Genomic DNA, 122,494 nt, shown 5'->3' with positions numbered 1-122,494 from the left:
GTGACACTGCAGCAGCTGCTACATGCTAATAAAGCTGTTTATGGAAAAAATGCTGTAAAAAGCTCAAGGATATTCAGTTTAAATTGATTTTTAATTAACAGTTGTCCTTAGCTATCAGGAGGAACAATGTAGTAGATAAAGCATTTCCAGGTCAGAAAACTTGGGATTAAATTAGCACATTTTTAGTAACTCAGCAAAAGTGAGATTTTAGGACAGTTATTTTATCTCTTTGAGATCCTTTGACATCTACAAAAGGGGGATCAAACTCTTTGACCTCAGTTAAGCATTTATTGAGCTCTTAATGTGTACTACATGCTGGGAATACAAGGAAGAGCAAAATCAGTAATTTCCCTTAAGGTTACATTCTTACAGAGAAAACATGCCAAGTGTGTAGGGGGGAAAAAAGGATAAATTGGAAGTAAGTTCAAAATGAAAGCACTTGAAAGTAGTGGAAAGTCTTTCCTCTTGCAGAAGATGAGCTTTGAAGGAACCCAGAAGATGGACAAGGCAGGAAAACATTCCAGGCATGGGGAACGGACAGTGAAAAAAATCACAAAGATAATTGCTGATCCTATATTTCATGAAGGAGGAAAATGAGCCCCAGAGAGTTAATGACTTGTCAAAAGTCTCATAGCTATAAAGTCTCAAAGGCAGGATTCTCTTAGGCTGTTTGTTGTCTGGTAAGGTGGTGAATATGAAAATTCTAATGGTAAAGAAATAAATGTACATGCGAATAGCCAATAAATTGTTTTCATCTTTCACCCCTTTTACTCCACCCCACTTGTTAACAATGGCCCACATAGGCTAGAAACTGGAAAATGAATGGATGCCCATCAATTGGAGAATGGCTGGGTAAATTGTGGTATATGAATGTTATGGAATATTATTGCTCTGTAAGGAATGACCAGCAGGATGAATACAGAGAGGCTTGGAGAGACCTACATGGACTGATGCTAAGTGAGATGAGCAGAACCAGGAGATCATTATACACTTTGACAACGATATTGTATGAGGATGTATTCTGATGGAAGTGGATTTCTCTGACAAAGAGACTTAAAGAGACTTAACTGAGTTTCATTGGAGAAATGATGGACAGAAACAGCTACACCCAAAGAAGGAATACTGGGAAATGAATGTGAAATGTGAACTATTTGCATTTTTGATTTTCTTCCCGAGTTATTTTTACCTTCTGAACCCAATTCTCCCTGTGCAACAAGAGAACTGTTCGGTTCTGCAAATATGTATTGTATCTAGGATATACTGCAACATGTTTAGCATATATAGGACTGCTTGCCATCCTGGGGGGGGGGGGGGGGGGGAGGAGGGAGGGAGGGGAAAAAACGAAACATAAGTGATTGCAAGGGATAATGTCGTGTAGAAATTATCTTGGCATGGATTCTGTCAATGCGAAGTTATTATTAAATAAAATAAAATTTATATAAAAAAAAAAAAAAAATGGCCCACATATTAGACACTAATGAAGGGTAGAGGAGCTAGTAAAGCAAAGTAACAAAAGTACCTAAATGAGCCTGGCTCCATAACAAAGTCTAGATTTTTATAGTGTTTCAATATGTTGTTCAGGATATTGTATAGAGAATTAATGTTGCACAAGGGATGAGAATAGGAAACTGACTTCAAGTGAAAATAAACACTAATGCATTAGAGATATTAAGAAGCAAAAAAGGAAGTGTATCTACAATTATTTGATTGACCACACTTGTTCAATAGTTACAAGTGATGCTGGTGTGGGATTTCTCCAATTTAAAAGTTCGTTTATCCATACCCCTATTTGAATATTTGAATATTTAAATTACATTCAATAGTATGATAAAAGGTGTTTCTAAGAGGTTGGGAGGAGAGAATGTGAAGGTCACCAGGTGCAAGGGCATGATATTTTAGGTCTGAAAAGTTAGGAAGACAAAGAGAAGGCTAACTTGAGGTCCCAGAAAACTCATCAGGAGAAAGGTGAGTGATGTTGCAGGGTGAGAAGTTTGTATGAGAAAATGACAAATGTTTCAGGGGAGATTGCAGATGAGACAAGGTACTAAAATCCAGAAAGTCAAAAGCACAGCAAGGAGGGCAAGCATGGAGACACATATAGAAATTGATGTAGGGTGATATAAGCAGAGTTAGTAAAAATATTTGATAGCACACTATAAATTGGAAGAACCAAAATAATAATGAAAACACTACAAATGTGCAGACCACAAGTGTGGAACACTGCATACAACATAGAGTAGATATTCTGAAGTTTTGTTAAATTCTAATTTTCTGGTATTTTAAGAGACAAAAAATTAATGGAACAGGTTTTCGATACAATAACATCTCTAAAGGGGGTTTTGCAACTAGTCATTTTTAAGTTTGAATTGTTTTCCATAGACTGTAATGGGACCCAAACTTAAATATTGTTAACTCTCCCTATCATGATCCAAAGTGAGAAAGAAGAGTCTCTCTCACTTAGAAAACCTCCAAGGGATCAGGTTTCTCTACAGCATTTATGTTAACCGAGTCCAAGCTCCCACAATCAACAGAGAGATTCCTTGAAGTGTATACTGAGTGATCAGAGCCATGATAAAGAGAGGAAAGAAAGCAATCCCAACCCAGAACAAATGAGTGATAAATAATCAGAAGACAGAAAAGACCCTAACATTCATTTCAACCCTTTCATTTGCATAGTGAGTCCAGAAGTTCAGCAACTTCCCCACACTTACATAGATAAGAACAGACTCCAGTTCCTCCATTTTCACATTTAATACTCTTTCCCTTGTAGCACCCTCCCACAAGACAAGTTACTATAGCCCTTTAGATGGATGAATTTAGTAGGGCTCCTCTCCTTTTGGGAGTTGGGAATGGTGCTAAATAATTTTGAAATGTCCCTGCTGGAATCAATAACTCAATCTTATAACTTATATAAAATCTTATTGACTGCTTATGTTCAAGTACATATATATATATATATATATATATATATATATATATATATATATATATATATAGAGAGAGAGAGAGAGAGAGAGAGAGAGAGAGAGAGAGAGATTTCCCTACTTTCAGAGAGATCTCATTTTACAAGAGGGAGGGGTTTTTTTAACATGGCAATGCAAGACACTCCATGAAAAGTTTTCGTCAAACAATGGGAAATGTTTGCCTGTTTCCATGAAAAGAAAGCCCTTAACTACTTTTGTAATAAAATCTACTAAAAATTCAGACAAAAAATAAAACATTATTTCTAATCTAGAAGATAAGAATGTAATCTTTCAGCTAAAGTATATGAACGGACATAAAACAATTTTATATGACTTTTATTTAATAAAACCACATATTTACAATTCAAAAAGTTTTGTTTGATACACTTACCTAAATAAAACAAATGGGTAACTGTACAATCAAAACATGATATGTAGCAAGTGTATCAAGAGTTATCTATAAGCAATTTGAATTAAGACATTGAAAAATATAAGCAATTATAAAGTATGTTTAAAATGAAATTTTTAAAACTAAATTAGACATTCTGACTAGAGATTAAAGATGCCAAGTTTGTTCTCTACTATAAAGTGCAGGTTGCACAAAATCCCAAACATGAAGTCTTAGATTCTGTAATTGAGTTGCACGTAAAAATGCAGACTTCTGAAATGGTGCAGCATTTCAATATTTGTTTTCCAGTTATTCTTAAAGAGAAGCCCAGTTCTTTTGGATAGGGATATCTCCTGAAAAGAGGGCAAGTTCATCTGCCTTATAGTTTAAACCTCCCCCACACTTGAACAGTAAAAATTAAGTTGGCAAAATCCTAGATGATCCCTGAATTGGTTGTGAAAACTATTCTTCGAAACTTGAGATTGGGTAAGTAGTCCAATCACAGAGGGCCAAGGACTCCTGTACCGGTTTCACATGCATCAATAATGCTATCCAAAGGAATTTTTTTTTTCCAAATTAGTCTAATGAAAAAAGTTAAATAGCTGAATTTTTAGACAGGTGAAAAATTTCACAAACTGTGCAAAGCTCATTATTGCATCACTTTTCTTCATTACTTAACAAATATTTATGTACACTAAGAAAAGATAGAAAATATATACATCCTCAGAGATCAGAAATCCTAAGTCATTGAACAAAAATAATTACATCTGTGGATAATTAACAGTGCACAAGTGCTGTGGCAGGCCTTGGTTATAACCACGCCGTTTTCAGTCTGTGTTACATTCAACATCTTGATTTTAGGAAATGGGCTTCTGCAGGGGTTAGGGACTAGAAAGGTTGGTAGGGCATCCAGTGGAAAGGGAATGCCTTCTCAAAAAAATTAAAATTAATGATAGGCAAGTCATCTTTTTTAAAGGCTGAGGCAAAAAGTGACATCAACAACATATTACAAATCTCACTGGGGGAGAGTCAGCATTTTATAGCTGAATACATACCTAAAAAAGTTCCTTAAAAGGTAACAAACCACACATAGTGCAAATATTTGATGTTAGGCGTACTGATGACTTCAGAATGAGATACCTTAACCTGAAGATCTATTGACCTTCTAGTTGCCTATTGCATCTAGATTTATGAAAAGAGAAAGTAGTAGACTTAGAAAAACTATGGAAATAAGACCATAGTAAGGTTTGGATGGATGTAAGATTTCTGATATAATCAAAGAGATCAGTCACTAACAGCAACTATCTACTTAAAGAAGTATGTCATTGGGGATCAGACATGTAAATAAGAGTAAAAAGCTATCTTCTTCTTGTATGGGTGATATAATTTGCAAACACTTAAGGGAATGTCAAGTGACATCACAATATGATCTGAATGGTCAAAACAGCACTCAAGAAACCAATAAGCTGGTGGATAACTGGGGTAGAGAGGTCATGAATTCACAAAGAGATTATCACCCATTTCTAAAATTTTGCTAAAAAAAAAACAAAAAACCCAAGCATTTTCTACAAAGAAAATAACTGAAGTTCTTAATTATCTTACTAGAAAAATTGTCTGAAAGTAACAACCTTCTATCCTAGTTCAGAGCTATTAGGTATATATTGCTTCATTCTTCTGCGATGATGACAATTTCTAAAGCGCATGATGCCATACATAGAGATAACTATGGGCACTTATGATTTATTCTGACATTCAGTTGATGAAGTCAGGGAAAGAAGTGGCCTTAGGGACTAGAAAGGTTGGTAGGGTTCCCTCATGCATGACCCACTGTGGTGGGGTTTTCTTTTTGTTTCTGAGTGTGTCTATCATATAATTTCCTTTCATATAGACTCTGTATTTGTATTTCATCTGTATCAATAAATAAAGCCTGTTTATGTTCTTCTACCTACCAATTTTTATTTTCTCTTGGTATGATTGCCAAAAAGCAGGGGAACAGTCTCTGAGAGAACTTGATACTCTTTGGATATTAAATGTGTCACTTCAAATAAACACGTATCCTAAAAAAACTTTATAAAAGGCAACTTGGTAAAATTCCAAAACAAGCAACAGGTCTCCTCTCCCATAAGGTGTAGCTCTTTTGGTTGTATCAATCCCCAATCCCATTTTCACTGAATGTTATCTTTGGTAAATGTGTTTTCAAAAACAAGACCCAGAGCTTTGGGGGGAAAAACAGTTGAGAGTAATATCTTCCATAATGAAAATATGCAAACGTGAACTGGTGTCACAGATTAAGAGATCTTCAAAAGCACATTTCTTATACAATCTGGCTACAAGAATGTAGAGTACTGTCCACCATTTCATATTGACTTGCTAAGATTTAATTAACTTGTTTGGAAACTGAAAGGAAAAACTTAGTCATTGCCCTTATTCAAAATCGTGCACAGAGTGTGAGGGCTGTGTACAATCAATAACAGGTCATCATGCCACAGAGCTTCTTAAGGCTAAGCCTTGGTTTTCTCTTTTTAAAAAGGTATGTGTGGGAATGTGTTTTTAAGGCCAACTCTAGTATTATTAACAAAACTTGAAAATAATAGACTTGATGTTTCTCAAATGCTTATCCATTTGAAAGCAAGACATCTGCCCCTGGATTATCTCTTTTCCCATCTTCTCCCAATCCATCGGAAGCGTCAGTGTCTGAGGGAAGGGCTTCCCTTTTCCATGTCCCGGTTGTCTTTCTGCAATGCAAGCAGTACCTAGAAATCAGAGGGCAGACAGTTAACCAAAGGCTGCCTAGGATATATGCGTAGCTACAGTTACATGAAAGCCATGATAGTAAAGACAGTTACAAAAGAGATTAGATTTAAGAGTTTCACAGGGATTTACACAATGGGCATGCTACAGGACCCACAATAATTAAACAATTCAAATAAGAACATGTGCCACTTCAAAAACTTCTCATGTTTTAATGTGAAAGATACTGAGAAATAATAGTAATAATGGCTGACGGGTATAGAAAGCTTTATAATTGCCAAATGCTTTTATGCAAATTACCTCCTCTGATACAAATAAAGACTATAAGAACGTGTGATATCTGTAACTGTGAAAATTTGCTGCTAAAAGCTGAGGTGGCTATAAGATCTGTCCCCGAATTAGAATGATATACACCAATGAAATCCACAAATAATTCTTGGAATTCATTTTAGTAAATATTTTCAACCCAGAGCAACAAGATTTCATATTATTGGGGGGAGAGGGGAAGTAATAAAAGACAGACATATCAACTCAGGAATTGTAAAAAGCTAAATGAAGTATAGTATAAACTATAAATTATGTTAGACACTGACTTTTCTTCTCTCATTTACTGGTTCATTTGACAAAAAAAAATTTCTAATAAGTGTATCTATGAACAATCAGCTAACACTTTGTTTTTTAATTTGATTTCATTTTTAAATGTTAAATTTTGAATTTCCAAATTATTGCTCCCCTTTTTCTGCTCTACCCCAAAGATAAGAACAAAGCTCATTACAAATATGTAGAATGAAAAATAAATTTCTACATTAGCTATGTCCAAAAAGAAAGAAAGAAAGAAAGAAAATATGCTAACTAATAGCATAACTAATCTATTAACTTTCCATCTGGAGGTAAATAACAGTTTATCATGAGTCATTTGGAAGTGTGACTGGTCATTGTTCTGACCAGAACTCCTAACTATTTTCCTTGTCTTTTCTTTTTCCTATGATACATTACACAATTTCTTCTATTTTTTCAGTCTTTTGACTTTGATTTATGATTTCTTGATGTCTCAAAGTCATTAGCTTCCTCTTGACGAATTTTAATTTTTGAAAAGATAATTTTTTTTTCATTAAGCTTTTCCCATTTTTTCCTCTACTGCTCTTAATTGGTTAAAAAAAATTTTTTTTTTGCTCTTTAAAAAAAATATCTTTTTCTTGTTCTAGGAAATCTTGTTGGCTTGTGTCCAATCTATATTTTCCTTTGAGGCCTTGCTTGTAGATGTTTTCAAGTTTTGTGTTCATGTATTGCGCTTCCTTACCACCATAGTGACACAAGTTTTTTGTTTTGTTTTTTTCCTCCCTCTTTTTTTGGTTGCTCACTCTTCTAGCCTACTTCCTGACTTTGTATTATATGTTTTTAGGTTCTACTCATTTCCAGGAAAGGGAAAACGGAAGTACAGAGATATTTAGTCTGAGCTATTATGTCTTTTTGCTGCTTTCATAACATCAGAAAGGATCTTGCAAGTTTTCAGTACTTCCAAAGTAATGATTCAAAAATAGGTTTGTTTCTTGGCCTTCAGATCTGTGATCTGCAAGTTCTTGACTCAGGCTTAGGTTTGTCAGCCTCTACATGGTTGAGTTTCAGCAGACTGCTACTAAACCCAATTACTGTTCACCCATTGGAAGGATCTATAGTGCTTCCTATCTCATCTTTGATGAAGTGCTGGCTCATCTTTGGCCTAGAACCCTCCTGCCCTAGTTATTCCATTTCAGGCTTATATGTTGGGCTAAAGGCTAGTACTGACTTGCTACTCTACTCCTGGGTGACTGCCATGCAGCCATTTTTTTGGAATTCAGCTAGGGGCCAGATCACAACCACTTCACTATATTCTGAATCTGTGACCTGGAATTAGCTCTTATAAGACAAAGATGCCAGATGGCAACTATTCCTGCACCCAGCATTAGTTCAAAGATCCCAGGGGATCTCTCTTTTTTCTAGTCCTTTCTTCTCTGGTGCTCTGTATTAATCTCTTTGGATGCTGGAATGCTTCCACTTCAGCTGCCACAGTGAGCTTCTAGTTTCAATACTAATTTCAGGAGATCTCTAAATCTTTTAAGCTACTTTGTACTGGAAAAATGACACACTATGACTGTTTTCCTGATTTTCTTTGGGGCACTAATATAAAAAAAAAAAAAACAAAGAATGTGCTATATGAGCTAGACAGAACTGTTTGCTCTCACTCCACCATCCTGATTCTACCAGTATTTAGTTTTTATGACCATTTTATCAAAAGAAAATCTAACATGATCATAAGCAATAACTTTTAGGATTTATCAATTCAAATTACTTTTAATAAAAAAATTCAAAAATGATGCAAACACTATTAATACTACTAGGTATCATCCATATTTACATAGTGCTTTACAATTTACAAAACACTTTCTTCAAAACGAGCCTGACAAATAGGTGGTAGAAGTATCATTCCCATTTTGCAAATGAGAAAACTAAGTCGTAAAGAAGTAATGTATAGAGGCAGCTAGGTGATGGAGTGGATAGAGCACCAGCCTTGAAGTCAAGAGGACCTGAGTTCAAATCTGGCCTCAGACACTTAACACTTCCTAGCTGTGTGACCTAGCTGGGCAAGTCACAACCCCAACTGCTGGAGGAGGAGGAGGAGGATGAGAAAGAAGAGGAGGATGAAGAGGAAGCAAGTCACAGGTTTGAAATACCAATGAGTACATTTTACCCTACATTTTTTCTTTAAAAGGTAAATATTCAATAGAATAATATAATTACAACATAGAAATTATTGTTGAACAGAAAATGAACTCAGGACCCCCAACACACACACACACACACACACACACACACACACACACACACACACACACACACACGTGTCCCCAGGCCCCACACTGCCATCTTCCAGAAATCTGGCCTTAGAAAAGCTACTTTATATCTGAGTTATTATACACCTAATTTCTTCAGGTATAAAATGAGATATACATAAATTATTTATTTCAAAAAAATTTAGTGAGGAGCAAATGAAGCAACATGGGAATGAAAATTCCTACAGATCAAGTGACTGCAAAGCAAAGTCACAGAGTTTGAGGAAGGCCATGTGGCTATCATGCAGTGACTATTTGCTTATAAGCTTTGATATTTTCTCCTCCCAAATTTAAAATGAAACAGATTTCAAAACCATTTATTAACTGAATTACATTGTTCAATACACAATATTGAAAAGAGTCTAGATTTGACTTAGTGCTAACACACTAAGATACTTTAATAAATGTTTACTGACATACAATGTGATCACAGAAAAAAAAATCACTTCCCTTCAGTTTATTCAATTGCAAAATGATAATACTTAATTCTGCCTCATAAAGCTATTGTGAACTGAAAGATATGTAAACTTCATAATACAATAAAAATTGGAGTTATAATTTTTTTTTTTGCCTAGCAAAGTCACATACTGAAGAGAGAATTTAAAATAGTAGAGAGTGATTTACCTGAGCCCACTTTTTATTTCTACTTTGCATCTGAATTGCAGCAATAGATGTGAAGAACTCTTCTGAAGGCAAATCTTCTGGTAACTTAGTGAGGAATTGGGCTATGTGAATAAAATCCATTTTGGTCAAAATATCTTCAAAGAGTTTGAGTATTCCCAGGGCAGTACGAAACAGAAACTCTTCACCATCACGGCAGAACACATCCCAAATTCGACATGCCAGATCAAGTGGCAAAGATTTACTGTACAAGGTAAAAATCCTGGAAATGAAAGGGCAAGTTTTTCAGATCTAGAGTCAGACAAAAAGTAAACTCTTAAATACAGTCATAGTCTGAACCTTTTAAAAAACAACTATACCTAAAACAGAAGCCCTGGTTTCTTTCTTTGGTTGTCTAGGATTTGCAATAATTTTAAAATAGCAGTTAAGCATGTTTCAAGGCACTAAAACTGAGAAATTATTTTTGCCCTTAATTCATTCCATGATGCTAATTTAAAAAATGAGGCAACGCAGAGATGTAGTAGATAGAGCATTTGGCTTGGAGTTGGGTGCTCTATCTGACCAGTAAATAGAGGGGAAAGGTTTAATGAGACCTTACCTAGTGCTTTCGTTTTTCAAATTTTATACACAAATGTCCATTTACATGAGCATTTCATTTTTCAAATACATTTTAAATATTATTGCCATTATTTCATACTCAATATATTAAGATGACTAAAGAGATCCAAGCTACTTAAATACATTGCTACATACGGCATCTAATTCCATGCATCTAGCATTCCAGAAAAGGGCAACAGTTTTTCCCAGCAGGGGTCAGCAAAGAGCAAAATTAATTTTTCCAATAAGCTAACATTTCTTGATAAAAACTTACTAATAAACACACAAAGAAATACAGGTATGCTTTACTTCAAGAGTACTGAGAAAACAACTGGAGAAACAAAAACTTAGAAGTTTACAAAAGAATTCACGGAGTTTTCTATTAGTTATTAATTCCTCTAGTGCATTTTAAAAATAAATTGGTATTTTTTTTTTTTTTTGGTAATCCATTTCATATAGAAAATTAAGAAAATGGAATTATTTCTCAATCTCCTGCAGGGCTCCCTGGTTTCTTTCTTTCCAAAGCTATCATGAGTTTCTACTATTTTACATGCCATATCTAGATGTAACCTAACACTGTAGTGGAGCTTATGTAGCAAAGTCCTATGGTTACATTGTATGAAGAGCCACATAATTTTATAAGTACAGCATTACAATAATTCCAGGATGATAAATTTCAGCAAGACTATTATACTATACTACCTTCAAAAGTCAACTCAACAGCAATAAGGACATCAGGAAGAGGGTAGAGTTTGGGGTGAAATATACTGAATTCTGCAAATAATAACTCATTTATTCAATCAACATAATGTTGCCTCAAACATTGAATGAAAGATTGAGCCACTCACATAGAATATCCTTCATGTAAACTCTTCATTGAACACCTTCTGAGATAGTGGCAAACACTGTTGGTGAACATACATCATTCTATTTCATGCCTTGACTAATATTAATCATATAGTAAGTTATTTATTGTTTGATCTGTAAAGAAATCTTAATGTGATTTTAACAATCATACAGGAGATACCTTACTAGAGGTGAACATTTAAAATGGCATCTCACTATCTCCAAATTAAATGCTTTTTTTTTTTTTTTCAAGCACAGTCTGTAAGCCCAGCAGGATCTTGTAATCCTTTGCACACTTCAGGCAACTGGTTGCCCTTAAAGATCTGACCTGCTTTAAAATAGCATTTAAAAAAAATAAAAGCCTGCATTTTTCTTCTTCATTCACATGTGTAGCTCCCCTCATTTCCATTTCATAGAGATGAAAAAAACAGAAATATCAATTGCCCAATTATTTTCCCTTTTCATTTTTCTTGGATGCAAGTTATTGCTTTTGTCTTTAGCATAACTTGCTAATAATGCCTGCTGAACTGAATTCATACCATTCAGTATCTAAGTATCTGATTGCCTCTCCTCTTTCAGATGTCTTGAGAGTTAACCCCTTCAAAAACTTCAAAATGTTCCCTACTCCAACTCCCTCCTACATGACATCTTCTTCTGCTCATATTTGATTTGACCCAGCCGTTCTTTCCATTTCTGACTTTATACAATATTTCTGAATATAATGTGAGAGTTCAAATACTGTGGCATCTATTCTCACTGATGAAGCTTGACAGACAAATCTCAGTAGAGTTTTTTCCAATTTTTCCCTGTTTACAGTATTATCCTACATATGGGTTGCAAAATGACCTGATTTAATTAAGCCTCATGCCAGGTTTTCTATAAACTTACTCTTTTCTCCACCAGTCTCACTGTTTCTTGACTCCACAGGACTAATGGTCACTTATCTCTCTCCTCTGTCAAATATTACAAACTTCCATTGTAAGCTAATACATGGTGTCTGTGGCTCCCATCTCTCTATGTGAGAAGCTTAAGTATTTGGTGGTTGAGGCTATTTCTAGACTCCTGTCTTGTTCATTATGGAAACTGATTTACATTATTTACACGCCTTTAAAAATGATGAGTCTGTTTTCAAGTTAATTCTTTTCTGTTTTACAGCATCAATAAATAGCTTCTCATTTTAAAATTCAGATCCTTTCTATCTGAAAATAGTAAATTTTACTGGGGAATGGAAAAGGAGGGATGATTTTCTTCTGTGCTTATCATACTGTTAAAGAAAATTTTTAAAAAATTTAATAAAGTATTCATGATATATTGCATACTGCTTTTAAATAGTAGCTATATTCTTGGATTCATTTCATTTTCCTAAGCTATATCTTCCAAAAAAAGTTTTGTCATCTTTCCCTATATCTACCTCTATAATGAGTTAACTGAGAATAGGTGGCTTTAATTTGGACAGCCTTTATAGAAATCTCCCTAAAACTTCTCTGCTTCTATATCTTCTTCAGTGGATGCTGGCACACAAGTCAAATTAATAAACTATATTAAACACCTACCTACTATGTGCCAAGCTCTGTACTAAGAAATGGATATATAGAGAAAAGCAAATGATAATCATTATTCTCAAAGAGCTCATATTTTAAGGGGGAAGACAACATGCTAACAACTATGGACAAACAAGCTACACAGAATAAATTAGAAATAATCAACAGAGTGAAGGCACTAGAATTAAAAGAGGTTGAGAAAAGCTTCTTTTAAAAAGTGGGAGTTTGGGCTTATATCCCAAAGAGATAATAAAGAAGGGAAAGGGACTTGTATATGCAAAAATGTTTGTGGCAGCCCTTTTTGTAGTGGCTAGAAACTGGAAATTGAGTGGATGCCCATCAACTGGAGAATGGCTGAATAAATTATGGTATATGAATGTTGTGGAATATTATTGTTCTGTAAGAAATGACCAGTAGGATGAATACAGAGAGGCCTGGAGAGACTTACATGAATTGATGCTAAGTGAAATTAGCAAAACCAGAAGATCATTATATACTTCAATAACAAGACAATATGAGGATCAATTCTGATGAAAGGGGCTATCTTGGGCAATGAGAGGATCCAATTCAGTTCCAATTGATCAGTGATGAACAGAACCAGCTACACCCAGCGAAAGAACACTGGGAAACACTGTAGCATTTACAGTCTTTCTGTTATTGTTTGCTTGCATTTTTGTTTTTCTTCCCAGGTTATTTTTACCTTTCTAATGTACACATGTATTGTATTTAACATATACTTTAATATGTTTAACAAGAAAAAAAGTGGGAGTTTAGCTAAGTCTTGAGGTCAGGGAGAAGAAATGAAGAGAGAATTCTAGGCATGGAGGACAGCCAATGAAAAAGGTAAGTAAAGTATTTCAGGCTAGTGGCACTGTACAAATGTGAGGGCTTGGTGAGCCTGAATAGTACTAATGTAAGAACTCTTATGTTAAAATGAGTTCCCTCCTCCTCATCCCCTTCCACTCTATATATTGTCAAATGCTATATTTTTTAATCTCTTCAACACCAAGTTCTTCAATTACCACCAAGTGTATCAACTACCATTCTGGTTTAGTTTCATTAAGTCCCTACTATGTGACAGTCATGATACTAAACATGAAGATAAAATGAAAAGATAAAAAGTAATTCCAACCTTCAAGAAGATTACAGTCCAGTGGGGAATATGATATGCAAATAATCAAGTACAAAAAGATAACACAAAGACAGGTTTTCTATAGAAAACAAGACTTTAATTGAGATTTGAAGGAGGCCAGAAGGCAGAGGTGGAGATAGGAAGCCCTAGGCGGGAGGGAGGTCTAGGGGTGGGGTGATGGGAATGTTTTATAGGATAACAAAAAGTCCACTGCCCCTGGATTATAAAGTACTTGGAGGAAAATAAGGCACAAAAAGATTCAAAGGAGAGGAAGGGCATTAAAAGCTAAAAAAGGGAGGCTGTATTTGGTAATGAAGAATAATAGCAAGCCTACTATATGACAGTCATGATACTAAACATGAAGATAAAATGAAAAGATAAAAAGTAATTCCAACCTTCAAGAAGATTACAGTCCAGTGGGGAATACGATATGCAAATAATCAAGTACAAAAAGATAACACAAAGACGGGTTTTCTATAGAAAACAGGACTTTAACTGAGATTTGAAGGAGGCCAGAAGGCAGAGGTGGAGATGGGAAGCCCTAAGGTGATGACACGGTCAGAGATAATCTGAAGCAGAGAGAGACCAATCAGAAGTCAGACACAATAGCCAAAAATGACATAATGAAGGCCTGCACCAGAAAGGTGGCAATGTCAGAGAAGAGGAGGAGCATAATGGAGAGATTACAAAGTAGAAATGAGAGGACATGGCAACAAACTGAATGTGGGAAAATGATTTTCTTCACTGTCTTTTCTGTAAATGCTCACAATAAATATAGCAAAAGCAAGACAGCCAGAAGTGCCAAAATATTCTCTTACTGTCTTTGGACACACTCTAAAAACAACTCTGCCAGTTTCACTGCTTCTTCTCTAAAGGAAATCTTTGAATCAGTTTTTCATTTAGTATCAGCTTGCTTTTTGTCATCTGGTATGTCAAAGCTTGTGGTTCAAATCCTTCAAGTATGTCAATTAAATTAATAAAAATTTCACATTTAGAATATCAACAGTTAATATATTCATCTGTAGAATTTATATCTAAAATAATGATTCTTGACATCCTTTGTCCCATTCCCCAACTTACTGCCTCCCACCAACCAATCACTGACACTACAGATAAAGAAGGAGTCCTTGGCAAACTGAGATTTGTATCATGAATTTCCAAGGTCAAAAATCACATTACTTAGGAATCGGTCTACTGATGTTGAGCTTTTTTAATCTACCTGAATCCAGTTTTCTCATGTAGAAAATTAAGGATTAGATCAAATGGTTTCTGAAGTTCCTTCTACCTTGAAATGTATTCTATCATTCATCTGTAACTAGGTCTGGTCCTCAGAGAGTAGCCACAGGATATCATCAGGAAGGTACTTAAAGACTTTTTACAGCATAACAAAACCTACAAACACTAGTGCTCTATTGATATAACCTTTGAGAACCCAAGGTTGTTCCCCATTCCTCAGATGCCTCATGATAGCAAGAAGGTGACCCTGCAGCATAAGAAAGTCTAAGCCATTCTGCCAGATCCTAGACCCAAGTTGATAAGACTTTAATCATAAACCTATGCAAATCTGCTGTTCAAGATCCACACTAGCTAAGATTTAAGAGACACAGTACCAGGCTGGCTGCAAGGTAAGGATTAACCACATCAATTCACATGATGATTTAAATTATGAAAGGGTCAAAATTCCTTTCAATAGAAAGACTATCTACACTGGCAAAATTATAATCTTGTAAGTAAGGAGTATAAAAGAAGACTATTATCAAAAGTACAAAATCAGCACCTGAATATGATGGCTCCCTACTGAAGTAGTTTTCCATAGAGCAGAAAGCTTCTGCTCCAAGTCAGATAGAAAGATCCTATAAGGCATCCTTATGTTTTAGTGGCAAAATAGATGATTCTTTATTGTCATTCTACTGATAAAACTGTATTCATTTCTGATGTTGAATCATTTAATGAAAAGAACTTACTTTTATGGATCTTTAGGAGTTAGGGATGTAGGCCCTGTAGGAGCAGTGACCAGTCAACAGGATATATTCAAACCTCAAAGTTTTCTTCAAAAAGTAAACATTCATCATCATCATAATATCACTGTGTCAAAAATATTGGTAAAACTAAAATTTCATGAAAGATCTAAGCAGGAAATGAGCTATCAAATCTCTTCATTAATTCGAGACTTTTCCCCCCTCTAAAATCCATTTATGTCTTCCTGTAAATTCTTCATTTGATTATTACCAGAAATATTTTGACAAGTTCAATGACCTCATCTCATACCTCCCACAAAATACGTATTCTTTGTTGTCTGAACATTGAAATCAGCGTAGGAGGGCATTGACAGTTATGAAATGTTCTGTTCCTTCACATCTACATCAAGTAAGGGAGTGTCAAATGATGAAGCAAAACAAGATTTCTTGCCAGAAAGGTGGTGTCAGCAACTTGGTCTGATTTTGGTTCATTGTTGAGAGTGGACAACTGCAGGGGCTAAATGATCCATTCAAATCTTCCCATCCTTCAGGATTCTTGCTCATACCCTCCCCGGCATTTACAACAAGAAATCTACTTAACTTAGTGGAAGCTTTCCTGAATTTCTTTTGGTATCATGAGAAAACCAGTGAAGCAAGTTTTTTGGTTTTTTTTTTTTTTTTTTTTTAAATAACCTGTCAAGCAACTCTCTAAAACCAAGCCGAGAAAGGTGCTAATCTGCACAGAGATCAGAGACTTCTCATTCAGGAAAATAACTGGTATAGTTACTGTCCTTTATCCTTATATCTAAATAGTAGAAAATGTTCTTTAAAGAAAAACTTTAATCTTTTTCTATCTAATTTCTACTTATTGAAAGAAGAACTTATTGTGGTTCTAGTAGGTATAGATTTATTAAATTAAACACTTGCAATGTGCCAGGCACTCAAATTACTAAGCATAATTCTAAATTTAACACAATATAAAGTAAATATTTTCATATGCTTGTAGAATAGGACTGTAGATTTCTATTTTTCACAGATTATTTTTCTTTTTATTTTTTTAATTCAATTTTGTTTTCAGGTCCAAAATTTCTCCCTCTTTCTCCTGTCCTTTTTATACTTTGGGAAGGAAAGAAAAATCTGTGTTGTTGTCACTGAAACAAACACGTGTAAGTGACCTGCCCAGTGTCACATAGCTAATAAGTGAGGTTAGATTGGAATTCAGGCTTTCCTAATTCCAGGTCAAGCATTCTATCCACTGCATCCCTCAGATGTCCTACTAAAAACATATATAACTATGAAAACAAATTGGGGAAGGGGGGAAAAAGGGAGGGGGAGAGAAAGAAAAAAAGAAGGGAGGGAGGGAGGAAGGGTAAGGGTAAGAGAGGGAGGAAGGGCAAGGGAGAGGGAGAGAGGAAAGAAGGGTAAGAGAGAGGGAGGGAGGAAGGAAGGGTAAGAGAGAGGGAGGGAGGAAGGAAGGGTAAGGGAGAGGGAGGGAGGAAGGGTAAGGGAGAGATAAAGAAGGGAGGAAAGGTAAGGGAGGGCAAGGGAAGGAGGAAGGGTAAGGGAGGGAGGAAAGAAGGAAGGGTAAGAAAAGGAGAGAGGGAGGGAGGAAAATAAGAAGGGAGGGAGGGAGGAAAGAAGGAAGGAAAGAAGGGAGGAAAGAAGGAAGGGAGGAAAGAAGGAAGGGAAGGAGGAAAGGGGGAATAGAGGAAGGAAAGAAGGGAGGAAGGTAGGGGGAAGAGAGGAAGGGAAGGGAGAGAGGTGGAGAAGGAGAGAGGGAAAGAAGAAAAAGAGGGAAAGAAGGGAAGGAGGAAAGGGAGATTTGTTTTGATTTGCACTCTAAATCCATCACTTCTCTATCTAGAGAACAGCATGTTAAATCATGAATCCTTAGGAACTGTGATTGATCTTTGTGTTGATCAGCAGTCCTAAGGAGTTTACATTCTAATGGGGGAATGGAATCAAGAAAGAAACCCAGAATTAGGAGTGGAGCTGGAAGAGAAGTGGAGTGGAAGGAGTAGGAACAGGAGATAATCAGTAGCCTGCTTATTTGGAGGAGTTAGGTTATGGATCTAACTCTGACAGAAAATAAATCCTGCACTTAGGCTCAAATGCACCTCAAGTTGCACACTGGGCAAGGAGAGGAAACACAAGTAAGCAGTAGTTATAAAGTTCAACCCCCTGGAGCAAGGCTTCAGTTTCAGGTGACAACCTGCTCTGAGGCCTGCAGCTGATTAACAAAAGCTGGGAGATAAGATGGGGAAACTGAGCAAGAGTTTCATTCCCCTAGTTAGATGATTCCATTCCATTCCAGTTTGTTGCTGTGATCTGGGCCAAAAGAGCTAGCTTACTGAAACTCTAACCAGAGTGGGCCTATAGCTATGTGATCCAAATTCAAATCCAGGTCAGGAGTCTGCAAAACCCAAAATAGGAAATCATCAGAAAGACTTTATCCTAGACTCGACTGCTCTGGGCCCAATGAATTTGTATGTCTCTGCCCTGAGCCACCCAAGATCCTTGAAGAAAATTCAAAAGCTAGAGAAAGAACTATTAGGACAGCAGAAAATACAAATCTCAATTCAAACAAGGCTCACATTCTCTTCAAAAATATGCAGCACTCAGTCTGAATATTAACTCTTTATTTAGCAAATACAACTGGAAGCAACATAATAATAATAATAATAATTTAGCCATAAAAAGTAATTTTGGTGATAGGGACATCCAAGATACAAACTCAGAAGAAGGTAATAACTCTAGAACATTAAAAAACCTAAAGGAAAAATACAGCTCAGATGCAAATAAGGCAAATTAAAATAAACAAAAACATTAAATGAAAAAGGATGGAAAAGAAATGAGAGCTATGGAAAAAAAACTTTTAAAAAGAGAAGTAATAGCTTAGCATAAAAAGCACCAAACCATATCAAAGCACCATCCTCCTTAAAAACTAGAAAATATTAAAACAAAGTCAAAAGAGTAAAGAAAATAGAAGTAAATGTAAGATATCTCATATAACAAATAAACGATCTGGAAAAATAAGTATCAATGGACTATGCAAAAGATATAATCAAAAAAGAGCCTATCTGTAATATTTCAAGAAATCATTAAAAAAAAAAAAACCCTGCCTAAATCTTATTCAAACCAGAACATAGAAAAATGTAATCCACTGATCATTTCTTGACAGGAAACCCAAAAAGAAAACTCCCAGGAATATTATAACCAAAATCCAGAGTTTCCCGACAAAAGAAAAACAATACGCTTTCACTTTTGAACATCAAGACCATCTCTATATGTCATGTTTATCTAACTTGTTTTCTATTACTTTTCAAAGATAATTATTTATTTCATCTGTTAGATGACTATCCCAGGAAAAATTTTCTGTAGATCTAGGGAGCTGAATTCACTAAAAGCAATTATATCCTTTACATCCTCAGTTACCTTGCTTAGAATTCCTATTGGTCATTTTTATTCCAACTTTTGGAGTCTGAAGGCCATTCTTTGTAAAGAAAAGGCAGGCTCTAGACCTGTGATACCATATCTAGGGAACCATATTGAACCTGATATGTGTGTAGAACCATGTTAAAAAATATCCTTTTAGTTTAACTGAAAATATTAAGAAATTAATATGTCTCTAAAGTCCTAAGACTTTTCTTCTTCAAAATTATGTAAAAGGTCAAAACCAAAAGCTATATTTCTAGAGAATATACACTAAAAACAGTAATCAAATTTAAATTAATTTACTTGGTTAGTTAAGAAGCTGCTTTCCCCCATCCCCACACCAGATTAGAGTCATGACCAAGGTAAAGTCAGAGTCAAAGAAGGAATTGAGTGGTTTTAAGATAAGATTAGTGGTTATTATTTTATTAGAGCAGGTGATTAATCCCAAACCATATTTTATCATATTGTGACCTTTTCCTTGTTCAAGAATCCTATAAATATAACTTCAAATTGTCTGAAGTCATGAGGAATCTGTGAGAATTTAGACATTTTTCTCCAAACAGAACAATGCCTGAATTTGGAATAATGTTAAATTAATAAAAATTATTCCTGGAAGAATCATGCCTAAAACATAACATTCATTGTTAACTTTTACTTTTTTATTTGACAAGGGTGAGGAAATTTGCTTTATCAATGCAGTGCAATTCAACACTTTTTGTGGAACTTGATGAAGTTGCCTCGAGCACTGAGCTTTTACCTGCCTTGCCCAGGATCACAAAGTCAGAATGTCTCAGAGGTCACAGTTCCAGGCTTGTCTTTGCAATGACTTGTACTGTCCACCTCAAGTTTGGCAAAGCAAACAGGAATTGTAAAGTTCTGCCTTCCACAGGTCCTTGTATTCCAATGCTGTTAGGCATTTTTATCAATGACTGGATGAAAGCCAGTTAATCATTAATGTGGCTAATTAATCACATTTATGCATGACAGGAAGGCAGAAGATATAGCCAGCAATTAGATAACAGAATTCAAAGCCCAAAAAATCCTGACAGTCTATAATATGTCAAATAGAGCAAGATAAAATGTATAGGAAGAAATGTCCAATCAGGAAGAGATATCAAATCTTAAACTTATATTTAAAAAAACAAACCAAAACAGAATGAAGGAATAGCAACAATTACAGTAGCTAACATTTACAAAGCTTTTTCTGTGCCCAGGCATGCCATGCTGCTGAATGCTTTAGTGGTTATTATCTTACTTGATCCTCACCACAACCCCGGGAGTAGGTGTTGTTATTATCTCCATTTTATAGATGGGGCAATTGAGGCAAATGGAAGTTAAGTGACCTGCCCAGCAATGTGGCTCAACAACGTACCAGAAGATGGCAGGAATTTCTCCTCTTGGATACTGCCCTATCGAACCATCTCTTGAGCATTATGCTCAATGAGGGACATTCCATTTAAATGAGAGCACTGACAGACTCACTCTTCTTACTCTAAGGGCCCAACCTGATGCTGCTGTTCAGTCATCGAGAGTTGTGTCCAACTCTTTGTGACCCTAGGTTGAGGTTTTTTGAGAGGGGGGGAGGGGGCGGTTGGCAAAGACACTGATTTCAGTCCTGGTACTCTCTTCACTGTCACCTAGCTGCCCAAGGTGATAAGCAGATTCAAATCCACACCATTATCAAGAAGTCAATAAGTATTTGTTCAGAACATAATCTATGCCAGATATTCTGCTAAGTAATGGGGGATGATACCAAGACAGAAGTGAAGCAGTCTTTCCCCTCAATGAGCATACAATCCAACAGAGAAGGCAACTTGGATATAAGTCAGTATATGCAGAATATATACACTTTGAATAAAAGGTAACCTTGGAGATGGGGGGCACTAGCAGCTAGGGAGAGCAGGATAGGTAGAAGGGGGCAAGATTCCTGAAAGAAACCAGGGATTTCAAGAAGCAAAAGTGAGAAGGGAGTGAAACTGCAAGCACGAAAGGCATCCAATGCAAAGGCATAGGATAGGGAGATAGGAGAAGTTTAGTCTATGGAGCAGCAAAGTCAAGATGACCAGACCAGGGAGTGCAGAGAGTAGGATCATGAGCAAGAAGAGTGGCAAGGCAGCAAAGGGCTAGGCTGGGAAGAGCCGTAAATGCCCAATAGAAACCTCTGCATTTGATCCTAGAGGTAACAGGAAGCCACTGATTATGTAGAGAGATCAGCGTCCTCATTGGTTCCCATGGATTCAATGATCACTTCCATATAGCTCTATTCATCTACTCCTAACCTGACCTCTTCCTGATTTCCAGTTTTGACTCCCCAACTGCCTGCTAGGTATTTCAAAGACCTTACAAGTTCAGAACTGAGACTCATCATCTCCTTTCCTAACATCATGTTCCAGTCTCCTAGGCTTACAAGCTCCTTATTCTGCCCTGTTACCTCCCCTTCCCATAAACTCTAGTGCTTCCCTGTTACCCCAGAATCCCATAGAAAACACTCTGTTTAGCTCTCAGAGCTCTTCATGCTTGGCCCCTTCCCACCCTTCTTGTTTTCTCATACCTCCTGCCATCCCCAGACTCGGCCATCCACTGACACTATCTCCCAGCTGCTCCTCACAAATGACATGCCATCTCCCCACTCCAGTCATTTTCCGGGCAATGCCTGGGAGTCTCTCCTTCTTCACTTCTGCCTCTGGCTTTGCTGGCTTCTTTCAAGTCTCAGCTAAATTCCTCTCTTTTACAAGAAACCCTTCCTGGTCCTTCTTAATGGAGTGCCTCCCCGCTGAGACTAACTGGTCCTGTACAGAGACGTTTGTACATGACTGCTTACATATTGTCTCCCCCACTAGATTTTGGGCTTTGAGAGGTAGCTTTGCCTTTCTTTCTATCTCTAGTGCATGGCACAAAGTAAGCCACAATAATAAATAAAAGCCTACTGGCTTTTGACTTAGATTTAGGAAAATCACTCTGGCAGGCTAGTGGAGGATGAACTGGAGTGGGGAGAGGCCTGAGGAATGCAGAACAAAGAGAAGATACTGCAATGTACAATAGTTCAAAGTGAGAAATGGGCCTAAATGAAGGCAATGGTCCTACAAGTGAAGGAAAGAGATGCTGTGAAAAATAACAAAAACAAGATCTGGCAAGTGGATGTATATGTGAAGTGAGAGTGAGGATGACAGCTCCTGGTCACTGCAAGAACAGTGATGTTCAAACAGAAGATGGAAAGTTGAGAAGAAAAAGTGGGTTTGAGGGAAAAGAGAAAAGGGGGGAAAATCTAGATTCATGCCAGCTCATGCTGTGCATAAACTTCCTAATTTGGTTCTACTTTTAATACTTCCTGTTGCAAAGCCTCAGGGAGGCAAAATCTGAGTACAAGGGATGGAGAAGGGAATTTTGCCCATGTAGTTACTAGTGTCCAAGCTACTGCTAGATTATAATTGACCTGGGGGAAAAGATGCTCAGTGGACACAGAATGAGGTTTGGAGCCTACACAGCCACAGAGGTAGTAAAGGGTGTAGGGGCTATGTAACTGTGTATGGATGTAATGAAGAAAAACTCAAAGAATAGCTAAAATGGGGAGCATGAGATGCAACCCAGAAGTCCACTCTCTGGTTGGCCGATTATACACCCTGTGGGTTTATGCTGCAGTGCTTTATTTTGGAGACCACTAATCTAGAAAAGTACGGTGTATGATCAAATATTAATTGGGCCATACTTCCAAACTAAGGGACTGGTGATTAGTGGTTTCTTACACAAACATCAAAATTTTGTTTCACTTTACAAACACTGCATGGAACCTGATGAGCCTATGAGCTTCACATGGCAGCAACAAATCCATCCAGGCATACTGGCACTGAAGTCCTTAAGAAGACAAGTGAGTCCATCTGATCTAATAGCCATTCTATGGCTTCTATGAGCCATTTACTAGAAATTTCATTTTCCACAAGTGAAATCTTTCACGTATTCAAAAAATTGTACTTTTAAAAAAACACTGATGTTATACCATGAAACAAACAGCAATCTATAAATGTACAATGACAAAGAACCCTAACTTTTCTCTGTAAAGGGATCATCTAAAATTGAGACATCTGGGAAAGGCTTCATGGGAAAAGATGTATTAAGAGATGGTCCTTGAAGACAGAACTTACTTAAATCAGAAAAAGTGGGGAATTTGTGTGGAAATGAACACAGAACAAATCCCTGAGTCTTACCAGTCAATTAGATAGATGTCTGGAGTTAGGTTGTGTTTCTTGAAATGGGCAAATAATTTTGGCAGATTTTCTTCAAAGAATACCTCAAATGCTGCAAAGTACGTCAACATCTGTGGAAACAATGTGAGATATACTACTAAACAAGTTACTGATAAACGTCATCCTTGTTTAATATATATTCTTTATCATATTCAATCACGACAGAAAACTCAACATTGTTCATGAAAAGAACAGGCTTTAGAAATTACTCCGATCTATTCTTTTTTAGTCATGACATGGGTTCACTAGAAACAGCTTGGAAGAACAAATAAGCAAAAAAACTAAAATCCAGAGATTATTTTATCAGAAAAAGCATCTCCTATGTCTCTGGGAAAGAGTTACGCTCTGGGAAAGAAGTCATTGTGGCTGATACACTTCATGCTGGCTGGAATCAATAGTAAATTTTGCACCCCCAAAGGTAATTTAACAGTGAAGCTTATTGTTAAATATCACCACCATCATCATATATTTCATAAAAATTAATAACAGAAGTACTGATCTATAATTATAGAGAACTGTGGGTGGAGGGCAGGAGAGTTTCCACATAAGTTCAAAAACCTGAGAAAGAAAGTAGGGCAAACACTATCCTCCTTTTACAGAGAAGGAAAGTTCAGAGAACTACATGGTTTGTGCAGAATCAGAAAGTTACCAACCAGAAGAACTGAAAACATGAATCTTTTCACTATAAGACTTGTACTTTATCATACCACTTTTGTTTATTAATTTTTTTTATTGATATCTTTTGGTTTCACATCTTTTTATTTCCAACTTTATAATCCCCCTTCCATAGCCAGCAAGTTGTCCCTAGTAACCAGGATATTCCCTACCAACAGCTTTCCTGCCCCACCACCTCAATAAAAAAGGAAGAGGAGGTGCTACAGGGTTTTTAAAATGTTATGCAAGATAAAACATCCTCATGACCAATTTCTTTTTGTTTTTTGTCTTTATTTGGGTTTGATGGTTTTTGTTTTTGCGAGGAAATCAGGCTTCAGTGACATGACCAGAGTCAGACTGACTTTTTAAAAAAGGTGTTATGAGAGAATTAAATGTATTTTTATAAAAGTAAAATAGATTTTAAGTATTCACTTTTTTGTCACAACTTATATAATTTTGCATTCCCACAAAAAGGGCTGTGGAAATTGATTAAATACAAAAATACTAACTATATATTTTGGTCAGAAAGCATATATTATATAAAACAAAGTCAGCCTGTATTAGGTAATAATGCATCTTCTCAACTGTGCATCCCAGAAAGCACCGAGCATAGTGCCCTAGCATTCAAATACCTAAACTGTTGTTTCCAGAAAAAATATGTTCACACCTTATTTTAGCATGTAAAAGCACATTTAAAAAAAAAAAAAAGAAAACTTTTTTAAAATAAAACTGAGAATACTAAGAGAGAATATGTTTTCTGTCTTGGGGGGGTGTCAGAGAAGAAGGGAAAAAATATGGAATTCAAAATGTTACAAAAATGAATACTGAAAACTATCTTTACATGTAATTGGAAAAGAAATAAAGAATAGTTCTTAAAACTCTTTCTTTAGGGAAAAGCTCCTTGGAAAGGACAGTATTAGATTATCAAAAAAGTTTTTTTAAGGAAATGTATTAAGATTACTCCATCTTTTAAGAGGAGTAACTCAGTTTTTGCCTCCTATCCACCTGAAGTAACTGGTAGTATACCTGCCTTTATTTATTCTCAAGGATTAAGATAGGATTGGAAGGGAAGGGGTCTCTTTGTTTGCTTAGGAGGAAGAAGAATGGTTGAAGCAAGTTGATTCCTCCACTATACTTGAAAATAAACACAGAAGACATTATAATGTATCTTTTCTTTGTTCAAAATTTCTACAAACTTACATCCTATCTTCCATTGACAAAGAGTTATGTCACAGGACATGGGAGATTATAACAATTTGAAAAACCTCTCTCTAAGTTAGAAATGGCTTGGATATAGATTATTGTTAAATTAATTTTCTGACAGATAAGCCTAAATCAGAATACAGTGTGAGCATTAATATTTTTCTTCAGCAAATTCAATTTGACACAAAAACTAAACTAGCTATGCATGTACCTGCATATTCTCAATTTACTGACATTAATTCTTGAATATAAAAAATCTGAATCCTTCTTTCTTCTCTAAAGGAAAAACTCACCAAATAACCAGAGTGTGATAGAAATACTCTTACCATTTAGATAGAGTCATTTAGTTTAACCTATCCCCCCATTATAGGAATCACTTCTACACTGTTACTCCTAACCAATGACCAAACACATTTAAAGATTTTATATTCTTTTACAAAATAATAGCAACTTTAATAAAAAGTTCCCTAATAGTATGTGATTTAGAGTTGGGAGGAATCATACAGAGGTAAATTATTCTCATGCTTTCATTTTATGGATGAAGTTTGACAAAACAATAAATTTACTGAGTAAGGTCACATAGTTAATAAAGAACAAAGCAAATACTGAAATCCAGGTTTTCTAACTGCAAATCTTCTGGATTTTCTGATATTCAAAACTGATAGTTTAATTTATACCTCTTAAATTTACTTCATAATAACATGTAAAGAATTTGCAAATAACTTTAGAAATATCAACATTTTATTCTTACAAAAAAGGTGCTTTAATCTTCATTTTGCTGATGAAGAAATTTAGCTACACAAAAGTTAAATGCTCTGGGTCAATCATACAGCTAATAAATGTATAAAATTGGATTTTCATCTTAAATGCTCCTGACTCTAAGGACTAGCACTACATTCACTGTGTTGCCAACAAAATTAATATTCACTGTTCCGGTATTTTTTTTTTAACGATATAAAGGAACAACTATAATTTATCTTCTCAAATCTAAAGTAGTTTCGTTTCTTAAAGTGAAGTTTGGAAATCAACAACTACCAAGATGACACAATTCAATTATGGAGTGCTTAGTCTAGATAAATTGAAAATTTTGTAATCAAGTTCACTCTAGCTCACGGTTACTCATAAAAGAAATAGTATTGTGCTATTATTTCCTCTTAACAAAACTTAGTGCTTAAACTATAGTCCACACCATTATCATTCAGTCTGATTTTTGCCAATAATGAAGATCAATTTATGCTATGTCTCACTTTTGCTAAATGTCATTAGTTAAGTGTCTTTAAAAAATTAATGAGCTTAATTATTCAAAAGTCTCAGAGCATCAAAGTAGAGAGAGCAAGGAGTAATTGATAACAAAAATTAGTTCTTTGTACACCACTAATAAAAGGGGAACATTGCATAACAATGACTACAGCAACTACAGAATACTCACAAGGCCATGGTCCACTCGAAAAAAAGCCATTTGACAAGGTTTATTCAAAAGATTAGAAAATGCAATAAAGGCATCTGCAGTATCTAAGTTCAGAATCAATACTGCTGCTATAAATGACATGCCCTGAACCTAAAAGAAAAATATTAAACTAGTATCAAACAAAATGAATAGTATACATACACAGTGCACATTTCTACTATATTTTTATAACTAAAAGTTGGATGTTCTTATAGTTCAAAATATTTCTATCACTCTCCATTCTAATGCATTACCAGAGAAATTAATAGTCCCTTTCCCACCTACCATTTCCCACATTCAATTTCACAAGTGAAAATCACTTAATATCACAAGTGATATCAAGAAGAACCAGGGACTGTATTTATGACCTTCATCTGTCTTTGCTCTTTTTTCTATCCCCATTCATATCTCTCCCTATTCCCTATTATTCTTTGTATATCTATCAGCCTGCCTGTCTTTTTAAGCCCCAAAGATGAACCATGCATTAGAAAACAAAAACTCCCTTTCACTGCACACTTGGAAAAAAAAAAAACAAAAACTCCTTTGCTGTGTATATTTTATCTTATCTCAGAAAAAAAAAAAGCCTTTATAAAGTGAAGAAACTATTTAGTCCAATGGACACAAAAATAGAAATGTCTACCAAGTAGATTTTTAACAATATGCCATGGTTAGAAGGGTATATAACAGAAATTCTATACCCACTGCTGTCTATACAATTTAAATAATTAATTTATCAGTAAACTTCTCATTCTCTCTTCTTATCAAAAACAATGAGGCCATGTAATTTAACTTGAGATTTTCTACTGAAATATGCAACCAAAAAAATTCTATTTCTGTCAATTTATACCACCCCGAAACACTGAAGAATAACTTCACTTACATAACCAACATCCGGTCTGTAACAAGTATAAGCGCCCAAAATACTGTGCAACATGTCATGATATGGACCACCCTATAACAATCAACACACCAAAAACAATACATGCATAAGTATGGTTAGTACTGGGAGTAACTTTTCATATGGGTTACCAGCAATCCATAGTTAATCTTATGAAGTATTTATCTTATGGACAAAGTTTGGAGCTTAGTCCCTTTAGAAAAGCAATAGATTAGGTTTGAATGTTGGAGTGTTAGCCTTACTCCTTGCTTGATTTCTCCTATATATAACTTCATTTTCATAACAGAAAAAATAAGCTGTATGTAAAATATTCATATAATACACCCAAATGTTTGGTTGTTTTTCACTCGTTTCTTCACCACTCTCAGTTTCTCTATTTCTTATACTTCTCAATGAGTTTCTGCCTGCCTTTTCCTTTCCTCCCTTTCAGTTTCTCTTTCCTTTCTTTATCTATGTAGCTACTGTCACATGTAAGAAGTATAATATCACAGATAACTCTATGACTAATCCCCTGTTATTTCAAAATACATGAAGTCACCAGTTTTGCTCCCTTCCCCTCTGACTACTATGTATTACTGGCACACATTCACCATTTAAAACAGTGTAGAGAACTTACACAAGTACAACACAGTACAGTTTGACAGGTTTTCTTTGAGAGACATCAAAAGCTCAATCCCCCTTTTTTTTATATCAGGAAACACAAAATTTTATTAAATATGGAAAACAAAAAAATGATGAAACCATCAATTAATAAGACCATCATGTTGATTTCTCCTTCCCTGTACTTGAGATTTTATTCCTAAGTCCTCTAGGATGTATTTTTTATAAGTACTTCTCTCATTCTAGAATCTTGTATTTCTGTTTTTCTAAGGGCTCTTTACTCATACATTCAAAGATGTTCAGATCTCCCCCCCATCCTTGGTATTCCATCTAGCAATTACTCTCTTTTATATCTTCGTTAGTGGTCGAAAAAGATGCTTTCCTTGATAGGGTTTATTTGTCTTTCGTTTTCCATATGCATGGAAGTTTCTACTTTCAGTACATTAAGAAAAAATACTGGCTATGTGATTTTGAAAAGATCACTTGGTCTCTCTTGCAGAGAATACCAATACATACTCATATAGAAATTACCAATTAAATCACAAGAACATTAAAAAATGAGAAAAAAGAAAGAATATAATAGGTTAGCTTTCAAATATCACTTAAGTATCAACTATACGCTAGGAGCTGTGTTACAAAAAAAGCCAAGAAGGGATTCAGAGCATGGGTCATAGATTAGATTCAGAGCTACAAATACAAATTGTATAAGGAAATGAACTTACTATTTGGAGCTGTCATTGTACCAGACTCATAACACCATCTCCCAGTGGCCTGTATAGAACTTAAAACACCTCCCAGTACTCACTAGGTGGACACTTAGTTACTGACACGTTATCTCTCCTATTAGAATGTGAAATCCTTGAAGAAAGTTTTACCTTCTTTGTAACCTAGGAGTTTAGTGCAGGACCTTGCACATAATAAGCACTTAAATGTTATTTGATTGACTAGTTTGCTCTGAACATATATATTTCAAGATACTTTATCTTCACTGCATAGACCCATAAGGATGTGCAAAACTGTTCATTTCATCTATTCTCAGACACAGCAAACCTCGAATATCTATAAATGGTAGTGTTAATCACTGCAGACTGAGATGTGTGCCTAAAATGTAGTGAAGGCAAGCAGTTAAATGTCAATAAATGAGTGTTTAAAATATTATAATAAAGGGTCTCAATGTTATTAAAAATAGAATATTTTAAAACTGGGAAGTACTATATTCTGATATTTCACCTATTAAAATACATAGTTCATCATGTCCAAATTTTAAGCAGAAATCAATTGTGTAAAAATAACTAATAAACATCACTTACTTGCTGGAAAATACAGAGATTAGGAAATGTTCTAGAAATGTCCAGTTTGATTAGTTCCAGACTGGCTTCTCTGTCAGCTGCAGAAAAACTTGTATCTATCAAAAACAAAGAAAACAATGCATATAAGAAACAGATATGTTAATATTTATAAGCATCAGAGGTTTTGTAATTGTATATCACTGATGGACTCTTTAGTGAATACATTGTCAATAATATTTTTAAACAAATTAAGATTTATCTGTAAGAGCAGTAATTACTAATTTTTTAAAAGATCAGAATTATTCTCTTTTCATCTTTCAAAACAAAGATGACAAAGATTTGAGTGACAAAGTGAGCAGCTATAGGCCAAAATAAAAATAAAAATCTTTCTAATATACTACATTACCTACACATAAAACTAAGTACCATAATAACCATTCATACAAAATGAGTTTATTTTTAATACCACATGACATTTTAAAACTAAGATTTATGTGGATTTACTGTTTATGTCAAAATCAGAAAATTTAAAAACCAACTATTACTATATTATTATGAGATATTTTCCAGCACTTAGAAATTGAGTAATTTGACAAAGTCCTTCATTAACTACAAAGTTACAGGAATATAAGAATATTAGTATCTTAACAAAAACTGGATACTAATCATAGTTAAAAATAAAAAAAAATAAGTATTTTCTAACTTGAAACCATTTTCACAAATCGACCTGTAACTAGCATCTCCAATGTTTAGAATTTTTTCACTTTCATTTTAGATTTTTTTTTGCTCTCATTTTTATTACTACTAAAATCTTATAACTAAGAAATGTTCAAGTGTTAAGCCAAGAAAATGTATTCACTTCTCTAATTACTCTATTTAAAGAATGCTATAACAATATAATTCAAGGTCTTAAAACTGCTGCTAATTAGAATACAGTTCTCATACAAAATAATGCTATACAATAGCTACTTGAAATAATTCATCTAGGACATTTCTATTTTATTTTGATACTCTTTGGGCTCAAATACCACACAGACATACTTTTAAAATAATAAAATGGCAATGCCATATTGCCTTAGAAGATTTCTAAGAATGTTTTAGCATCTATGTAGCTTTTCTTTAGGGAAGTACCACACATTTTTCTAGAAATCAATTCTATATCTTGAAGCTCTAGTTATTATTGTGGATATTGCTATAAATAATGTGAATAACTTTAAAAAGGAAAACTATTGGTTATGCACAAAGAATCTGCATATTTACATTTGCAAATTTCACTTAGAACTAGAACAGCTGTGTTATATTGACTATAAAAGCTTTATTCTCCTGTTTAAAAATCCTTGTTCCTAAACAGTACTGCATATATTCTTCTCCAACCTTTCATAATCTTCATAAGTTTTAGTTTTATTTTTAAATAAGAAAAATGTTAAAATACCATTAAATAAATCATTCGCTTATTTTTTAAATACACACTGTTAATGACAGCATTAATTGTATGCTAAATTCACATACAGACAGACCTTCATTCTCTGCTTCAGAGGTCCCAGCACTGAGGGACCTCCATTTTTCCTTGGCTCGAGAAAGGCAAATGTCATAGAGCTCTGAAAGACAAATTATTCTTTAAAACTATTTGATGAAGTGGACAAAACCAGGAGAACAATTTATAACATAAAAGCAATAATGTCAAGATAAGCAACTTTATAAGATCAAATATTTCTGATCAACACAACTGCCAATCGAAATACCAACTACAAAAAGTATGTGTTAGAAACATGGCAGAATGTATGGCACAGAGAGAAGTATAAATCACAATGGACTCAAGATAAAATGTTATCCACCAGGAGGTGGATAGAGCACTAATGGACTTAGAATGCAGACTGAGGCACATTTTCTTCTCTTTCTTTTTTGTAATATGGCCAATGCTAAAATTTATTTTGCTTGACTACAGTTTTGCAACAGTTTTCCCCCCCCCATCTCAATAGATGGGGAAGAGGAAGAATAGGGAGAGAATTTGGAAATGAAAATAAAATAAAACCTAATTTTAAAAATCTCTCTCCATTGTTGATACACACACACACACACACACACACACACACACACACACACACAAAGTTGCTAATACTTGAAGTCAAAATATTCTAGTAAGTAGAATGAAGTTTACTTTTTAAAGTAAGCTATACCCATAAGATTAATGTCCGCACCTTAACATAAGAGCAAAGAGTACCTGTTGGTATGGTATTGTAAGCTTCTTCCTTTCTCTTAGTTCCATACCAATAGAAAAAGAAAATTAAGGAAAGAGGAAAATAAGGAAAAGTTAAGACCCTGCACCTTACTACTTTAAAAGAATTCCATGTAAAAAAGCATGTATTAAATACCAATTACATAAAATTATGAAGCCAGAAGCATGGTAGAATACATGGCACAGAGGGAAGTATAAAATCACAAGGCAGTGTTGATAAGTGGAAAAGAAAAGATTCAGACAAAAATATTCTAGGTAAAATTTTAGGAGATAGAAAATATTTTCAGCTAGGAAAATTTAAAAAGGTCTTTATTGTTGGAATCCTTACAAAGTGTTAAGTCATTAGAATTGATAGAGACAATAATTATCTAATTTAGCATGGTTCAGTATGATTAATCTGATCCTATAAGGAGATGTTATGGGTCAGAACTTGAAACAAGGTAATAAGTGGAATTGAGGAGACAATGTTTAAATCTAGTTTAGAATTGATTTAATCCTACAGCAAATAATGATTTCCCAGTGATATAATGATTGGAGTGTACCCAGTGTACAGCATATTAAGCAAGAAGCTCTCAGGGCCAGACACAGAAGCCCACTTTCGGAGGCGGAGACAGATTCATTCCATATTCCACCTTTGTGCTGGCTGGAGACATCTGGAGGGAGCTAGGGGCTGAAGTTCAAGACTTTGAAGGACACAATAAAGGACTGGATTTTAACTCCTGGCTACATTTGAAGTGATTATTACTTGGAACTGAAACTAAGGCTGCCTCCAGAAAATCTCCCCAAGAAACCAGCTCACAGAGAACCATTATATAAAAAAGAAAAGAACACCACACTTTATGAAGAAGATAGCAGCTTATGAGCCTTGAAGAAAGATGATTTCAACAGTTCGAGATGGGGAGAGGATCAGCTAGCAAATAAAGGGGGGAAACAGCAGGAAATTATGGTCTAGCTAGTAGTTTGAGTTTGAATGGAACAGGTTGTGTGAAAAGGAGGAACAAGAAGGTTGGAGGCAGCCTACAGGAAGGCATTAAATGATAAGTAAATTTTATTTTATCCCACAGGCAATAGAAACAAATTAAAGGGGCAGAGTCAGACTTGTGAATTAACAAGAATATTCTGGTGAAGTCAAAGAAAAAAGCAAAATGGCTGTAAATGACAAAGATCATTGCAAATGGAATTGGCAAAACGAATAACTGAGAAAGGCCCTGCTCACCCTAGAGGAAGTCATTTTACATTAGGGAATCCTTCATTCTGAATCATTTTTTTGGTAAATGTAAGAATGAATTAATGCCAAGGTTGGAAGAAAGATGCAAATATGTTGCAGGTTCTAACTCAGATTAACACACAACCACTTTCTTAGGTGTATTTCATAATCCATTTGTCATGAAAAGATACACAAGATTGACCATGCTAATCAAGAAAGCTTTTACTGAACAGGGTAAAGGAAAGGCAGAAACTGCTTACTCAGATCTGACAAATCCAGCTGGTCCTTGTAGACAGTAGCAGACACAATAGAGAAATAGCAGAAATAGGATCAATTATACATGTAAGATAATATTCAAGAGACCCAGCAACAAAACCCATACTTCTAAATATTATCGTTCTAGTTATCTATTCAAAAATGAACAAAAAACATATAGGATCAACAGAGTAGAAACTATTAATATAACAAGACAAATGAACTCACAGATAGCAATGAAAACCTGGTGAGATGAAATTCATGACAGAATTACAGCGCTGGAAATACTTTATTATAAAGGAACAAAATATATGTATAAAAGAGAAAGGTAGACTAGCATCTTACATTGAGAAGATATACTCCTATAACAAAATCTAATACCCCTGAATGGAGAACCATAATAGAAAGAAACAATTTTAGATAAGGGACATAAGGAAGGAATAGATGAATAATTTGGGAAATAGATGAAAAACTGAACATACAAACATAATAATGAAATAATGGGAATTACAGTGGTCTAAAGATAAGTTAAAGTTTGTTGGAATCTTTACAAACTGCTAACTAATTAGAGTTGATCTAATCTTACAAGAAGATGTTTTGGGCCAGAACCTGAAACAAGGTACTAAGTAGAACTAATTAATACAAGGCTTGTGTTCACACCTTTACTCATTGGAGTATGGGAGTTTCACAAAGTGAACTTTGTAACTTTATGAGTTCACACCTCCCTTGAAGCTCTTTGGGCCAGAGAGCACTATGGGAGAAAACCCACAATCCCTCTCTTGAAGGAGCATAAATAGAGCTTCAACGGGCCAGTCAAAGAAGTTATTCAGAGTGAAGAAGCTACAAGTCGAGATTTCAGCGGAATTACGCCAGAAGCCCTCTCTCCGAGGCAAGGCAAGAGAGAATATATTTTCCACTTGGCTGGCTGGTCGCAGAAGAGAGTTCAGCTGCATTGGAGAGGAGTTGGTGGCTGGGCTCCTGCACTTCCCCTACTGAGACCAAGCTGGTCTGAAAGACTCACCAGAAAGCTAGCCGAGCCCCAAGTGAAGGAAACAAGAGATTCGTTCCATCTCTGTGCTGGTTGGAGGCAGAAGAAAGCAGAGGCAGAGGCTGAAGGACAAAACCTTTGGATTTGGAGACATTCGGAGGGAGCTCTTGGAACCAAGCAGAGAGATAGACCTCTAAGCTAACTGGGCTATATTGGAGATAATAAAAGATCTGAACTTTTATCACCTGGCTGTGTTTTGAGAAGAAAAAGTTCACCACAAAAGTTTATGTCCAAAGCATAGTAGCTAGCTTATAAATTTGTCATTTACCTTAATGATCATTTCATTTTTCAAAAGATAAAGCAAAAAGGAAAAGTTGTATTCTGGACCTAATTCTGACCAAGGATAAATGATAATAAAAGTTAATATTTTAGAGTGCTTTCAGATTTGCAAAGTCCTTTACACACATCCTCTTTTAATTCTTTACACCAGCCCCGTGAGATATTTCCAGATGTTCTTTTTTATAATTAAGGAAACTGTACTTAATTTTCTTGATTTTGTAAGTAAGGAAACTAAGGCTCAGAAAGGATAAGAATCTGATTTCCTAAAGTAGAAAGAGCAGAATATTTGGGGAGAATAATGAGGATGTATTCATAACTGAGAAGGGTCACATGTAATTTGACATGCACCTGGGATTTTGGAAGAACTATTTTCAAAAGCTTCAGAGAAAGGATAAGTAGGATGCAACCAAAACCACCCTAAATCTAGACCTCATCACAATGACCTGATATTTTTACAGGAAAAATTAGCACAAAAGCATTGGAAAGCTCTCAAGAAAGATACTATTTAGACAGAAACAAAAATTAGTCTGATGAAGAAGAGAACAAGAATTATAATAGCTAGCATTTAGACAGCATTTTGCACTGTATATTATATACTTTAAACTTTTGCAGCAAACTTAGATATTATTATTATCCCCACTTTACAGATGAAGAAACTGAGGCACACAGAGGTTGAGTAACAGTCATTGTCTGAGGCAGAATTCTAATTTAGGTTTTCTCAATTCCAAGTCTTATGTTCTATTCACTGCTACCCATTATTAAGGCCTTAAAAACATTAATGAGCAAGTACAGCGAATTCAACATTCAACTCAAATCTTAAATGAACATAAGGACAAAAGAGGAGTGTGATCTTCTAAGGATTGCATCAGAAGAATTAAAGATAAGAATGGGCTAAGCCTAATAATGATTGCTAACTAGGATAACAAAGGGTTTAAGTCCATTAGGGGACAATAGCAGGTGATAAGGAGAAGGTTAAGCCACTTCTCAACTTTATTTGCTTATGTTTTCTCTTTTTAAAAAGGAGGGAGAGGGAAAGGTCTAGCCTGGGGAAAGGACAGAAATGATTAGCAGAAATGAAAATGGAAAGCTAAAGTAAGTAAAATGATGTCCAGACAGCAACTAAATGCCCTTTACAATCTCAAGTCAATAGGTCCAGAATGATTATTTTCTGGAATCCGGAAAGAATAGGCAGCTGTGTTTGCTAAGCTGCTATCTTCTTCGAAAGATTGTAGAGAATAGGAAGCAGAAGTGGAGAAGGCTAATTTTCACAATAAAGATGATAGAATTTGAAAAGCATAAACCAATGATGAGCCTGATAGCTATCCTTTTCCTGTGAGGGTTTTAGAAGAAATTAATAAAAGGAGGTTTTCCAACCACATAAAAAATAAAATTGTGATTATTAAAAAGTCAATATGGCTTCATCAAGCAAACGCTATGCCAGTATTAATTTTATTTTATTTTCTGACAGGGCAACTATACTGGCAAATCAGAGGAACACTATAAACTGGATTTGGATTTCATCAAAGCATCTAGCAATCTTATAAATATGAAGAGAATAAAAATATATAGGCCACCGGAGAGTATGTTAGGTAGATTTGGGACTGGTTGAATAATTGAAACAAGAAAGTACAGCAATCACAAATGGGTTGATATCAACTTGGAAGGTAGTCATTACATCTTTAGTGCTCTGCTGTTCAATATTTTTATCAATGCCTTGGATGAAAGCAGAATAAAACAAACTTATCTAATCTATAAATGGCATGAAGCCTAGAGATAATAGTTGACACAAGCAACTGCTAAAGTATATTCCCCTAAAACTATGAAACAAAATGGCTTAAAAGTTGTATAATGGAATATTATTATGTAGGAAGAAATGATGAATAGGACGAATTCAGAGAAACAGCAGACAATATGTATGAACTGACACAACCAGAATCAGAAAGAATAACAGGTACGCTGTTTTTCACTGAGGAAACTCAAACTCAACCTAACTGCTCAATTCATATTCAACATAACAACAGACCTTATCTTCACTAAAAATCAGTTTCTCTTCCAACCTTCCCATTCTGTTCACGGCATTATCACCTTCCTAGTTACAAAGGCTCAAAATGTCAGAACTGTGATTGCATGGAAAGGGTAGATAGTCAAGAAGAGAAAGACATCCTCTTACCCCACAAAAAGCCTTACCCTCATAATCTTTATTTCCCTTTTCATTGCCACCAACACAGTCCAAGTCCCCATTGGCTCTCTCTTGACTGTTTCAAAATTCTTCTAATTTATCCACCTTCTGTGGCTTACAGTTTCATCTTCTGAAAGTACTGTGCTGACCACATTACTACCATTTATCAAACAATCTACATATATGTTTTTTATATCTGCCACTCAGGGTCCTTCGCATTCAGCACATTTCTCTCATCTTCTCTCTCCCCCTTCTCCTCTAAACACATCATGCACTCAATACTTCAGCAAAATGACTTCTCAGAATTCCACAAATCTGATTTGACTCCTCAGTGCCTCTGTTCATGAGGTTCCACATAACCTACCTTCTTTAGCTCCTGACTTATCCCCCTATCTACTTCAGAAATTATACTGATTTTTGAAGACCCAACTACAATGCTTTTTTAAAAATCCCATACTCCTTGTCAAAAATTATCTATTTTCTTAACTCCTGATATGATTTTATATCTCTTTTATGGTGGTCTCAGTTTCTGCCTTATATTACAACTAGCTATATGCTCTCAAGGACTTGATAGCATTCATTTTCTTATTTTCCACAGTCCCTGACATGTATCTATGGAATGGAAAAATCTGGGAAATGAATGCTACATACACAATATCACCACTAGAAGAACTCACCTCTGTCCCCCTAAGGTGTCTTGTATCCTAAGGCTCTGTCCTTTCTTCTCTTTTTCCTCTCTAATGTTTCATTTGGTGATTTCATCAGATCTCATGGATTCAATTATTGTCTCTATGATTCTCAGTTCTATTTCCATACCCTTAACTTTTGACTTACAGTTTTGTATCTCCAATTGCATTTTGACATCTTAAACTCCACATGTCCAAAAGTGAACTCATTGTCGTTCTCCTAAACCCTCCTCTCTTCCTAACTTCCTCACTATTGTTGAGCACACCATCACCCTTCCTCCTAGCCACCTAAGCTCACAAATTTAGCGTCATTCTATATTTTCATGCCATTGCCACCACTCCAATCTATTGCCAAACTCTATGGAGTCTATCCTCAAGAAGTTTCATACATGCTCTCTTCTCTCTTCTTACACTGGAATGACTCTGCTGCAGACCTTCCTCCCCTCCCACCTGGATTCCTGCAATAGCTGCTGATGCATTGGCTTGCCTCAAATCTGCTCCCATTTAAAATGATACTAAATAAGAGGCATTTCCATTTGCTTTGTACGCACTTTAAAGAGCAAAAGGACATCCCCATTTGACTGGCAGTACAGACTGTGCTGTCTCTCCAGCAGAATGCTCCTTCAGAGCAGGGGCTATTATATTCTCTTACTGCATTTCCAGTACTAGGACAATGTTTTGTATACACTAAGTATTCAAAAAATGGTGTATTTGCTCATTCATTCATCCAAAACTATTTCATCCTTTACTAGGTCATAAAAGTGGATCTTCCTGAAGTGCAGCAAGTCTGACTCAATAAATTCCAGTGGCTCCTAATTACCTCTAGAATTACACAGAAAATCTTCTGGCTTTTAAAAACTTTCCCACCTTTTCAGTCTCCTTATATCATACTCTCTCCAAGTACTCTATGCTACTAATGTCTCTGGCCCCTTTGCTATTCCACTCACAAGATATTTTTTCTGCACCTTCCACCATTTTCACTGGCTTTGTCTCACACCCTGAATGCTCTCCTTCTTCATCTATATTTCCTGGTTTCCTTTAATTCTCAGCTAAAATGACACTTTCTACAAGATGGTTTTTCTGTTCCCCCTTAATGCTAATGTCTTATCATTGAACTCACTTCCAGGTTACCATGCATATATACTGTCTGATTGCAGTGCTTTGCATGCTGTCTCCCTACCAGATTGTGAGCTCCTGGAAAGGAGGACTATTTTTGCCTTTCTTTGTTTCTCCAGTGTTTAGTCCAGCACCAGCACATTATAAGTCCTTAATAAAGGCTGGTTGGCTGGGCTTCACTTCATTCCATTGCCTCCATTCACCACTCACAAAATGACAAAAAGATATTTAAAAGACTACTGAATCTTTTAACAGGGCTGTGATAATTGATCCTACTGTAATTTAATCCACTGTAACAACTCTGGATATAGACAATCATTTTGTCGATATATATAGAAGCAGCAGACAACAGGTGGAGAACAGATGGTTTTTGTAGAAATGTCAAAGAACAAAGACAGTGATGCAAAACCTAAAGTATCACATGCCAGTCCCTGAACTCAGCCCATTGTCATAGTGACTCCTGGTATTCACAGGTTCATCACTCACTAGTTAATTTTCCTAACAATACATTAGATGAGGCAAAGGAAGCTATATGATTTGCAAAATGAGTTATGTGTACACAGGGAAAATAGAAGATACTCACCATGGGTAATATTTAACTCATTCCCTATGGCCAAGCTCCAGACTTTACCTCTCACACTTGGAGGAATACCTTGCCACCATAATTCTCGAGCTTTTCGAGAACACCACCTGGGCAAAAATGAAACATAAATCCAAACCTGTACTACTGCAATGCCTTTATGGTACTTCATAGACTTACATGCTATTATTAAAAATAAACACATCAGCTACAGGGCATGGGAATAGGGTTAATATATCTAAATATGGATGGAATTAATAAAACTCCACTTTGTGGTTTTTAACTGATGGTAGAATGATTAGGCCTGTTGTTTTCAGTCCAACTCATCAACCTTTGAACATTCATTCACCCAGTGATATGGTTAGCATTATATTTGCTTAATATCTGCTCTTAACCAGCCTGTGAACACACAGTACATCAATCAAAAATACTGTCTGAACAACTCTAGTTGTTCCAATATTGTGCATGATTATGGCCCACCGAAAATAACTCTGGTGTTATACAAAAAAACCTTTTATCCCATCTGCATGCAAGAAATCATGCAAATACTTCAAAATATCTCAACACACTTTCATGTGTATGGAAATGCAAAACAAGACAGAGAGGTAAGAATGGACAGGAGCCTTAGTTTCTTCCTCTAGCAAATGAAAGGGCTGGACAAGATGGCCTCTGAGGAATCTTCAAAATCTAAGATGCTATAATTATTATATATTCACAGATAAAGAAATTTGGGATCAGTAAAATTAAATGACTTGTGCGAGGATAATACAATTCAGAAGTAATAGAATCAGGAAGAAAATATTGGCATTTGGATTCCTAGCACAGGACTCTTTCCTTTTTCACCCCCTGACACCACCCATTCTACTGTGGAAGCTAGCTGAAGTAGTAAGTTATAATATGTCTCTGTTCCCCAGAGCTACAGAGCTGAAGGGTCTGTAAGCTTAAGTCGTAGGACCATGTCAAATGTACTTTTTTTTTTAACTATTATAAATTCCTTATGTTACAAAAATATTATAGGGTAGTTTTCAAAATCATTCTTGTTACACAGTTTCCATAATTATTACAAGTTTGTTCTTTGACATTTGACTTGTCACAATTCTGATGACAAGTTAGAAAGTGGAATCACAAGTCCAACATAACCCAAATAATAATAAAACCGGTACTTGAATCCAGATTTTCCGACTCCAAACACAATGATATTTCCATTGTACCATGAATGAATACAATAGGCTTGTTAATAATACATTACATATAGCACATGACCCCAAAACAGAAACCAATTCTATTAAAAATTAATGGATGTGCACAGCTTACATTCAATAAGTAACAATTAAAAGGTATTCAATTAAAAATATGATTTGATGAAACCATCTCCAAAGAAATGGTTTTAAATTATACAATGATTTCTTTTCTTACATTGTTTCCCAGTTGGGTAAAATTTCATTGTTCCAGACCAAGACGGCATTTCCAATGCTTTCTTCCAAACGACATCTCTCTTCCTGTTGTTTTTTCCTCCTCTGTGCTTCTTTAAGCTCTAATTTTTTAAAAAAGAAAAATAAACACTTAACTGATAACTATCAGACAATACAATTCCAAAAATTTTACTGCTATAAAATTAATATGTGCAAGAAAAAGTCAGAATTGATCAGCTATCCTAAAAATATACTTGAATATTACTAATAATCAATATTAATTAAAAAACTATACATTTATTGTATTGTCTCTAGATGATAAATGTCTAGAGAGTCAGCGTTCTTTCATGTCAGACTCTTTGAAGCAGTTCTTTAAAGGATTTTCTGCCTAGACAGTTAGCATTAGAAGGAACTTTAGATTATCCTGCTGAAATTCCTCATTTTACAATGAAAGAAACTGAGGTCCAGAAAGGCCTAAATCATATATTCAAAATGAACAAATGAACAGCACAGAAACCAAAGTAGTGACAAGCCCTAACTTGTATAAATTTAAGAAGATATAGTAATGTGACAAACTCTAATTGCAGAAAGAGAAAATGGAAAGAGAAAATAAAAGTGAGAGTAGGGCCTGTTAGAAGGTTATTACAGAAACTCACACATACAGTGACAAAGGATTGTACTACTGTGGTGTTAGTGGAGAAAGAAAGACAGATCAATCAAGAAAGGCAACATCTACAGGATTTGCTAAATGACTGGCTGAGAGGAAAGGGAGAGCCAAAGCCTAAAATAATTGATATTTTAATATAACACAATTAGAATAACAAATTGTGATGAATATAAATATTCAACAAACATTAAGTATTCAACAGATATATGAATACAGATTAACTAAACTTTACATCTACTTCAGGGTCCCACAAACCATATTCTGCACAGATTATAAGCTTAGTAAATGTTTGCGGAATAAATGCATGACTTCAATCATGCAAAAGGAAAATATGTACACAAAGACAGAGGCAAATAGACACAAAAATGGGACATGAAGGGAATAAATGATAAATCATTTCAAACATCTGTAGACTGCAGTTTCTTTTAATCAGTTGTAAATACAAATTTAGTTGGAAATGTTATTCTTTAAAATTAGGTTCATAACATTTTTTTTAAAGAAGGCAATATAAGAAGGAGATTTTCCATCTAAAATTTTACAGAATAAAATTGTTAAAATACATCTATGTCACCAAGGCTCAACTTTCTAGACTCCAAAACATAAAAAGGAAAGCTTTAAATACATTGTCAATAATGAATATCTACCTCTTTTTTTGGCCTGAACCACCATTTCTTCGTATTGTTGCCTATGTTTCTGAGCTTCTTCGGCTGGTTTTGCGGGGAGGTTTCTAGAGAGAAAAGAAAGGACTTTCTACCATCATAACTTGTAAATTCAAGTTGTAAGAGCCAGGAAGAGAGGGAAGAGGTGTTGAACTGAAAAGCAATAATCCCTAAAAGGTGAAAAATTTAAAAAGCTACAATCTATCTGTATTTACAAAACAAAAGTGATATCTCACGTTTTATAAAAAAAAAAATCTTAATTTGGCCTTGCAAGAAATGTTTTGTGTTTTGAGCAACTGCCAATCTTAATCTCAACATTTTACCTGATCTTTTTTAAATCTGTAAAATCTGACACTATATAGTTCACACCTGTGAGCCAAATAAATAAATAAATAAAGCAAGGCAAAACAACTTTTGCATTTAAAGGTAAACTCTTTCAGAGCTTTAGCTAAAAGGTACATTTTAAAACAATTTATTATTTATTTATTTCAGGGAAGGAGAATTGTTTGGTACATTCCAGTTTATTCTACCATTTAGCCTGCTTCAAGGCATTCTATATTACAAGTGTTTAAATATTTAGAAGAATTAGAATCCTCTACATGAGTAGAAAACAGCAACTCATCCTCCTTAGCAAATGATGTACTGTATGCAGTGCTGCAATTCACTTTACTGATGGTTCCTATTGTTATCACTAAAAATTTTTATGATTTAAAAAAAATCACCTACCAAAATCTAATGAGAATATTAATCCATTAAAGTTTTTAATGGTTTCATTACTAATACATTTATGGTTTCATTATATTTAAAAAGACAATTTGGATGCTTTAAGTGGAAGCAGATGTCAAGATGAGCCATCAGTAAAAATGCATAGTAAAAAAATAGCAAAGTTGAAATATCTAATAACTGCCTGAATATAATTTGTAAGCCACCAGCAACTCTTCACATTCATAAAATGATTTTGTCAGAGCATTAAATAAAATATCAAAAAACCAAATAGTTATCAGGGATCATTTAATGCAACCCTTTCATCTTGTAGATAAGAAAACTGAAGCTCAAAAATGTGGGACTTTACGCAAGATAACAATAAATTAATAATAAGTAGAAGAGACAATCTGGGTTTGCAGAATCCTACAAGGTGCTTCCCATTCTACTGTGGAAGCTAGCTGAAGTAGTAAGTTATAATATGTCTCTGTTCCCCAGAGCTACAGAGCTGAAGGGTCTGTAAGCTTAAGTCGTAAGATCATGTCAAATGTACTTTTTTAAAAAACTATTATAAATTCTTTATGTTACAAAAATAAATATCATAGGGTAGTTTTCAAAATCATACTTGTTACACAGTTTCCATAATTATAGAACACATTTTTAAGCAAGAGTGAAGCTCAATTTGTTTGGGGGAGGTTGCCAATGGCTTATGCTATGGTTTCCTTTACGAAACATACTATTTAGCTTGTTCATAAAGAGAAATACATAATATCAGTAAGACTTACGCTGGTCTATCTTCTAGGATAAGAGCAGTGGTGGAAAGTGGTTCAAAATCAAGATTTTTCCTCACATTCTGCTTAGGAGAAAGAGGTTTGTGAGGTCTTCCAGCTTCTTCTTCATATTCCTATATAAAAGATAAAAGCAATTAAAGAATATTGGCAAACGTATGTGCAATATGATTATTCTCAGTGAAGGAAATTAAGTTGTTATTGAAATCATTTTGTTCATTATTAAAGTCTTTTAAACCAACCAAGTTATTGTACAATGAAAAATTGATATTGCCTAGCAAGAAGTAAAATGCTTTACAAATAAGAAAGCTAGAGTTAAAGATTTCCAAGAAAATCCATCAAGTAGGAGAATTCTTTATGAATGGTAAACCTGCAAACTACCATACAGTCTTTGAAAACTCAGTGGAGCAGGCATGGCCTCTTGGGCATGGCCCAGGACTACACTGTCAAAAGAGATAGATATGAGGACCTAAAGCACATTCAAAGGAGCTCTAAGAAATCACATCCCTCATTGACTTTGGCTAAGAATTAAGAACAGGGTGTCAAGCTATCCCCAAAAGCAGAAGGGAAGACACAAATTCATTGAAGCAATGAAAACACTTTAATATTGTGTATAGAATAACAAGAGCCTCTGTTATCAAATTAATGAATTGTTCAATGAATTACAGTAAACACAAATATCATCATAAGGTAAAGCCAGATAGAACTTCGAATGAGAATAAGGAAAACAGCTAGAACTAAAAAAAACTGCCCTTTTTTGTGCATCTTTAATTCACAGAAATATGTGCAAAATCCCAGAGTAGGAGATGAGGAAAAGAGGGGGGTAAGACAAAGTACCTACTCCTTATCACCTTGTTGGAGAGGCAAGCCAAATAGGAATAAAACTAAGTAGTAATTCAAGATTTAAATAACATTTCCTGACAACAGCATAGATGCCACAAGGTATGATTTAAATAGATGACCTCTGTGATCCTTTCCAATTATAAGTATACAATTTAGTATCCAAAACATTTTTCAGGTAAGTCTGATTGTGAATTATTTTTTTTTAGCCCCCAAAGTGGGAGTCAAAATGGAAAAGGAAGGAATACCAATAATTCACATTCTCATTTCACCTTTACATCATAAAAATATCATTTACCTCTACTCTGTATATGGGGAAACATGATTAGAGATTTAAAATGATTTGCCCAAGGACACATGGACAGTAAAAACCCAAGCTAGGATTCCAATCCACGTCTTTTGATTCTAATTGTATCATTCATTCCATTACTCATGCTTCTCAGACAAAGACAAAATATTTTTTAAGTACCAGAGTTCCACTCAAGTAGAGAATACCATAACTGCCATCCCTCCTTTCCCACTCCCATCATCACCAAAATACTCAAAAAGGAGACTGTTAGTAGGGAGAAAGGTGATGCAACAGATTAATGCAGTCAGAACATGCTTCCTTTATGAAATGAGCTCAATAGGAGCATGAAAAAAAAAAAAAAAGCCACACATCTTCCATATAGCTAAACCCTAAAATATAAGCCCAAAAGGCTGAATTTTGACTATTAGAGAATCCTTAGATCTTCAGTTCCTTAACTCTCCTATCTAGTAGAAATACAGGCATTTCAATCATAGATCTTAGATAATAAAAATTATAATTACAAAAGGAAATCAAACTTTTAAAATCACCCGGGTCAAGCTCCTCTTTTAAGACACCCAGATGAAGCATTTGCAGATGAAGTCAGAAAGCACTTAGTAAGCACCTACTATGCACCAGGCCTCTGTGAAGTGTTGGAGAGCCAGAGAAGGCCAAGCTGAGTCCTCTCTGGGGGCTGGGTAGAGAAAGCAAGGGGAGTCCCCCCTTTAGAGAGGAGGAGCCTAGGGGCCTGCCCAGGGCCACCTGCCCCCATCTTGGTTGTATCCCCACTCCAGCAGGGGTTCTCAGAGTGTCCTGGCCCTTGGGGCAGCCCCAGAGGAGACCCCCCTCTGTAACAGGACAGTGAGTTCACATTGTCCAGTCCAGTGAGAGGGAAGGTGCAGTCCCCGCCTCGGGACACTTGAATCCTGGTCTGCCGTCCATTATTCTACAGAGAAAGACTTTCATCTTTGACCCTTGGCCTTTTCTTCCAAGTGACCTAGCTCAATGGCATAGCAAGAAACAAAATCTAAATATACTTTCCATTTATACTCTTAGGGCTAGATTATCTAATTTGCAATGAAATGCACATCCAATCAAAATAAAGGCACTAATCATTAGAACTGTTAATTGTTCAAAATCAATATGTGACGCAGTGTGTCAATAATAATTAGCATACAAAGTAGACCTTTATTCACTAAAGTCTTCAGGCATCCGGTTCCTGTTCATTCGATTTCAGACACCTGGATTGTTTCTACTTTCCCTCTTTCCCATTTCCATCCTACCCATCCTTAAAGATAGAGTTCAAATGCCCCAACCTTCCCGATACCTCCTCTTCCTTCTCCAAGTCAACAATGATTCATCCCTCACCTGATTTCTTATAATTTTGCGTTCTTCTTAAATCATTGGGTTTGGAGCTGGAGGGGACTTCAGGAGAGGAAAGGGACCAAGGCACATGAAGTGGCTTCCCTTCCCTCTGGTCTCTAAATCCAGCAGTCTTTACAAGAGACATGGTCAGACTTCTCTCTGTGCATGTTTTATCTCTCATTCTCTTAGATGGAGCTCCTGAAGGGCAAAGACTGTTTTAAATTTAGCACAATTCTCTCACAGTGAGAGGCAGTGTGGCCTAATGGGCAGAGAGCAACCTTAGAATTACAAAGATCTGGTTCAAGTCCTGTCAATTACACTTGCATGACCCTGAGCTCATTCGTTTAACTCCTAGGTCCACACACATAATTTTGCCTTTGCACTGATCCAAGAAGCTCCACAGCAGGAGCTCCCAATACTAATGGAATCACAGGTCCTATAAAATAAAACCTCACAGTACCGAGTACACGGTTAATAAGTAGATCACTAGGTGATGGGGGAGGGGATCAAGCAATTAAGACTACCATAATCACAACATAGAGAGAGCAGCTTCAAAACAGAGAAGGCAGCTGATAGAATCCTGGAGCTAGCTATTCAAAGGGAAAACTGATATTAAGTATAGCATGAAAGGGATAAAGCTGTCAAAATGGTCCCCATGTACAACATGGTTAAGAGTGACCTGTGGCACTGGGACCCTACGATTATCAGTGGTAGACAGTAAGTAGAAGAGCCAGTGATCCCTAAAATTCTGTATAAATGTAGTATTGTAAGCTAATCTCAGGATAGCTACATCACATATATAATTATTCCTATATCCACCCATGGGCCAATGGGAATCTCCATCATGGGCAATGCACTGTCCGAACTTCTGTATATCAAGGCGAAGAGCCTTTGCCAGGTGCAGATGAACTCAATTGCTGTCATACATACATGATGACCAGTTCCAGGACTTTGTGGTACCTGCCTTTGCTCTCAAGAGGATGACAGCTATTGACCCACTGAAGCCCTGTGATACCTGAAGGCATATAAAACAACCAGCTATCAAATGTAAACCTACCTTGGAGCTAACCCCATCTTGCAGAAATCTCTTGGCTGTCTCTTTTATATTTCCAGTCCAGTTCATTCTAGCTGTCTACCCACTCAATCAACAGTCTCAGTGCAATATCTTAATCCATCTGTTTTGGGTTTTTTCTATTCCCCATGGAGATTAGGAAGACAACCCTCAATTCTGTCAGGCTTGACTGCCTAACTAAAGAGAAGGAGAGAGGTGATCCTGAGTATAGAGAATAATCCCCAAATTCCCTTCACCAACTGGCACAATGACCCTATCTGAAGGTCTGTCTTTGAAAGTCTTCTCGGAAGGAATTTATGACCAAAGAAGAACTAGAGTTCACTATTGACCACAAAATAGAAAATTTTGGTTATATCAAATTGAAAAGTTTTTGTACAAACTAAACTAATGCAGACAAGATTAGAAGGGAAACAATAAACTGGGAAAACGTTTTTACAGTCAAAGGTTCTGATAAAGGCCTCATTCCCAAAATATATAGAGAATTGACTCTAATTTATAAGAAATCAAGCCATTCTCCAATTGATAAATGGTCAAAGGATATGAACAGACAATTCTCAGACGAAGAAATTGAAACTATTTATAGCCATATGAAAATATGCTCCAAATCATTATTAATCAGAGAAATTCAAATTAAGACAACTCTGAGATACCACTATACACCTGTCAGATTGGCTAGAATGACAGGGAAAGATAATGCGGAATGTGGGAGGGGATGTGGGAAAACAGGGATACTGATACATTGTTGGTGGAATTGTGAACACATCCAGCCATTCTGGAGAGCAATTTGGAACTATGCTCAAAAAGTAATCAAACTGTGCATACCCTTTGATCCAGCAGTGTTTCTACTGGGCTTATACCCCAAAGAGATACTAAAGAAGGGAAAGGGACCTGCATGTGCCAAAATGTTTGTGGCAGCCCTGTTTGTGGTGGCTAGAAACTGGAAAATGAATGGATGCCCATCAATTGGAGAATGGCTGGGTAAATTGTGGTATATGAACGTTATGGAATATTATTGTTCTGTAAGAAATGACCAGCAGGATGAATACAGAGAGGATTGGAGAGACTTACATGAACTGATGCTAAGTGAAATGAGCAGAACCAGGAGATCATTATATACTTCAACAACGATACTGTATGAGGATGAATTCTGATGGAAGTGGATTTCTTTGACAAAGAGAAGATCTAACTCAGTTTCAATTGATCAAGGATGGACAGAAGCAGCTACACCCAAAGAAAGAACACTGACAAATGAATGTAAACTGATTGCATTTTTGTTTTTCTTCCCAGGTTATTTATACCTTCTGAATCTAATTCTCCCTGTACAATAAGAGAACTGTTTGGTTCTGCACACATATATTGTATCTAGGATATATTGTAACCTATTTAACAGATATAGGACTGCTTGCCATCTGGGGGAGGAGGTGAAGGGAGAGAGGGGAAAAATCAGAACAGAAGCAAGTGCAAGGGATAATGTTCTAAAAAATTACCCTGGCATGGGATCTGTCAATAAAAAGTTATTTAAAAAAAAAAAAAAAGAAAGAAAGAAAGTCTTCTTTAACCTCTTTACCTGATTCCTTGTAAGAAAATGATTAAGTCAACCTCTTTCCTCTCTCTGAACAAATTTATATTCTGCTGGTTCCATGATGTAGTTTAAGACTCTTAAATTTCTCTGGAATAACTCCATCCCACCTCTATTTAGAAGAATGGCAAGAGTTTTCAAATGTCTAGATGTGTCAGAAATGGGCATGTTTCTCTGTCGAGTACAGAAAGGCTAGAACTTGGTCTTTATTCTCTCCATCTCCTACAGGAAGCCTCTCCTGATCCCTCATCTACCAGTACCCAACTCTGACCCATAAGACTGAAGTGATTTTATATAATCTTAAACAAGCACGTGCTGTCCCACTCCCCACACCCCCTTCTAGCACAAAAGCTCCTTTTCATTTCAAAAGGGACCATTTCATTCATTCACTGTTTCACATTCATTCATTCACTGTTTCAAATTTCATTTGTCTTTGCACTCCCAGTGTCTAGTAAAGTGCCTGACCTATAACAGATGCCTGGTAAATGCTTGCTGATTAATTTATTTTTTTTTAACAAATGAATGAAAGAAATCCTTATGATGCAATGTTGCTTTGAAATTCCTCTCTCAAAGGAAGGGAAATAGGATGAAGGAAATTTCAAGCATAAGAATACCAGTAGGGAAGTGAGAAAGCAGAGTTTATATGAGGAGCCACAAGATTATAAGCATCAAAGCTTGTAGGGAAGTTTGAAAACCAGACTAAAAATGTAAACTGATTAAACACATAACAGGAAGCAGGTAAAGAATTCTGAGTAGAAAACATGGTCCAATTTATGAATGAGAAAGATCTCCCTGGCAGCATTGTTAATGTTGGACTGCAGAAGAATGGAGGCCTGCTGACCTGGTTGGTCTACTGCAATAATCGTTGTAGGGAGTAATGAGGAGGTAGTGAGACATGTATGCAAGATACTACAAAAAGAAATGGAATAGGTAACTGACTGAACATGGGAAATAAAGGGAGAAAAGTCAGATAACATCTGAAGACTAGATAGATAGATGGGTTATCACTTAAATAAATCGGAAATTAGAAAAAGTTAAATGAACTAAATAAAATGAGCTGAGTTTGAGATATTTAAAATACTGCTAAAAATCCAAGTGAAAATGACCTTAACAAGTGAAGACATAGCTCTGAAGCTTAGAAGAGAGGTGTTTGTTTTTCAGTCATTCCTTCATTTGGAGCTTTCTTGGCAGAGATACTGGAAAAGTTGCCATTTCCTTTTCCATGTCATGTTATAAATAAGGAAACTGAAGTCAACAGGATTAAGTGACTTGTTCAGGATCATATAGCTAGTAAGTAACGGAAACTGGATTTGAACTCAAGAAAAGGAATTTCCCTGAAGAATTGCTGGGCTCAGTACTCTATCTAATGTACCACCTCACTGCCCCAGAAGAGCAGCTGCCCTTTACAAAAAAGATGATAATTAAAGCTTTAGCAATACTAGCCTAATCTGTATTAGGCTGCCAAGAGTAAGGGTGGAAAAATTAGAGGCTGCCAAAAGCACTTTGGGGGATCATCCACATTCAGGGGAAAGGGAAAAGGAATACAAGCAAGAGACCACTCAGGTTTCATTATACACAACAGACCAGATAATCTCTGAACTCCTGAGAATCAGGAAGAGGCAATGCCACTGAAGCCAGGGGAGGGCACAGAGTAAAGACAGAGGGGGTAGTCAGCTGTGTCAAATGTTATAGAAAAGGCTTTAGAGGAGGACCTCGGGTTTGAAATCTCAGAAATCATTTGTTACCTCAAAAAAGAACAGTTTCAGTACACTGGTAAAAATGGAAGCCAAAATGCAAGTGGAGATAATAGCAAGTAGGCCCTGCCCTTTCAGGAAATTAAAAAAAAAAAAAGAAATAGAAAGACAATCTCAGAGACAGCATGATCAAAAGAAGATTTGTTGTTGTTTTGTTTTATTTAAAAAATAGAAAGGTGTGAGGTTAGGCAGGCTCTCTAACCTGGATACCTTCATTCATACTGTTTCAAAACTCCAGAGTACATATCTTCTCCCTCCTCCCTTTCTCAATTCCTACTCATTTTCCAGAGACTGTCTCAACTACAATTTCCTCAAACAACAGGAAATATAATCAAAATTGGTTGAGGCAAGGAAGAAGCCACATTACAAGTGGTTTAAAGCTGAGTAGACAGTTAGAAAGTGGAAATACTGAATAAAGGCTACTTTTTCCAAGTGTGGTAATAAAGAAAAAGAAATGAGACAGTAGCTGGATGGTTATAGGAAAGGTCAAGTAAAGGCTGTTTGGTTTCTTGAAACATATATTCACAATTCACTTCTCAAACTCAGTGAAACAATTTATATAGAATTATCATTAATTTAACAATATTATGGCAAACCTTTACACAGAAAGGTTCTCAAAAGTATAAGATCGCATGACTCTGGGCAAGTCACAACCCCACAAGATTATTATACAGCACTAGAGCTATCACAAAAGAATTTTTTAAACCCAAGACTCTTAATGTAAACCTTAGATTCTAATACTCTTTAATTAAATCAAAGACTAATTCCTATGATTGTGTATATGCTATTATATATGCTGATGTTTTGACCTTATTCAAAATTATTTTCTCCCATAAATATTCAAGGGTATCACCAAGTCAATTTGATGAGCCTAAAACTAAATCTGAAATGGAATTGTTTTTGCTAATTAGCCACCATCTATATGAATGACCAGCCAGTGATTAAGAATTGACTTTCAGTTGTAAATGATCTTTATTAAAAGTAGCAAATATAACTAATATGCTTCTATGCTAATAAAAGATACGCTATAGGTTGTTTAATGAGTCAACAAACAAAAAAGTTGAATATTTCTTATGTGTTTGCCCTTATCTTAGGTATTGTGAAATATAAAGACCAATTAAAAAATGAAAAAATAGTTTCTGTTTTTGAAGAGTTTTTAGCATATTTAAAAAGCATACATTAAAAGAAAGACAACAATAAAAACTGTTAAATAAAACGGTTCATTTTCTAAGTGCTATAAGAATTGAGAGAGAGAAAGACAGAAGGGGGGAAGAGAGAAAGAGAAAGAAGGAGGGAGAGAGAAAGAAAGGGAGAAAGAAAGTCACTGTTAACTGGTGCTATACTTAATAGGATGAACAGGATTTGGACAGTAGAATGGAGAGGACAATGGCTTCAGGCAAGAAGAACATGGAGAGTGAGTGCATGAAACTATTCACAGTAAAGATAAATGATTTGGGGGAAAAACATAAACTTCACAAAATTTAAAAGTAAATAATGCTAATGCACAGAGAATATTTTTTATCAAGTTTCACAAACTTACTTTGTTCAATAGAGAACCTTCTTCAATTTCAGGGTGTACATTTCAAGGCAGAATGGAAAGGTAAAAAGAAAACTGATTGGATTTGGGTTTCAAAGGATAGAATTTGCTACTCGGTACCTATATGAAAACTCTGGGTTAATTATGATTGAATTTGATTATTTCTTGATTATTTTTGAATCCTATTGTAGGGCCAAAATACCAATACACTTGGGGTGTGTCATGCTGTTAAGCATTTAAGAGAAAGGATCTTATGGTTTGCTGTAGAATGTTAAGAATAAAGAGAGAAATATCTTATGCTTCTAAATGTATAACTAGAAGATAAAAGTAGATAAAAAGTATGCTATCCAAAAGGCAGTTAGAAGTAAACAGGAAAAAAAGGGAAGGAAGAACAGGAGATAAAAGAAAATTATGCTGACAATAAAAGACTAGAGTTCCAACTGTGATACATGGAAAGAATCCTAAAAATCTGATTATTTTAATCATATTAATTTTGGCTTCCTTTGTAAACTCCTGGTTTTGCAAGAATCTATTTTAGGGTAAAAAAAAAAAAAGGAAATATTAATTAGTTCCTATGACATTTAAAATTATATTAATGCTTATTTTTGGCTAAGTCATCCATAATATAAAAACTGAATATTAAAATACCTTAATGAGACATAAAAATATCTTTGGAATAAACTATACTAAAATATGGGAGACAGTACACATGACACCTATTAAAAGGTTTAGTTGGAAAAAAAAGTCACTGACCCTGGAGCTACTATGCTGAAGAAAGGAAGCTTTTTGTCATCTAATATTAAGAAATTCTTTTTTCAAAATGCTTTATTTCAATAGAACCCATTTTCTAGTTCAACATTCTGTCATGTATTTTTTTTTAATTACATTTATTTGGTAAAAGTGGTTTCAGAGTCCACAGACTTTTTTCTTTCCATTTTATTGGCCAAAAAAGTCTACAGAACCCTAATGAATGACTTTACTTCTAAAGCCAACTGGAATTACTACTGAGGCTTCATTTTTACAATAAGCAGCAAGCACCAGAACATGGGAGTGGCTCGATGTTAAATAGCTCAAGCTGCAAGAATTTTTTTAGCGTGTTCATATGACTATAAACAGCCAGTGTTTATATACCAATGAATATTTCCAAAAGGGTATTCACTAGGCTGGAAAAAATTGAAGGGGAAGAGAAGGAAGAGAGTTTTGGAGCACTCTTCATGAAATCTTTTTTTAATCCAAGATATAATCAAATCAACAACTACTCATTAAAAATGCCTACTATGTGCCAAGCATTATGCTAGGCACACTGAAGCTCCAAATACAAAGAATGAAACAATCTCTACTCTCAAGGAGCAACCTCAGGCAAAACAAAGAGTACACTCTTTAAGAACCCAGGCATATACTAAACTTGGGATAATACAAGTCACTCTGCATCAAATATTTTTACACTGTATAAAATTTTAAAATATATCCTGGGTTTCCATGACAAGTCATCCAGCTTCTTTATCTTGCCTAAAGCCAAAAGGAAAAATGCAAGAATAGCACAAAGGCTTCACCATTTCAACACACAGCTGTAAAGTCTTTCTGTCTATATGAAGCAAATAAGATACAAACCTTATGACACTCCTTAATTACGTGTATGACCCATTTATGTCTGGAAATATTTTAAATTTAAAGTAACATGAAAAATAGATGAAACTCACTGTACAATTAAATGATCTTGGCCCTTTATTTTTAACAAGAAAGAATTCATTGGGAAAAAAACACATTTTGTCAATTTTCTATACATACAAGCTTTAACTTGAGTTTTAAATAATGTCACCTGAGATATGGGGCAGCCACTTGACAAAATGTACCAAGACTAAAAAAAAAAATTTTTAGATTTTACAGTGGAAATGAAAAATCTAAGTCTAGATCAACAGAAACCAGACTATTTAGAATGTATAAAACAAGAAAGTTCTGGTCCAACAGCTCCACTTTCTGCTCAGACAGAAAGCTTCTATACCGTAGCAGACAGATCAATGAACAGCCCAGCTGGGTACAAAGAGAAAATGTCCTCTGGCTCTGCACAAAGGACTCTGCAGCCGGCCTCCCAGGTAAGCAAATGGGCACAGATGACGATGCCCCATGCAGGTGGCCCCGGGCAGAAGGCTGCTGCACACCCACACTGGAGGCATCACGCTGGGCAGCACTGCTCACCATGAAAGCTGCGGGTCCTCAGCGATCCTCGGGCTGTACCTCCATGGCCCCCCGCATCACGTCAGGCGCTCACCCCGTCACCATCCTCACCAGGCCAGCTGCACTCACTCAGGGAATGCCGAAGCCTGGTCCTCCAGCTGTGGGGCTGCTGGGCTTCCCTCCCCTAATCTCTGCTTTCCTGCCAGAATCAGAGCACTCTGCATGCAACTGAATGTGCTCTCCAGCTTAGAGAAAGCAGGCGAGCTGCAGCAGTCACATTAATCATCTGCAGAGGCAACACATCCAATCAGTTCTCTCTATTTTCTTCTATTATGCCTTAACATGACAAGCCGGGAACAAAGGAGGCGGACCCATCCCGGAGAATGAGTTGTCACCTTTAGAATGTCATTACACAAATGTCCACGTGATTAGTGGAATTTTCCTTAATGATTAAAAATTTTAGAGTTGAATCCCAGTAATAAATCAGAACGATGCTTTAAGGCAAAGCAAAACACTGGAGTTTGTTTTCTAATCCAGCTGTTCATAAATCTTCATTGTCACTACACTGAGGCAAGGTACAATTAATGAAATAGAATTACATCTTAGAATGATTTCCATTTTGTGCTAAATGACTATCTGTGGCTATCAGAAACTTAAGGATTCCACATTTGACAATTTTCTGGAAATCAGATGTACTATCTGGGAAGGTTTACTTCATCCTGGAACTAGATATCACAGAAAAACGAAAACAGAGAAATCTTTTATTTTTTCACAGCAAAAAATACTATCCAGCCCTATGGTACAATCATTCATGGTGACTTCATTTTCTTACAATCATCAGGTTAATAACCTTACTAACCATCTTGGGGGAACTGCATATTGAAAACCTAATCTCTTTAGGCCTAGATTTTCTTATCTACAAATAAGAGATTTAGACTGAGGAGATACCATCTCTTTTAAAGCAAAGAATGATCATTTGTTATGGAAATACTATTCAAGATACAGATGAACTAGAAAACCTCTGAGATCTCTTTCAGGTTCAGTGTCCAAAAACATGACTAATATTCAAATTTCATTTTAAAAAACATTCTACAACCTAACTCAAGCCATACAACTAGCAACTAGAGACTGAAAAGGAACAGGATTCCAATGAGTTTGCCCATACTGCCTCTCTGCATTTAGTTACTCAGTTAAAAATACAGAGCAAACACACCAATATATTATCAGCTGATTTATGAATTTGTATAACCATTGTAAAAAGTAATTTGGAATTACACAAATAAAATGGCCAAAGGTTTGACCCAAGAACGGCAATGACAAAAGGAGACTCCATGAGTACTAAAATATTTGCAATAACTCTTTTAGCGGCAGAAAAGAATTGGAAACAAAGTAATATCCATCAATTGGAAAATAACTAAATTGTGGGACATGAATTTAATGGAATAATACTATCATGAGTTACTAAGGGACATGACAAATACAGAGAAGCATGGACTTACATGAACTGATGCAAAGTTAGAGGTAGGTATTGTAAACAAAAAAAAAAAACAACCACCCCCCCAAAAAAAATAAAAAATGAACATTATGAAATTACAAAGAATAAAACATTATGAAATTATAAAGAAAAAAGATATGAGAAGACAACTCCCTCTGCTCTTTTGCAGGGATTGGGGGAAAGGGGCTTATAAATGTGACACACTGCATATAATCTCAAAATTTTTTCAGTGTTTTGATCAATTTTGTTGATTTGTTCTATTCTTTCTTATTTTCTTTTTTTTTAAAGTCTTTAAATAATGGTTATCTGTAAGGTAGGGAAATAAGATCATGGGAGAAATGTAAGCAATGTAAAAAACAAGTCATTAACAAACTCTTTTTTAAAATCTAGAGCCAGATATTAAAAAAGGGATAGAGGGAATAATGTGGCTCAAGAGTACAGTATACAAGGGAAAATTAACTCTTCCACATAGACAAATACCCAAATGAAAATCAACTAAAATGCTGTGTCAATTGAAAGAGGCAGAAAAATTGTAGATAAATATCAATGTGTTTAAGTACAAAGAAATACATTCAAATGAAAAATGACCCAAATTAGGTCTATTTGATTTCTGAACTGGCAATTATGATCGGATCAGGAATCATTGCAAATTATTCTTTAAAGACACTGATCTAACTGCTAGGAACAAAAAGGTGAACAAAACATTGGCCATTATTAGGAAAAATACTGAGAAAAAAAACAATAAAAACCTAGGAACTAAACTGTGAAAACCCACATATAAGACTAGGAAATGATCTCCTAACAGATAATACACCTTGAAAAGGTCTAAATATAGCTAATAAAAATTATGGGCTTGGAATTTCAGAGCTGATCTAAGAGATCTAATCCAAATCCCTTTAGAAATAAGGAAACTGGAATTCAGAGAGAGAAAATGGTGTCTGTAGAGGAAACAGAAGAGCGAGGACTAGGAAGGAAGAGTTTCTAACATCTACCCTACCATCTATTTCCTCTAAAACACACAAATAGATACTAACAAATAACAACAGATGTCAGCACTGGGCCACAGGAGGCAAGGGGCAGGTGGTGAAGAAGTAAAAGAAGGGATTAGTATTGGGGCAATGAAAAGTAGGGATAGGCTCATAAATTGTCAGTGATTTAAGTGCTAGTATTTATTCTGTGCCCATGGTTAATATGGAATTATAGCTCATACTCTGATATACAAATCTGAAGTCATGGCCAAGTATAAATGGATTTCAGAAAGGCACACTTTTAAAGAATAAGATATCCTGAGTAATGGGTCAAAAATATACAGAAATAGCATAAATCAGAAGTCCTAGCAATAAGACTGAAAAACAAGACACAACTAGGCAAAGATCCTAAAAACCTCAAATGGGTCAAGACATCCCAACAAACAAGTCATCAGAACTCCTATAACAATCCTGACAAGGAAAGCAATCCTGTGCATTCTCAAACTTCCAGAATTTAAATACGAGTCAGTTTATTAAGTCACTGTTACAGTCAATATAATCAAGGAGTAACAATCTTAACAGGAGGCTCCTATCAGATCTGTCAATTTACTAGAACTCTAGATAAAAGAATCTCAGAAATTCTGGAATACTTATTTTAGATCTATCTTTAAGCAGATCTTCCTTAAAAAGAGAACATTTGAGGATGTAGCTTAGAACCTTTCTTAAAACAAGCAAATTGCATAAATAGGCTTTACCCCATGCCAAAGATATTCCTTAAAGACAATACATTCTTTCCTTAAAAAATTTCATTCCATAAATTGTGGTATATGAATATTATGGAATATTATTGTTCTGTAAGAAATGACCAGCAGGATGTTTTCAGAAAGGCCTGGAGAGACTTACATGAACTGATGCTGAGTGAAATGAGCAGGAACAGGAGGTCATTATATACTTCAACAATAGTATATGATGATCAATTCTGATGGACATCGTCCTCTTCAACAATGAGATGAACCAAATCAATTCCAAGATAACAGTAATGAATTAAACCAGCTATACCCAGCCAAAGAACTCTGGGAGATGACTATGAACCACTACATAGAATTCCCAATCCCTCTATTTTTGTCCGCCTGCATTTTTGATTTCCTCCACAGGCCAATTGTACACTATTTCAAAGTCTGATTCTTTTTGTACAGCAAAATAACTGTATGGACATGTATGCATATATTATATTTAAGTTATACTTGAACATATTTAACATGTATTGGTCAACCTGCCATCTGGGGGAAGGAGGGGAAAAGTTGGAACAAAAGGTTTTGCAATTGTCAATGCTGAAAAATTACCCAAGCATATATCTTGTAAATAAAAAGCTATAAAAAAAAAGTTTCATTCCAAAACTGAACAATGAATAGAATTGAACCAATTTATATTAATGAATAAGACACAAATTAGCTAAATTAGAATGGGTAGCAGGAAAATAGTCCACAACATAAAAGATAATTTATCCAAGAATGTAAAATCATCCTTTTCATGAATGTTGCAAATCAAGTTATTTTGCTAATAAACTCACTTTAGGAAATTTTAGAAAGCACTGTAATCTAAGAATTAATAAAAGTGCAAACATAAAGACTTCCATATGAGAATCCACATGGGACCAGGATTGAATCCAGGCTTCAATACTTAAAAACAAGATGATCAGAGAAAGTAATTTTATTTCTTTGAAACCCAATTTTCTCATTTATAAATTAAGTTGATAACAATACTTAGCCTACTTACTTAATATAGCTATTGTGAGAAAAAAAAATTTAAGAGTACTACAGCAATGTGAATTCTGTTTTGTATCTTAGAGTTGTTAAAAATAAATCTTAAATTTTCAGGCCTGAAATGAGGCTTAAACAGTCTTTTCTCTAATTTGACATGCTATTTAGATTATAATGCTTGTTAGTTTTACTTCTACAAAATAACTTCCATTTCAGTGATGGCCTATAATTTAACCACTACTTACTATGATAAAAGTTCTCTAGAGTTCTCTTACCTAAAAGTGTGTGTGTATCCAACTTATCTACAACAATGTTGTTTTTGCTGGAAACTGAGTGGACGTCCATCAATTGGAGAATGGCTGAATAAATTGTGGTATATGAATGTTATGGAATATTATTGTTCTGTAAGAAATGACCAAAGGAGAATTTCAGAAAGTCCTGCAGAGACTTACATGAACTGATGCTGAGTGAAATGAGCAGGACCAGGAGATCATTATATACTTCAATAACAATACTATATGATGATCAATTTTGATGGACGTGGCCCTCTTCAACAAAGAGATGAACCAAATCAGTTCCATGTGTTCAATAATGAATATAACCAGCTACACCCAACGAAAGAACTCTGGGAAATGAGGGTGAACCACTACATAGAATTCCCAATCCCTCTGTTTTTGTTTGCTTGCATTTTTTATTTCCTTCACAGGTTAATTGTACATTATTTCAAAGTCTGATTCTTCTTGTGCAGCAAAATAACTGTATGGATGTGTATACATATACAACATGTATTGGTCTACCTGCCAACTGGGGGAGGGGTGGGAGGAAGGAGAGGAAAAATTGGAACAAAAGGTTTGGCAACTGTCAATGCTAAAAAAAATTACCCATCATATATCTTATAAATAAAAAGCTATATAAAAAACAAAACAAACAAAAAATACTGGTTTTGGTCCTTGAGGTCAAAGGCCAAGGTCTGATTTAGCTTGCTTTATCCTGTGCCCCATACTATCACACAACTGAGAATTTAGAAAAGTCAACAAAACATTGGCCATTGTAGTACCACACAACTGATAAATAAGTGTAACAAAATAAGCAAATCTACACACAATGGCCCTTATAAATATGTCGCTTCCTACATTTCTAGTGCTATTTCTTCTCCTAACAATGCCTACAATGACATTAGCTTTTTTAAAAAATTGGCAACCACTGAACTACTGATTCATTTTGCTTTTAGAATCCACTACAAACCCCAGATTTATGATTAGTAAAGTCCCCTCCTCTCTTCATTTTGGGGTCTAGCACATTGAAAGAGCTTGATGAATGTTCTACTTATCTCTTATCTAGTGATTCTGAATTGCTAGCAGTCTAGGTACCAACTGTCCCAGCTGCTTCTTCTCTTATCCATCTTTCCCATACACCTCTTTGAATCCCTAATCTGCTCTGCTCTTCTCTTCCACTGCTTGGACCAAAACAATGAAAGATTAAAGTTGCTCTGCTGGATTGCTTATACCAATCTTTTCTTCTGATTCACTCTTCCTAAGTCTATTATTTATCCTCTTTATAATGTTGTATAGTCATTCCAACTCCTCCTTGCTCTCCAAGTCCATCACTCCTGGACAGGTCTCACTTTCCTACCTTCCAAGTGTCAGACTATAGAGAGCCAGGTCAACTGGAACTGATCTTTCACTTGCTTCTTTATCCTATCCCTACTGAGGTCTTGCCAAACACCAAACCTAAGTTACCATCGTGTGCTTTTTTTAAGTCCTACTAATATGTGGCCATAAACTATTAGAAGAAATCACCAAATTACATTGACTGGATGCATACCAATTTCTGCTCCCTAATATCAACTGGGTCTTCATATCTGTACTATTATCCTTTCATCATGCTTCCCTTTTCAATACTTGAATAGACTACAACACAATAGCTGTTTCAAACCTCTTCTCTTCTCAAGCTATCTCCTTCCTGTCCCTCTTAACAGAGGACACTGTCTTCTGTTTTGCTGATAGGAGGTCATCCATCATGAAATTCCTGTTCTCAAATCTTTTTTTATACCTCAAACCCTCCCTTAACACCATCCCTCATTTTCTCCTCACTTGTAGAGTCTCTGAAGAGGTGGCCCTTCTTAGCAAAAGCCAACAACTCCACCTGTGTCTTTGACAGCATCTCTTCCCACCTCACAGTCTTTCCTATTCCAATATTCATTCTTCCTTATCCATGAATTCAATCCCTATCACCTACTTCTTTAAAAAATTCTTCCATAATGGAAAATGCCATCTGCATTCAAAGAGATTGAAGCCAATTATTTTCTCCTTTTTGTTTGTTTGCTTTTTCTTCCCTTTTGGTCTGATTTTTCTTGTGCATTACAAAGGTGAAAATATAATTAAAAGGATTGCACATATTTAACCTATATCACATTGCTTGCTGAGGAGGGTGCTCAGGGGAAGGAGGGAGAAAAATTTGGAACACAAAGTCTTACAAAAATGAAAGTTGAAAATTACCTTTACATGTATTTGGAAAAATAAAATACTATTGAGAAAAAAAAAAAAATCTTTCCATAATCACACCCTAAAGCTATCTACCATTCTCTGTATCTTCTCTTTTTCAGCATTAAACTCTTAGAAAAAGCTGTCTACTTTTAAAAACTCATTCAACTGCAATACTGTCCAAAGACCAATTAGTTTTCTGACTTTCCACTCACTTCTCAACCACTTGCCATCTGATTTTCCAGACTACCAATCAGCAAACTGGTCACAACAAGGTTATTAATGACCTCTTAATTGCTAAATCAAATAATCTTTCCTCAGTCCTCAGAGTATTAAGATAGGAGAACACACTTAAGAGTAACTTTGGTAGTGTGGTGTAAGAACCCTAGACTTAGCAATCAGAATACCTCATTATGAATCTCAGTTTCATCACTTACTTAGCATTGTAGTTGTGGACAAGATACAGGTTCTCTAAACTTCAGTTTTCTCTTCTGTGAAACAAGGGCATTACTATGTTGGTATGAATGAATGCCATTTTCCCAGATGTGATTTTTATAAAATCTGAATGTGGCATATAATCAATATTTTTTTTGATGCATATATCTATTTTTTTTCCCTTTCAAAGAGATTCTATTTTAGCTAGTGGGCCTATATATAGATCACTATTGTATTTACTATCATCCCATCTTGAATGCAAATATTTTGAGAACTTGGTAAATGGCAAAATAACAGAGAAATATGAACTATTTTTTTTTAAATGTGCTCAAACTACATACTTTTAAATAGCTAACTCGTGATTGGACTTTAGTTAATATATTCACACAAAGGAAGCAAGGAATAGAAAAAACAAATTTCAACCTCAAATTTGTTTTTCAGTAATGAAATGTTCATTATGTACACACTAAAATTACAAAGATAATAGTTAAGAAAAAACTTTCAAAAATTAAAACTATTGAAAAGTAGAATAGGTTGCTTCAAGAGATATTTTATAGCACTTTTCCCACATAAACTTCACAGGGGTAAATAAATATATGAGTGTATTCTCATTTCCTAGTTAGTGGAACTAGGGTTCTGAAGTGAAAATACTTGTTCAGAGTCCCAAGTCTTTTAAGTGTTGGAGCTGGGATATGAACCCAAGGCTCTAAACTCCCGAGTAGAAAATTCTTTTCACAACACTAAGCTCCATAACAACTCCCATCTCTAAATATGTTAAAATTTGTAACACATATTTTACCAAGAGAAAAAAAAATGAGGCTCAAAGATTTAGAAACTTGCCTGTGGCCACCCAGCCATTAAATATCTGAACAAATATATGAAGGAATTCCAAATCAGTGGAGTTCCTCAAATGGAATATGAATCATCACATGTTGAGAAGAGGAGGTTCCTACTTTAAGGAAGGAGTTGAACATTCTCTTCCTACTCTCAAATTCTATCATACTGTGGTAATTCTATGAAGAATGGATTGCCAACAAAAGACCTTGGGAAGGATTAAATTCAATACAATTCAATCATTAAAAGAAATACAAAATATAGGTGAAAGGATCTCTCTACTCTCATTGGTTTTAAAACCCCAGATTTAATTCTCAAAATTATAAATATTCACTAGAAAGGTACAAAACAAAGTGCTAGAGGATGTCCATGCATCATTAGTAATGAATGATTTAGGAATTAAGACTAGCGCACAGAGATACTAAAAGATTTCATGGCATTTAATAAATTATGCATATATATAATAAATTATATATGAAAAGAGGGAAGGAAGGAATATGGTTTCTTTCTTTAAAAAAAAATAGATAGATAGATAGATAGATAGATAGATAGATAGATACTAAATTGCCAAAAGGAAACAAAAAGAAGGAAAATTTTGTTTTTGTTTCTTAGAAACTATTTTACTATTATGTTAATTACTATTATGAAACCACAGGGTTCACTTTCAGACTGCACATTTTGATTCAAGGCTCAACAATGAAATCAGCCATCTAAGGCCATGATCAACTAGAAACTACATTAAAAAATTAAAAGTGCCTAACTTGAGAAAAAGTCATATTCTAAAAGTTTTGACTGGAAGTCAGAAAAATCTTTTCCTATAGAAACATTATAATAAATGGTAATTATATTCCAAAACTGTAATATTCTTCTGTAAAATGTAATGTTCTCTGGAAGCAGTTTTTTTCAGTTCAATAATCACCCCAAATGCAGCCAGGAGTTAAAGTCCAAATTCTTTATTGTCTCCTTCAAAGTCCTGTCTCTTAAACAAGGGCCTCAGTTAGCTTTCTTAGAAGCCTATCTCTCTCCTTGGTTCCGAGAGCTTCTGCTGCTAGTCCTTTGCCTCTGCCAGCTTCTGCCTCTAGCTTCCTCCGAATGTCTCCAAATCCAAAGGTTTGTACTTCAGCCTCCAGCCAGTACAAAGGTAGAAGATGGAAAAAACTTCAGCCTCAGAAAGCTTCTAGTACACTTGTCCTTTCTGGCCCTGACATCTCCTTCTTATACGTTCCACACTGAGTATACACCAATCATTTTATCACTAGGAAACCACTATTTGTTGTAGGATTAAATCAATGCTAAACTAGATTTAACCACTGTCTCCTCAATTCCACTTACTTAGCACCTTCTGGCCCATAACACAAAACTAGATCACAAAAGCTTAAAGTATACTTTGTTTGAAGCACTATACATACTTTCAATTTAAAAGAAAACCCACATGCTCTTGTGCAGAACAGTATTTCAGAACACCCAAATAAGTAGTAGTTCTGTATTTTTTTCATGTGCAGCTCCTCCATTCTTTCATCACAACACACAGATAGCTCTGGGCTCTCAAAGACTGCTAGCAGAGAATTTATTTAAATCCTACACTCAAATGGAAAAGCTTTAAGTCCATGCCCAAAAAAGAACTATATATGTGAGGGTACCATGAATCTTTAGCAAGAGATGATCAGCATCATCTGTACCCACACTGATGAAATCACTGAAATGCTTTAGTATTCTCCTCTCATAGACCTCCTGGAATACTAAAAATAATCAGCTCCTCAATAGTGGTTTTAAAGACATAAAAAGAAGTCAATGGAAGCTTTGAAAGAATTCTGAAGCCAATTCTATGGATACAAGGGATAATAGGATCTGACCAGCAAAGTACAGAGACAGGAGGAGGTCCTGGGCCAAATCCATCTTGGGATACTGTGTCGAGAGACAAATGCCAATTGACAGCTTTGTCATCCACTACCCAATTCTGGGTCACAGATCCAGTATGTATATAAAAATTATACTTCATTAACAGGTAATATTATCTGTTCAGGTAATATTAGAGATACTTGTAGGAAAGACCCTTAAGAGTTATTCTATCTTAAGATGAGCACAAAAGGTCATCTTCTCAGATCTATCAAATTGGAGTCAGAAAACCTAAAGTTCAGCCTTTGCTTTGTTTTTCTTAACTTTATGACCTTGAATATTGTTACTTAAGCTTTCTGGAGCTAAAGGGGTCAGGCTTTTTGATATTTAGAGTCTCTTCCAATTCAAAAATTCTTTCATTCTATTCTAGCACTGGGAAGTAAGGGAGGATAATGGAGTGAACACTGGACTCGCAGTTAGAAAGCTTAATTTCAAATCTTGGCTCTTCCACTACCTGGCTATGTGGCCCTAACCCATCCTGTGAGTCTCCTATATAAATCTGAAGCAGAAGACTCGTCTTTCCTATCTGAAAAGCCCCTACAGATGATATATTCAAAGAAGGAGCATACCTCAGAGATGATCTAATTCAAATTCTTATTTATGAAGTTAAATGACTTTGTCCAATGTCACACTTTTTTTAAAAAGTAAGTACCACAGCCATGACATGAATCCAGATCTTCTAATTCCAAAGCTAGTTCTCTTTACACTATATCATGTTACCTTCCTGTCCTTGATCAAGCCTTTTCTCAGCATTTATTTTATGTAGAAAAATAGTAGACATTGATCTTTGTTATATCAATAAAATATAATCAAAATTTTCCACTTAGTTTTGTTGTAAGAAAAGAAATTTACAAACATTAAAGTACTCTAGAAATAGTTGTGATTGTTAATTAACCATTATATATTCTCTCAAAAAAATTCTTCCTCAAGCATCAAGTGACTGCCCAATTTACAGCTTAATTACCTTAAACAGATCCCTTACTGTATAATGAACATGATAAACTGAATCTTCAAAAAAGATCCCACAAAAAACTCCATCTATTAAAATCCATATTAAATCCACATTAAATATTTCCCAAAGTAGTTAAATATATACTAAATGAAAATTCTCTCATATTTTTAAGAAAGCTATACAGACATACATGAAAAAGGTCTGATTAAGTATCAGCTTGCTTTCTGTTTATACACGCTAAAAGCATAATTAGTATTACAGAATCAATGATGTGGATTCCATAGTCTAGAAACTATTACTCTAAAAAATAGAACAATTATTTACCCTGAAAGAATTCTCTACATTAGTTTTCTAAAACTAGAGACAAAACAGTGACTCAAAATAAGATCTGCTTGTTTTAGGTATAACTTTGCTCTTACTAATAAGTAACTGACTACTAAATTCATAAAAAGGAGAATTGTCCATGATTCAAAGTAAGGAACATGAATGACATTTGTTTGGTGTAGATGAAGAAAATTTACTTTACTAAAGGTTGTCTGAGATCTCTATACTACCACCACCACAGGATCCTGGCCCCAGAGCTAGAAGACACCTCAGGACTCATGGAGTCCAACTTCTTGTTTCAATTGAGCAAACTAAGACCCAAAGAGATTGGAAAGAAACTTGCCTGAAGTTCCACAGAGAGTGAGCATGAGGGGTCAGGATTGACTCTTGGCCCTCCCAACTCTACAGTCTTTGTGATACACCACACTCAGCCTAAACCTCCAATGTCCCTAGGGTGACCTTGCAGTTTCTATAATAACTAAAGTTACAATATCAAACAATTTATTTACATAATATTGATAATGGGTTCCAACTATATTATTAAACAAAACCACTGGCTACATTCATTGTCAGTTGAATAGGCTGAAAGGCAGGGGGTCCTGTTCCTCCAGTTGCCATCTAGGACAGACTAAATTGTTCTTCTCTTCCCTCTTATTGTGCAATAGGAGCAACACAAAAGACCCCTGGGACCACCTGCCCTAAGCATCTCCTTGTACAAAGGAGGAAATAAATCCAGTTTGAGGATGAGCTAAGGCTCAAAGGTACCATACCAACAAACAAATGTATGCTCTCTCTCCTACACTTCACACCAACTAATGTCACTAAATTAGTTCTAATTGTTATTCTTATAGGTTTCCCTCTGTTTCACAGAAGTATAAAAAGACTCCAGAGTTCTGAGAATAATGAACATGAACAATAAAAGGAAGAAAAGTAAGTGTCTTTTCTAAGCTTTTACATTATGCTTTTACCTTAGATGAAACTGCATCTGTATTGATGCCTAAAATTTAAAATCACAAAACTCCTCTCCTCTGTCCCTTATAACTCAGCACACTGAAAACAGGAGAGGGAAAAAGCAAGACAAACCAGGTCATGAACAGGACTGTGTGACCAATACAAGTACAATTACATTCTTTTCTACTAACATTTTAAACAAGACCATGTAATTAGCTGTCCTGGTCAATCACGTGTTTACCTCTAAGCAAAAGACCATAATTCATTTTCATGTCTTAAAGAAAAAAATAAATGAAAAAGACAAAATCATTCAAACAATATTAATAAAATTGAAGAAAAATAGCTTTTGATCCGAGACTCTGAAATGAACCCTGGTTCAATGAACCCTGGGTGTTAAAAAGAAAAAAAGATAACAGGATGGCAGACTTGGAGTTTAGGAGTTTTCTGGCCCCACCTATTCCTTTCATTTTTAACCACTGAAAAAACTGAGGCCTACATAGGTAAAGGGACTTGTCAACACTCATACAAATAGCAAGAAATCAAGGATTCGGCCAAGGCCCTCTAACCTTCAATACAATGTCTGTGCCACAAAGCAGAGGCAGAAACAGAAGCAGAATTAGAATGAAATGTATATATGTATGTATAAACACATAAAGAGGGAGATATGCCATTATTTGCAAATACAAAGACCTGGAAATAATCTAAACATCCAATAGCTGATGAAAGGCCAAATAAATTATATTTTATCAATGCAATTAATGAAATTCAACACAATTTAACACTCATTAACAATAAAAGGGCCAACTTGTCAAATGATGCAAAGATATTATAATTTTACTCTGAAATAAAATTGTAACCCTACTCCACTTTTCTTGGCTTAATGGACTAAAAAAAAAAAAAAAAAAAAAAAAAAAAAAAACCTAGTATTAATTGATATAGCTTGATTGAGCAATTCATAAACTCTGGTCCTTCTGGAGTTAAACCCTTTCTATGCACAAGGCACTAGCCTAGGTACTACAGGTACAAACAATACCTGCCCTCAAGGAGCTTACATTCTAGGTAGGGGGGCAGGAGAGTACAACATGACCTCAAGTAAATTAAAAGCATTTCAAATTAATTTAGTATAAATGGGGAAATCAAGAAAAGTTTCATGTAGTAAGTGAAATCTGAGTTGAGCTTTCAATAAAGATAAGATTCTATGAAGCAGAAAGAAGAAAGAGAACAGGAGATGGAATGTTACATCCTGATTATAACAAATAGAGAAGTCAGACTGAACAGAGGACCTCTGGAGAAGTAACATGAAATTGGTCTAGAAAGACAGTTAGATCATAAATAGCTTTAAATGACAAATAGAAAAGCTTGTATCTAGAGGAATTTCATGATGAAAAGTCTCTATAATGAGAAATGGAAAAGAAATTAAAATAAAGCCAACCACACCCTAAATATATATTTAACTTTTTAAAGAACTTAGCTTGTGATATTTTATGCAATGCTGTACTGCTTCTCAAACTTTATAAACATATTGTGTACATCAGGCAGCTTTATGTTTTAGTCTAATGGACATACCTTTTGTGTTTTCTTAGAATCTTTCTGAGAATTCTCTCGAAGTGATACTTTCCCAAATAGTTTCCACCCCAAGTCATCATGTGTGTTGAGTCTTGCAGTTTGCTTTTTTGCAAACAAATTCCTACCAAAAAATGTAAAGATTAAAAAATTATTAGACATTGACTATGAATACTGAAATGACACCTCTCTTTCCTCCATTATATAGTATATTGTGTAATAGTATAAATTGTGTAATTATATAAATTATACAAGAACTGCTATACACCAAAATCAATTCTTAATGTAAACACAAAACAAAACAGAAAACAAAATAAAGTTAAAAGTATAACTACAAATTCATAGGGAAGAGAAGCCTAAAAAAAAAAAAAAAAGATTTATTTTTCCTTTTTTTGTTCATTCATGAGATTCTAACTTACTCTGTCATATAAGATTTTCCTCCTTATTTTATTAAATTGATGTTTATGATAGTTATTAAATTTATAATATATAGAAAATTAAATGTAGATATATACATAGAAAAGTAATATTCAAACAAAAACAAGTACTATGTTCATCTTAGGGTAATAACTGTAGTATTCTACCAACTCTACCATTTATTCTAGGAAAATCTGTTGTTATACTTAAGTTAATTGTATCTCTGGAATTTATCATTAGTAACATTCCTAGCAAGATAAATACATATTTTCAAGCACAAGAGATACTGCTAAGGGAATTTCTAAGTGAGATCGTCTTCAGTGGAAATAATAAATAACCAGAATATCTAAATAAACATAGCAAATTATCTCTATTCTCATTATAAAATTACCATAATACATTGCCCTATTTTGATAATTTTTATGGAAAAATAAAACAAATGTTTTCATTTCATCTTCCCAGTGCAGATAGCACCAGTGCAGCAAAATAGAAAAGAGAATACAGATCTCTGAATCTGCAGCAACACTGGCAGTTTCTAGACTTCTGAGCCTAGAGACACCAAAGATGACTTGCAAGGTCTGCAGAAAAGGTGAGAGGACCTTGGAAAACCAAGAGTAGGCAAGGACAGTGGTGGGTCATGGCAGTTTTCTACTAAGCTCACAATATCTCTTTATTATCAGTAAAGAAGGTGTCTTGCTTTAGCACACTAGATCTTACAGCTATAGTGGGACAGAGACACTCCTAATAGTTCCAGAACAGAAAAGGGTGCTTGTGGTCAGACTCATAGAAGGATCTCTGAAAACAGCTGCACATAATCCCTTAAGTTTGAAATAATACACCTCTGGAAACAGAGCCTATTTTAACAATAAGTTAAGAGCTGAGTAATAGGCTAGGAAAATGAGCAGACAACAGAAAAAGTTTCTGACCATTAAAAGTTATCATGGTGGGGGCAGCTACCATGTTTCCCAGATAATAAGACCTATCCCGAAAATAAGCCCTCCCCTTACTGTGTAAGATTCCTCTAAAATAAGCCCTCCCCAAAAAATAAGCCCTATTGAGATTGCTACTGTAGTGAAGGTGAATCCCTGCGCTACACACTACATTCCGGTACCCTCTGTATGCACTGTCCCCCACTCCCTCCTCTCCGGGTGAAATGCATGCCGCGCTCCGAGCTGCATCCAATCAGAGCTGCAGCAATGAGCGCCGTCATCCTGTTCTTCCCCAGTGATTTGCTTGCTGGCACCATTGAGAGCAGTGCCGGGGAGGAGAGCTGAGGCAAGACAATATAAAAACCCGGTATGTAAGCGGGAGAGAGGGGGCATGATGGAGGATAAAAGAAGAACTCAGCCAGCACTCACCGTGCTAAAGAAATGAAGAACTTCCTTGCAGAGAGAAGAATAGATCAAGTAATGATTCCTGCAGGAATGACTGCCTATCTCCAGACCCTTGATATTGCAATAAACAAGCCATTCAAGGACCATTTGCGCATGGAAGTCAATGACTACATTGAAAATAGAATGGAAAGAAATCAGCGTGGAAACTTTGTGAAGCCCTGTCTGCAGGAAGTCGTGACTTGGGTGAAGAAGTCATGGGGTAAAATCCCATGTATCAAGTATGAAAGACTTGGTTTTTCTCGGCAATTTGGTGATCTAAAGCAATCCTAATAAACTTCGGATTGAAAACACTCTGCATCCAGAAAGAGAACTATGGGATTTAATTTTTTTTGAATTTAAACCAATACATGCTATGTTCACTGTTTTTATTTTCTAGTTTTTTCTTGTTATGTTTTTCCCCTTTTTTTGACTTTTCTCTCCCAACATGATTCACAAAGAAATGTGTATTTTAAAAGTTAATATATATGTAAAAAAATAAAACAAAATACATATATTGGGGGGGAGGGAGGGAGACTCAGCTCCTGAAAAAGATTCCAAAATGAAAACTCTTGGGAATATTATAGCTAAACTCCAAAACTCCAGACTCAAGGAGAAAATAGTGCAAGCATCCAGAAAGAAACCATTCAAGTATGGTGGAGCAACAGTCAAGATAACTCAAGATTTAACAGCTTATTAAAGGAACAGAGAACTTAGAATATGATATTATGGAGAGCAATAGAGCTAGGATTACAGCTAAGAATCACCTATCTGGTAAAACTGAATATAATTCTTCAGGGGGAAAAGGTATTTATTCAATGAAATCGAGAATTTTTAAGCATTCATGATGAAAAGACCAGAACTAAATGGAAAATATAATTTCCAAACACAGGAATCAATAGAAGCATATGGAGGTAATCAGGACAATAATATCATAAGGGACTTAATAAGGTTTTATTTGTTCACATTCTTACATGGGAAGATAACACTTGTAACTCATTAGAATTTTCTCATTATTGTGTCAGTTAAAAGGAGTATATACAGAGAAAGAGGGTACAAGTGTGAATTGAATATGAAGAGATAATATCTTAAAAAATGAAATTAAGGAATGAGAGAGGAATGTACAGGAAAAAGGGAAAAGGAAAAGTGGAATGGTGAAAATTATCTGCCATAAGAAGAGGTAACAAGAAGCTTTTACAGTGGAAGGAGGAGAAAAAGGGGAAGTGAGTGAATCTTTCATCAGCATTGGCTCAAAGAGCTGATACAGACTCAAGTGAACAGAAACAGGAATATAATTCATATAATAACTAAGGACAAGCAACATCAGAGACTTTACTCTAATCTGTTTAACTCCCACTAAGACCTGAGGTGCCCCATGTCTCTCCCATTTGGTTGAGCACACTGAGATCAAGGCCTGTTTTCTTTCCCTGTATCTCTATCACTTGGCACAGTGCCTAACACAGAGAAGGCACTTAACGAATGTTTGTTGACACATTATTCTTCACCAGGTTTTCATCTCTGGGTCCTTTTGAGTTAGCTATCCCCATACTTAGACTGAACCTGCTTCTAACCTAAATGTCTCACAGAATCCTGACATTCTTCAAAATTCTTTTAAAGAACTGATGACTCCCAATTACTAATGCCTCCTATTCCTAAACGACAGTGTATTTTACTACTTTGTATCCTCACTGTATTTATTCTATACATTTTATTGTGCACTTACTATGTTCCCCATTAAGATATAAATTCCTTATAAAAAGTAATTGTTTCATTCTTGGTATATGTGTCTCCAGTACCTGGCAGAATGCCTGACACAAATGACTTATTGATGATTGATCAAATGCCAGCAAATTTTTAACTTTATATGCCACTCATCACTTAGTTCAATGCGTTGCAATGCTCAATAAATAAATACTGGTTAAATGAAAGGTTTGAGAATAGCAAACATAGGTCAATAAGCATTTATTAAGCACTACTAAATGCCGATTATGGTATTAGATGCCAGGGATATAAAGACAAAAATAAAACAATCCCTCCCCTCAAGTAGATGCCATTCTATTATGGCCAAACACATATAAAGGCAAATGCAACTTCAGAAAAAAATAGAAACAAAATTATTTGAGGAGAGTACCAGCGGATGGAGGGAATCAGAAAAAGCCTCTACCACAAAGTGATGTTTTAAATCAATCTTGAAACTAAGTAGGCAGCTATATGATGAGATAGATAGAACATTGAAATGGAGTCACAAAGACCTGAGTTCAAACATGTACCAGACACTTATGTCTGTAACCCTGAAAAAATAACAACCTCTGACTTCAGTTTCTTCATGTGTAAAATAGGAATAATTATCATACCACCAACTTCAGAGTTGTTGAGGAGAGAAGGGAAGAAAAGGATGAGAAGAGGTTACTTTATCAAAAACACTTTGCAAATTTTAAAGTATTATGTCATGTCAGTGCTTGCTTTTGTTATTATTACTTCTATCATGGAGTAGTAAAGGTGAGGATCAAATGCATTATAAATAGGAAGCACAGCCTATGCAAAGGCATAGAGATGGGAACTACCTAGTCATGCCCACACATGACTAGATTGGAGAGTGCATGAGAAGCATGTGGGGAAAAAAAAAAACTAAAAAGGTTGAAGACAGGTGGGAAAGTGTCAAAATGTCAGAGAAGAGTTTAGAGTTGACCTTCCGGCAATATGGAGTCACTAAAGCAATTTTAAAAAATATTTTTGTTGTCACAAACTTGACAAACATAAGCATGGGCACTTCCATGTACACAGAAGAAAAAGGGAGAGGATTGTATAGGTTCACACTTTTTAAAAGAATGAAGAATTTAATTTATTAGTTGCAAAAGTGTCCCACTAAGTCTCTTTCTTCCTTTATCATCTGTGTATTTTGAAGGTGGTACAGTGGCCAGAACACTTGGCTTGGAGTCAGAAAGATCTAACTGCAGACCACTTTTAATTGTGTAACTGTGGGATACCATGAAATGGGAATGTTAATAGCACTTTCCTCACAAGCTTGTTGTGAGAATCATATGAAATAATATTTATAAAATGTGCTTAGCAAAGTGAATGACTAAATGCTAATTCTTCTCCCTTTTCTCTTATTTCTTGGTTTTTTGGTTTTTTTTTTAACATAATTACTGCTGTCTCCCTCTCATACTTGCACCTCTCCCAAAATCTGGTGGGGGGGGGAGCTCAGAAAGCAGGATGAAACACGGAAAGAAGGGGGGAACCTATACAACTTTTTCCACAAATACCCATTTGTTAAGCAAAAACAAATCTACACATCAACTATGCCTGAAAATATCTGCCTCAGTCTGCTGAAGATATCCACATCTGTAAGGTAGTTGTGATTCACTATAGTCATGATGGGTCATGCATTGATCAGAATACTCAATTTTTTCAAAGTGGTTTTTCTTTATAATATTTTAATGATACAAATTGTTCTTTTTTTCTGTTCATTCTGAATTACTTCATACAAATCTTCCCCAAAAGTCACCCTTTTTGTCACTTTTTTAATGGCACAAATGTATTCCATTACATACATATCCTATATGAGTTGCTCAAGATTCCCCAACTGATGAGGACACCTTTAATTTCCCATTCCACATTACAACACAGTATTGCTGTAAATATTTATGTATATATGAACCATATTTTTTTTTTATTTTCCTTCTTCTTTGATCTCTTTGGGGAACAGATCTAGTAAACCTATTACTGGGTTTAACAAGAAACACAATTTAATCACTTGGAGTTTAGATTAAATTTGATTTCCAGAAGGAATGGACCAATTCAAAGATGTACCAACAGAACAATGGTATATATTTTCCTATTGTTTCTTTGATATTTGTCATCTTTGCCAGTCTGATGGATGTAAAAAAGTACTTCAGAACTGTTTTAGTGGGCATTTCTCTAATGAGATTTACCTGATTCTTTTATCAAAGACATCAAATATAAAAATCCTAAAATAATGTCTTGTAAAAAAAAACACTTTTAAATAGAAAGAAGCAAAACTAAAACTTTACTTATATCTAGAAAAAATAGATCTCGAAAGCATATTTATTGTTGAATTTTTTTTAAATAAATAAAGCCAATTACCATAGAAAAAGGATTCTGCACACACAAAAAAAAATGTCAAAATTGATATCTCACCTTAAGGATTTCATCACAGGAAAGCTGGGGAAAATTCTGTGTTCTAGTATTTCTTCTTTTTTTTTTTTTATTGAAGCTTTTTATTTTCAAAACATATGCAAGGATAATTTTTCACCATTAACCCTTGCAAAACCTTGTGTTCTAATTTCCTCCCCCTTCCCCTCACCCCCTCTCCTAGATGGCAAGTAAACCAATATATGTTAAACATGGTAAAAAAGTATATTTAAATCCAAGATAGGCATATGTATTTATACAATTATCTTGCTGCACAAGAAAAATCAGATCAAAAAGGATAAAATATGAGAAAGAAAATAAAATCCAAACAAACAACAACAGAAAGAGTGAAAATGCTATGTTGTGATTCACAGTTTCCACAGTTCTCTCTCTGGGTGCAGAAGGCTCTCATCATCACAAGATTACTGGAACTAGCCTGAATCGTCTCATTGTTCAGAAGAGCCACATCCATCAGCATCGATCCTTGTATAATTTTGCTATTGCCACGTACAATGAAATCCTGGTTCTGCTCATTTCACTTAGCCTCAGTTCATGTAACTCTCTCCAGGTCTCTCTAAAATCATCCTGCTCATCGTTTCTTATAGAACAATAATATTCTATAGCATTTACATTGTGTTCTAGTATTTCAAAAGCCAGTACTCCTAGGTAAGAAAATATATCCTAACAAAGAAAATAAACCAATCCTGATGAATTTTTCTTGCCTGTTTTCTATAACAGTGAAAGCTATAACAGCTAGCTGATCCTAAATTTTTCTTGGAGAACAAAAGGCATCACTGAGACCAAGGAAATAAAGGACATCTAAAAATAGAAAGCTTGTAAGACATTGGGTTCCAACAACAGTAATAATTGCTATACAAAATTAAGGTACCAGTAAATGGAAAATCTGAAAATTAAACAAATGGAAAGAGAATATGGTGATGTTTTTTGAAAATAATTTTTGATACCTGAAAAGAGCTAGGATAATAATATTCAACATTTATTGTCACAGTATGCTAAGTACTAAAGAAAATTTAAGATATTCCCTACTATCCCAAAGTTTAAAGCCTAATTTTTTAAAAAAATCTGTCAAGGACACAATATTTTCCATCAATTTTCTTCTAGAAACACATTATATCCTTGAATTTAGCAACAACAACATAGGAGACTCACTTAATATAAAGCCGATGCTTTCTCATTATCCCCACTCTTAAATCAGTTTTTCTAAAGAATGCAGGCACTATGGTGATAGAAAAGTACAAGAGAAAGATGAACTCCACCAAAAATTAACCAGGAAAACTCCATAAAGACACCCCTAAGAATTTGAAATTACTGAACAGAAAATCTTCTTTTACTTGCAAATGTTATAAAAGGAATCATTTGTCAAATAACTGTGATAATTAATAAATGGTCAATTAAGGAACAAAATATTGAGCCATTTTTAAAACAACCAGAAAAATATATTTTCCTTGTGTCTTTCCCATGTGGTTAATCCCATATGTATGACTAGATCAATGACTTGTGTTAAAAAAAATTAACTAGAATATCTTGTTACACTGAAAGACCACCATATCTGAAACAAGAGGCACAGTAGAGAAATGGAATCTGCAATCAGAAAGACCTACATCTGAATCCAGCTTCAAAAACTAGCTATATAACCCTGGGAAATCAAATAACCTCTCCAAGCTTAACTTTTTTCAACCACCTAATTCACAAAATTGTGATAAAATCAAATGAGAAATTCATATTAAATTATTTTATAAATAAATGTCAGCTATCACTAGTATTAATTTGCCTTCAGTTCTAGGCACATATTAGATACAATGAAAGGCACAATGCAGAGCAGGGTTGCCAAGATGCTGATAAAGACAGAAACCACATCATATGCAGATCATGTGAAAGAACTAGAAATGTTTAACTTTATAGAAGAGAAGACTCAGAGTTAAAAGTGTGATCTCTGACATCAAGAAATCTCAAAGACTATCGATTTCTTCTGTTTGGCCTCAGAAGGAAAACCTGGGAATAATGATTCATAGATCTAGAGTGGCAGATTCTGGCTCAACGGAAGGAAAACCATGGAGATTACAAAAATGAAATGGGCTATCCCGGGAGATAATGCTGTTCCTATCAATAGAAATCAAGTTGAAGGCTGTGTAACCATTCTAATAGGATGTTGTAAGAAGCATTGCTCTTCACATACAGGTTGGACCACTCTGTGGTCCTTTAGAGTTATCTGACATTGTAGGAAATCATATGAATAATCTACATTCATATTTCCCTTTGAAGTATGGAAGAACTTATATTTATTAGTCATTAAATACAGAATCGCAGAATTTCTTAGTTGTAAAGGACCTTGGAGGCTATCTAGTTCTACTTACATCTGAAAAAGAATCACCCCTATTATGTACATCATACATGATCATCCAGCCTTTGCTTGAAAGCCTTAGGAGAAGTAGAACCTAGTATTTTCTGAGGCAGTCATTCCACTTTAGAATAGCTTTAACAATTAGAGCTTCTTTAGAGGTTATTTCTGCTAATGTTGAATGTGAATATTTCTCTTCTCAATTTCTACCCATGAGTGGAACTAATTATTTTTCCCTCAAAACCTTCCCTTCTTCCTTACTTTAATATTGCTGTTAAGGGTACCACCATCTTCCCAGTCATCCAGGTTCATAACCTAAGAGTCATCCTTGACTACTAAAATCTTCTGAGTTTTCCCTTGCCTGATCCAATCAGTTCTCAAGTCCTACCATTTCTATCTTGGTACCATCTCTGCTTTGGTGGTTGATCTCCCTATCTCAAGTTTCTTCCCATTTCAAGCCATTCTCCCCTCAGCTTTCAAAATGATTTTCCTAAAAAGCACATCTCTATATCACTACCCAACTCAATAAACAATAGTAGCTCCCTATTTCTCTCCAGTATGAAATACATTATCATCTGGATTTTAAAGCCCTTCATACCCTTCCCCCTCCAGATCTTATACCTGGCTTCCCTCCACATACTCTCTAATCCAGTGAAACTGTCCCCCTTACTGTTGCTTAAACAAGATACTCCATTTCTTAATAGTGGACACTTTTTCATAAATGCTCTCCCTTCTTGTGTCTGGCTTCTCTGGCTTCCCTGAGTTTCAGGTAAGCCACCCCTGCTGCAAGAAGCTTTGCTCAGTTCTCCTTAATCATCATGCCTTCCCTCTGAGATCATCTTCAATTTCTCCAATACATAATTTGACTGTACAAAGTTATTTGCATATGTTTATTATATTCTGAGCTTCTTAAGCTCTGAAGGTGGTTTTTGTCTTTCTTTGCAACCCCATATTTAGCACAGTGCCTGGCATATGAAAGATACTTAATGCTCCCTGACTTGACTGGACATTGCTCCTAGTTATATTCTGAAGGATTAAGGAGATTAAGTTGAATCAGTCTTCCACATTCCAGTCCTTCAAATTTAAGCATACAGATCCTGAAAGGGCAGAAAGCAACAATATTTATCACCTGAAAATGAAGCCTGTGGTCACTCAAAATGCAAGGGAAAAAAACAATAGTCAACATCTATCTCTCTGTGGAGCCATCTAAGACCTCTAGGAGAGGGAAACATTTTATGAAGAACATTGATAAGTTACAGAGTGTTTGTGGCAAGGCAACCAAGACAGGGAAGAGTCATGGACTCATGTCATCTAAGGAATCATTACAGAACCTGAGGATATGGAGCCTGGAAAAGAAAAGTAGTTGGCAAAATATAATAGCTGTTTTTAGTATCTGAAGGACTGTCACATATGAGAGAAAAGGAGAATAAGAATGAGTATGTATTAAATACCTACTATGTGCCAGGCACTATGGTAAGCACTTTACAAACATAATCTCATTTGACTCACAACAATCCTACAATGTAAATACTGTTATTATCCCCATTTTATTATTGCGGAAAACTGAGGGAAACAGAAAATAAGTGACTTGTTCAGGTTCACATAGCTAATTAGTATCTGAGGCTTTCTGCCTCCAGTATCTACACTCTATCCACATCTATCCACAGATACACATTATCTATAGTATCCAAATGTATATATGTTCTTCTTAGACTCAGAGACCAAAACTAGGTGTAATGGGTAGAAGACGAAAAAGACGCCAATTGAAGCTTGATCTGCAAAAACAAAACTTGTGAACAATTAGAGATATCCAAAAGAAAAACTGGCTACCCTGACAGATAATGGCCTCTCTTCACCCAAGGCAATTAGGTGGCACAGTAGATAAAGCACTGGGGTTAGAGTTTGGAAGACCTGAAATCAAAATCTAGCCTCAGAAACTTATCTACTGTGGAACCCTGGACAAGATAGTTAATCTGCCTTCGTTTTCACCTCTGTAAAATCAGGGATGATAATAATAGTCGCTATCTATCTGCCAGAATTATTGGAAGGTTCAAATGTGATATAAAGCACTTCACAGATTAAAATTATCCCACTTAAAATAAGAGAGAATAAGACAGAACTCTGAGCCAATGGCATTTTATTAAAAGATTCATAGTTCCCTCTAATGAAGATCTTCTTTAAGATCTGAGATGCCTCTTCCTTTCAGGGCCCTATTTTACAGGGCTAGATGTCCAGTCATTCTAGAACAACTATGCCAGAAACAGAACAATTCCATTGAATAAGCAAAATAATCAACAGAATCACAAATTGAGTGAAACAAGGAATATCTCCACATAAGATGGACAGGTTTTTCCTTAATTTGGGCAGGATGAAATGGTACAAATCATCATAGTCAGTGATCTAAATGGTCATAAGATGGTCATTTGGTCCAATTGGACAAGTGATTGATCCAGAGGTATGAAAATATTTGAGGGGATTTTCCATATAGTTGTGATCTCTGCCACCCGAGGATTGGTCACAATGACAAGACAAAACAAGGCGGGAGGGCCTTTAGCTAACTTCCTATAGTTAAGCAAGTGAATTTAGAATCTGCAGCTACAGCACTGGGGCCTTATATACAGAACTGTGAGATGATTCTAGCAATCTGATTAATACTGATAGGAAATAGAGGTCCAAAAAGAATTATTTCTCTCAACACTTAGCATAGAGACTAGAACGTGGTAGATATTTAATAAATATATTTTTCCTCCCTTCTTTTCTCCTTCCTTCCTTTAATTTGGCATTGAATAACCTCTACAAACTGATTCCTTTACATTAGGGCCCAACTAACCCAAAGTTCTCCTCCAGGCACTAGCAAAAGGCCACACCCTATTCCTAGAACACACTTCTTTCTCATCTCTGACTCTTGGAATACCTCGTTCCCTTCCAGGCCTGGCTCAAGTACCACATCCCACAAGAGGCCTTTCCTTATAACAAAGTCACAATGCTCTCTCATTTATTTGTATTAATTTTTTATATACTTAACCTTTGTACATGCTGTTTCTTCCCAGTAGAATGTTAGCTCTTGGAAAGCAGAAACATGCTTTTTTCTCTCTGAATCCTCAGGCCTACTCCAGCCTGGGGCAGAGAGAAGGCATTTTTCAAAATACTGTTTAATTCTGTTAGAAGTGGATGAAATGCTAGAGGCACTCTTATGGGAATGACATGAGAGAGGTCACATAGTCAGAATGCTAGACCACAACTAGACCACATGACTTACACTCTTGATCAAATTAACCACAAACATCCCACCAGGAAGGTTTACATGGGATATGATAAGCCAATGGTTGTTCAGGGCAAAAAAAAAAAGAAAGCCACATGTTGTAAAATGTCATTTCTCCTTAGTAAACATGGTTACACTCTCATCATGGGAAGCAACAGTGGATCTAAAAAGAATATATCATCAAATATCTCACCATTTTGGGGAATACCTTAAGGAAAGGAGGAAAATATAACATAACATGTATAATTAGGCTACTATTAATTATTAACAATGATGTGAACATTAGAAGCAGAATGAAAGGACTTTTAAAAAATGGTGCCATACATTGGATTACTTGCCATCTAGGGGAGGGGGTGAAGGAAAGGGGAGGAAAAATTTAGAACACAAGGTTTTTGCAAGGGTCACTGTTGGAAAATTATCCATGCATATGCTTTCAAAATAAAAACCTTAAATCAGACAAAAGAAAGAAAGAAAAGAAAAGATTGTGCCATGATGTGGGAAGACTGGCAAGGGCTTATCAGAATCTCAACATAAGGTGCTGCTGCATCAGGTCTCAATCACATTGGAAAGTCCTTCATGTTTTTATCGCAAGAGAGGGATGAGAGTCACAAGTAAAGAAGGCCAGATCTGTGCTACTGATAGAAATGACTATATTATGAAGATCACCAAACTTAAGAGTTCTTCATTTCTGTTTATTTCCTAATTATAAATTCCATTATAACCAAATCACAAAATACACATAAGGAGAATCAGACACAACTATTTAGCAGATGCTCAGTTACAATAAAACCAAAAAAAAAAAAAAAACAAATAAATAAAAAAAACCTCACTGATCCTCATAGCAGTTCCCAGGACGCTAGATCTGGAGGCAAAAGGAACATGTCACCTCCTTTTACAAATAAAGAAAAAAAAGCTTACCTGACATCCTCTATTACTATCATTAAAAGTAAAAAAAAAAAAAAAAAAGTTGAAAAATTTCAAGTGCTTCTAAATGGTGAGGCTCACTGTCATTGTAATATAGCAAAATAAAGCAATCACAGGGTTTCAGTCAAGTATTAGTAATTTCCATATCTGGATAAACCAGTTTCCCAAGTCACCAAAATTCAGGTGACTTGGGGAGTTGAGAAGTTACAGTTTCCAAGGGTCATTAACACAAAAAATGCTTCAAACTCCTACTCTAAAACACACAACATATATAAACTCACTAGATGATAATAATACTTTAATCATTGACTCAAGATTTCTTTGACCTTTTCTCCTTTGTGTTCAAGACATGAAAATATCTGTGTAAGTGAGACACAGGACAAATAAAAACAACTTAAAGTTCCTTAGAATTTAGTTCCTTAAATCTAACTACAAACCTCACTAGAGAATTCTTTTGTTCTTCCAGGGAAAATTAAAATCCTCTTTTATGGTATAATTGCTTAGATTTTCAGTTTGTCTTGATGAGGTAATACAATGTTGTTTAAATTTTTCCTAAGATGACTATTTGACAGATTGTTTCCAAATCAATATTACTAACTTTTATCTAAGCTTAAAAAAAAGTCTATGGGAAACTAGGATGGGGTGAGAAATAAAGGGGGAAAGTCTCCGGTACTTCCCAGCACTTTCTGGCATCTTGAATCCAGTCCCCAAAAAGAATTGTAATCTTTACCATTTTCCTATACACTTACATAGAAAGAAGAAGGAAATAAAGATCTGCTTTCAGGAAAAGAGAAAAATCTCAGCAAGGATTCCCTAAGTTTCTATAAAGAGGTTTATCTTTTTCAATAGGGAAGGTTTTACTTCCCTATTCAATCACAAATATGGGAATCCCCAATTTCTCACAAACCACTACAGAAGAGCTGGAAAGTTTCCTGAAAAAAAAAAAAAACCTATTTTAAAAATCAGCAATTAAGCGGCTCACAATGAAAAGACCTTACACCCTTATTAAGCACAAGCAATGCAACAGTTACACCTATAAAAATTTTTTAAAGTTTATATAAAAACAATGTTGCATTCAACCCACTCAAGTATTTTTCCCCATGATCTTAAGCTAAATTTGAAAAATTATTTTATACTCTTCTTTCTAAATTATCAATTACCAAAGACATTCAGAAAGACAAAAGGATATTTAAGTTTGTGACGACAAACCTGTCCATTAACAGGAGTAAAGGTGAGACAGCCATAGCTTCTAATGTAACAGCACAGATATAAAAAGCCAACTGCCGGTAAACTTGTACTCTGGATTAAACATTCTTGACAAGTTCTTCAGGGTCACTGTCCAAAGAAAATCAGCTGCTTCAATTTTAAAATGTCACTTCATAAAACTGCCTGAAAGTTAAGGTGTTGACAGCAGAATAAACTAGCCTCTTCCTCAATGTAAATAGTGAAGACTGGTGGTTACTTTACCTTACAAAGGGAGGGGTTGAGCCAAAAGCCAGGTGGAGCTGTACACACCCACTGAAACTTGCTCATAAAAACAGGTTCATTTTGGTCACAAACAGAACTGCATTCTAAATTTGTGCATAAAAACTCAAAGAGTTCAAAGGATAAAATCTACTAGTACAACTTTCACAAATATCAATATAGATGTTTACATATCAGGATAAAATTGGACACATTTTACATTTGATATTAAATGCAGCCCAAATTTAAAGGAAAGCTGTTTGAACTAAAGTTGTTTATAATATTTGATAGGGGGAGAATTATAACTACATGATATATTTAAATTTTCTGTTTCCAAAAGGACACAGTGGGCTTAATATAGAATATTGTCCATTAAGCCACATTCATAAAAACAATTCATAACTTTAATCTCAAAACACTCAGCTGAGTCTTTAGTTCTAAACCCATTGCAAGTTACAAAAGTTTTCCACTTGTAATAACAACAAAATTTGATTGTTTGTAGAGGATCTTACAATGGTAAAATGTAACTATTTAACTGATCCTAAAACAGACCTCAATTTTTCTCAACTGGTATGTGACTGAAATTTTAATAATTACAATGTGATCTGACTGGTTTGCCAAGAACTGAGGTGGGCACTAAGTAAACCATCTCCCTGTGTTTCCAACTTCCCCAATCACATTTAAAGGCATTTCAGATGTGCTTTTGTAAGGAAATCAAAGGCAGGAAAGAGAAGGAAAATGATTATATAATTTTACTAAAAATAAAATAAATAATAAAATAAGTTTTAAAAATAAAAATAAATGCTAACTATTCTCCATCTGCTATTGTCTTACTGAACAAGAGCGAGACAAGCAACAAATTTACTGGTGAGAAACAACCTTTTTAAATGGTCAAAAATAAATAATCAGAATCATCCCATACAAATGAGAAGCCAAATTATACTGCTTAGGAAGAAAAAAAGAACAAAAGCTCTGTTCTCAATACTAGAAATAAAAAAGGGTAAAATATTCATCTACTTTTAGTTTCTTTAATAGACCCCATAAATTCATACTGATTTAATATTAACCCTTTTGGGAGTTTCTATAAAACCCATAATTAGAAGTAAAAAAAAAAAAGATAATAAAATTATTTTAATAAACCAGAAAGTCTAGACCTGTACTAGTATAGTTAATCTTCTAACATTCTCTTTAATTTTTAAATCTGATTACTATCCAGATCTTCAAATAATTCATTAAAGTTCATTTTGTGAGAAATGAATGGGCATTTATTTGGTCTCCAGTGTTACGAAAATTAACTTGGAGAAATGAAACAAATTAGAAACCTGAAACCTACAAGGACATCAAAGAATAATCAGGGATGGAGGTTATCTTGCCCCAAAAGAATGTCCTTGAAGACAGGGACTGACCTTTGTAATCAGGACTAGTGGCCTGAGATTTGAAAAGACTCTTTTGTTTTCTGCACTTAGCCCTTCCTAGGTTAGTTTCCCCTTTTTAGAATATAAGTTCCTTTGGGGCAGGGACTAGCTAACTTCTGCAACATCCAATTAATGAGGAATCGGGGGAGGGACTTGTGTTTCAGGAGAGGAAATAAAATGTGGCCTTTGAGGTTTCGAAGATGTGACTACTCAGCTAGGCACCCATTCTTACAAGAAGGTTAAAATAAAATTTTCCTGAATTCATCTGTGAGTCAATAGTTCTAGATAAGATATTTTGTTTCTTACGAAGGGGGACTCTGTCCAGGATTCAGACATTATGAGTTGGATATGGCCCCTGTTAAAGCATGAAAAGATGAGTCCCATTGATAGTTGATTTCAACAGCCTCATGGCTTGGTTCCAATTTCCCCCACTCATAGACTGTCCAAGATCCTAGGACCATGTTACTAAGTAAGGTCACTGATGAATCCAAAAAATCAGGAAGGAAAATAGAATACAATCTACAGCAGCCAGGCAACTCTGTGCACAGATCCTGGGTAAAAACGGTCTGAGGTACCAAGACAGATTGATAAGAATTGGTAAGAATGATGGCACCAAGGAGTGGAAATCGCTGGGATGCATACTTCTTATATAGTCTTAGAAGAGAGATGTCAGGAAATCTAGAGTTGAGTAAATATTAGTTATCTGGGATCACTGGAGTGTGGAGATTTTCAAGATATGGTGCAGGGAGGGTCTGCACAAGAGAAATTTACAAGAAATTCTAGGGGAGAAGCAATAAAGAAATGGGGTTCTGGAAGAGAAGAGGTTCTTCTTTAGGAAGTGGGAAGGAACAACTCTGAATTAGACAGAAAGAAAAAGAATTTAAAAGCAGTTTGTGTTTGTGCGAGTGTGAATCTGTGTTTTGTCTTCTGTTTCCCTCAGTCAGCTTAATTACAAAGGAAAAGATCTGGACATTTTGGGATTTAAACATGCTTGTAAGGTATTTCAGTTTTAAGTCTCTGTCTGTCTGTTAGGCATCTTAATTCAATTTAAGCTGAATTTTTTTTTTTTTTTTAAGTTAAGCTTTAAAGCTTCTCTCACTGGAAGGGAGCAAGAAAGACCAGGGCCATTATGTGTGGACTTATGTCCACAATCTCTCCAAAGAAATCCCCAAAAATCTCCATTTCAAGCTCTGGAAGAAACAGAGCTTAAATTTCTCTCTAGATAGTTCCTGTGACAATCCCCTCCAGAGTCCCAAAACTCTTCTCCAAGGATTCTGAATTCTGTAAAAAAAAGGATATAGTCTATCTTCACATGGCTTGGGGAAATCTAGGGAAATCCAACTTTATACTTTAAAATCTTTTCCTCATGAATGGATGCCCATCAATTGGAGAATGGCTGGGTAAATTGTGGTATATGAATGTTATGGAATATTATTGCTCTGTAAGGAATGACCAGCAGGATGAATACCGAGAGGCTTGGAGAGACCTACATGGACTGATGCTAAGTGAGATGAGCAGAACCAGGAGATCATTATACACTTCGACAACGATATTGTATGAGGATGTATTCTGATGGAAGTGGATTTCTCTGACAAAGAGACTTAACTGAGTTTCATTGGAGAAATGATGGACAGAAACAGCTACACCCAAAGAAGGAATACTGGGAAATGAATGTGAACTATTTGCATTTTTGATTTTCTTCCCGAGTTATTTTTACCAATATGTATTGTATCTAGGATATACTGCAACATATTTAACATATATAGGACTGCTTGCCATCTTGGGGGGGGGGGGGAGGAGGGAGGGAGGGGAAAAAACGAAACATAAGTGATTGCAAGGGATAATGTCGTGTAAAAATTATCCTGGCATGGATTCTGTCAATACAAAGTTATTATTAAATAAAATTTAAAAAAAATAAAAAAATAAAATAAAATAAAATCTTTTCCTCTTCCCTATACAGCAGTCCACATGGGTTTAGGTTAGAGTACAAAATTTAGGGGGGTAGGAGGGGAAGAGAGATAGGAGTCATTGCCATTTTGCTCCCAGGGGCCTGTGTCTCCATCTCAGGTTTCAAATAGTTTACTGTCATTTCAAAGATTCTTCATTCAAAGAAAATGGAGTTTTTGAGGGAGAAGAGTTTTCTCCCAAGAATGTGACATAAATTTTTGTGTTTAAATATAAGTTGCATATGCATTTGGGGATAAGATTTTAGAAATGTGTGTTTCTACTAGAAGCATTGCTACTAAAAATTTCAATCTTTATTTGATTTGAAGTTTTGTTGCTTTTTTAAAAGGGTATTAAAACAGTTCTCTGGTAACTTACCTAAAGAGGTCACATGTTTGTATCTCATACTTCAATGGAATATATTTAAGGTACTATGTTGCTTTCTAAATTGTATATTGGGCAATTTATAAAAATTATATGAGCTGTGCTTTAAAATTTTGTCCGCTGCTGGACATATGGTATAAGTTTTGTGAAATTTGGTCCAAAGTTATTTAGATATTACCTATATTGTGAAACTTAAGGTTCGTCCTACATTCTCCTTTAACAAAGAAATGCACTTAAAGAGTGGAGTTGATAAAAATTTTTAGAAAGTTTTAAACAAGGTGGTTTTAAAAAAACAAGGAACAAGAAAAATTGGTTGTAAAAGCAATAAGAATAAAAGGGCAATTAGTATTGTATTATAGTATTGACATTAATAGGAGTCAGGTTTGTGGGGCTGAGCTGGTGACCTCAAGAGGAAAAGGCCTGCATTCTTGAGGCAGAAATAGACACCTGGCCCTTTCCCGGTTTGTGTCAATTTAGAAACAACTAAGAGTTAATTGAGTTTGAATGGAACATCCAGTTAGAATCTCAAAAGCTAAAGTATTGATTTTTAAAATAACTCAGTTGAGGTGTGTGTTAAAATTAGAAACTTGACTGTAAATGACAAGATTTCATTTTTGTGATAGATTATGTTATGTCTATTTAGTTACTGTTTCTGAAAAATGTGAGGTTACTAATTAAGTTATTTGGTGTTATTGTCATAATATAGAAACCTAAATTTTATAATTTGTGTGTGTGTATGTGTGTGTGAGAAAGAGAGAGAGAGAGAGAGAGAGAGAGAGAGAGAGAGAGAGAGAGAGAGAGAGAGAGAAAGCCCAAAATAACTCTAAGGTACGGTTGGATAGGTACAGGAAGTAGACTCAGCCCCTGCTCTAAGGTCTCTTCCCCTTAATTGTAAACTTGCCAGATTTGTAGGGAAAAAAAAAAAACAACAACTTAGTTCTAGGTATAAAATTTCAATCTCTTCACCTTTATATGGCATTATTAATTGAATATTTGTTTTTATTTTACAAGTCATTAGTTGTTTTAAAGCATAGTCATTTGTGAGGCTGTATCATAAGTTGTACTGCTTAGCAATGCAAGAACTTTTAAAAATTATTGCATCCTGATCTCACTGTTTAATGAATATGATAGTAAATATGATCTACAGCTTTCTTGAAATACCTACAGCAGAATTTTATGCTGAATGTCCTACATCTAGTTTTGTGCTCTGCAGGCACATGGGACAGAAAGTTTAGGATCTAAAACCTCTGATTAGTGAAACTTGCATAACTGACACTGTTTTGAGTTTTGAATTTGGGAATGATTCTCTCAATTAAGTTAGTCTACCATTTGAGAGAAATACTTTTAAGTTGCTCAAATGGATTTCTGAGTTTGCTAAAAGGTGGGATTGTTAGCTATTATAATCATGCTCCTGCTTTTTCCTTTTATAGCAAATTTCTATAATCAGAGTAAGTGGTCAGTGCAATTCAAGTATGTACTAGCTTGCTGTTTTCAATCTGAAAATATGTAGTCATTATATCTTAAATAATTAGGTGAATTTTTGGCCTAGTTATCTGTTGCTAGATGTGTATGTCTGTAGTAAATAAAGTCCTTAAAGGTTTCAAAATAATGTAAGAATAATTGACAAAACTGACTGTGGGACCTATAATTTTATTGATTATTGATACTAAAACTGAACATCTTTGATATGGTTTAGAGAAGAGGGTTTTAATGTATTCAAGTTTTCTTAGAGAGATGTAACTTATAGAATACTGTTACATTAATGGAAAAGTCAATTTTATTTAAGTTTGTTATTAATATGGGAATAACATTTGTTTGTATAATGTGTCCTGGGGCACAAACATGTTTTCTTTTTAATAATTTATATGAAAAGTTGCAGCTCAATCTATACTGGCCTCTCCCAGTCCATCTTACAACAGACTCTGGCAAAAGAGGGGAAATATCTTCCTCCCCTGTTCTGAGTGGTTTTTCCAATGGAAACTCAGAAACACTCTCACAACAGCTTCTAATCCCAGAGCTAAGAAGAAAACTTGGCTAGGGAAAAAAAAAATACTAGCAGAAAGGCTTTTCTTCTTTTATTCTGATAGGATTCCCCCTTTTTCAAAATTACTTTTTAGGTTCTCTCTCTCTAGTTCTCTTAGGTTTGTTTTCCTTTAGGCTTTGATCAATTTACCTTCAAACGACCAGCACTAGAAAGTGACCAGCTTCACGGGTCTGACTCAATCCACTACATTTTCAATCAGCTCAAACCCCTACAAATGAGACTCTGTAGAATGACCCTGCTCAATGCCCATTCTCAGCAGGAAGTAGTTGCAGAAGATGAGATCATTACCCCATACCCCAAAAGACTTTGGACCCAATTGGTGTGAGAATGAATTGGAACTGGTTGGTGTATGGACCCCAAACTACCTAGTGTCTGAGTGGATTCTTGTAAGGAGTTCATCAATTCTGTGAAGGGAGATTATATAGGATTGATGTTACTCCCCTGCTACGACAGTATTTGGGACTCAGGATAGGGGGCATCGGGTTAAGATTTGGGTTAATATTACTGAGAAGGATACCCCATAAACAATTCAGTTTGATCTTGTCAGATTGTAGAGGTTTGACTAGTGTCAAGTAACTACAATAAATATATGTATCCAGAGAGAGGATTTTACGGAACTGACTGTCCAATTTGTAATGTTTGGTTTGCTACAAAGGCTGACATTTAGAAAATGCATATCAAAAGAGTAAATTGGGAATATATCTAATAGGTATAGATTAGGAAGATTTGGAAACAAATCAAGGACTTAAGACAAGCAATAGACACCAGTGCCTAAGTAGAACTGGTAAAGTATGAGGTAAAGAGTCTGAACAAAAATCAATTTCTATGTCTGTGCTAAAAGTTGCTTCATGTCCAGATAGTACCATTCCCTTTGAGTTCGGAAAAACATGAGTGAATTCCTCCTGTTCCCAAAACAACAATCCTGGGGGGAAATGCAATGCTTTGTTCTACCTAATCCCTTCTGTGAGGAAATAAACCAGGCTATACTAGCCCCTTAGCTCTGGAAAACAATTAGCTTACCTCTCATGGCAGGGTTAAAAAAAAAAAAGTCCCAAAATCTAGGGACTGTAGTTAGTAGCATGTACCTCAGTCTGGAATGTAACTGATGGTAGCTCTGGCAATTTCTCAGAGATGAGCATATCCCAAGCAAATCTCGGGTGATATTGTGGAGGCAGCACTCTCAAATCTGCTTTTATGGGAACTGAGTGAGCACCTGTGCATCGACCCAACTGGCTATTCCTTTTACGCTGGCATTCAATGAAGAAAGCAAGATTGAATCAAGAAGAATTAATAAAGGATAATAACTGATAAATTCAAGAAATCTAAATCTTGATTTGGATCATTCTTACTCTGGTGAGTAAATACTATTGGATAAATTACACCAGAAAGGCAGCGAAGGGAGTACAGGATAGTTACATGCTACTAGCAGAATGGCATGGGAAAGTAGAATGATTCTGGACAGGTTATTGGCAAGAAAAGGAAGATACTCCATACAGCCCTGTCAGAAGAATTAGCAAAGAATTTAGGGATTAATTATTCATTCTATGGAAGGAGATCTGTGTTCATAAAATAGACTTTTATGAAGTGGGATATAAAATGTATTAGCCAAATTTGAGAAAAGGATGTGGAAACCAGATTTTAAAAAAATTTTTAAAGGGGGAAATTGTGAGAAATGGATGGGCACTTATTTGGTTTCCACAATTATGAAAATTAAGTTGGAGAAAAGAAACAAACCTGAAACACAAAAGGACATCAAGGAATAATCAAGGGTGAAGGTTGTTTTCCCCCAAAAGAATGTCATTGGGGACAGGTACTGATTTTTGTAATCAGCTATAGTGGCCTGAGATTTGAAAAGAATCTTAGGTTTTCTGCCCTTAGCCCTCCTCTGTTAGCTTCCCCTTTTAGAATGTAAGATCCTTTGAAGCAGGGACTGGCTAATGTTTGTATCATCCAATTAATGGGAAATTAGGGGAGGGACTTGTGCTTCAGGAGACAAAATAAAATGTTGCCTTTGGAGTTTCAAAGCTGTCTACTTAGCTAGGCATCCATTCTTGCAAGAATGTAAAAATAAAATCCTTCCTTTATTCATTAGTGAATCAGTGGAATTCTTGGTAAGATAGATGATTTCTTATAATTTTATGTAAAGACAGGTAATTTTTTTTTTCTTTTTTTGTTTTGTGAGGCATATTGGGGTTAAGTGACTTGCTAGGGGTCACACAGCTAGCAAATATTAAGTATCTGAGACCAGATTCAAACTCACAATGTCCTCCTGACTCCTGGGTTGATGCTCTATCTACTGTGCCATCCAGTTGTCTCAATACAAGTATTTCTAATACATATAAATTCACATAAACATATATAGTCAGCCCTCAATTACATTTATTTCCTTTCATGTCAACAGGAACTATTCAAGTATACTGAAACCAATCATATTTAAGTCAGGCAACTTTTCCCTTAAGACAGTTTCAGGATACTTCCAAGAAGTCAACCCACTATGATCAAAGAGGAAGAAAATTAGTAACAGAATATTATTATAGTATTCAGATCACACCACTGCATGCTGTCCCAGTTAGATATGGACATGCTGCATTTTCCCATTTTCATAATGAATTTCACAATAATTCATCAACCCTGCTCTTCTATTTTATTATTGCTTTCCTATAACTTCTGAACAACCAAAGAAGAGTTACCTGCCTGTCTCACATTTACTTTGTGGAGAGAATCAAACAATGAGCTAGAACTAAGGGATCTGCTGACTTTTCCTACCAAAGGAAACCTGCTCAAAATTTTTGGAATCTGAAAGGAAAAGAAAACCTCAAGGTAAATAATAACCTTCAAATACACACATAGACTTAATTCATTCCTTCCTTTGCTATATTACACACAGAATCTGGTTGAAATCAGCCTTCAGAAGAGATATAAGCCGAAGAGATGACTGCACAATGGCACAACTCTGAGGAGACTTAAATGTAATCATTTTGCAATTTCACCCAGCTCCCAAAACAATAATATTGAAAGGGACACAGAATGCCCACTGTGCTCAGCAGCAGTGTCAGTGGCTGTAAGAGCCTAAACAGCAAAGGAGGACCCAAGGCCTTCAGTCAGCTCCTACAGGAGCAGAGGGGTAGGACCATAGTCTCCACATTCAGTCTCCTCTGCTACTCTAAGGAAGTTTTAGATGGTGTGGAGTGGAGGGAAGAGTATAAAAATCAAATTCCTCTCAGAAAGTGAGAAGCCCTGGGTTGGGCCGGACTGGGCTGACAGGTTTTTCCACAGCTGGAAGTTCTACTTGCCCCTTTGAGGAACTGGGTGGAGAGGGACAGTTTGACTGCATACTAGAGATAGTAATCCTTATAGGAAAAAAATCACTCAGCAGTTTTTACCACTCATGTTACCTTCTGGAATGAATTAATAACAAGTACTGAGGCACCAATGTATATCTATAGCAAAAATGTCCTCCTCACTAGAGCAATAAGTTAGAGAACTTCAAAATGCATACAATAATAGAGATGACATATTAAGACCCATTCAAGACTTACATACAAAAATACAAAGTACTCTTGGGGAAAAAAAGAAAGAAATAATTAAAGGTACATTCATGATTCATGGTTAAGCCAGGTCAATATAATAAAAAATTATATTACCTTAACTAATTTACATACTTAGTACTATAACAATCATTTACTGATGTGGGAAAGATTCCTTTCTTTGTGATTTCCCAACCCCCACCCCCATCCCAGTTAATGTAATTACCCTTTGACTCACAAATCGTGATCCCTTTGAATTCCAATAGAAGATCCGGCCCTGTCCCAGCCCCTTTGGGCTGGGATCTGAGCCAACTTTAGGGCTACTCTCCAAAAGCCCCTCTAGCTAAATTTCCTATAGGAAATAGGAAATTATAAAAGAGCCACGCTGGGAACCCCCTCTTTGCAGAGGTCCCAAACATGATAGCCATTTGAGGACCCTCTGTCCACTGGACCCTCTGTCCAATGCCCTCCTTATCTCTACTTTCGCTTATTTCCTTAACTATGCTTTAACCATGCTTCCAAACCCAATAATAAACCTCTTTTATCAATTTAGCTATTTGGGCCGATAAATGCTTTTATTGGGGACTCACAGCTGCTATTAGACCTCATTTACCCCCGTATCCTTGCACCAAATCCAAGGGGGTTGCAGGGGAGCCCTGTTTGACTCTCTGAAGCCCAAACCTGCCACTAGACCTCAAGTAAACCCTAATTTCATTTAGGTACCCCAAATCTAGACCTCAACATTTACTGTGTAGAATTTGGCAATCTATAGGAAAAAGAACTATGGTTTAATCCTCTGCATTAGGTACAAGGATCTCCTGATTCAGCAAAGTTCCTCTGACCAGTAAAGAACAACACCTCTGTACCTTAGTGTCTTAGAGAGTTACCCAGAGCACCAAGAGGTTAAGTAACTAACTAACCCATAACACAATGAGCATCTGTCAGAGGTGGGACCTGAATTCAAGTCTTCCTGGCTCAAAGTCCAGTTCTTTATCCACTACACAAAGTTTTCTCTCAAAGTAACATCAATAAGTTGGAGGAACAAAAAGTCTATAAGTGAAACTGAACAAAAATTAGGAAGGAGCACTTTCAGACCTCAAATCATATTGTAAAAATAATAGCTGTCAAAACCATTGCTAATTAAAATATGGAAAAGTAAATTTGAAGAAAAAATTAGATAAGCAAAAATAAAAGATACTATAACCTAAGAATATAAAGTACTTGAGTAAAAACCCTCTATTTGATAAGAACAGTTGAGAAAACCGAAAAAAGAAAAACAATTTAGGTCAGCATTCAGTATAAATGATCACATCAATTTTAAAAAGAGGGGGATGAAAAGAGATATATTTTGTGACTAAGGGGAAAATTCTTAACCAAACAATCTATGGAAAAGGTCAGTGATGATAAAAAGGAAATTTTAATGGCATGAAATTGAAAAATGTTTGCATCAATAAAGTTAGGATGAGAAGAATTGCTAGGACTGATTATTTATGAGCAGGGTCTGATATCTAAGATATAGAGGGAATGAATACAACTATAAAACCAAAAAGCCTTTACTACTTGATAAATTGTCAAAAGATATGAAAAGTTCTCAAAATAATTCCAACTATGGACAATTATATGAAACATTTCTCTAAATTATGCAAATAGAAAAGCAAATCAAGACAACTTAGTAGTTATATATCTCATACCCAGAAATTTGGCAAAGATTTACAAAGGATAAAAATAGGTAAAGTTTATTAATGAGCTTCAAGAACACCAGCAACCTAGCAATCTGTTGCACTGTTGGCAAAAATTACCTGTTTGGAATTACACAAGTGATCAAAATATCCACATTCTTTTGCCCTGAAACCCCATTGTCAGGCATGTATTCCAAGGAAATCAAAGATAGGAAGGAAGGTCAGATAGAGAGATAGATATACAGATATAGGGTATATTTATAACAACACTTTTTGTCATAGCAAAAAAATAGAAGTACTGTAGGTGTCCATCTGCTGAGAAATAGCTAAACAAATCATAGTCCATAAATGTAAGAATATTATTGTTCAGTAAGAAATGACTATTACATATTCAGAGAAACAGAGATTTATATGAATAAATGCAAAGTAAAATAAATCAAGAAATATAATACTCACAATAACAAAAGCATGTAAAGGAAAAAGATTCAACTGAACAATGCGTAATGGCCTAAGCTGTTCTCAGAGAAGAGAAAATGAACTTTTTTTTTTTTTTTTGCTGAAGAAGCAGACCACAGGTATGAATGTTATATCTACTGCCAGTAGATTTTGCTGACTTATTCTAATTTTTTTTCCTTTTTATAGCAACACTGGTAGAATATTGATAATAAAAAGACGGGTCTCTGATTTCATAGGAAGCTTGGGACCATTAAAATAATATTTCAATTTTCCAGAAGGCAATCTATTTGACTCTTCCCTTCTTTAATTTTGGGCCCAACTCATTTTCTAAATGTACTTATTTCCTGCCCCAGACATATCCAGATCTATTAACAGGCTGGGCCAACAAACAGTCTTATCCATTTGATCTTTCTTGTGTTGATAATCAAGTCAAACTTTTGAGTTATTATAAAACTCTTAGAGAAGGTCTGCAATGTTCTGGGACTTAATAAAATCTGCAAAACGATGCATCTGGGAAAGCTCACTATCAACAGGGAATCTCTTCAACAAGAATTCTACCAGATCATCCACTCAACAGCTGACCATTTCTGGCTAATCTACATTTTCCTGTTTTATGCTTTGTTTGACATGTAATATCAGAAGGACATAGAACAGGGTTATTTCTCTAGTTTTATTTTTTAAGGAAAATGATTCTGCTATATGAATAGGAGATGTTGTTCAGTCATTTCAATCATGTCGACTCTTCATGACCCCATCTGTGGTTTTCTGGACAAAGATGCTGGAGTTATTTGCCATTTCCCTTTCCAGTTCATTTTTACAAATAAGGAACTGAGGCAAATAGGGTCACATAGTAAGTGTCTCGGGTTAGATTTGAATTCATAAAAATGAGTCTTCCTGATTCCAAGCAAAGTGCTCCACCTAGTAGTCTTGATGGGAGATATCCTGTTGCTCTTCCTAATCAAATGCTTCTTCATAATCAAAAATTAGCCAATTCCCTAACCTTAATTCAAAATTGCTAAGCACATGGTTTGTTGTTTATTGCTTGGGAAATATCGCTTGTTCCTTTATACTCTCAATTAGGGATGTCCTTGATAATTCACATAAGATTTAGTACAAGTTGAATAGAAAGGTTTGTAGTTATTAGGTTCTCTTAGCTGACTTATTTTGGTATTAATAAAGCTTAATTTTCCCATCCCTTTGATATGCTCCTCTACTCTCAGATAATTTGTACCTTTATCCTTCAATGCCTCTATAACTTCCTCCCACACAGATCACCTCAATGTGCAGTTTGGTGAAGCCAGCCACTTTCCATCTCTTTGTTCTCTTTAATCTTTTTCTCGCCCTAAATAAACCCAGACAATATTAGAATCCACACTAATGATCCCACTGTCCCAGATAGCATAAATAATGCTATAATAATTTTTTACATTTTTTTAATGTGGAAAGTCCTACATGAGCTCAAAATGAAATGTACTATGTACACAGTAATAGAAAAGTTATGGGGTAATCATCTGTGAATGACTTTGTTGTTCTCAGCAATACAATGATCCAAGACTACTCTGAAGGACTTATGATGAAAAAAGCTAACCATAAAAGAACTGATTGCGTGTACACTGAAGCATACTACTTTTACTTTCTTTTTTTCTTGAGGTTTTTTTTTTTTTTTTTTGGCAGAGGGAAAGCTATATTTTCTTATACAACATGATTTTTATGGAAATATTTTGCACAACTTCATATTTGGTCTTCTCAATGAGGGGTATGGAGAGGAAGAACAAATATAAAAAACTGTTTTACATGTAACTGGGGAAAATATAAATATTTAAAACAAAACAAAAATTAATTCTTCTTGTCTCTACACCCTTGGGCTGATGTTACTTAGTTGTATTTCTTGCCAGTGTTTGTTTAAGTAGTTTTATTCTCTAAATGTTTATTCTTTAGATCATAGTGCTTATTACTATCTGTTGTTCTTCTTTGTAAGATTTTATGAATTAGGCATTCTTATCCACTACTGTCTTTGTTTAGCATTTCTTTAGTTAGCAAGTCAGTCAAATGTTTGCAAAGGTACTTTCTGGGATCTTTTTCTGACAATTTATGTTACTTGATTGTCTTTGTAAAATGAGTTCCATCATTATTGATGTCTTTCCTATTCTCTATTAACACAAGAAAAATTAAAAGCTTAATATTTTCAAAAATAATCATAAGGTACTTAGATTCCTATATAACTATTTTCCTTGGACAATTGGAACACTAATGGACAATTTTTTTTTTCATCTGGTTGGGGCAGGAGAGGGAAGAAAATGAGCACACAGAGAAGAGCCCATTATTTGGTAAGATTGAGGAAGACGGTTACTGGACTGAATAAAAAAGAAAAAAGAAGGATTTTGTAGGCTTGAAGATAGCTAAGAACATTTGCAAGCAAACAAAAGAATCAACAGAGATACTAAAAGTACTCGAGAGAGTAGGGATGATTGCTGGGGCAAGATCTTGAAATAAGCAAAAAAAAAAAAAAAATGGAATCAAGGGCACAGATGAGGAAATGTGTGAGGTGAAAAAATTTTTGCCTGTGCAATAAGTAGAGAGGGATATATTGTCGTTTAAGATAGAAGGAAAACACTAGAAACAAAGGTCAAGGAGTTAGTTTTGAATACTCTCAATCATTGAAACAATGAAACAAATAATTTTTCAGTTGTTACTGGGGGTTTGAAGAAAGGAAAAAGTTTATAACAGTAACTGTAAGAATTGAGAAAGAAAGATTGCCAGCTAATGTTATATACTATAAATTTATAGTCAATGAAATCAGCTTTTAAGTCATCTATTCTTTGTCAGTATTTCCAAAAGTAATTGGCTGTGAAATACATTGCGACTTGATAGAACCCATAATCACATCAACCCTAGGAGCATATGATCCCCACAATACAGAAAGGATAGCTGTGACATTTTGAAGCAAAAAAGAGGCAATTACACCTATTCTTATGCAAAAAAAAAATCTACATATATTTTTTGATTATACAATTCCTACTTTGGGGTATATAGTGCTCAAGGGAGTACTAGTACCTGTGGTTTGGTGTCCATCTGCTATCCAACTCTCACCCATAGTACTAAGAAGACACAGCATGCACAGTGCCCATGAAGCAGCCACACTCTGATATTCCATCTTGGCAGATGAATTAAAGTTAAACCAGGCTGAGAATAACCAATGAGCTTCAAATTCCACGTGTGTTAGGGGAGTGTCTAACCCAAGCATTTAAAGCCCACCCTAATGAAATGGACAAATAGGAACATTTTGTTTCAACATATCACGAGGCAAAGGAAACAGACACTTTGGAACACTTAAAGTTTGGCTGGACACACACACACACACACACACACACACACACATACACACACACACCAAACAACAATAAAAAAGAAACAGATCATCCACTGCATCCAGAGCAAATATCAGTTGTCTTGGCTTTTGTCATGGCAAAAAGGAAAATTTTTTATCTTGACTCTAGGAGAGAGTGAAGCTGACAACTTCATGCAACTCTGCCTCACTTAAATCCAATTTACATGTGAGTCAAAAGGCATCACCCATGCCATTTAATTTAATTTTATTACTTCATTATTTTAATTAATAAAATTAATATTTATCATTGTATTATGTCACTTTTTATCACTGTTTTACTATCTTATTATTTTTACCTGCCTCAAAGTACTGTGGCAAAGGGCTAATGAGAAAGCAGCAGTTATGGATACACTGGGAACTGTAATCACAATCCTGTACATGAGCGGCCTAGGCCACAGACTTTTCTCATTGGCCTGAAGCAGCAATGGGATTCTGCAATCCCTTGGTATCTGAATAGCTTTTTAAAGGACTGTACTGCTTACCTCATGGTATGAGGAAAGACTAAAAAAGGTGCCTTAAAAGTTGTCTGCTTCACCTAAACCTGAACGCATCCTGTGTCAAAACACAAAAACATGTACAATAACTCTGCAAAAATTATTCCACTCACCATTGGGACATGGAATGTGCACACATTTGTGGACTGACAAAGGTAATATGTGGCACAACGTTCTGGACCAATCACAGACTTATTCTCTCCAAGCTAAACACACCCATTCAATAAAAGTGGCAGCCTCAACACATGACAACCAACAGAAGACCAAACATCAACAGATTGGACATTTTTCCTGAGTGTGAACAGCTTGTTCCTGACTTGGATGGAAAGCTGAGCCAATGCATTGCTGGTAACAATGGAGCAGAAAAGGACAGTTTTTGGAGATTTGTTATATAATACCACATTTACTCATCTGGGCCAGAACACTTGAAAACATCTATACTGCTTTAATTAGAATTATGGGGAAATTCAGAAGCAATTAAATGAAAAAGAAGAATAATTTAGGAATAGTTCTTCCATCTTTAAAAAGGCAGCATTTACTAAGAGAAATCATATTACTTTGATGCAGATGCAGAAAAAGGTTTTTTGACAAACACAGCACCCATTCCAATTAAGACACTAGAAAACACAGGAATAAATGAAGTTTTCCTTAAAATGATAAGCAATATGTAAAATTATCAACAAGCATTATCTGTAATAGAGATAATCTAGAAGCCTTCCCAATAAGATCAGGGTCAAACAAAGATTCCCATCACCACCAGTATTATCTAACATTCTTCTAGAAATGTTAATTTTAGCAATAGAAGAACAAGAAATTAAAGGAGTTAGAACTGGCAATAAGGAAGCAAAACTATCATTTTTTTTTTTACAGATGACATGATAATAGACTTAAAGAATCCTAGAGAATCAACTAAAAACTACTTGAAATAATTAACAACTTTAGCAAAGTTGCAGGATATATATGCAATATGAAATAAACCCTCATAAATCATTAATTAGCATTACCAACAAAGCCCATCAGCAAGGAATAGAAAGAGAAGTTCCATTTAAAATAATTGCAGGCAATATACAATATTTGGGAGTCTACCTGTCAAGACAAACCCAGGAACTATATGAATACAATTACATAATGCTTTTTATACAAATAAAATCAGATCTAAACAATTGGAAAAAACATCAATTGCTCAAAGACAGAGCTAATATAATAAAAATGACAATTCTATCTAAGCTAATTTATTTATTCAGTGCCACATCAAACAAACTACCAAAACTTATTATATAGAGCTAAAAGAAATAATGACAAAATCCATCTGGAAGAACAAAAGGTCAAGAATATCAAAGGAATTAAAGGGAAAAAATGCAAAGGATGTAGCTTAACTCTACTAGATTTAAAACTATATTATAAAGTAATCATCAAAACTATTTGCTACTGCAGCCCTATTTGTAGTGGCTAGAAACTGGAAAATGAATGGATGCCCATCAATTGGAGAATGGCTGGGTAAATTGTGGTACATGAATGTTATGGAATATTATTGTTCTGTAAGAAATGACCAGCAGGATGAATACAGAGAGGACTGGCGAGACTTACATGAACTGATGCTAAGTGAATTGAGCAGAACCAGGAGATCATTATACACTTCGACAACGATATTGTATGAGGACATATTTTGATGGAAGTGGATTTCTTTGACAAAGAGACCTAACTGAGTTTCAATTGATAAATGACGGACAAAAGCAGCTACACCCAAAGAAAGAACATTGGGAAACGAATGTGAACTATCTGCATTTTTGTTTTACTTCCCAGGTTATTTATACCTTCTGAATCCAATTCTCCCTATGCAACAAGAGAACTGTTCGGTTCTGCAAACATATATTGTATCTAGGATATACTGCAACATATCCAACATATAAAGGACTGCTTGCCATCTAGGGGACGGGGTGGAGGGAGGGAGGGGAAAAAAATTGGAACAGAAACGAGTGCAAAGGATAATGTTGTAAAAAAAAAAAATTACCCTGGCATGGATTCTGTCAATATAAAGTAATTATTAAATAAAAATTAAAAAAAAAACTATTTGCTACTGGCTAAAAAACAAGAGTGAGGGGGAATCAATGGAATAGGTTAAGTACACAAGACAATAGTAAATGACTATTGTAATCTACTATTGTAAACCCAAGACTCCAGCTTCTGAGATAAGAACTATTTGACAAAAACTACTAGGAAAACTGAAAAATACTATGGCAGGAACTAGACATAGATCAACATCTCACACCCTATATCAAAATAAGGTCAAAATGGGCACACGATTTAGACATAAAGAGTGATACCATATGCAAAATAGGAGAGAAAGAAATAGTTTATTTGTCAAATCTATGGAGAAAGGGAAGAATTTATGATTAAACAAAAAATGCAAAAGGTATAATTTCTATTATATTTCATTATATATAGCTTAAATTTAAATATTTTTGCCCAAACAAAACCAGTGCAATTAAGAAGGAAAACAAAAAGCTAGGAAACAATTTTTATATTCAGTGTTTCTGATGGAAGCCTCATTTTTCAAATATAGAAAGAACTGAATTTGTAAGCATACAAATCATTCCCCAATTCATAAATAGACAAAGAATATCAACAGACAGTTTTCAGATAAAAAAAAAAAACCTATCCATAATCATATGGAAAAAATGCTCTAAATCACCACTGATTAGAGAAATGAAAATTAAAACATCTCACATCAGATTGGTTAATATGACAGAAAAAGAAAATGATAAATGTTGGAGAGGATGCAGGAAAATTAGGACATCAATGCATTGCTGGTGGAGTTGTGAACTGCTCCAACCATTCTAGAAAAAAATTTGGAACTATCCCCCAATGGCTACAAAACTGTGCATACCATTGTTGGTGGAGTTGTGAACGAATCCAAATAATTCCAGATTGCTCTCCAGAATGAATCCAACCATTCTGGAGAGCAATCTGGAATTATGCCCAAAAAATTATCAAATTGTGCATACCCTTTGATCCAGCAGTGTTTCTATTAGGCTTATATCCCAAAGAAATACTAAAGAAGGGAAAGGGACTTGTATGTGCCAAAATGTTTGTAGCAGCCCTTTTTGTAGTGGCTAGAAACTGGAAAATGAATGGATGCCCATCAATTGGAGAATGGCTGGGTAAATTGTGGTATATGAATGTTATGGAATATTATTGTTCTGTAAGAAATGACCAGCAGGATGAATACAGAGAGGACTGGAGAGACTTACATGAACTGATGCTAAGTGAAATGAGCAGAACCAGGAGATCATTATACACTTCGACAACGATATTATATGAGGACATATTTTGATGGAAGTGGATTTCTTTGACAAAGAGACCTGAGTTTCAATTGATAAATGACGGACAAAAGCAGCTACACCCAAAGAAAGAACACTGGGAAACGAATGTGAACTATCTGCATTTTTGTTTTTCTTCCCGGGTTATTTATACCTTCTGAATCCAATTCTCCCTATGCAACAAGAGAACTGTTCGGTTCTGCAAACATATATTGTATCTAGGATATACTGCAACATATCCAACATATAAAGGACTGCTTGCCATCTAGGGGAGGGGGTGGAGGAAGGGGGAAAAAATCGGAACAGAAACGAGTGCAAGGGATAATGTTGTAAAAAAAAAAAAAATTACCCTGGCATGGATTCTGTCAATATAAAGTAATTATTAAATAAAAATTAAAAAAAAAAACTGTGCATACCCTTTAATCTAACAATATAACCCTACAAGATCTGTATCCCAAAGAAATCATAAAATAAAGGGAAAAGACCCACATATACAAAATTATTTATAGCAGCTCTTTTTGTGAGGGCAAAGAATTAAAAATTCAGGGAATGTCCATCAACTGAGGAATGGCTGAACAAGCTGTGGTATATGAAATTAACAAAATGCTATTGTTTCATAAGAAATGATGAACAGCCAGATTTCAGAAAAACTTAGAAAGGCTTGCATGAAGTGAACTGAGTGAAGTGAACATTGTACACAGTAATATCAATATTGTGTGATGATCAATTACAACAGATTTGGCTCTTCTCAGCAATTGAATGATCCAAGATACTAACAGATTTTTGATGGAAAATGTTGACCACATTCAGAGAAAGAACTATGAATCTGAAAATACTATTTCCATTTTTGGGGGAGTTTTGTTGTTTTTTCCCCTTTCTTGTGTTTTTTTTTTTCTTTTTGTTCTGACTCTTCTTTCACAACATGACTAATGTGGAAATATGCTTAACATGACTGTGCATATATAATCTATATCATATTGCTTGTTCCCTCATGAGGGAGTTAGAAAGGAGGAAGAGAGAAAAATTGATGAATTGATGAAAAAAAATGAATGCTGAAAACTATTTTTACATATAATGGGGTAAAAATACTATTAAGAAAAAAAGGAGTGTCTACCTCCATTAAAAGTAAAGTGTAAGCAAATATTAGAGAAGGGCAATATTCTTAGCTTGGTAATTAGGCAGATGAAATTCAATTTTATACAGATACCCTGAAGGCTTTTTATGTGCCAAAGACCTTTCTCAACTACTCAGTACCAATGGAGCCACCTTGTTTAGAGATAAAGACATGATCCAAGAAAGATGGGCTTAATACTTCCATAGTGTTCTCAATAGAGCACCATTAATCAATGCTGAAGCTACTGCCTCTACCTCAATGCTCAAGTCAAACTCTCTGTAATTGAACTTCCAACTGAAGAAGAAGTTTTGAATGGTATCAGGCTCCTTTCATGTGGCTAGGTTGTGGTGCCTATTCTATAATGGCAGAGATCTTCAAGGCAGGGGACCCACTGCTCATACAAAAGCTAACAGAAATCTTCCAAGTTATATGGCAAGAGCAGGTTATCCCTCAGAAAGGCGGGAATCAAGGATGCTCCGACTGTCCATCTATGTCAAGGAAAAGGAAATAAGTTGTCCACTGACAACCACAGCCAGGGTCTCTCTCTCTTAGTCACTGCTGGCAAGAATCCAGTGTAGCTTCAGAAAGGGCCAAGGAATGGTAAAAATATTGTTTGCTGCCCAACAAGTTCAGGAGAAATACCAGGAGGACACAACATTCATTGATCTAAATAAAGCATTTGATACTGTCAGGCATGAGGACTTGTGGGAGGTAATGATGAAATGTGGTGGCCTAGAGAACCTCATTAAGTATTGCATACCAGTTTCATGATGGCATGCTTACATAGGTTTTAAATAATGGACAATGCTCTTTTGCCTTTCTAATCAACCAATGAAGTGAAAAGCAGGTTTGCGTGCTTGTTCCCATGCTTTTCCCCAATATTGTCAGATGCCTTCAAAGAGGATAAAAATAGTATCAAGGTCATCAATAAATTTTTTAACTTGAAAAGGCTACAGTCAAGACTAAAGAGGAGGGAGAGTTGGTACATGACTTTTTAAAAAAAAATAATAGTTTTTGATTTTCAAAATACATGCAAAAATAGTTTTCAACATTGCAAAATCTTGTGTTCCAAAATTTTCTCCCTCTCTTTCCACCACTCCCTTCTACTAGACAACAAGTAATCCAACATAGGTTAAACATGTGCAATTCTTCTAAACAAAAAATTAGATTACAAAGGGAAAAAAATGAGGGGAAAAAAAAGAAAGCAAACTGTATAGAGCCACAGATAGTGGGGAAACTCTCAGTGAGGTATAAGACTCTTCAACCCAGAGGGAACCTGCTGACAATGTCTGGTTCTGCTCTCATGTCCCCTTGGGGTATCTCACCCTTCCTGAGAAGTCAGGAGGGGAGGGCATGACAACCTGTGTTCTACTTGAAACAAAGATACTTGCAGCAAAAGAAACATTTACATATTAATAGCAGGGTAGTTATAGTTAGCACATACTCAGCGTGCGGTAATGATGTAATTATATTAAGGCATTTTAGGGCTGAGAGAACTTGAAATAACAGACTTCATGTTTGACCATCCACATGGGTCCCTGCCTCATCACTCCTCCACTAAGACCAAGGACTCGAGCTAGTCCCGAAATCCTCGAGAAAGCTAGTCTGGACAGTATTATTTTGGCACCCCAGCATGGGGGCTCTAGAAAGCACACTACAATAAACAACAAAAATGGTGAAAATACTATGTTGTAATCCACATTCAATCACAGTTTTCTCTCTGGATGCAGACAGCTCTATCACAAGTCTATTAGAATTGGCCTGAATCACCTCAATGTTGAAAAGAGCCAAGACCATCAGTGTTGATCATGACATAATCTTCTTGTTGTTGTGTACAATGTTCTCTTGGTTCTATTCACTTCACTTAGTTGCACAACTTTTTGTTCACAGATGATTATGAACTTAATGCAGTCTGAATTTGAGATGTAACAGTTTGGATCAATTTTCTGCTGTTCATGCTATTTTTAGCATGACAATAAAAATAAACCATAAGCTTTCCACCAACCAGCACTACACCATCTATTCACAAAACTAACAGTTACAACAAATAGAGAAATGCTGAATACCACAGATAAATTCACTTACCTTGAGAGTATGCTTTCCAGGTGTATAAACCTGGATGATAAGGTTGACAAACACATTGCTAGAGCTAGCTCAGCATTTGGGAGGTTTCCCAAAAATGTGTAGAAAAGATATTAGGCTGCTTACCAAACTGAAGGTCTACAAAGCTATTGAGCTGATCTTGTTGTATGCCTGTGAAATCTGGATATTCTACTACTACCATGCCAGAAGATTGAACTGCTCCCATTTGAATTGTCTTAAGAAGATTCTGAAGATCATGTGGCAAAGGTTATAAACACTAAGGTCCTTTTTTCAAGTTAAGCTACCAAGCATTCAAATTCTATTACAGAGTTTAACTCCAATGAGCTGGTCACTTTGTTCAAATGCCAAAAAAAAAAAAAAAAAAAATTGGCCAAAAGATTATTTTATGGAGGACTCACACAAGGAAGATGCTCATATGGTGATGAGAAGAAGTTATACAAAGACATTCTCAAGATCTTTTCTAAAGAACTTTGAAATCAATGGTGAGATTTGAGAGACACTAGCACAGGACCTCCCAGCACAGGACCTTCATATCAAAGAAGGTGCTGTACATTATAAGCAAAACAGGATTGCAATAGTTCAAAAGAAACATGAGATGCTTGAATTTAGAGTTCTCTCTACTCCAGATGTTTATATGGACTTTCTGTGCCTGATCTACAATGACTCCTTCCAAATTTATATTGACCTGACCAGCCAGAGTAGACATACCTACTGACATCATGATGTCATTTTGTTCCCCTTTGAGCATGAAGGACAAACAACAACAATTATACTTTTAATATCTTAGAAGAAAAAATGATCAGCAGCACTAGAATTCTCAGATTCCCATACATGTTATCATAATGAGATTCTACAGAACATAAGAAACATTGCTTTAAATCTTAAAGGAGTTCCAGCATAGTTCAGAAACAGCCAGCTCAAGGATGTCCAATGCTCATTTCTTACTTTTATCCCACCACTCTTATCCTACATAATGCTATGTTATCCATTCACTCCTTGTCGTCACTATTACTCAATTCCTAATTCTATAGAAATGTCCAATTTTTAGCCCCCGAATTCTATACTTCTTTTAAAAACAAAACAATTTAACATTTTCTTCTCCTGGGCTAGTATAAGTCTGTTGGGTTTTTTTCATTTTTAAGTTATTAGTAGATTTTTCTGGAGCATGAAATCTAATCAAAAGGCATATCAATAATATGGAACATTATTGCAAGGGCAAGATGTACAATTTTAAAGACTAAGAGTTTAGGGAAAGATTCCTTTAAGTAGGGGAAGGTTTTATAGCATAATAGCAAAAATAATCACACTTTGGTCTCTTAAATGCTAACACTTTATTTTCTGCAATGTTATATGTTGCCATTTCTTTTTAAAAGGAAAAACTGCTCTAATGTTAATGTCTCAAACTTATAATAGACTAAAAGCTGCAGTGAAGCTATTGTGTGGGTTTTTAATTCTATAAGTATAAATCTTAATTGAAGAATTTACATTAAGTGAATATAATAATATTATAGTATATTATAATATAATTGAATTATTATGAATATTATATTAAAATGAATATTTTAGTAAAATAAATATATAACCAATAGTTCAAAACCTGTTTTTCCTTTGTTGAATTATATTTTATGGCAATAACTAATAACAAAATTAAGATGAGACATTCTTATTTCAAAAATACCACAGTAATACTTTACTCCAATAAATAAGAATAAAAGAGCATGAAACTAGAGCAATCCCATTTAACCCATCATGCAGCTTTAATCAAACTGAGTCAAGAATTTGAAGATAAGTACAAGAATCATTCAATTTCTTTGAACTTAGTTTTCTTCATCAATAAAACAGGAAAGTTGAATTACATCTCTGAAGTCCTTTTGAGCTATAAAATTCAATCCAAACAAAAAAAGAAAAAATCCTCTGAGCACTGAGGAAAATAGCCAAAGAATTTAATTACTTTACTCCGCAGGAGTAGGTCAGCCATGGAGCTGGTTGATATAAATTAAGTTTACTAATTAAAACTAACTTGTTTAAATGAGATATCCTTTAAATATGCCTTAAATTCTATAAGAAAGAAGATGAAAGCAATGACAGTGAAAATCATGAGAGAAGTCTTGGAGAATGAGCCATGATGTAGGTATAGCTGACAATGATAGAGAAATTCACAGCATCACTAACAGCTTAGGGTCCCTTAACTGCAGCAATAAAGAGGCCCACCCACCCTCAATACTCTGGAATATAAAGAAGATTAACCTAGATTTAATTTATTCTACTTAACAAAGTGAAGAAGTATGTTGGAAAGATTTCCTTAAAAATTGTTTTGCTGAGAATGTTTGTGTCAGCCCTCTTTGTAGTGGCCAGAAACTGGAAACTGAGTGGATGCCCATCAATTGGAGAATGGCTGAATAAAATGTGGTAGGTGAGTATTATAGAATATTATTGTTCTGTAAGAAATGACCAGCAGGGTAATTTTAGAAAGTCTTGGAGAGACTTACATGAGCTGATGGTGAGTGAAATGAGCAGGACCAGGAGATCATTATATACTTCAACAACAATATTATATGATGATCAATTCTGATGGACATGGCCTTCTTCAAAGGCCAATGAGATGAACCAAATCAGTTCCAAAAGAGCAGTAATGAATTGAACCAGCTACACCCAGTGAAAGAACTATGGGAGATGAATATGAACCACTACATAGAATTCCCAATCCCTCTATTTTTGTCCACCTGCATTTTTGATTTCCTTCACAGGTTAATTGTACACTATTTAAAAGTCTGATTCTTTTTGTACAGCAAAATAATTGTATGGACATGTATACATATATTGTATTTAACATATACTTTAACATATTTAACATGTATTGGTCAACCTGCCAACTGGAAGAAGGGGTGGGGGGAAGGAGGGGAAAAGTTGGAACAAAAGGTTTTGCAATTGTCAATGCTGAAAAATTACCCATGCATATGTCTTGTAAATAAAAAGCTATAATTTTTAAAAAATTGTTTTGCTGCCTTAAAGTGACAAACTTTAGCTAAGAGGAAACTTCACATATTAACTTTTTCACCAGTGCTAAATAACTGAGACATTACTACATATGAGCAAAGCAAAACTCAGCAATGTAAAAGTGATGTTTACTCCTTATGACATAAGAAAACAGATTCATCTCTTTTCAGAAGTGATATTTAACCAGCTTAAGCTCACCACTAGCACTAGCTCTTTTTAAAAAACTATGAAGTAGTATTACAAAATTACAGTACCTTGTAAAGAAGTTAGCAAATGGTCCCAATATTTTTGGTTTACTATCCACTTCTGTTTCTTCATCACAGGCATTCAGTTTTTGATCACCAATTTCTTTTGCAGAGTTCAATGTAATATCTGAAAAATGAGCTTCATCGGTCTCAAGCTTCACAATCGCACTTGAATTACTTGTGACCATCAAGTCTAAGATATCTTCATTGCTAACAGATAAGGTTGTGGACAGTTCAGTACTGAGACTTGATACACTGCATACGGAAATATCATCACTTCGAGTCAGAACTTTAGAGGTGGGACTATAGAGCTTCACGGTGTCATACCCAGTTCTTGGGAAAGTAGAAGACTTCCGTACACGATGCTCCCGTTCAGTGTTTGTGGAAAGAGGAGGCACATATGACGGGAGCGTGCCTGCACTCTGAAAAGTTCGATCGGGGACAATTTCTGGCTCAGAGGGTTTTCTTTTAACATTTAACACACTACAGTGGACAGGTTCTGGGTCCCCTATTTCCAGGGTTGGAATACCTGAATCCACTGATTTAAGGCTATGTCTATCATCTAAATCGCTGAGTTTCAACTTAGGTTTATAATCAGGCAATGAAAGGGATCTAGGGGTCTTTACATTCAAACATTGAAGATTCTGAATATGATTGCCCGACTTCTCATCCAGAACTTTCAATGAGCTGAAACCATTTGTTGACGTGGAAAAATTCCCATCGGTCATCTTGGTCCAAGAAGTAACTAGATAAAAGAGTAAAGTTAATGAAATAAGATGAGAACACATTAGAACCATCTTATACTCTACTACAAAGCCTCTCCTAATCATTCCCATTATATTGGGGGAAGAAATAGTCTACATACCTAACCCCTTGATTTGGACTTCATATTTATTTCCCTACCTCCTCAAAGGTATGGCCAGACTGAAATGCATTACCAAGAGAATACCATATAACTAAAACATTTGAAACTAGCCAAATTAGACATTTGTACTCCCTGGATATTTCCTTGGCAATCATTTCACCATTTGAACCAGAGATACATCCTAGATGATTTTAATTTGTTTAGCTTTGGAATTTCCATTTGACATTCCTTACTGTCCTGACCAGTGAGGGCCTCTCCTGGTCAGCTCTGGCTGTACTATACTCGATTTCCAAACTATCCAGCTTTTCTCCAGCTACTTTTCTTTTTTTTTTTCCCCCTGAGGCAACTGGGGTTAAGTGACTTGCCCAGGGTCACACAGCTAGAACCTGTCAATCGTTCATTGTCATAACAAAGCTATATCTAGCTCAGAAGGCCATATTTTAAATGTCTAGCCAAACTATTTTAGTGGTGGCAAAGAGTTGAAAGGAGAAAGATGGTTTCAGAAAAGCCTGGAAGGACTTATATGAACTGATACAAAATGAAATGAACAGAACTAGGACAACAATCTTTTTTATAACTTTTTTTCATGTTTTAATATTTTTATATTCCCCAGTTCCATGTAAAACAATTTTTTACATTTGTTTTTAAAACTTTGAAGTTTTAGATTCTCTCCTTTCCTCCCCATACCCTAACATTGAAAAGACATATATGAAGTTATACAAAACATTTCCACAAAATAGGACAATAATCTTACACAATAACAGAAATATTGTAAAGATGAGGCCTGTGTCTATCCTCCAAGAACCAGCAGAGCCCAGCAGAAAGAGGCAAATATTCACCACAAGTTGAGTGAGTAGGTGATGAATTTTTGCCACAACAACTCATGAAGCCTACCCACTAAATCACAGAGGGGTTACAATATGAAAGAAAATGGAACGATAAGATCAGAGATCTTTTAAATAGTAAGGTATAAGAATATTTGTGTCAGGCATTTTGGTATGTAATATTTGATTTTTCCTCTATTAAATTACAGATTCCATAAGGAGAGGCACTATCTCTTATATATTTTTACATAAGTCCCCACATCTTCTCAACTAGCTAGTTTCAGACATAATAGAGATGCTTTTAAAATGGCTACTAAAATTAGACATAAGAAAACCAGGCTTTCACCTCAAACTAAACATGTCTAAAATCAAACTACTGATCTTCCCCTTTCCTAGTCACCAAGCCAATTTGACTTTCCAACTATTCTATTCCTATTAGTGCTATCACCATTCAAAAAACATTTATTGAATTATTCATGAAAAGTGACTAAGTTATCCATACCCTTCTACTAGGCATATATAACAAGCAAATAAGAAACAGAAACAAGAACAAATGTCAGCAATACTCTATTAAGTACCAGAGAACTAAAAACAAAATAGTGTCCATTAAGGAATGACTGAAAAAACTGTGGCATATGAAGGTCATAGAAGAAATAAGTAAAGAATGTATAGAAGCATGGAAAGAATTATATGAAACAATGTAAAAGGAAACAAATTGAATCAAGAGAAAAATATACATGTTTACACTCTAAAGCAGAAGTTGAATTCCAAGTAACACAAAAACCAGTGAGGACTACAGATAATGAAACACTTCCTCCTAAATGGCAGAGGTGGGAAACTACTAAAACAGAATGAAATAGGCATTGTCAGATATAGTTTCTCTGTCAGATATTTTTACTTACTTGTTTCTTTTTTGCCCAAGAGAGAGTCTAATCTGGAAGTGAGGGGCAAAAAAAGATGATATAAAGATAAACAGTAACAATATAACATTAAAATACACTTACTGAGCATCTACTACAGAGGAAGCACTGAACTCTAGGTTGAGGAGAAGGGCATTGAAATATGGTATCACGTTCAAGAAACGCATTAGAATCTAGTAGAACAGCAATTCTCAAACTTTTAGGGATCTTTTTTATATTCTTAGAAATTAGTAAGGATCCCCCAAAGAGTTTTGGTTTATGTGAGTTACAACAATCAATTTTTATTGTTTTTAGACATTAAAAAGTCTTAGAATTGTTATGAAAATTACCCTGAAATGGTCTCCTGCACCACACTTTTGAGAACCACATATAAAACCTATATATGTGAGTAATATATGCTCACAAATAATTATAATTTGAAATAGCATCCTACTAAGTGTACAGTGTAGGTCACAGTGATATGAAAATGGGAGTGAAGGGGAGAAGTGGAACAGGAAATTTTTTAAAAGTTTAAAAAAATACTTCTGAGTAGAATGTAAAAGTATCAAAGGCAGGTACAAAGTTTTGAGAGTTCAAATGAAGGCACTCCAAGGTATAAAATACTGGAGTTATCTTTGTCACCAATTCTACTCATCTCTTACCTTCAAGAGATTTTTTTTTTATTTTACCTTCAAATAGTTCTCTAATTCCCTTTTCTCCATTTCCTCAATTCAGACCTTCATTACCTGACTCTTAGCTTATAGAGACCTTGCTGCCTAGTCTCCTTATACTCAGTCTTCCCAACCGTAAATGCCTCGAACACTACACTGTACTGACATTTCTAAACACTCACAATGATTCCCTATTTGTGACACAATTAATCCAAATACTCCTTTGCTTGGTTATTCAGAGCTCTTCTCCCATTTCAGGATATTAGAATGTCTCCTTTCCTTTAAGGCCCAATTTGGATTCTATTTGTATAAAACCTTCTCTTATTTTTTTCCTACTTCCCTCATTCCTCAATGAAAGAGATTTTTCCCTCCTCAGATTTCTCAAGGCACTTCACGGGGTCTCATTTTCAATTTAAAGATGGAAGAAAACTGAAAACTTTGTAAGTACCCACTATGTGTCAGGTAATGTGCTAAGCACTTTTCAAATATTACGAGGGAAAGTAAGATACCTATATTATTATCTGTTATTTATCTACATTGTCAGAATAGAAGTTTCTTGTTAAAAGGGTTTACATATGACTGTCTTGTACTTTGTATATGATATTTGTTAAATATCTATTGACTTGGTTTGAAAATTAAGAAATATAACTATCTTTAATCCTGATCCATGGAAGAGTAGACACTAATCCATATGGTTAATAAGTAGCAAAGGCAGAACTTTGCAGGTAGGTGGTGCAGCAGCTAGAGTACCTGCACAAGGCATATCTTCGGTTTCCTTATCCGGGAAATTGGAAATGGCAAAGCACTCCAGTATCTTCACCAAGAAAAACCCAAAGGGGGTAAAAAATTGGGCACAGTTAATCAACTCTTCCCCCAAAAAAGAAATAATGGCTCACAACCTTGTCTTCAGACTTGAGGTTCAATATTTGTTGTTCTGTTTTATTTTTTAACCCTACTTCTCAGAATAAAACCCATTTTCAATGTTACGGATAACAGCAGCCAAGAAAATTCTTTGAAAGGGTCCATTTATCCAAGAAACATTCACTGAGCACCTATTTACTATAATGAATACCTTAAGTAAGAGGAAGAAGATTCAGAAACTAGTCCAAGAAACTTACAGCCAAGTTGGCTTAAGACATATTGTAAACCTGTACACAGTCCATTGCATCTAAAGCAGTTGTCTCCTGACAATCTTATACATCCAATATGGAAAGTTTTTTATCTCAAGATGATGCAGAAAACCCTATTGTTCAAAATCATGATTTACTGCTTTGCTCTTCAAAAGTATTAACTGGGTACCACCTTTTGTTTATCCAAAAACTAGCAATGCTGTAAACAAAATGCTATATTGGGAATAATACATAATTTCTTAGATACATGTAAACTATATCAAAGCCTAATTTTCTGTTAATAAAAACTTCCAAGTTAAAAAAAAAAAAAAAAAGCTTTAAAAGCAAAGCATTCAAAAGACAATATACTGCTCCCAAGAGCAATTTGGAATTAGGTCCAAGGGACTATCAGCATAACCTTTTGATCCAGCAATGTCTCTACTGGGTCTGTAATCCCAAAGAGATGACAAAAGAGAGGAAAAGATCTACACGTGCAAAAATGTTTGTAGCAGCCCTTTTGTAGTGGGCAAGGAAATGAAAATTGAATGGATGCTGAATAAGTTATGGTATATGAATGTAGTTGAATATTAATGTTCTTTCAGAAATGATGAGCAGGCTAATTTCAGAAAATCCTGGAAAGAGTTCCATATACTGATTCTAAGTGAAGTGAGCAGATCCAAAAGAACATTATACATAGCAACAACAAGATTATGTGATAATTAATTATGATAGACTTGGCTCTTTTCAACAATTAGGTGATTCAATAGACTTGTGATGGAAAGAACTATCCCTCCACTAATTATTTCTAAATCATCTTGTCTGTAGCTTGCTTGTACATAGTTGTTAACATGTTTTCTTCCTGTAAGACTGTGAGCATCTAGAAAGCAAGATGAATCTCAAGCACTTAAAACAATGCTTAGCACAGAGGAAGCACATAATAAGTATCTGAAGGGTTTTTATCTTTTATGTGGAGAAGAAACTTCATTTCTTGACTATAATGCGTACATTTCAGGAGGCCAGTGGACTTAGGTGGGAAAAATTAATTTTATTTTCACTAACCTCTAATTTAGCTTTTCCTTCATTATGAATTCTTTTCAAAATTTATTCCAATTAGAGCTATTTCAAGGTGAAACAGGCTACCTCAGAAAAGTGGTTTTATTCTTACTGAAGAGTTTCAAGTAATGGCTGGATTGACTACTTGTCAAATATGCTTTAGAGGGAATTCTTGTGCAAGCAGAAAGTGGATTAAATAGCCTTTGAGATTCCTGCCTATTCTAAGACTGATTTTGATTCTAAAGTCATAGGCTTAATCCCAGGTCTACCCTGGACCTCTTATATTCCCTGTCAAAAACAAATCACTTAAGCTAAGGATATGCCATGGACCAGATTTTAGTAATAAATATCCTGAAATCAAAGCCAAGTTCTGCTACCACTTGGTGGAAGAAGGGGAGGAGAAATCATTCAATGAAGTTTCAAGGGGCAAAGGTTCAAAAAGGAGGTCCTCCTTCCAGGAAAGTCTTTAATCAGAGACTGGAAGATTTTGATTGTTTTTTTTTTTTTTTTTTTTAATAGTAGGGATTCCTTTTAGGTAAGGGTAGAGCAAAATGACCCCCGAGTTCCTTCCCAATAGTCAAATCTGGGATTTTAACACTATTTTGAAAATGCACATATATTTTTGCAAGCCTTAATAATTCTAGCAACTTGTTTTTACAGTCTTTTCCTTAAACAGAATATGAAGAAAATCCATCAAGTCCTTCCACAACAGTGCAAATCAATGACATGAAAAACTGAGATTATTATCTAGATAATTCAGATTATTGAAAAACTCAACACAAAAAAAACTCCCTTTTATCTACTCTAAATATGGAAATGCTACCATTTATCCCACACTTTTTTCCCTAATCTAAAAGTGTACTTTCTAGACTTAAGATGTACATTCCTACACAGATTTGTTTTGGTTCTGATATCTCTGGATTTCTGTTCTGGAATGGAAGTTGTAGATTACTTATTTTCTATTGGATGAACAATTTGCTAATTTACCAAGAATTTCTAAAGAAATTCTTCTAATTTTAAAGAAATTCTTCATCCTTAATGTGTCATGGAGTCTTTTAACAGTCAGATTCATACAGCCCCTTTTCACAGTAACATTTTTAAATGCATAGATTACACAGGATCACAAAACAAACCACTTATATTGCTGGTTAAGAACCTCTATTAAGAATGACAAAAGAATCATTGCTCCCGGCTGGACCTCTTAAGTGTTAATGAGGAAGTACACAAATAGCTTTTAAAATTTTAGCAACATTTTCCTAAGAAAGCTAAATATTCCCTAAATCTATTTATACCATTTGCTTAACAAATCCTATTAGCATAATGAAAAGTAATGCAAATGAAGGGCAAGGTTATTAGGTACTTAAGATTGGAGGGGAGGAAGGGAGTTAAGAATCCAAAGTAATGATGTTTTATTACGACTAATTAACCCTTCCACTAAGAGAATGAAGGACAAACAAAAGCTTAGGAAACGAAAACTCAAGGAAGTAGATCCGGCTTCAAGGACAAAAGAGGGCTCTAATAAGTTGCCCATTTTATAGTGTTAAAGATTTAGAACTGAAACTTAGACCAGAAATTTTGTCTGGTTCCGGGTCACCCAGCTTGTAAGTGAGTGGGAATGTGAATCCAGGTCTTTTTCTTCCAATTTTATGTAGTGGTTTTGTTTTTTTTTTTTAAGCTTGAAAATAAATAATATTTTTATCTGGCTTACCAACATTTGATAAAAACACTTCCATATACATTGTAGATCAGAAAACAAGAAAACATGAACCTCCACCCCGTTCTGCTTGTCTGGATCTCTTTCTGGTCTTTTTATTATTATTATTATTATTATTATTATACTGTATTCAACATGATAATTTCCAAGCTATCCTGTTTGTCTATATTCTATGAACCCTGGTGTAATCGACATATCATAAGCTGCCCTGCTTATCTGGAATTCCTTCTGGCCTTCTTTCTCTACCAAGGGAGGTAGAGGTTGGGGGTAGAGGAGATGGTCTATTCATCATATCATTTTCCAAGCTGTCCTGCTTATGTGAGATTCCTTCTGGCATAGTACCATTGTTCACTCATCGTATCACTTTCCAAAACATCTTATTTGTCTAGGTTTTCCTCAGGCTTTCTATGAACCCTGGTTTATTCAAGCTATTACATGTTGTCCTGCCTGTTTAGCATTCCTTTGAGAATTGCTTTCTAAGGGGAAGCATGATAATTTTTTGACATATCACTTTCCAAGCTATCCTGGATTCCTTGGATTCCAGGATTCCTTCTGGCCTTCTCAGTTAACTTCAGGAGTGTATTGACCATGTCACTTTCCAAGTTATCTAGCTCATCTGGGATTCCTGCTGGCCTTCTAACTATTAAGGAGGACAGGGAAGGAGGGGAAGAACTGATTACCATGTCACTTTCCAAGCTATCCTGCTTATCTGGAATTCCTTCGATCTCCATCAAGAAGGGAAAGGCATGGGGGAAGGAGGGAGAGATCTATGTTCACTGACATTTTTCAAGCTATCCTGCTTATCTGGGATTCCTTCTATCATCATCAAGAAGGGAAAAGATATGATCACCATGTCACCTTTCAAACTATCCAGTTTATCTGGGATGCCCTTCTATTCCCTCCGGGAAGGAGGGGAGGAAGGTAGTAGATCTGTTCACTATGTAACTTTCTAGGATACTCTGATCATCTGGGATTTCTTTTATCTCTATCAAGGAGAGAAGGGGGAGAAAAAGATCTGATCATCACGTCACTTTCCTGCTTCTCTGGATTTCCTCTTGGAGTTCGATTCCATCTATGAATCCTGGTCTTCTCCACATGTCACCTTCCAAGCTAGCCTTCGTGTCTGACTTCAACCCCGGTGCCCCCACCCCTGCAGCCTGCTTCTCTATCTCTATTTGGGGGGAAACAAACTTTTCCCATAAATATATGAGTCAGTGAAGATCCCCAGGAGCACCCCACCCGCAGCGGCTCCAGGAGCATCCCGGCAGGCGCGCGGGCTCTTTACCTGGGAAGCCTGGCCCCGCGCAGCCCTCCAGCTCGGCCATCAGACCCTCCAGGTTCCCTCCTCTAGTGGCTGTTGCTGTGGCTACCAGGGTCGGGAAGCTGAGCCGGCGGCGGCAGCAGCAGGTGGTGGAAGCGGCGGCGGCAGCAGCCGGGAGGTGAGTCCATTCTCTTCGCCCCCTCCGGGCTCTCTCTGAGCAGCCGGCCTTCCTCCCCGCCCCTCACCCTTCTGCTGGACCCCAAGGCTGCTCCCCCACCATCCCCGCGGGGAAGGGGGCAGTCCAGAACAACTTCTGGTAGAATTTTAAAAGGGAGAGGGAGGGAGATGAGGAAGGGGGAGGAGCAATAGCAGCGGTCCCCCGGGATGCCCCGGGGCAGGAGAAGGAAGCGCCTCGGCAGGTGCGCTCGCCCGGCAGCCCGCGGGGGTTCCAGGAACAGCCCCGAGGTCCCTCCGCTCCCTCCTCCCCCCGCGGCTGCAGATGCAGCGGCTACCTCAACCCAGCACTCCTCCCTCCGCGGCTCTTCCATGAATGGCTCTTCCCCCACCCCTGCTCGGTGGGAACTTTTCCCACTGGTCAGTCAGCTCGGGGGCGGGGACTGCCTCTGGCCCCGCCCCAGCACGCCGCGGGCTGCAGCCTTTCACCTCCGTCCTTTTTCCCCACCCTCGCTCCTCCCTCGCCCCGCCCCCCAGTTCCTGTGCCAGAGGGGCGCGGAAGGCTGACTGCGACTCTGGGAAAGACGAAGCAAGAAGATCTACGCGGAAGACTATGGTGAGGCTGATGCGCCCCACCCTCATTCCTGAGCCCCTGCTGCGCCGCGACCTACGGGGGGCGGGCGACAATGCGTTCCCCGCCCCCTTGCTTACCTGAATTGTTCTACCCGCAGCCATCTTGAGCGCCCGAGGCAGAGGAGGGGAAGGTGTGCTAGGGGGAGCTCGAGTCCAGGCAAGAGGAATCGAGGCGCCGAACGCATCGACCGCGTTCACCTAAACTTGGGGTGCGTGAGTCAGGGCAAAGGTCCACTTATGACTTGCAAGCAAAGGCAAACCGAGATAGCCGATGAGGCTGCCACAATTTCTTGTTAATTCATCCCCCTGCCCTTTTCCATAAAATAAGAATGATAATAGAATCATGAGACGTCTTCCAACTTTAGCCAAAGATCCTTTCTACTTACTCTCTACCCCCACACCCCCAAAATGGTAATGCAGCCGCCTCCGGAAAATCCCCACCGAGGAGGAAACCACGTCCTCCCGAAGAAGCCCGTTCACCAATCAGGAAGCATTTATTAAACCCCTACTGTGTGCCCAGCTCGCTACTAATCACTTAAAGGCTAGAGAGAGACCCCGAACTGGAGGAGCCCAGCGTTCTTCCCAAAACAAGCATGTATAGTATCTTCGTGTATAAAGAGTGAAAGATCTGAGGAGAAAACAGTAAACAACGATGTACAGACACATGCGAGCCAATTTGGGCGGATGGACGGACAGATCGATGGATAAGTATAGATGAACAGGAGATAGTGAGTAGATGGATGTAGATATAGACATACATATAGTTGGACAGATGATAAATTTAGGTAGACAGGTAGAGGTAGTTATAGATGGACAAGTAGAGATATAAATGGACAGATAGGTAGACAGATAAGTACGTAGAAATAGGTAGATAGAGAGGAAGAACATTTATTAAGTTTTTGTTATGTTCCAGCCATTGTACTACAAAGTTTTAACTCACCATGAAACTTTCTTCTGCTTGGTGGTTCCCAGATCTGGCCTCTGAATCTCTTTCCAGTCACAGCCTTTAAATATTTGAAGACAGCTGTTCTGTGGCTCCCAAGTCTTCTGTTTTCTGGCATTCTTGCACTACTCAGATGGCTTTTGGTAGGAAACTGTTTCCTAAACTTATAAGGGCTGGGGATACTGGAGAGAAATTCTCTCTTTTATAGGCCTTTAAAATGGAAAAGGTCCTGAAAAATCATCTAAGCCAGGGTTTTGTTTTGTTTTTTTCAGTTGTGGACTCTTTTGTCAGTCTGGTAAAACTTACGAACTTTCTCAGAATAATGTTTTATATGTATAAAATAAAATATATAGGATTTATAAAGCAAATTGTAATTATAATTATCCAAATTTTTTTTAATTAAAAAAAACAAGTTCATGGACAACAGGTTAAAAATGACTGAACCTAAAGCCCAATGGAATTTTAAAGTCACTTTAGCTTAGAGTCTCAGCATCCGTATCTATAAATGGTGGGAGGGACTTAAATATTCCTTACCTCACATTTAATGTGAGGGTCCTCAAACTTTTTAAATAGGGGGCCAACTCACTGTCCTCAGCCTATTGGAGGGTCAGACTATAGTAAAAACAAAAACTTTGTTTTGTGGGCCTTTAAATAAAGAAACTTCATAGCCTTGGGTAAAGGGGATAAACGTCCTCAGCTGCTGCATCTGGCCCTTGGGCCACAGTTTGAGGACCCCTGTAATGTAGAAACATTTTTTGTAAACCAGATAGTACAATAGAAATTTGTTTTTTTTTTTTTTTTTTATTAAACATTGAGTTACTTGAATTTTCTCTTTCTTCCCTGGAACCATGGGCTCTCAACCACCCGAAATTATTAATAAGTCCCTTGCCGATTCCCTTTATATGCTGTCTTCTGTCCATTAATAATAGAAGCTCCCTGACATCAGGGACTGATTTACTTGTATTTATATCCTCAATGCATGGCACAGTTCCTGCCTGGCATATAGTCAATTCTCTATAATAGCTGCAAGAGAAATTCTTCAGCCTCAACTTTAGGGTAGTGGTTAGAGATGGCCTGTGAGTCAGGAACCCACAGTTGAATTCCTTCCTTTGAGGTTGACTCTGGACCCTAGCAAGTCACTTAACCTCCTAGTTCCCAGATAATTCTCTGAGCCTTTAATTTACAGAACAAGTGTTGCTCTTCTTTGGTGAAGGGAATTCCTCATGGAGAGCTCCCTATACCAATTAAATCACAGGTATGGTTTAAAAAACACACACACTTTAGTGCATTCTCCACTCACCTATTAATCATGGGGTGGAAATTTGCAATATTTAGAACACAATATTTGGGTTTTTATTTTTCCTCTTAAAGTTATTTAAATTTGCCTATTTACCTGTCGGCATCCAAAAGTAAGCAAGAAAAACCTCAAAGTGGCTAAAATTGCTGTCATAAAGCACCCATGCCTTTATTTCCCTCCAAAAGTCTTTATTTCTCCCTCATTATTTACTGACAATTCTAACAAGTGAAGTATTCTATTTCCAAGTTCATTGTGTTTTTCACAGCAGCAGCTTATTGAGGGGTGAGTAAGAAGATATGAGGAAAAATGATTAGAGACAGACACATGGATGACAAAAGAAGTGACCTCCATTTCAAAGAAACTGTAAGCTATCTAATAAAAAATTAGGCAGAGTCAAAAAAACTATGAGAGCAAGTTGTGCTGCTTGCTCTGTGACCCTCATTCTTGCTGTCCCAGATAAGTTTCCAAAAGTTATATATTATCCACAAATTGTTACTTGGCATTCATGTAAGAGTTTCCATACAGTGAATTTTCCCCTTGGGTAAAATCACAGTTTCAGATTTGGCTTGCCCCTCAAAAAAATCTAAGAAACACACATTCAGACAGCTCTGGGGCATCACCATATACCCATTCAGAACCATTGTATTATGAAATTTGGAGGTTTCTTCTTGGCAGATACTCCCTCCGCTGGTACTGGTTACCTTTTCCCTGAATTGGGAGGTAGAGAATCCAGCACCCTGAGGCTAGTGTGTCAGTGAACTTCCTCAAGCTTATCCAGTCAGATGATAGTTTAAGATTATAAAATGTTGTCCTTGGAAACATTAACTTAGTTTTCAGGGGCAAGTGCTTTGTGCCAAAAGTAGTCTCTATGCTATGCATATATACATAACATATATATCTACGTATATAGATATATATGGCTTTTAATTATATATATATATACACACACACATACATACATATACTTTAAAAGTACAGCTTTATAGTAGAGCTCTCAACACAAGGTCACTACATAGAAATTGTAGTTCCATAACAAAACAAGTTTGTATTGATGTATCCTCATTGTTTCATTTACTATCCCTACTTACTTTGAAGGAAATTTATTTTTCATCATGAATATAACAAAAATCACTTTGTGATTTTTATGTCATTTATGTGTAGAGGCACATCCCCAATCAACCTTTGATGTGAAGAAAGGTGTTGATTTGTAGTTTCAGATTCAAAGATCTATCAGTGGAAATATAACTATCCCTGGTATGATTTAATAGCCATGTGAGAAATAGTCTCAGATTTTTACTTGCAAAAAGATCTAATAAGTGATTACTAGAGATTTGTTGGAACAGAATTACTTTTTAATATTAGAGCATCTCAATTATTTCTCACTGCATTGTAAACTTTAAAGTGTTATGCAAAGGTTATACATTTTTCAACCCTTTCTCTGTTAAGATGCTGCTTAAGTTTGGCTTTACAGAAACAAAATTATGGTCCATTTTTATTTGCTTGTGTTAATTCATTATCTGGTATTTTTCTGGAGATTGTAATGATCTACTTTTAATTTGCATTTTATGTTTCTAGAATTTTATAAAATGATTCTGTTTATTATGTTATTCATAAAATTGTTAGAGCCTATTTTTACATACTTTGTTAATATCAGCAAAAAAAAAAAAAAAAAGATTATAAAATGCCATGTTAGTGAGGTTTAGAGCAAAGGGGCACACTCTTCCTCTGCTAGCAACCCAGTAAATTGGTACAATCTGGTATTATATTAACAAATCATAGCAGACTTGTTTAATTTTGTATAATTTGTACAGCTCATACACTTGTTTAATTTGTAAACACCAAAAGAAAGAAATGTGGAAGAAACTCATATGTCCAAAATATGGGAAATAATTGAACAAAGTATTGTCCTTCTAGAGTGATAGGATATTTGTGAGGAAAGGAATTAATGTGAAATGCAGTCCATCTCCCCTATTTAGATGAGGAAACAAAGGCCCACAGAGGGAAAGGAGCCTTGCTCAGTCATACAAATAGTAATTTAACAAAGTATAGAATATTAATGAAATACATTAAAAAAAATATGAAAAGAAGCAAAATGACAAAGATTTCTAGGATCAGAGTAATGTGTGAGACAACAACTCTTTCCCAAATTAAAATCAGAGGCTCTCAAGGTAAAAAGCAAAAAAGGGCTTATTACAATCTCACAAGAAAGAGCAACTTCCAATAGACAAGATATCAGTAGAAGAACTCAAAGTGTAAACTGCAAAATAAAGATTATATAGACCTTAACAAGAAGCCCTCCACTATTTTTCTCCCTTCTTATAAGAGATATTCACTCAGTTTATTCTATTATTACACATATACAGTGCAGTTTATTCTATTATAAATACATTTATATATAGTACTATATATGTACATATAATAGAATAAACTGCACTGTATATATATATTCAGTAATATACATGATTACAAAATGTTAAAAAAATCAACAAAATCTGATAATGTATACAAATTACTTTTTTTAGAAATGCTTTCTAATTTAAGTTAATAAACATTTTAAAAACAAATTACAAATAATTCAGAGCTTGTGATTTAATGTGTGGTTTTTATTATCCTTGTAGCCTTGTATTTGTAGTTATTAAGTCAACAATTTTGAAAGAATGAAATGACTCCTAAAAGTTAGGCATGTAAAGAAAAATGAGAAAAGTTCAACATAGTGGAGCCATCTAGCATCAGGATGCATGCCTCAGGAATCCCAGAGGCTTTCCTGAGTTATAGCCAATATAAATACTTATTCATATAGATTAATTGATCAAGAAAAAAATGAAAGCTTAGGTACCAAAGGCAGTGAGTCTCAGTTGTTGATGTACTCTCATTGTAGGACACCTGCTGGTGATTAGGCCAATTAATGCAGACGGAGGGGGGAAAAAAACCTTAGGTGGGGAATAGAATGGGATAGTCCAAGTCTTGGTAGAGAAGACAAGCACTGTTTCTAACCTGACTTATAGGAGATCCTGGGTAAAAACATATAAAAAGTTACCTAGGAGTCTTTTCAGAGTTTATAATTTGGAGTTGAAGTGAAATAACTGAAGCAAGAAAAGATAATAAAGTATTTATAGACAACTTTCAGTGTTTGCAAAATGCTTCACATAGACTTTATTTGATCCTCAACAACCAATTCATTCCACAACTAAATCCTAGTTCTAGAGCTGGAAGATATCTATGACCTCATTTTAGTTTTGTAAATGAGAAAACAGCGGGGAAGAACTGGAAAGAGGAAGCCCCAAACTTCCTTAAGAAAGTCCCAGAGACATATATCAATGTGAGGACCCAGCCTAGTAAATCTATAAGGATAGAAAGAGAAATGGAAAAGACATGTGTGTAAATAAGTAAGATAAAGATATGGAAATAATGTCAACATAATTTCCCCTTTACAGATGAGAATGCACAGAGAATTAAAATGACTTGTCCAAAATCACATAACATGTAACAGATCTTGTGTTCAAACTTAGGTCCTTTTAACCTAACTCCATGATTCCTTTCGCCACATGATGGTATGCATAACTGAGCTCACTGATATAAAAATGCTTTGCCAAAAGAAAAGAGAGGAACCACATAGTGTGATTTTTGCCATAAATTTATACTCCTCTAAGGGTAGTCTCAGCAAGAAGGCACTTCTATTTTCTTGTTCCATAATTTCAATCTCCCTTTAGGAGCCAGCGATGGTTAGATTCAAGTATCACTTAATCACTAACAATTGATAAATATTGTTGATTGGCATAATTTAAAATCAAATTGCTCTACTTGAAAATTCCAAAAATCCATGATTTCTGAGGATGTGAGTACTTCCCCCTCCTTCATAGAATGCAAACTCTGCATTCTCTAGTAGTTGATGTGATGAGTTCCTGTGGCCTTAATTATCTGCAATTCATCACTTGATGGCCACCATCTGGTGAGATCCCTCTTCTAACAAAGCTATTTTTGATTTGTGAATGACAGGCACAATACAGTCTATTGCTAACCTTTTCCTGCTTGATTAAGTATGCTTGAGTTAATGCTGGTCTTTGAGAAACCTAGGTCACATTCATACTATGGTGAGCTATTAAAGGAAGGCTTTGGGGACATAGCTAATTATTATTTCCATACTTAGCTATATCAACAAGATCTTTGCTAGAGATGTTTCAGAGGAGAAATCTATGAAGCCTCATTCTGGGTGTCCTCCCATGGATCTTCCACAGGATGGACCATTCTTCTTTGACACCTTTTATGTTGGGTTGGTAGAAGCAAAGCACAAGGACTGTCTATCAGTATAGTTTACTCTTACCATATGGCCTGTTTATTTACTTTTCTAGTCTTACTGTGTATTTCGTTGACAATATCATTTATGCCACCTTTTCCTTAACAATTCTTTATTGAGCATGTGCTGCAGCTCACTCTTGCCCATCTTTTGACTTCTCTTTGTTCTTTGATTTGTGA

The 122,494-nt window shown here is 35.6% G+C and overlaps 1 protein-coding gene across 3 annotated transcripts; it reads right to left on the bottom strand.

Moving 5' to 3' along the window:
* Window positions 1-3,283: 3,283 nt before the first annotated feature.
* On the bottom strand, window positions 3,284-115,093 carry TBC1D14 (TBC1 domain family member 14). Of its 3 annotated transcripts, XM_051965565.1 has the most exons (14): window positions 114,999-115,091; window positions 106,588-107,323; window positions 67,521-67,641; window positions 43,246-43,364; window positions 41,744-41,826; window positions 40,437-40,554; window positions 39,024-39,130; window positions 30,952-31,032; window positions 29,456-29,550; window positions 27,528-27,599; window positions 26,630-26,758; window positions 23,305-23,414; window positions 9,597-9,855; window positions 3,284-6,104 (listed from the first exon to the last, which is right to left on the bottom strand). In XM_051965565.1, the coding sequence occupies exons 1-14, from the start codon at window positions 115,036-115,038 to the stop codon at window positions 6,039-6,041; spliced, it is 2,136 nt and encodes a 711-aa protein (XP_051821525.1). In that variant the 5' UTR covers window positions 115,039-115,091; the 3' UTR covers window positions 3,284-6,038. The 3 variants fall into 3 exon arrangements, with proteins under 3 accessions (XP_051821525.1, XP_051821526.1, XP_051821527.1); XM_051965566.1 differs by lacking the exons at window positions 26,630-26,758; window positions 27,528-27,599 and having other exon boundaries at window positions 114,999-115,093; XM_051965567.1 differs by lacking the exons at window positions 67,521-67,641; window positions 106,588-107,323; window positions 114,999-115,091 and adding an exon at window positions 53,878-54,126.
* Between the last annotated feature and the right edge of the window lie 7,401 nt (window positions 115,094-122,494).

This window comes from Antechinus flavipes, chromosome 6, assembly GCF_016432865.1.
Source record: "Antechinus flavipes isolate AdamAnt ecotype Samford, QLD, Australia chromosome 6, AdamAnt_v2, whole genome shotgun sequence".
In the NCBI taxonomy this organism is placed as follows: Eukaryota; Metazoa; Chordata; class Mammalia; order Dasyuromorphia; family Dasyuridae; genus Antechinus; species Antechinus flavipes.
This window is presented reverse-complemented; position numbering and strand designations above follow the sequence as displayed.

Excerpts from the sequence above, each read along its gene's own strand:
- TBC1D14 (XM_051965565.1), bottom strand. The coding sequence starts at position 115,038 with ATGGCCGAGCTGGAGGGCTGCGCGGGGCCAGGCTTCCCAG. Across the intron at positions 27,600-29,455 it reads ATCTCTGTATTTTCCAGCAA|GGTGGTCCATATCATGACAT; the intron begins GTAAGTGATGTT and ends TGATTGTTATAG. Across the intron at positions 26,759-27,527 it reads ACAGACCGGATGTTGGTTAT|GTTCAGGGCATGTCATTTAT; the intron begins GTAAGTGAAGTT and ends TTTTTCTTTTAG.